The sequence below is a fragment of the Apostichopus japonicus genome, chromosome 8, assembly GCF_037975245.1.
Source record: "Apostichopus japonicus isolate 1M-3 chromosome 8, ASM3797524v1, whole genome shotgun sequence".
Lineage (NCBI taxonomy): Eukaryota > Metazoa > Echinodermata > Holothuroidea > Aspidochirotida > Stichopodidae > Apostichopus > Apostichopus japonicus.
The window spans coordinates 19,690,666-19,834,844 of NC_092568.1; the positions used below are offsets into that span (position 1 = coordinate 19,690,666).

The 144,179-nt window shown below is 36.7% G+C and overlaps 1 protein-coding gene across 1 annotated transcript; it reads right to left on the reverse strand.

The window, feature by feature from the left end:
- Window positions 1-7,280: 7,280 nt before the first annotated feature.
- LOC139970938 (B-cell lymphoma/leukemia 11A-like) lies at window positions 7,281-119,818 on the reverse strand. Its single transcript, XM_071977016.1, has 3 exons — window positions 119,430-119,818; window positions 59,525-59,923; window positions 7,281-20,185 (listed from the first exon to the last, which is right to left on the reverse strand). Exons 1-3 carry the CDS (start codon window positions 119,623-119,625, stop codon window positions 18,027-18,029), a joined length of 2,754 nt encoding a protein of 917 aa, XP_071833117.1. The 5' UTR covers window positions 119,626-119,818; the 3' UTR covers window positions 7,281-18,026.
- Window positions 119,819-144,179: the final 24,361 nt, after the last annotated feature.

The window sequence follows — 144,179 nt, forward strand, 5'->3', positions numbered from 1 at the left end:
TAAACATGAAACATTTCCGGTTTTTTCTTAAACATTCTGTTTAAAAAATAAATTTATTCATAATTCTACCCCTCTTTGCGAGTATATACATCTATTTAGGAATAAAATACATAAGTTGCCATTTTGCTTATGCATGAATGGTGAAGACAAAATGTGTCATTCAAATTTCTTTTAACTTGAAATATTCTTTGCAATGTCTGCCCTCCCCCCCCCAACTCCAGATTGTACCCTCTTCCCCCGCCCCTGCTCACCGGAGAAGTACCGTGGCTGTACAGGGACATTTCGAGATTTCGATGATTCCACTTTTGGTTTCGTTATTTCGACTTTTTCGTCTCGATGTTTCGACTTTTTTCGCTTCGAGATTTCGAGACCAAAAACTCGAAATCTCGTAATCAAAAAGTCGAAACATCGAAATCTCGAAATGTCCCTTTTATAGCCACGGCAGAGAAGAGATGAGAGAAATTTGAGACAAGATTTTGAGAAAATAGTATATCTACGAACAAATACAACATATTCAAGGCAGAACAAGATAAATACAGCATTCTGTATTGAATTTGCTATATCACGATAATGGACATTAAACCCCAAAGACCATATAACACACGTTGTCATAGCAATACTTTTATATAAAACATGACATTATCAAACCGCGTCCCATGGACCTGTAGTGACAGGGGTGGGTCCAGCATTTAAAAAAAGAAGTGGTGTCTATGAGAGCGTTGAACTGTTGAAGCCAACTCACATGTAGGGAAGGGGTGATGGTGGAGGGCTAGGGCCTTCTCCCAGAAATGATTATTCTTGTAGACGTGAAATGGTGCGCTCCGTATGAATATTCAGGATAAACATTTGGACAATAATAAGGTCCACATGCACGATTGTTCTCATAACTTCTTTCATATTTTAGGTTCGGATTTAAAAAAAGAGAAAAAAGTGGTGGTTTACAACCTACAGATCACCTAGAACCGCGCATGCGTGAGTGAGCCACACTATCGGTCTACTCAATTGGAACATGCATAATATTGTTCGTATTTTTTATCCCTTGATTGGGAAACGTTAGTATACAAGATCTGGATCGACTAATATATAGTTAATGTGTATCCTAGGCAACATTCCTCTTGAGTTAAAATGCCATCCTTTAGATTCGGATTTTGCTATGCGTCAAACTTGAACTATGTTCACTATATAGTGACTACAGAGTGAAGGCTATGGTATATGTTATATTGCTTTAGTACATTGCAAACGTGACGTTAGGACAAGTTGCATCGGACGCGGATCGAGGGACCCCACCATCCCCCTCCGCTTTTCAAACTCACACAAAAATTCATCCGAGTAGATTTGCGTTTCGACCTACTTATATACCTAACTCATAGTCAAAGTTTGTTTTCCTGGGACGGACTCGGCGAATCTCCAAAAAGGGAGTCGGCTTCAACGACCCCGGGGTCACACACCCACATTTATAAAACTCTGGATCAGTATTGATGTGATCACACTGTGATATGCCTGATCGGCTCCTGCAGGTTAGCAAAACAATGTCTTACAACAAAACAGACTATTAATTGTTTGTTGTTGTTGGTGTAATATAGACTAGCAAAATATTCAGTATGGAAGCTATATTACGTAAAAACAATACTGGATCAATGTTTTCTACCTCGCGGTACGTTCCATCCGGGGTGTATAGGCCTACTTTTCCGATTCAGAGAGCTAGAAGTTGGATTTGAAGCACATGTTTAACTCTGATCTGTGCCAAGATAATACAGTCGCGAGTCCCTTGTACAGGAAATAGATGCTACACAACATGATCTTGTAGCCAAAAGGCCGAGAAGCGATCATAGGTTTATAAAACTACTTCCATGTGATATGGAAGATGTTAGTGCTTAGGAGGTGTGTTGGCTAGAAGACATACCCCATGCACCTAACAGAAAGTCGGAATCTAAAACATGACCCGCTGGTTAAGGAGGGGTAGGGGGGGGGGGGCGGAATCGAGGAATAATGGAGAACAGAAGGAAAGAAGTAAAATAGAAAATACGTTTGTCTTCCACGCATTTCCAATGCTGTCATGTTAAGTAAAATCCATAATAAATTTCAACTTTGAAAATCCAGCCTACTTCTGGTTTTCTGTTTTTTTAATTTTTTTTTTTATCTTTGAACTTGTTTTGTTATTTATGTTTTGTATTTATAAACGTCTGCGTAAATATATATATATATTGATAATGCAGCAGCGTGCATTTTGATATAACCTTGAACTGGTTAAGATTCAAATGGAAAAGTACAGCCAAGTTTATTTAATTAGAATTCAAAAGCATGTGCCAGACAATGAAGAGGCGATGTAATTGATATACAACAAGGCAGGCATGTTTAAAGCTTGATAAATATTCACCAACAATGGACATTACTCTCTTCAGAAGATTTGGATTAATTCAAGAGAGAGAGGTAAAGGAAGAGAAAAGAAAAGAAAAGTGCAAACCCAGTGCATTTTGATGGCTGTTTTCAAGGCGACCACGTTCTTCAATCATGTTGTTGAAAAAAAAAAATTGTCGTCAAATTTTGACATATTTTCTGTTGTTCTTTTATCTATTGTTTTTTATATATTGTCATGTGATGTTAAATGTCCACCATGAAGTTTATTTGTCACTGACGATTGATATAGCCTATATATTTATATATATATATATATATATCAAAAAACACTAAATAAATATAAAAAACATGAGGAGGAGAAGGAGGAGGAGGAGGAGGAGGAGGAGGAGGAGGAGGAGGAGGAGGAGGAGGAGGAGGAGGAGGAGGAGGAGGAGGAGGAGGAGGAGGAGGAGGAGGAAAATGAAAAAGAAGAAGAATCTAGCTTTAGACAGTAAGTCGTCCGCTGGATATAAACTTAAAATATACAAATACAACTACCAGAGGCGTATGGGGGTATTTATGATTCGATGGGGGTGGGGTGTGTGGGTGTAGTGCGGTGTGTGGGGGTGTGTGGAGGTGTGGGGAGGGTGTGGGAGTGGCAGAAAGTTTATGGCTGAGGTAACTACAGGCTGCCCCAAAAGGCAAGTTCCCCCGGTGTGGTCCAAGAGCGTTTCAAATATTTCTTGTATCCATTTTGTGTTTTTCGCAGAAAGTGACTTCTATAGCACAAAACTCTACAGATATACACAGAAAGAGGATTTACGATAAGTTTATCTAGAATGTATTTCTCCTTCGAATATTTTTTTTGCTGCAAACTTATTTGGGGGTTAAATACCCATCCGCCTTATCCCCCTTCCCGGTTTCTATGCCACTGCATAAACACACTCACTCGCACGCGCGCACGCGCGCACACGCAAACACACGCACGCACGTATGGTAGCAGTCGTGTCGGTTAAGGTGTTGAAATGTTAAGGTGTTGAAAAGGTTAAGGTGATGAATTTCGGCACATTTGAAAGCGTTTATTTACCTCTTGTTTTACTGAGATAACAGGGACAAAGAGAAGGGGATCGCATGTCCTACAATACAGACATGCACGCATGTTTAATGGAACCTTAATTTGAAGAGTTATTAGGTGGAAGGGCAAGGTGACTCTTAAAAAAAAAAAAACTTCTATATCAGCATTCGTTAAATAGGCTACTTTTTTTGGGGGGGGGGGGTTGTAAAACTTTCAGTGATGTTACATTTTTGCTTTCCCAAATTTAGTTCCTACGACGTAAAGTATACACGTATTAACATTTTACGTATAAGCAAAGATTGATATCACCTATCCCCACCCCCACCACCCCACCCCCCCCCCCCCCCCACACACACGTCCTCTAGATAACGAAACCGGACGGATTCTTAAGTTTAGCTTATACATTTTATATAGTTCAGCTTTTTACACTTAAGTCATTTTATTTCAATTAAATTATGTATAATGCATATATCGCGGCCTTATAAAGCGTGCGTCACAAAGCGAAAACTCTGTTGTTTTATCTATAATCTATAAATTACTACCGTATGGCGAGATAGAATACTTTAGCTCAACAGTATACTAATTGAATAATATCAAATATTCTCCATTAAACAATGAACACAAATTATTTGGCGAGTTGGTGATGTATCGATCTGTTTGATCAGCTGGTGATTACGTGGAATTGTTTCAGTGTCCAATTAGAAATTAGAAAAAAAAAATATAATTTTTTTTAATAGAAATTATCTGCACAGAGGAAGTTAGATTTACAATCACAAATTTTGCTACCCCCCCCCCCTCACCTACACATCTAGTAAGACCCTTGAGAACACTGCTTTTCCCGTCAATTGTAAGCTGCGATCAAGATCCAATGCATAGAAGGAATGACTGCAGCATGAAACAAGAATATTCATGATTGTTTATATTACGGACATTATAAGAACGAAGCACCGTTGCTACCGAGAATAAACTGACCCACGTTCATTCTCATTCCCCACCCCCTCCCCCCTCCGCCTCTCCCCGCCCATTCGAATCTATAAAATATACAAGTAAACCGGGTTTGATTTCAACTTTTGTTTTTATCATCAAGATTGCAACGACAATAGAAAGAAACAAAAAATATATTCTATAATCCAAAAAGGAAGTATATGACAAATATTGAAAAAAATTAGTGCCACATTAATTCGCTCATGCGAGATGTTGCAGTCTGCAGTCTAACATTCTTGTCAACATTTGTATAACCAGTCACCATCTCCTCCCCCTTCAGGAACTTGGAAAATAGAAAATCGATAAACATGTAGTTTTCTTCCATAATTTCACCCGCAGAAACAGAACTCGTTATATAGTTAAAGATCAGAATGTTGCGAAGATCTACAATGGAAGTTTTACATAAGTGATATCACTCTCAAAGCGCATTAGGATATTTGTGAGATTGGGAGGTGTGAGATTGGGGGAAAGGGGAGGGGGGCGGGGCGGGGGGTGGGGTCGTAACACGATTGGAAAGATTATTATTGACTGAGGTACAGCGGTCTGCCTTGGTGGGTTCCATGGGGGCGAAGTCCCCAACGTTACAGCATTTCAGATATTTCTGATAATATTCTATATAGGCTATATTGTTATAAATAGATGCCACATCCCTGCAATCTGATTTCGACTGTTATAACATTTGCATAGAAAATCGTGTACCTTTGTTTAACTTTGACCAATGCTCAGACGCATCGTTAGCAACTGATCTTATCATAACAAAGACGTCATCTACTCCTCTGCACAGGGAGTTATTGCCCGATTATTCATACCGTTTAGTCCAATGCAGACAACTTTGTGCGTCACCCAACTTCATTAATGTAGTGTTCCATGTTCTTTTACTTGCAAGAAGCTTAAACGTTTAATGCCTATAATACGATATCACCGCTTCTAGCTGTTACTCGAAGTTGACAGGATTAAGCAACAGATCATCTTTTTTTTCAGTTACTTTGTATACCAATTCCCCTAATTTTTCCGAGTTCATATGCTACCATCAGATTGTACCCAAATTCAATGGATAAAATATGCACTTTTTTAAAGTACGTTGACCGGACACGATTTTGGTCCTAGTCAAGCGACGATTTATAACATAAGACCTTTGTCCAGTGACTTTGTCATTATTATTCAGTTTACTGAGTCTTAACAATCATCATGCTCCGCCGTTGCATTCGACCATGGATTTCATAATTAATAGCGCGGTATTAATTGTCTTCTACGTCTCGAGAAAGAGAGAGGTCGAGAGAGAGGTGGAGGTGGAGAGAGCATAGGCCTATATTGTCCAGTGATGAAACACTGTCAGAGAAATTAAAAAAAAAAACGAAAAAAAAAAAAATATTAAACAGAAAATTGAGGTCAGAAATTATAGTATTTTACTATTTTTTTTTTACCAGTGTGCACTGGTTCGACAAGAAACCAAAATCCAGTTCGTTTCTCAATGTAACGGCTGTAGAAGTTACTAATTAGACGACATCGAGTTTCCGTCCTCTCCGTTCCCTGTAATTGGATACATTTAAAATGTTTGGTTTAAGTTGTCAGAGTATTTCTACATTTTTTTATGTAGTTTCTACAATATCATTAATATTCAACTTGTTTTACAAGAATATTATTCTTCCTCATTAATATAAAGTATTGTAGATTGTAAATTATGAAGAGAAACAAAGACACCTTCGGTTTAATTGCCATGATGATGACATGTGTCATATTTAATTAACTCCATTTTTACACTGCCTTTAAGGGTTTTAGCCAGTCAAACTATTAAGGTAAACATTCGATCAACCAGGGAAAGATATTGACATGGGGCTTTCAACTGACGGTGTGATATAGTTTTTCTCTTTATTAAAGTTAAGTGTATACATTCTGAGCAACCGGAAGGAGTATCCGCTGTAGTCAGATTTTGAAGGTCAGACAACGAAGTTATGTTCTTGTTCTTCTTGTTAATCTGGGAACCATATTACGAATTGCAAAGCCTGCTTTAAAATTACCGGTTCCACCATAATTTCTGCTGTAATTTGGATCTCATATTCTGACCTTTGACCCAATTTGTTTCAATGAAGTTTTATGTTCGTATTACCTCTGAAGAGACCTACGTGATGCAGGCCTACAGTTACTGCTTAATTTAACTTTGATGCAAATTATAACTTTGAATTTTTTGTCAATATATTTAATCATCTCGGCTAAAAAATACAAAACTGATTTGTTGTCACGTCGTGTTATATTGTACCAAAGTAACTGCATGTACATCTTGTATGTCCCTTCAATACCACCGTAGAAAAGGCTAAACGAATCTTTGCTACGACTCAGGGACAACCGACGGTTAGGCTGTTACTGTTTTTGACAAGGTGATCAATTAATTTTACTTCCATATTCTGTACCTGTTTTTAATGGCACAGCATTGGTTGTCGGTGTTGATTGTAAACTATGCTGTCTCATTTCTAAACAAGTTTTGTATAAGAAAAATGATGAATATTTATGAAAATGCTACATCGAAATAAATAACTGTGAAAGTTATAAACAAATCGATAAACAAGGAATTTTTTGTCTAGAGCAGAATTCGAACCAGTTTACCTCAAGTTTATGTCTCCTGTGCTCTACGAACTGTGTTAGCCAAACATTAGTTGGCGGAAATTCTATGTAACCATCTCTTTGATTTTGTGGAGTGGGTGGGTTGGGGGATGCCATAACCATTCTTTACTGCCGGGCTGGGGGGGGGGGAGGTGCCGTTCTTAATGTCACAGAATCAAAAGTTGCTTAATTTTCCAATGAGTCTCCAGTTATTGTCATTATACCAATGATAAAAATAAAATAAAAAATAAAACACAGACATTGAAAAGAAATATTCGAACAAATCTTGTTTTTTTGGAAATGAGCTTTTTATTATACAAGCGCTAGTGAACCATGTTCCCAAGTAATTGACTACACGATAAATTGCCTTTGAGGCTTGATAAAGATGAAGCACGTACGACACAATAAAAGCAACACAACACAACTAGGGTTTGACCCAATCAAAAGCCGAAAAAGTACACAAAAGGAAAAAACAATGGATAATAATGCTCTTCATTAGCATAACGAAGTAGGAGAGGCCGGAACTGCAGCACATATCACACTGCATTACTCCGGTCATATAAACTTCCAGAACTCCGTAAAAATACCTTTTCAGAGCTCTCCACCCTTCTCTCCCATCCTGACACCCTTACCATTGCATACGACAATGAACTTAACGAGGTGGATGAGCTTGGCTCATCCACAACAAAAAAAACCGATACTCTTCTTTTAAAGTAGATTTGGTAAAAAGACTCATGAGTGGGAGCGGTGATGTCTATGAGACCGTCAAACGGTCATAGGAACAGAGAAGGCAATCGCACCCCGAGTACAATGCAGGCTTTTTAAGGTCTCATATGATAGCCTGCTGAGAAGTGTTGTTGAGTTTTGAGAAAAGATGCTGAACAAAACGAAGTATCCGCCATAACTGTTCCGAAAAAAATGAACTAGAGCAGTATAGAAAACACGAGAAACTGAAACAGAAGCAATGAGATGCTAAAGCGAGATATTCAAAGATCCATGGAACATTTTTGAGGTCCAAACCTTTAGCAAGTTTTTCACCTATTAACCCCCCCCCCCACCCCTCCTTTTTTTTTTTAATATATCGTTTCTGAAAGTGTGAGCGGCAAAAGAATAACAGAACCTATTAATGTGTTTATGCCTACATTGACTGTAGGTTTAATGTCAACAACTGATGTGTTTTATGGTGTTGTAATTCAAGGGGATTAAACCATGGTCCTATGTAGGAAATTTGACAGGTGAAAGAAAAAGCAACGAGAACTTGGTGTTATATAAGCTAGTTCCATAGACCATTTCTGTAAAATCCACATTGTACTTTCGTCATCTTAGCCTACAGAGCACCATACGCCCCTTAGTAAAATGGTCACACCTCTCAGTCTTTTAGGCATTACATAACTGCATATTAGCTGCTAAAGGATAACAAACTTGCAAACAGAACCAAACAGAAACTTGAATATGAACATTCCTTATGGCCTTTTTGTATAAAATCTGAAGCGAAGACATATTTTTTTAAAAGAATTTCAAAACAGTTCCATCATGTTTAATACAGGTTGACCTCATGTCTCAGCTTATACTTAAAATGCTGCACATCAGACTTTAATGGGAATATTACTACCCGGTTACATCAGCTGCTATAGGTATTGTACACGATACTTGATACAAATACACCACAATACTTGATAAAAACGCACTGCGATACTTGACTCAGCTGCACCACGATACTTGATGCACATGTACCATGGAACTTGATACAAATGTACCACGATACTTGATACAAATGCACCACGATACTTGATTCAGCTGCACCACGATACTTGATGCACATGTACCACGGAACTTGATACAAATCAACCACGATAGATGATGCAAATGCACCATGGTGGTACTTGATAGAAATACACCAGGATACTTGATTCAGCTGCACCACTATACTTGATTCAGCTGCACCACAATACTTGATGCACATGTACCACGGAACTTGATACAAATCAACCACGATAGAGGATGCAAATGCACCATGCATGTGATACTTGATAGAAATGCACCACAATACTTTATGCACATGCACCACGATATACTTTATGCACAAATGCACCACCTTTCCGGCTTACACCATGACATGATCAATTGGTTTACTTGTGCATAGATGTCTCAATACAAACTTTAGAAAAGAGAGATATTCTTTTGCACAATGTTTTTCTATCTTTTACCTCTGACATGTTTCTTTCATCATAAACCGACACAGAATTAATGCAGAATATTATCGTACCTTTTGCTAACTATGTACCTGTAAATAAAGGTGTGATGTCATCAATAACTTTCTAAAATGCAACAAAAACCGATAGACTCATGGTTTTTTCATTTTTGTGGCAATGGAACAGAATGACTGCTGTCTTACAGCGCATAAATGTCCTTGAAAATGTTCCAACAATGAAGTTAAACAACAAAAACAGAAATTTGATTTGATATGCCTCTATCTTAATAAATGACCATTGCTTAAAATCTGTCTGCTTTCTTGGAAAGGACACTGTGACTTCTTTTTCCACACATATCTTAACATATGTGATGATTAAATTGTACGTAATTTTATACCCATCAATTTAACACTCCGAGGGGAAAGAGTTTTCCTACAAATTCTCTATAAACGCCTTTCAAATATCACCGATAAATTTCGGCCAGTTCGGTTAGTGAACTGTAACAGTTTTTTTCATGTTGAAATGCATCTTTTCAAAAATTGCAGAAATAATTCAAACATTATACTGGCTCCAAAGTAGGTCATGGACAATGTCACATTCTGTCTAAAATGTCTATACATATATAATTCGAGTCATTTTTTGCTTTTGCAGTATTGCAAAAAATGACAATAAACACACTATGTTTTTTTGAATTTTTTTTTTTGCCTCAGCAAAACTAGTAGAAAAGGGACCTTTTTTTATCACGTAGGATATTTCATAAAATCTAATAAAGGAAAAAAATTCAACAAAATAATGTTAATAATAATAATAATCATAGTAGTAGTAATAATAATAATAATGATCATAATCGTAACACCGAGAAATGGCTTTACAAGCCTGAAGTTTAACTTCTTTTTTTTTTTATCTTTTCTTTTGTCTATTAATTTTTTTTTTAAAACATACATCAAGCAGGCAAATATTTTACTTCGGTAAACATGCAGCTGAATGGCATCGTAGGAAAATTGAATTGTTGGTTAATTAGTACTTATTAAAGTTGTCAGCTGCTTATGGTCAAAGAACACATTTTTTTTACAGAGCATCATCTTGCTCACCCCATACGAGTGTAAGTCCCAGTGTAATCCATCTACGTATAAAAAATGTCAACATGGACAGTTACAAAAACGGAAAAAAAAATGAAAAAATGAGAAAAAAAAACGAAAAAAAAAAAAAAACCTCCATATAAAAAAGAATGTTGTAAGTAGCTTATTATTACTTCAATTTCTTTGAAAAAAAGAGAATTTCTACCCAAATTTTCCAATCTTCTACTTCCTTAGTAACTGTGGGATGGAAGTTTAAAACCCTCTTAAGTTTCGGATTATTAAGGTAACAATTCTTCCTATCGATACGGCAGATTTGGTGCCCCCCTTTTGGAACAACTTGTTCCACGCATGGAAAAACTCTACTTTCGATGAAATAAAAGTGTTTTAACATGAACCCATTAGCAGGCATTACTAGGCCACCCTTGATGTCTAAAATGGATGTGCTGGCAGATTAAAGGGGTATTCTGGTGGCAGATATTGCTATTCAAGAAATAGAGAGATACGTTTCCTACACTGATATAAATGAAATTCACATTTTTGATAAGCATGTTTTATTGCAAAGATACAAAGTTGTCAAATATGTTATCATTAAGTGTAGTTGGCAACGGAAGAGTATGCCATGCACACGTCAGTACGAGAACTGAGATAAAATATCTCTTGAAATTTCTCGATTTTGTTCAAATCTGTTATCCACAAAGAAAGATAGCATGTTTCAGAGAAAATTGAATCAAACACGCTACCACACACATGCAGACATTTACATACGTATCACATACTAGGAATTGTGTCCACAACATGATTGTAAAACGTAACGTAAAGCTGTGACCGATGTTCCCTGCGTCACATATCATTTGCCACCAGAATGTCCCTTTAAACATTTACCAAATCGGTCGGTCGGTTTGATTCGTGAAACCAGGTATCACTAACCTTTTAAAACTCGATTTAATGTTGTAAATAATATTGTAAATGATCTATATATATATATATATATATATATATATATACATATATATATATATATGATATACATATATATGATATATGATACCACATTTTGATTTGACTACACCTATTATGCCTACTACACATCCTGCATGGAGTTCAGTTCAATGCAACTCTCAATGCTTTTCAATAAATGGGTATAAATGGTCCAACCAACTTGTCCAAGTAATCAAGGAATACCAGGGCAGAGGGGGGGGGGCATGGATTGCCACCAGCTCTGTGATCCAACTGTTAGTATTGACACCTTGTTACATTAGTGGCACAATTTGGCGCCTCGGATGAATTAACATCTTTTCGTGACCACGAAGCAGTCGACACCCTTTGGCGCCTCAACCTGGTGGCACAATTTGCACCTTGGATCCTGCAGTAGTGTACCGTGTTGGAGTCGGCAATCCGGTACTGCCACACCCCTCCCTTCCCCCCAACCCGGAAGGAGCTGGATGAACTCGAACCATGTAACTGTGCCTCGTTAACGGTGGCCATGTTACGTAACCAAAACGCCAATGGCATAGCTACTGCAGATGGTGGAGTCCCCCAACTATACCTCCCTCTTGGCACCCCCAAGTTTTGTAATAATTGTTACCACCGACCTTCTGGTTAGAAAAAACAGAAAAAAAAAAGGATAACAAAACCTGGTCAACTCATATGAGGATAATTAACAGTAATATAGGCAGATTGGTTTTTGTTTTCTCTTTGTGTCTTTCGGTTAATTAAAGTAAAGTTTACACTGTCTTTTGTCCCCTCTTCCTTTGTTATAGTGTCCACACATAGACCATTTTGCTGTGACAACCTACACGAGCGATATAACACAGGCCTTTACATTTCGTCATAATTATACACACTGGATACAATGCAACAATACTTTACAACCGTAAATACCACAGAAAATCACACTGCCACAAAAAATTCATAACCACGACTATGATCACAATTAATATATACTGTACATCTTTATACAACAAATTTCTAAACAACATCTTGTTTAGAAAGAAATCTCTGATTTTTTTCGCCCACCCCTCTCATACGGTTGAGAAGAGATAGCCTCCATTATTCAGACACTCTCTCCTAATGTATTATTGATTCACGACTCGGATAAATCCCGGAACGGTTTAAGACCGAAAATCCAACCACGGAGAAGTATGTGGGAAAAAAAATGTTACCATCAAAACTTACTGAAATCATATCTCAATGTTTTAACAACAATCAAGTCTTGCTTCAAAAAAAGAATATTTCAAAAAACACATGTTAGTAATATTTCTACAAAATTCCCCACGCTATTAAAACCGTTTGGCACAAATGACACCTTTTTAAAAATCTCCTCTTGTTATTATTACCTTCACTTATTCTTTTAATCCTGCGGCAAATGGATGAGCAAGAAAACACGTAAAAAATGTTTTCAGCAATGTGTTAATTAGACAAGGTTAATGTTTTAACCAACATCCTTAAAATAAAATTGAACTCCTTTGGGATGAATGAAACTTGGCAAAAAATTGGCACAAACAACATTTTTTTTTTTGATTGATGGAAAAATGACAGTCAGAAAGTTTTGTCTTGTTATTTATGATTATTCTACATAATATTTAGAAATATGAATAAAATTGAAATAACTCAGTCAATGCCCAGTAAACAAAAGTGATAGTGTTGGGTGAGTCATTATCAGCAGTCTAAATCCAGTTTCTTAAGCTAGCCAAATAAGTTTATTTTCAACAGATTTAAGATGCAAATTCTATAATTCTGTACCAAAACAATAAATTGAGGGTTTAAGATGTGGACACATATTAATTCACAAGTGTGTAACATTGGTTTATTTTCTATTCTTCTTAAAAATGAAGTTAGTATATTAATATTAACTCCTATGTATGATCATGTATGTAAATGAGTGCTTTCCGTTGAGTCAAATCATGTAAGTTCTTTTAAATGAGTTATTATTGTTAAGATTTAACATACACATCATGTGAACACCAAAAAAAAGCAGAAAAAAACAAGAAGGATAAAAAGGGAACTTGTGTGAACGAGAGAGAAAGTCTTAATGATCCCATCGACCATTTTTGTAAGAGCACTAAAAAAAAAAAAAAATCAATCGTTTTAAAAATGATAATTAAAGAGGAAGGTCTTAGGAACTTGTTATTTTCATCTGAAAACCTAAGACAGTTTAAATTAGACCAACATTAATGTATTTCATATTGTCACATCTCAACAAAAAAAAGAGTCAAATCTGTGGTAACTAAATGCTATTCAATGTATAAAATGAAGACTGAGTATAAGAGAAATGGGTGAAACAACAATGTTGCTTTACTCTCTTTCTTTAACAAAAAAAAAATTAGCTCAGCAGATGATATGTTTGGCAAGTGAAGTGAAAGTTTTAGAAGTGTGGGTTGGCTGACCATAGGAGAACAGCTTCAAAATGACAAATAAATGCAACATATCAAATTAAACCAGTTCCGAAATGATGGTTTGAATTTTTAGCCCTAATTTCAAGGCATTTTGGAATTAATATTATTATTTACTTGTTCATTTCTAAGCACTTCAAAGGGGTCTTTAAATAGCTTTAGTTTAACCTGACACTGATTTTGTTAGTAAATTGTCATTCATAAATGTATTGACAAATACTTCACTTTATTACTTATTTGTCTTTTCAATTGTGTGTTGTTGTTATTTCTTTCTCCCTCTCTGTTTTTGCGTTAATTTTTTTTTTGGTCTTTTTTTTCCTTGACTTTTTTTGCTATTTCAGACAGATACACGTCTCGTGTGCAAACAGGCAGGATTGCAAGTCTTTAGAAAGATTTTCATTTTTAATACAGTTTTTATTTAGAAACTATGGTTATAAATTTTGATACAAAAGGTTGAAAATAATCCATTCCTGAAAGATCTAAAGTCACGACTGTGAGAGATTCCCATGTTTATTCGTCAAACGGGATATTTTACGATGCATAACATTTAAAGTAGTCATAAAAAAAAATATAAATCTATATTATATCACTGGATGAAACTGGTTGTACCAGATGTTTGCTGAAAATGTACTTTCTAACCAGATAAATTTTTGTTTGTTATGTGAAGTAACTTTTGAATGTCATGTGTTGTGCAAATACAAACAATAACAATGATTATTTTAGAAGAAATAATTTCTGGAGGAACCTGCTAGCTCTGTTGTTCAAAACGTTCACAGATATCTTAGCTATAATTTGTTGATCTCCAGAAGACTGGAAATGCTTTCAGAACAGAAGTCTTTTTTTTTTTACTTCTCAATAATTCATTAGCATCAGACTGTGGCCTCCCACCCTCCCCCACCACCCCCCCCCCCCCAACGGCCTTTTCTCAGAATCGATCGTAATATTCCAGTAGTGAAAATTTAACAACAGTAAAAAGAACATAAAAATTAAAACCCAAAAAGGGGCATTTTTGAGGGATTCATTGTTAACTAAAATATAAATGATATTACACCATTTTTGAGGGATTCATTGTTAACTAAAATATAAATGATATTACACTGAAATAAATTTCTGCTAGGTTTTGTGACACGAAACAACCAGATACATTAGCCAACGTTGACATTGACTGACTCACTTATTGTCACAGACAATTGTTACCATTTACTACAAGGAAGTTATTATTGAAAATATCGTCACTAGTAGTGTTAGGTCACGTTTTAGCCCAGCTGACGCTGAAAATTGATGAAATCTGTCTTGTGAGTTTTTTTGTTGTAACTAAACAACAAGGCTTATTCCCATGTTTAAAGACAAAGCAAGGAAGGATTATTTCTTATACACAAATATTTCAGGTTGGAAAGTTATTTCAAAGATATTTGCATGACAAAGTGGATGATATGTTGAAAGATTTTAATATTCAGCCTTAAAAGATTAATTCATGAGGAATCCTTCTACTTCTCATTTTAAGCTGCATGTATTATAAAACAAAATTTCAGTGGTTTGGGAAGCCGGATATAAAAAAAAAAAACACACAACAAAATTAAAAATAAATGAAATTGGCACACATGATAGTCAGATGTTTGAATTTTGAGTCCCAGTATGACAAGAATTTTAAGAGACTTTATTTTGTTATTGCTATTATAAACTTTTCTCTTGTTGTTGTTTATTGTTTATTTATTTCCTTGCTTGTTTTTGTGTTTGCTTTAATAAACCATATCAGGAACAATTTTGTCTGCTTTTTCGTTTTGTTAAATTTCAGTGTAAGTTAGTAACAACGAAGAAATGAAAGTAGATGATGATGATGGTGATGATGACAAACTTGATGATGATGATGTAAAGAATAATGAAATAATGGTTATGAGTAGTATTGAAAAACAAAAAATCATCATAATTATAATAATTGATGTAATACAAGCTGATATTCTGTAAGAGCTGACATAATAGTCAGATATTGGCATGATTAATAATATCCAGTTTTCAATGTTTCCACCAAGTTTATGACACTGGAATTTGTTTCTTCTTATGTTGCTTTGTTGTGATACAATATTTAAAATTATCCCCACAAACAAAGAGATGTCCATATTAAAAATCAGTTTAAAACTATGGAACAGTAACTTGAACCTGTTTGCTTGTAGTGGAAGCTTCATAATGAGAAACGAAGACATCACACTTACGATATGCGATTTTAGGATTTGAACTTTTGAGAACAAGAAAATTTGAAACTTCCAATCTTGTTCAAAAGAAATGTCTCCGCCCTTTTTTGAGATATGTTCCATTAAAGACATTACAGGGAAGAAGGAAATGGCCAATTTGAATCTGTTTTGTTGGTTTACTGAAAATTGTGAAGATAGCAAAAACCTATTTAGTTTATTAAAACTATACATATATATTTATATATATATCAACACATATGTTTGTATTTCCTATTGTATGTGTCTTTATAGACATAAACTGACCACCCTTGGATTTATTTAATTGTGAGAGAACCGTGAGATGCAATTGAGTTAACCTTAAAAAATTAAAAATCTGTGGCAAAGAGATGCATTTCATACCGATTACAAATTGCATTTTGTGAATTTCTAAAAAAAAAAGAAAACGAAAAAAAAAAGAGAACACCCACTTCATTTTGCCTTTGTTTTGAGAGCTGTAACCAAGCACCTTTCAAAAGTGTTGTTTTCGTTAATTTTTCGTACAAATTTGATCAAACCCTAAGACAAGATTTATTTACAGATTTGTAAGTTTTTGTTAGTTTTATTCTACTACGCCTAATTGTTAATAGAAATTATGAACATGTAGCACTGTCTGTGTCAATCAAAAAAAAAAAAAATCTCAACATGTTTTAAAAAAAAAAATTAAAAAAAAAAATTAAACAAGAACATATACAGAGGCCCCCGCTGCCAAAGTATTGTTTTTTTTTTGTTTAAAAGTTTTAAGATATATCTATATACCATTTGATCTTTTATGTGCATACAAAAATTACAATTACTTTACCCGATATGAAGAAATGTGAAATTTTTTTTTGAATGAATGCAGAGAGATGATAAAAAATATGTTCAAATTTTTGTTTCAAACCAGTAAGCCATAATATGCCATCACCTTTTAGTAAAAAGCTTTTTCCCATTTTTTTTCTGGTTTGTTTTCAAAACTTAAAAGCTTGAAACTTTACAGTTGATTGAAGAATACAAAACGATTAACATGCCTATTGATTAAAACTAACTGTTCCCTTTCTTTGCAAAGAGCTTCCAGCTGACCTTCTTGATTTTGTTCTTTTCTTAAATGTTTAAGTTATTGCACTTAAGCCACCTCCAAAACTCTAGTAACAAAACTATGGATATGTTAGTTTCCAAAAAAAAAAAAAAAAACTTTATAAGTTTTCATTAAAAAAGAGAAAGAGGGAAAAAAATGGAGCATTTTTTATTTGATACTGTCATGACTATTTACTAGTAAACTTTCTTCACTTGGTGAAAAATTTACAAAGGGTAAAAAAAAAAAAAATGAAAAAAAAAAAAAAATGTCACATTTGCAATCTTTCAGAAGATGTGTTCATTGGACAAGTACCAATTGTGCAAAAAAATTAGACCCATTCCCCTGTCAATGTTGGGGTCTCCACATTATAATGTTGGTCCAAGATTAATAGTTGTAGTAATAATAATAATAATGATAAAAAAAAAGATATTCTGAACAAAGTGCTACTGTTTTTTTCAGTTTACTTGTTTTGAATGTTTTTCCCAATTAAATGCATACGAGTCGAAAAAATGCTTTTATCCAACAAAGAAGAAGATGAAGATGAAGAAGAAGAAGAGGAAGAAGGGAAAAAAAAAATCACTATTTGAATATGCATTTAGTTTTCTGATCCATACCATCTAAAGAATACAATCATTTGGGCAGGCACATTATCCCCCATATTGCTCTCTGAAAGGAGACAGTATAAAACAACAATGGCATAATCATTAGCATTATGAATCAAGTTGATTGTACAGACTAAAAAATTTTTTTTTTAAATGTTTAATTTCAAAATTTGACTTTTAGACCGACTGGGTCTGGTGACGATTCTTTAAAAAAAATGCTCTGCACTTCATGATGTAGTATCAAAAGATGTAATCTTCCTACAACCACTCCCGTCCCCTGCCCTTGGAAGTTCAAAAAATTAATCATTAAAATGGAGGAGCCCCCCCCCCTCTCTCTTTAGGTGAGTGTTTAACAAGGAGTCCTAAAAAGGTTTTAGCAGGAAAACCATACGACTTTTTGTTAAAAAAAAACTGATTTCATGTTTCTTGTTTGAATATGCCATTGTTGTTTGTCTGTTGAAAGGTTGCATGTGCAAGACCCCTCCTCATTTTGGCAGAGGTTTGTAGCTATGACCCCTTCCCCCTACCATGCTGGTTTCTGGCCTAGGGGCAGGCCCTTTTATAGAACCCCAATGTTCCTTTTTCATGTGCTTTTCCAGTGTACTATAGACTGAAAATGGCATACCACACACTTCACATTTAAAGACTTCTTTTGCACCCTTACCGTGGGTTTTCATATGCCTAGTTAACTTGCTGCTCTGAGCGCAAGCATACGAACATAGCTCGCACTTGTACGGCTTCTCACCGGTGTGGCTTCTGCGATGAACTGTCAGGTTGCTACAGTTCTTGAATACTTTGCCACAAAACTCACATTCGTCCGACCTACGGTTCGTGATGCCTCCCCTGCGGTTGCGGTGGTGAGGGTTGTGGAACGATGGAAGGATTGAAGGGGCCACCGGTGGCTCGCTACTTCTGGGATAGAACCGTCTGTGGTGATTGGCGGGCAGGATGCTAAGGCTGCCGTTGTGATGAACAGGACTCGGTAGGACAGGTGGATGGCAGGGCTGCAAACCTGAAGTCATACTCATGACCGGGGCGAAGAAATTCTGGTGGTGAGGCATGGGCAGAGACGTCCACACGGGTGCTCTAGGCGGTGTCCTCGCCGATGGTGGTGAAGTGGGTTCGAGCTTGAAGCGCTTTGAAGGGTCGCGATCGAATTCCAGGGGTGGCGGCGAGGATTCGAACGGATGGCTGGGTGGCAGTGGCAGTGTCTTTTGTATCGGAGAGGGCAGTGGCGTCTTTTGCCGACCAGGCGAAGGTGACGACGTCGGCGTGTGTCTGCTGGAGCCGGCGGCCAACGGCCCGTTCATCTCGTGTTTACCCGAGAGGAGGCTGCTGACGGTGCAGCCGAAATATTGACTCGGGCTGACTGAGATGTGTTGCTCGGCCACAGCTTGTCGATAGGCATCTTTGTATTGCTGTATCTCACTAAGACCTGTCTTCTTCATGACTTCGCAGAGAAGAGAATTGGAAGGTTGTTGTTGTTGCTGTTGACTATTGTTGCGCATTTCACGCAGGCTGTTGATGGGTGGTGGTTCTACTTGGTGCGGATGATGTTGATGATGAGGAGGCATCACACCATCCTCATCCTCCAGCTCCATCTCTTCCTCCTCTTCTTCGTCCACCGTCGAATTACTGCTGGAATTTTTCCCGCTGGATCCGCAATCTTCGTCTGTGGGCTTTCCGTCGCCGCGCCCGTTGAGAGTCTTATCGGAGTGGTCCGTGCCGTCCTTGTTCACATTTTTATGGGTCTTCATGTGGCGTTTCAGCTTGCTCGCTTGGCTACATGCGTGATCACAGAGGGAGCACTTGTAAGGTTTTTCTCCAGTGTGTGATCGCCTGTGAACAATCAAATTGCTCTGAAATTTAAACGGTTTGCCACAGAACTCACAAGACTTCAGTTTGGGTGGGAATGATGTGCGATATGGCCTGGAGTAAGGGGGAAACCCCATTTGATCCCTTGGTGTGGCGACATCGGCCATCAATCGAAGTCTGTGGGCAGCGCTCTCATCCACCTGGCTAGAATGCGATGAAGCTGAGCTGAACGGTACGTGAGCCGAGCCCTCATACGGAGAAGACATACCTGGAACTGCCTCTGAAGGTTGGTGGTTTGGTGGCATGTTGAAGTCCATGTGAAAAGGTTGCGTGAGCGGTACTGGAAAGTAACGCTCACTGCTTCCCACCGGGTAGCGGTCTCTACCTCCGAGGGGGTGACGAATGTATATAGGGAGTTGGCTGCTTTCAGATAAGAGTGGCAAATGGTGAGAGTTTGGTACATGGGCAGGCTCATGAGGATGGGACGATGACACCTGGGATTCTGCAGCGTCAGGTTCGGGAAAGTTCTTTCCTTCGTCCCTGCGGCCTTCTGATGGAGCCTCTGACCTCTCCTCTGGGGTGCATGATGCGATCGGAGATCTCTCGACCAGGGTGGAATCTTTGCTTTCTTCTTCTCCTTCGTCATCTTCGTCTAGGATCTCCTTGACGTCGGATGGCTCTTCCATCTCATTATCTGCTTGTCCTTCCTTCGAGTCTGCTTGGTAGATGTGCAGGCCATGGTCCTCCTGCACGTGGCGCAATAGTTCGGCAGCACTGTAGAAAGATCCTTTGCAAGTGGAACATATCAAGGGTTCGTTAGGAACTTCATCTGCAAAGAAAAAGACGAGAAAGAAACAGATGAGAAATTTTACATTCACAGGGCCCAAAAAGAAATTATTAAAATGTTATTGACAATAGATCATTAACATGGAATTTGTTCTTTGTTCATGTGATTTCTAATGAAGACTCAATAAAAGGATTTTCGGTGGGGTCAGGGAAAAAAGATTCTGTCATGTGTGCAAACATCCGAAGTTATGATAGACATAATACTCTATGAATAGGGAGCAGTTATAGTTCTACCAGTTCTCGTTGTGATGGAACTTAATTGTACAGGGTCCTTCAGGAAGTGGTATAGTGTATTATAAACTGCCCCAAGTATTGCTGTTAGGATTCATTCTTGAGCGCACCTAATTGATTGACCAGCCACCTGTATGATTGTACACACAAGTGCTCTAATCGCCAGCACTACTTTCCTGTGTGCAGACAAATTTGGCTGGACCACTGAAATAGTACACTGAGTGTTTAATCAAGAATTTGCGGCCGAAGAGCGTTCCGTATGGCTAACATTACGAACTTGGGTAGATATTCAATCTCCCTGTTTTTGGGCAAAATAGGGGACTCAGGTGGTATTTCCTATAGGCAGGGAACAATCTGAAGTATAGAAAGTGAAAATGGTGCACTGCTTTGTGACATGGGATTGTACCTAAGGAAGTGAGGTAGAGTTCAGTCTTCATTGATATCATGTTGCTTCAATGTAAATATGATTTTAGTGACACGGTCAAAAAGTCTCAATTTCCGAAAATATCAGAAATTTAGTAACAGTAAAACAGTACAGCGAAACAGTAATTTGGAACAGACTTAACAAATATTGGTTGCCATGGCTACAACGAAACTAACATTGTGAAAACTATGGCGCTTTTGTCAAAAGGCTTGCAAGTTTAATGAATGGAATAATTAGGAAATAAGTTACTGCCCACCACAAATGTAAATAAAATAAACAACCATTTCTCTTCACTTTGTAAATAGCTTACATAATAGATCCCTTATTTATGTAATGTTCATTACCCATTGTTTTAAAAAAAAAACATGTTTACAAGTTAAAATTTGTTGCTTTTTTGTAAATTGCAGATTTAAAAACAACTAGTATGATAAATTGGACAAAGAGAAATATGGTACATAGGAATAAAGAAATTAATTCATAGTAGCATACTGCCCTCTATTATATACCACTTCAACCTGAACAGCCCAGCCATTGTGCTAGCCGGCTCGCTACTACCATGGTGGCATAATTGCTTAGTCTACATGCTTGTCAGCTGACCAGCCTGTACAACATCACGGCAGGATAAAACAGTTTCCTAAGAGTGTGGGACTGGTTATATCCTAGGTCAAGGGTTCAAACATCTTTCTTTTTTGTTGTGGTACCTTGTAAAACTTACACAATGAGTTGCATGCTGCAATCTTTTGGGCTCTTTCAGAAAAACACAGACATTATAAGATCATGTCTAAACTGACTAAATGTATTTTTTTGGGGTGGGAGGGGGGGTGGGAGGGGGATGGAAGAATTATATGACAATGGTAAAACCTGTAAGGGTGTGTTAAACTGAGAGGTATTTTTAATGATCCAATTTCAAGATATTACCTCCCCTACATTGTAGAAGTGAGAATATGTATGAGTATTGATGGTGTATTCCCTGTACGAACAACTTGGTATCATGATTGGTATGGGCCAAAACGGTTCACCCTGTTCCTTTTAGAATGGATCATCATCACGAATGACAAATGTACAGCAGAAAGTCATAAATCCACCCAACATGGTCGACCCACATTACAACATACATGTAGTATTCATCATAGCATTATACAGTTGTGTGCAAATGTACTCTTAGTTGAATATTGATTCCAGAGATATTGTAACCAATTTTTTCCTCAGGGAGGATAGCCAGAGTGAGAGAGGTGGAGAGAGAGAGGGGTGGGGGGGGGTGCAGGTGGGGGATCTGACATGATTTTTTCATGGCAATCTGCATGACTATTAACTAAAGCAAAAACTAAACCAAATATTTTTGTCAATTATATTTTGTGAGAAAATGAAACACCCTTCCCGATCCCTATCGCCTCAACGCAAGAACCATGCAATCCTGACTGACCTATATATAAAGGAAAAACAAGGGGTACAAACTACTAACTCTTTTTTCTCAATCTCATCATGAAACATCATAACAAAAAATGTTCATCTCTATAAACTTATTCTGCCTGACTAGTCACTCACTTTCAAAAGAAACTTTGGTAGCCTCTGGCAGGGTATGCATGTATTGTATGTATGTATTTTAGATCCTCCTGCAAGCAGGAACTCGCGAAGAAGCCATCATTGGCGTATCAAAGCCTCAAGCTGACCGAAGTCGGTCTCTTAGATTCATATTTTAACGTCCATGATTATGAATTGTCAATTGTCAACAACTCTGTAACTGGACGACATACATTAATCTTGGAGTGACTCAAACTCGGGACCTTATGATTGAAAGGCACCGCCCCCCCCCCCCCACGTCTCTCACTAGTGCCAGTAGTAAAACCAAAAGAGACCGATATTATGTGAACACACTCACTTGTATACTACAACATCGATCAACCCATCCACATAGCTATGAAATTGCACCTTTGATGTATAATGTGTCATCAGGTCAATATTTATTCATTAAATCAATGTTGTTGTGCACATACATGCAAGAATGAACAATTGAATGTATGCCTGAGGCCAGACAGAGTAGACATTTTCATGGCTGATGTCTTGACAACCCCTGAATCTGTCTGCCGATACACTTTTTCCAAGTGGTCAGTGTTTTAGGTAATTTCATAACTCTCCTCTTTTATGTAATTGGCAGATATTAGTTCATAAAATTTATCACACAATTTTTTTCTGTGTCATATCATGTGGTTATTGATCAATGTCATGAGAAATGAATACATAGTAGGGAACAAGGCCAGGGTTGGCCACAATATATGCTGTAAAATTGACAAATATGAAAAGGAAAAAAAAATGGCTACATTCTATTTCTAGACATTGTCTGACCCCTTCAACCTTTTTCGTTTCTGGAAAAGCTTCAGTTTAGAGACCATAAGCAGTATTCCCAAATATGCTAGGGAGTCCAGTATTGGTCAGTGCATGAGGATAAGTCGATCAACGAACGTTTCTTACTGTTATTCTCCGACAAGTTTATCTATTTGTCTAAAACTCTTTACAATGAAGGCTGTGGGATTATAATACAGAGGATCAGTCTGAACTTACTAGATATGAAAATACTTTGAAACTTCTACCAACTTCCCGTTAAGCGAGCTCTGATTCGTTGCCAAGGTTATTACTGAGATGACTTTTAAAACGTCCTTGGTGTCACTCTCTGAGTACGCAACATAATCTATGTACGTAATAATCTCCCGTAACATTCTTCCTTCTATAAACTAAGAGATTATACCTTATAGATGGAATAATCCCCCCTCCCCCCCCCAAAAAAAATATTACGAATCGTTTATGGTTTGTACAGAAAATTATGTGTCCTGCACATTTTTAAATAACATGACTGTTTTGCTTTCACGAGCGACTCTGCGCAATGTCTGGTTTCCTTGTTCTTGATGTGATCCTGGATGGACTTTGATAATGAGGCAACAGACTGTGTATTTTGTACCTGGTGGCGTCACGCCCAGGAGGGTAAACATGATATACCCCTCGAGCATTAATTCGTCAAAGTCAAATTGAAATACAAATGGAGTTTGTTGTATAAAACATTAATCTTTGTAGTTTTGGTAAACACTGGCTCACTGTCGGGGATGGGGATCGAGGGGGGGGTCACCTGACTGATAGATTTTGCCACAAACTAACGATGAAGGTGGGGGACCACGGTCCCAGCCTCTGCTTGACCTCCCATGCTAATTTAAATATGTAAAATATAGCAGGCTTCCTGTTAGAAGGTAATTGGAAAAGTTTTGATTTTTGATATACTGCTTGGGCAATACACTTTGTGAGATCAGAGCCATCACTGTGATCCCATCAAAAGTTAAGTTTCATGCGATGTCTAACCCCCTCCTCTCACCCCTTGGGGGCTGTGAAATATATTTTGTTCCGGGATTTATTGACCAAAATGCTCCCTTTTACAAAAAGGAAAATGGCTTGAAAAAGAATAAGTATGTATCGAAATGTTCTGCACAGCCCTTTTGTAATGATTAGGCATGTTGGGAAGAAAAGGGGGTCAAGGACGATGGTGGTATAAAAGGTATTTAAAATGTTTAACATTTGCAAATGAAAAAGATTAATATAGGAGCGTGGCAATTCGTTTACAACGTGATTCTCAGTTCAGGGAAATCCTGCCCGCCGATATCTCATATGTTATTCGATGGCTGAATGACGTTTCATTAATGATACTGCGTATGAATGTATGCCACAAACTAACGATGAAGGTGGGGGACCACAGTCCCAGCCTCTGCTTGACCTCCCATGCTAACTTAAATTTGTAAAATATAGCAGGCTTGCTGTTAGAAGGTAATTGGAAAAGTTTTGATTTTTGATATACTGCTTGCAATACACTTTGTGAGATCAGAGCCATCACTGTGATCCCATCAAAAGTTAAGTTTCATGCGATGTCTAACCCCCTCCTCTCCCCCCTCGGGGGCTGTGAAATATATTTTGTTCCGGGATTTATTGACCAAACTGCTCCCTTTTACAAAGAGGAAAATGGCTTGAAAAAGAATAAGTATGCGTCGAAATGTTCTGCACAGACCTTTTGTAATGATTAGGCATGTTGGGAAGAAAAGGGGGTCAAGGACGATGGTGGTATTAAAGGTATTTAAAATGTTTAACATTTGCAAATGAAAAAGATTAATATAGGAGCGTGGCAATTCGTTTACAACGTGATTCTCAGTTCAGGGAAATCCTGCCCGCCGATATCTCATATGTTATTCGATGGCTGAATGACGTTTCATTAATGATACTGCAATGTATGCCACAAACTAACGATGAAGGTGGGGGACCACAGTCCCAGCCTCTGCTTGACCTCCCATGCTAATTTAAATATGTAAAATATAGCAGGCTTGCTGTTAGAAGGTAATTGGAAAAGTTTTGATTTTTGATATACTGCTTGCAATACACTTTGTGAGATCAGAGCCATCACTGTGATCCCATCAAAAGTTAAGTTTCATGCGATGTCTAACCCCCTCCTCTCCCCCCTCGGGGGCTGTGAAATATATTTTGTTCCGGGATTTATTGACCAAACTGCTCCCTTTTACAAAGAGGAAAATGGCTTGAAAAAGAATAAGTATGTATCGAAATGTTCTGCACAGACCTTTTGTAATGATTAGGCATGTTGGGAAGAAAAGGGGGTCAAGGACGATGGTGGTATTAAAGGTATTTAAAATGTTTAACATTTGCAAATGAAAAAGATTAATATAGGAGCGTGGCAATTCGTTTACAACGTGATTCTCAGTTCAGGGAAATCCTGCCCGCCGATATCTCATATGTTATTCAATGGCTGAATGACGTTTCATTAATGATACTGCAATGTATGCCACAAACTAACGATGAAGGTGGGGGACCACAGTCCCAGCCTCTGCTTGACCCCCCATGCTAACTTAAATTTGTAAAATATAGCAGGCTTGCTGTTAGAAGGTAATTGGAAAAGTTTTGATTTTTGATATACTGCTTGCAATACACTTTGTGAGATCAGAGCCATCACTGTGATCCCATCAAAAGTTAAGTTTCATGCGATGTCTAACCCCCTCCTCTCCCCCCTCGGGGGCTGTGAAATATATTTTGTTCCGGGATTTATTGACCAAACTGCTCCCTTTTACAAAGAGGAAAATGGCTTGAAAAAGAATAAGTATGTATCGAAATGTTCTGCACAGACCTTTTGTAATGATTAGGCATGTTGGGAAGAAAAGGGGGTCAAGGACGATGGTGGTATTAAAGGTATTTAAAATGTTTAACATTTGCAAATGAAAAAGATTAAATATAGGAGTGTGGTAATTCTTTTTCAACGTGATTCTCAGTTCAGGGAAATCCTGCCCGCCGATATCTCATATGTTATTCAATGGCTGAATGACGTTTCATTAATGATACTGCGTATTAATGTATGCCTCATCCTATTCTCCATCTCTGCACTGACAGCTAGCTAAGTGGAATTCTCTATTCATTTGTAACATATTGTGCATTTATCAAGCTAACACAGGGTTGGCATAAATTATGAGATATGTGTCTGTGATATGGCAAAAGGGAAAAAGTAAAGAAAAATCATGAATAATGCATCGAATGTTCACTAAGAAGGGTACAGCTTAAAAAGGTTGCTTGTGCACATGAATCACAATGTCTAGACTCGGAGAAACATGAAATAACAATCTCCGGGTACAAAGCATATATGATTGAAAATAGGCAGGTAATTTCTGTATATATGTCTAACAGTTAACCTTTTATATACCTGATATTTGCTACCACGTACAAGAAGGCCTTCTCCCTACTTTAGTTAATACCATATTCCTCCTCCTGCCCGCAACCCCTCCCCTCCCCCCCCGTCATATCCTGATATGACATTATAGGAACATTATAAAAACATGAGTTTTGGAGTTGTGGTGAAAACTGGGAGTGTTAGCTCAGTTGTTAATGCCGGTGCCTTTCAATCATAAGGTCCCAAGTTTGAGTCACTCCAAGATGAATGTATGTCGTCCAGTTACAGAGTTGTTGACAATTGACAATTCATAATCATGGACGTTAAATATGAATCTAAGAGAGCCGACTTCGGTCAGCTTGCGGCTTTGATAAGCCAATGATGGCTTCTTCGCCAGTTCCTGCTTGCAGGAGGATCTAAAATACATAACTACAACTGAGGATAGAGAAGGAGGAATGCTGGCGGGAGATATGTGGGTTCTATTGCATTAGACCACAAGTGTCCATGCATGGTAAGGGCTGAGTCTGACTAATCCTATCATTTCATGAAACAAAAAGTAATATACTACTATTTACTATACTTTCTTACAAGATTAATGAAGGTTAAACTTCACAACCTGTCAAAATTAACAACCCTTGTTCCCTCTCCCCCCCCCCCCCCCCCCTCCTAGGTCTTCACCTCGTGGTGATTTTAGATTAAGTTGGAAATACAGAGCAGAACTTAATTATAATTGCTGTGGCAAATGATATTGTATTTCTGAAGAGAGAAGAGAAACTGGAGGTGGGAGGGGAGGGAGGGCAGGGAGGGGGTGGGGTTAAGAGCCAAGCCATGCTTTGTCTGTGAGGAGAGGGGAGCGATCGGGCAGATATAAGGGAGGGGATGGACAGGGTTTATTCTCCTCATGTATTCCTTATTTCTTTAATTCTTTGCCATTTGTACTAAATATTTAATCACCCCATTTCATCCATCATGATTTACATAGTATGTTCTGAACCCAAAAAAGGTGTCTCGTCTGCAATTTGCAAAGACATAGAAAATAGTTTGGTTTGCAAAAATCCCTGCAGACAATTAATGCATCTGATTAAAACTACAAGTCATATTTATGATATATCTTCTCTGCACTGATTTAATGAATGATAGTGTTCAACTGTTTTTGTTTTTAGTTATGAAATTCTTATCATATTTCTAATTAAAACATTTTCCAAGTAAACATGCCCTTGATGCTACTACATTTATCTAAAATCTTGCCTTCGAAGAATATAATAAAGCTAAAAGGAGATACATGGTAGACAGTATTAATAAATTACAATGACACATAAAAGTTAAAATTTAAACAAGAAAATACAAAGAAAGAATAAAAATGACCAAATTGAAAGAAAAGGATAACAAAAAAACTAAATATTGGAATGAACTGTTGCCGGTTTGGAGACATCAATATTTCCAGAAAAATAGCCGAAATAATTGAAAGGTCGGAGCAGAAATCATAAGCACAATTCGGAGCAATGGGAAGCGTTTCTATAAATATAGGACAGATATAGACTCAACTAGAGACCTATTTACAGATCAAGGTACTTCTTTTCATGAAGATCTTTGGGCAATGATATTATATAACCTTCTTCAATAGACAATTGATTTACTCAAATGTTTGCATACCAGAGTGGGGGTAAATTGGAGAGGTGGGGATAACTTGGAAAGGTTGGGAGAGAGGTGTATGGTTTAAATACGTGAGTTGAATGGTAATGTGTCATAGTGAACTTTTACCGTTATGTTTTCTTAGTTTAGACGTGTATTATGTAACTTATGTGTGAGTCGTATAGGCGGAGTAGGTTCTAGGTTCAAACCCCTACTTATAATGAAAGTGTACATGAAAGGTCCATAATTCTAGAAAGTTTCTATTGAGAGGTACTGTAGGGACTATACAGATATCTTCAATTGATTCAAAACTCGGCAGCACGCATGGTTACACGGAGCAGGAGGCACGAACACATCACACCCATATTGATTGACCTTCATTGGTTACCTGTCTCCGCAAGGATCGAATTTAAGTCTCTAGTCATAACTTACAATATTAAAAATGGCACTGCCCCTCACTATCTTGGCTCTCTGATCAGTCGTCAGGCTCTTCCAGAGCCCATGCAGATTGCAAATCGCACACGACAGAGGAACAGACATTCTATGGAGATACGACTAGAGCCTGGCAGATTCGCCCAAAAAAGCTTTGGCGCACGATCCTTTGCCTATTTTGCACCTGATCTATGGAATGCACTCCCCAATGACATCAGGGCAGCTCCATCATTAAATTCTTTTAAGGCACACCTTAAAACTCACCTTTTTCGAAAGTATTATTCTTTTTAAACCTCCAGTCATATTGATTGTGTTACCATCTTGCCATGTTTTGATTGTTTTATAATGATAGTCTTATTGTTACTATTTCTTCGGCTGTAATAGTTTAGTATTTTAGTTTTATTGTATGCTGTCATATTTTACTGCTTTTGTCTTTAATTTCTGATTTTTTTTGTTTTTTATTAATTATTGTTTGTTATTTATTTCTGTAATTCTTAGGATGCAATATTTTTAGATTGTATTATTTTTAAGCTGTAATACTTTTTAAGTTGTATTTTTTTTTTTATTATTTTTTTTATGCGTTTCTGTGAAGCTGCTTTGAGATCATTCTTTTGATGTAAAGCGCTATATAAGAATAAATTATTATTATATTATTATTATATGCTAAGATTTTCAAACAGGTCAGCTACTACATGCATGGAATTAAATACAATACAGGATAATTGTTCATGTGTGCATTATGATTAGGCAAGATTAGAATTTCTTAATTTCATATACAGACAAAAACCAGGTCCTGATGATACAGCTGCTGAACATTTTGCCTTAATTTTTGTCATAATTTAATCAGACTTTCAGATTTGAAAAAAAATACATATTCAGCTTGGTCGGCCTGATTTTTTATTTATTGGTCGTCATTTGAAGTTTGAGACTTTCTTTTTGCAGTTCAAGTCTAAAAAAAAAGATAAAATTGGTACAAAATTGCATATAATATCTGCCAGACAGTACAGTGAATTCAAACGATGCAGACCATGCAATTACAAGGAGGTTTTGGCCAATCAAAGGCCAGTCACAAACACAAACAAAAAAGAAACAATTTAAGTCAAATTGGGAAAACCCCCTTTAAACAAATAACTGGCATCGATGGTTATCTGCTCTTATATTGAGCTTCAAGTTAAACCCAAACACTTTTTTTTATATAATGTTTCTCTAGGAGCAATATCAGCGTACCAAATTTATATTTACTTTTGTACCAGCATGTCTATCTTGACTGTGGATTGCCTTATCAACAGATGTGATTAAAAAGTATTTTTTTCTCCTTCTAAATTGAATTAAGTGAATTAATCAGCATTTTTGGCTGCAGTGGGATATTGCAGTTGCATCGGTTAGTGTCTCTATATAATGCCATGTTTGTCGCACAGTCCATATTAAACTGACCAACGTGCTTCCAGGCCTTTATCTAAAGATTCACTTCAGTTATTTCTATATATATATATATATATTTTCAGTTTTATATATATATACATACACATATATGATCAATAAAGATCAGCACACCAGAAAAATTCCACTTTACGACCAGTTTTGTCCCTTTGTGACTATAATCTAGCAGGTGAAGGTAAGAATCGAAACCCCGGATCTTTGTGTCACAAACCGAAGTCCACAGTTAACGAGTCCACACTTGACCACAGCACAGTGATTCTACTGGTGTGTGAATGCGTATAGAATGACTTTGTATAACTGTCCATGAGGGCAGTCTGTACAATGCTATGATTGTAAAATGTTATGATTGTACAGAGTGCACCCCTGGTGCTTTTTTAAATCTGATAATTTACACAGAATTATGACTTTTATTGATTTATTTTTTATATAAATATATATATATATATATATATATGTATATACATGCCTACACTGATACTAACTGACTTGGACAACATTCAACACCAGGATTAGGAAATTTGAGAGCTTAGGAGACATACTGTATATCTATGGACACACAAAACGATGGAACTGGCTACTTATGTAAATCGTCTCATCTTATATCAAGATGCTTTTCCTACTTATGTGAAATGTCATATTAATCATGTATAAAAGACAGATATTGCAATACATTACATACATGTAATCCATACAGTCTATCATGAGCTATACTAATTGCAAGGAATCTCTCCATTTTGACATAGATATACATATGTAACTAAGATTGAGGGAATGTTGCAAATTCCACAAGCAGATCCAAACCGTTTTTAATGAGATGCAAAGTTTCAGTAGGTGTCTAATCCCTCAAGTTACCATATGCTATCAACCAGCAGCAGCAAGAGCAGCAGTGGCATTGCACTGCACATGAATGTTAACATGTCAGTGTTGTCTTGGACAGCTGTGCAGTTTTATTAATGTAGGTGAATTTAGCTAGAAGTTGACACCCAACTGTCAATGCAGGAATGAAAAATTCATGGTACAATTTTTTATTCTTCACCTAGCGACCAATGCCCTTGGTTTCCAGGTAGACATTTCGAGGGCAAATGATCATCAAAGCTCATGTGATATATATATATATATATATATATATATATATATATAAACATATTAGGTATGAGTTTATATCAATTTGCGCATGTACACATTATCCACTTGGCAACATTATCTAAACTGCTATATACTTTCCCCATGTGACTGACGTTACAACTTCGGGTCACGCTCGAAATTAACTGTATTCATGTCGGTCTCGTTTTTATATTTTTTCTCTGCTTCCCCTTTTTACAGCATAAATACGGAGAGAGCTAACTCAGGGTGCAACATTCATATCTGCTTCATATAGCTGACTGTTGATCGAAGTTCACAGCTTAAAACACAGACATAGTTGCACACCACACAGGAGCTATTACAGGTCAAGTCCAACACTGACATTGTAGGTAAAGAATGGTTCCCCAAATCATGTCTGGTCTGTAATATTACCCTTTTGTATTCCATTGTCTGAAACTGGTCCAAAGGTTCCTTGGATACTTAAACCTTTTTTTTTGTTGTCAATGTGCACTGGCCAATACCATACGGTTTCGCAAAGAACGGCTAACTTTACATAATAAACACTGCACATATGATAGCCGAGTAATGTACACAAAATTTATCACTTGTATTGAAATGGACAGCATTATGTGCATTACTCACAGTAGGCCTGGCTATATATAATATATAAATTAAAAGCTATATAATGTAAACGAATGTCTAGGTCCAGTGTCTATTTTAGGATGCTAGGCTCACTTATATATATATATATAAATATATATATAGATAGATATATCTATATATATATAAATACAGACCAAATTCTACTCAGACCAGTTGAATAAATAAGTTATCAGATTATGTATATGGCTGTTGACCAAATTCTACTCAGACAGGTTGAATAAATAAGTTATCAGATTATGTATGATTAAAAATAAAACCAAATTGTGGACCAAAAACACATCTCCACTTGTAGGATGGAACTTTGGGTAACTGAATCCACTGTCAGGCAATCTATATATGCATGGTTGTGTGTATAATATGTGTTTATGATATAGATATATTCTGTGATTGTGCAATAGTGAAGAGCCTGCCGGCTTAAGTATTGCTTGAAAACCTATCCGAACCAATTTATTGTCTGTTATTTCCATTTCTCAAGCCAAATTGCTTCTTCGTACTTTATCTCTGGGGGGATCCAGCCATTCCTCAATGTAGTGTTTTATGTTTACAGCTTTATGTTTTCAAGATTACTATAGAAAATCAAGAGGCTTTGTAGTTTAAGCAACTCTTTACTATAATAAGCTGTATTACTCAAATTAAGATGTTGTGCCGCAATCAGATTTCATGACCTGTTCAAAGTTAGTTAGTTTTGTTAGTGTTCATGTTATTCTCCAATCTATGTTTAATGTCTGGAACATTACCATCTTCCCTGCCTATAGCAAATACCACCTGAGTCCCCTGTTTTTGGCCAAAAAACAGGGGAGATTGCATATCTACCCAAGTTTGTGATGCTAGCCATACGGAAGGCTCCTCTGCACAAATTCATTAGTAAACACACAGTGTACTATTTCAGTGGTCAAGCCAAATTTGTCTGCACACAGGAAAGTAGTGCTGGCCATCAGAGCACTTGTGTTGACAATCATACGGTGGCTGGTCAATTAATAAGGTGCACTCAAGGATGAAACTATAATAACAGTACTATATGCTATCAAGTAACAAATTATTAATGCTTGAGTGAATTTGAGGAGGACCGCTTTCTATAGGCAGGCTTGACCGTCATGAATGCTCCTTTAAGGTCAAATCCCTGATGCCTGCAGTTCACTTCATGTTCCAGACCTACAACTGTTTAAAGATATGCTTTATTGGCTCCAATTATAGCACGCTATAGCTAGGAAAGCTTTGTGATTACGTAATCGACCTGCCACGGACGTAAATCAACCTCAGGCTCTACAAATAGCCTGCATAGCTTCTTAACACCATGGAGCTCTTTGTGTAAACACTGTGTGGAAATATGTTTATTTTCTACAGTTTAGTTAATCATACAGCGTTCACTCAAAGACCCTCATATAAGAAATTATATGTGGCAGTCGTTGCAGACAAATTGGTAAAACGAGGTCATTTTACGACCAAGGCAGATCGCTTACGTAATCTCAAGAAACATTTCCATGATAGCGTGCTATAGTTGGGGTCTTTGGGGGTGTTTTGTTAAAGAAAATTGTGCCCATTTTGCAACGGAATAAAATAAATGATTCCCTGAAAAGTACGTTTTCTAATTTTTTCATCTTGTACACACTTAATACCACTTTGTGTGAGCTTTGAGTAAAACTTGTGATTTAAACTTGCACGCACAGTACCGTACGTATACTATACGACAACAGTTAAGCAGATGTGACCGCTGACGATTTCATTGCCTATGGTATATTTGCTTCGTACCCACACACTCCAAGAATGAGAACTTCTGCCTGCATGCTTGGCTTTTAAACCCCAGTAAAATCTACAATCTTCTTAAATATTCTCCTTTGAGATAAATCCTACAAATTTGTCCACCCCGTACTTAATTATTCCGCCATTTTTCATTTGCTCATTTTCATCATCTAACAATTAATTTTAAACTTTGTCTTTGCCAAATTATGACAAAACCAGTGGCATTTTTAACACCTGCCACAGCCCTTCTCTCAGCCGAGTGGCGTATCCTGTTTCAAGGCAGGCATGCCTTCCCGAGTCCCAAGCATGACTCGAATCATGAATGTAAGCATACTGATGACCAGAGGGATCCCGATATTCGATGCTGCAAATTTAATGATTTGGGAAATTTGGGATGCATCTCGGAGATGAGAAAATTATCCCTGCCCGTTATATCGGAGTATTAGACTTTTTTCATATATATGTGTTCTACGTGGTTACTTGTGTGACTTTGCATGGTGAAAAGGCGATGCCGTAGATGATCATGTTAAGACTTTAGCGGAGAGGATTAAGGGCAATGCAAGGTACAAGCACAAAAATGTCAAGTACGTGAATTATATAGATGGAGTGGAACTGTAGCATGAATACTGCTGGTGAAAAACTTCTCACAGTGATCATCGTAACAGAGACAAAAAAAACCAAAAAAAGACAGGAGATAAAAGAAAAAAAAAAATAAATAAGAAAGAGGCAATTTCCACGAGAGAATTTATGCCTCAACTTAATGTGCCAATAATCTTTATATTAAAAATAAATTCTATTCATGACAAAGTTGTTTGGTTTCAGCAGGCCTGAGTTTATGAAAGAGAGATTAAAAGTGCTTAACTCAGGTGAACAGCAAGCGATGGACTCTACCTAGAAAATGGCGACTGGGAACAGGGCGGAATCGGGGTGAGGGTTGAGGGAGGAGATATGGGTTTGAATGGCCCGAGGATAATGGAGGTGGAATTTTAGAAGAGGATGTTTTAGAAAGGTGAAAGCGCCATCTTGAAAATATTCTATAGTCATTCTGGCAACCACAAAAGAGTCTGTTCTAAGTTTAATCAGCTTGTCAAATGTCAATGTCCTATTTCATGTTGACTACTTTCGATCTGAAATATCATTATTCTGTCAAGTTTTCAAGGTTTGCACACATTTAAACGTGAATGACATTATCGGCAACACACCAGTCCTTCTATCATCATTGAAGGCTAGAGGTTAAATTAAAATAATTAAATGTTGAAATTGTTTTAACATTGGGTGAAAACATCAGATAGTTTTAACACAGCATCACCATGCAGAAACCTATTTGCGACTATACAAAGTCACGATTCTTGGAAAACATGCAATTTTAACCCACAACAGAACAACAAATATTTAATGCAACAGAAGGTAAGCACAGTGTAAATTTACAAAAGTGTCCAGATCTAAAGAGTAGAATAAAAACCGTGCTGAATTGTGTCGATGACAAACACAATACCCCTCCGAGAAGCTTATATAGCTGTATGTATGTAGGAAAATCTAAGGGCCTATATTGGTAACATTGATGATAACTATATACACAAGTTACTTGCAGGATGCAGTTTGCATTAAGGCCATTGCACAGAAGAAGTAAATTGTACTCTCGGTTTGAGCTTGTATGTATTTTTACTGCTAAAGTAAAAAGCTTTCTATGGTTGAGATATCGTGGAAAGGACAAAGTTTTGAACAAGAAACCAGAGACCATGAAGCATTAAGTCTAGACAAAAATACAAGGGTACACCCAAGATTTTTTGCCAAGCTCAACAAAATATGATTACAAATATGTAGTCTGGTAAAGCAGCGCACATACGGTAGTGAACATGCTCGTCAAGCGTTCCTTCGCCATTTGCACTGAAATTTAGAAATACCATATTTGGTCGTTTGTTTGTCTGTTTGTTTATTCCAACTTCGTTTCGGTTAAAGGTATATAGAATGATTATACTTCAAAATGCGGCTTTAATACAAGAGTGTCTAATCAATTATAGTCCCTGCCATTTAATTTTAGGTGCTTCAATAAAACTACGTACTAACTGATAATTGGCATTGGTAGCACACCTAGTCAAAACTTCAGAACATAATGAAATGTTTCCCCAAAAGGTACTGAAGAACTTAGCACGCAAAGAATCTGGATGTACGACCTGGTTAATTCACCTTGGCTTCGGCTTTGAGTACAACATTTCTGTATTCTGCCCTGTTGGATGAATCTAACTGGAATAGAAATTACCGACTCTGCGATCCACGTTAGAGTTATCGCCGACTTGGTTACAGTGGTCCCCCTCACAATTTTGCAAGGTCGGTGAGAGTGACTCCATAGGTTTCCCTTTTTGGAAACCAAGAAGAAGACGCAAACACAATTACCCACCATCTTGAATTTTCTTAATAGAACGTACCGACAGATGGTGGCCGACCTGTGCGATTAATCCACTACAAAAGAAAGAGTCGACTATCAGCACTACCGGTCACCTTAATAGGAGGTACAGAGAGATGGTGGCCGACCTGAGCGATTAATCCACTACAAAAGAAAGAGTCGACTATCAGCACTACCGGTCACCTTAATAGGAGGAACAGACGGATGGTGGCCGACCTGTGTGATTAAACGACTTCAAAAGAAAGAGTCGACTATCAGCACTACCCGTCACCTTAATAGGAGGAACAGACGGATGGTGGCCGACCTGTGCGATTAAACGACTACATTAGCATTAGTCGACTATCAGCACTACCCGTCACCTTAATAGGAGGTACAGAGAGATGGTGACAGACCTGTGCGATTAATCCACTACAAAAGAAAGAGTCGACTATCAGCACTACCGGTCACCTTAATAGGAGGTACGGAGAGATGGTGGCCGACAAAGAAACACTGTGAAGATGAGCAAAAAGAGAGCAAGAACACTGGTATTCTGACAAAAGATCAGTCAGATATATCGGTGCTATGCCGTGTAAAGGGAGCGATGCGACTTTGCATTTCAAACGGCCTAGGATGGGTTGCCAGTGAAGTTCTTGAAGAATTAGTTTGATATAATTATGCTACCGGCTTTGAGTGACCAGCCGAACAGCTGAGAAGTTTTTTGCACATGCTGCAACGTTTTTTTATCTCAGTTTCCGGTAGTATACAGAGAGAAGACTGAATCGAGGGACTTATGTGGGCCTTGGTACTTAGTCTCGATCAAGTATATCCCCACCAGTTGATGTAATTGAAGGGCTTTCAGGGCCATTACGGTAATGGTCACAGAGGTGTAGTGTGGGGTCTTTATGGTGACTGCAGGCATGTACTGTCAAGTCCAGACTACTGTTATATATTTCATCTACCTGTTGTTACTTCTGACAATCTGTTAGGTCGGTAATATTCAGTCTTTTTTAGGTTTGTTTATTTACATGTATTAATCTTTGGTTAAAATGTTTCGTTCAACAAAGGATACTTTCACTGAACTTTTATCATATTGATATAGTGACGTATGAAGAGCTTTACTTGTCTCATGAGAGAACAAAAGTGTCTCAGACCACCTTCTAAAACCTTGCGATTGCAGATCTCCCGGGAACATTTTGCTGGTTATATGAAAGTAGTAAGACTTCCTAAATTATTCATTTTGAATTAAATTTATTGTTGAATCAATCAATATAGACATATAAAACTTAATTATTGTTATTTCCACAGGTTGCTACTTTTATGACATTTCAAGTTGAGAAACTTTGGAAAGGAGGTAAATTACTGGCCTGAAAATAGATAGAGTTACTAAAAATAAAAAAGCCTGATGGATCATGACCTACTGGGAAGCGATATCTTTAGCTCAAATTTAGCTAAAAAAAAGTGTTAATTTCGGTGAGCATATTATATGATTTCATAAGGTGAAGTTCGTCCTCCCATGAAATTTGCAATTTTTTAAAATATTTTTTTATATTTTTAACGACAAGCTGATTAGGGCGGTTGATTAATCCCATCGCTATACATTGCCGATCAATCAAAAGCCAGTGAACTCTTTTCTATTCTCTGACGCATGCATCTGATTGGCTGTAGATTTTGGGCCCTTAATACATCCTGACACCCATAGACGAAAGCGCAATGCCTCTCAGTGTGTGAAAAAAAAAACCCAGCATCGGAATTATTATCAGAGAGAATAATTACAAAGAAGAAAAGATAGAGCCAAAAAAAAAAAAAAAAAAATTTAACAGCCTTTGCTTCAGAAATGACACAAGTATTCTATAGGAGAAAATGAAAAATAAAAGGAATTTGTTTTTCCTCTTTTTGGGGGGGTTTTAGTTTTGCCTTTACTTTCTCCATATTTCCTTAAGCCCGTATTTGCATTGGCTTCATTAAAATTTCAAAGATGCCTGCACAGAAATAAGAACTACAAAAGCATTGGGTACACTCAATTTCCACACCAATTATTCGATAGCTCCAAGAAGCTAGTGTATAATTACCAGGATTAGTTAGTTACTTTGTCGTAGATGAAGCTCCCACATTAAAAGTTATAATAACTCAGACAAGCAGTTGACACTGTGCGGTAACGTTGATGCATTGGTCTTTGACTCCCGATAAATCATCAAACTTTCAAACCGAGCTGACAAAGTCATCCAGATAATATATAAGGACCGCCACCTCTGCTGCTATATAATGTAGTTTGACATGGTAAAAAAAAAACCAAAAAAAAAACTATTTCGTTTAAGTGACTCTTTGGGCTGAGTTTCGACCCAAAAAATTTCTCGATGCTTTTCAATTCTAAACATACCATAACAATTTTATATCTCATTACCTTGAGTAGATTGATACGTTTATTAAAAAAAATATCGAAGAAAACGTTGAATTTTTCGAGAACTTTTTCCAAATTTGATTCAGCTTACTTTAATACGTGTGCACAGTACTTCGATGAAAACCTGTTTGGGCAATGGAACGGTTATGGATCCAATCAGGTTAAGTTATTTATTCACTGTACAAAACTCTTTTGTGACAAAATAACCTAGCAGGGTCATTTAAGTTTTATCGATTGCAAATAAAATGTCGCTTTAACTATACTCGTTGGATTTGGGGAAACTGTTGATGGACCAAGCATGGTGGGGCTACCTCGTTTGGATATAAGATAGCATAACCTACGACCCGACACGTTCCCCCCCCCCCGTTTCTACATTTATAACAATTCTATTGTAAACCAAACACAATTCTCCTTCACTAATCTCATTTTTTTGTTATTGCTTCCTGCTAGTAACGGTTTTCGCTTTATATTTTTTCGATGAAATGCCAGACGGAAATTACCATAAGGATGTTGTTTACTGTCATGTATTTATAGCTGTACTAGTCAATTTCTATTCCAACGGATGCACTGAGTCAAACAAAAACTTATTGCCTATTGTTATTAAACAGACTTGCAGGTATAGTCCAGGTAAAAAGAACAATAACATTAAAACAAAGGAAATCGTGGATAACTAAAGCCCCTTTTGGATTGGTTCCTGTGGTAAAATGTTAGAATCCCAAAAATTCACTTTAAATTCTGATAACGATATTGGCGTTCAATGATACTCTGACAGTGGCTACTTTTTCAAGGAAAAAAATGAATTGCATAAGAATGGCTAATTATGCAAACACATAATGTAGCTGTTATATATAAAATTTAAGGGCAGCATATAGGAAGGTTGCAAGACCTTTGTTTAAAAGTTTTGACTCAATTTTCAACTGGTCATTAAGCGTAATTCGAGCTGAAAATTTGTAACGAGTTGGACTTGAAATGTTAAAGAAAATAGTTTCATGTCTTTTAATTTAATATCATTTTTTGTTGGGGGAGGGGTTGGGGGACGTTGGGGAGGGAGGAAAGAGGTATCTTTTTTTTATTAGCTATTATATAGCATTATTGGTCCAATACAAGAATATTGTAAAAGTTTTGCAGTCAAATTACTAAGTCACACAGTTTAATATATAATATGTACTCGTTGTAATGACAATCAATTTTAGTACTATAGTGATCGCACTTTAGATCAGAGAAATGTTAATGTCGTAACTAACTTCAACACGGTTGTCAAATTAATGATAAAATTGGAAATGGAATATTGTTGCCTTCATAGTTTATAGATCTACATGTCTCCTGGTTAATTTACAGATTGAGAGGCAACAGGGATAAAGTCAGGCTGTTAATACTTTCACCACAGGGGTTTTTGTTTCCAACTCTGCTTGTGTAACAACTTCTCAATAATTGTTGCATTAATTTATAATAACTCCTATAATTAATCCTAATAGCAACATCTACGTTAGAATGTCACAATTTAACAGACCAAAAAAAAAATGCTTTCACAGCTTAATTTGCTAGATTTGTATTAATTGTGAATCAATACATGAAATTTCTGGACAATCAAATAACTATAAAGTTACGTATGCATTTATGCGTGTAGGTATATATATATATATATAGATACATATAAATATCTAATTATAATGAGGTTGCAATCATAATCACTCCATTTCTCTCTTTTCTTAGGTGCATGAACGGTTTTCCTTAAGGTTAAATGGTGCTTTGCGATTATTACTAATGCTTCGTTTGGCTTTAGGAACTGTCTTCTTCCCCCCCCCCCCTTTTTTTAAACATCGTCAGGAGATAACGTTTGAGATGCCTTCACTTTTCCTCCGATGCTGCCGATCATGACTTAAAAAAAATAATAAAAAATATATAAAAAAAGAAGAATCATGTTAATTTTTCACATCATTAGTCAGTGGCTTCTTAACAGAATTGCCAGAGGAATGAAGAGAGAGAAAAAAAAATGCAAAAAAAAAATAGAAGAGTTACCGTCCCTCATTCTGAGCTACTTTTGATTGTTTCGTACGATTCATCCGTAATCTGCCCGTGGACGCAGCTCAATTGGCAAGTATCGTACCTTAACGAAATAATACGGCAGAGAGATCCGGGATACTTTTTTTCCCCCTGTTTCTTCCTTTTTGTTTCCCCTGATGTTCCTATTGTTTTGTTTTGTTTTGTTTCTTCATTCTTCTTTCTTTTTTTTTCTGGTGTATTTTTTCCACTAAGAGCAATTGATATCTCTCAAGCCGAAAGTGACAACATGGATTGACTTAGCGACGTTGATTGCTCAAAACATTAGCAGATGATCCACATGAATGTGTTCCATCAGGGATTCTCTTCATATTGACATTAAGATGGAGTACCTCATGTCAAGAATATATTAATTGAAGTATGGTAAAGAATGACTGTGTTTTCTCGTACTTGTGCAGGAAACAACTTGTAAAAAAACGCGCAATGACAAACGTATTAAGTACCAGAGCTCCGTTTATACGTGCGTTTCTTCTCTTCAGCAGAGCTATACACAGCGTGTGGATTATAAATGCCAATTTCTCGGTATTTCCTGCAAGTTGATTTAGGCATGAAATTACAACACAGGTTTTGCTTGACTATACATCGCGCACAGCTCGTTTTATTCTCGACTGTGATTTTTGTCATGTTTTTCGATGTGCAGTAAAATTCCACATTTGGTGAGGGATGGTCGTTGCTGCTTTATAATACCGTTCAGTTGGGATAGGGGAGGGAGTTTAGGGAGGATGATGAAGTGACATAAGTTCTAAGATATTGCTCTTTGCAGGAACATAATTTTGTACACTTTAAGATACCGTACTGTCACATACGTTGATGGTTACTTTGTCGATTAGACAAATATTATAACTCAAGTACTAGTGTGGCCAGGTTGTTGCAGTGTTTTCCTTGATGGTCTCTCTCACATAACTGCTCTGTACAGGTATAGTAATTGATGCTTTAAATTAAAAGTCTAAAGTTGCGGGAATTGGGATACCGTATAGGCCAGATGGCTTTAATTTTTAATAAACATGGATTAATGAAGATCTTTATATCTGTCATAAGGTACATTGTATGATGTGTCAGTAACCATTTTTCATCATATTGCGGGCTCCCCCCCCCCAAAAAAAGTTTAATACACGGAGTATTGGCACTACCCTTGTATGCATGTACCCAGCTGCCTGCATGGGCATAAAAGGTCCTGTAACGTATGAAGAAAAAGAAGGGAAAAACTGAAAAAGAGAAGAACTTTTTCCACAAGCTGCAGAATGATGCCAAATTGAAAACATATGCAATTAATGTATATCAGTTATGGGATTTATGTAGCTTAAAGTAACTAATGTAAAACTCTGAAAAGTTAAATTTCTTTGCTCTTTTAAGTGTGTTTTAATCGTTCTACTGCGTGATCTATCAGGTTGGGCATTTATAGGAAGTTGAGGTTTGTTTGCACCAAGAAAACGTACAAAACCCTAAGTACTATGAATCGTGCAGCCCTGTCACTATCTCTACTTGACTAGTGTGTCCAAGTGTCCAGGTATGCGTGTAACGAACAACAACGGAAAGAAAAGGTCAATGTTGACCTTGGGTCATCCCAGAGCTGTGTTTAGGCCCAAGTTTACGAATTTAATCAAGAGCACAGGGTCTCATCCTCTGTCCAATCTAGTATATCGCTGAGTCAGCCAAATTGCGAGGTTCGATCCCGAGTTTACTTAAGTCACAAATCCGACCCAAAGTACAGGATTCAAATACCAAGGTGGTTCTAAATTGCAAATTGGGCTATCATACAGTTAAGTTCGCAGGGTTGCACCCCCACCCCCCCCAACATGGGACGTACACACATGTAGGTGTGGGACAATGTACAGACTGCTCCATCGCTCTGTTGAAAAGTTACGTGAGAATGATGAAGGTCTTGCATCAGGCCTAGACACAAGACCGAAAGAAAAATGAAACGAGCAAACAAACAAACAAACATGAAAAGAGGTAACTGAATGTGGAGCAGGAAGCAAAGAAACATTTTGGCCAGAGATGCTGATAAAGTATAGTATTATTTCCCTGGTTGAGTAATCTGCACAGTGTAAGAATATAACCTACAGATGTATAGATACGAATAGATGCACCATATCGGAAAGTTAGAGAGAGATCTCAACGTCACTGAAACATCATTAGACAAATGTCTACACGAGAGAATATACGAGGCAACAGCATGCCGCATGGCCATGTGCACTGTATTAACCTAAGGCACGTACACTACTACGTTGATATGATAATACTACTGCAGTCATGCTCAGCCCTCGGCTGTGATGCTTATCTCTTACCCGAGTAGTCAGGAAAGGAAATGGATTCTCTTTTTTCTCTCCTTTCTTACATTAATGACGCAAAACCTTAAACATGACTTTTAAAAATAGATTTTTGTTTTAGTATTGGCTAAAGGTAGCCAGGTCACGTATTGGTGGTGCAGCTTAAATTAGGTCACCTTGATTTAGGATTTGGCTCGATTACAATTGCTTCAACGGTCGTTCTGACTGTCTCTCGGAATAATTCTAAGCTTAGGGAGAACATTTCCGTATACAGGCCCGTGGCCTGAGTAACCGATTTGGGGGGGGGGGTGTGGGAGAAGGGGCACATCATTGCAGCAGTATTGTAATCCTGGGAGAGGGATCTAAGGGGAAGGGAGGAGGGGGTGTCTCGATCTCTTCCCAATGAGAATTTTTTGCTTATCTTAGGGCTTTAGATGCCAAATGATGCAATCTCATCCATCTTTTTTGCCCTACAGTACAATTTGTATCCAGTTTTCTGTTTGTATGCAACCTTAATCTCTTTTGTTTTATTGAACAAGAAATGTTGCCAACTTTTACGGTTGACGTTTCACAGAGCTCAATGATTACTCCTTTGGTTTTCTCTAGCATGTGTAATTTCACACGTACATTATTTGGGTAACCATCGAAGTTCATACGTTTGTCGATATATAGAGTGGTCGATCCGTCTGGCCGATGCCAACATGTGAAATAATCCGCACCACAACACAATATTGGCAAATGTATTTACGCTGCTTTTTTTTTTTTAGCAATTGTCAAGTATTTCTGTCTGTTAAGGCTGGCTGTATGACAGTCTCTTTGTACAATTCAATCGCGGTCCATCTCACAATCTAACTGCCCCTTATAATTGCTATATAATTGCCTATATAATATATAGTAATTAGCTGTCTAAGTTGAAGTTATACTCGAACAATATCAAACATTATTGTAGTATGATAATCCATATCTCAGATCATTTCTTTTCAAACAAGTTTCCAACCAATGAAGTCAGTCCGATACATTACCGGTGAAAACTACATACTGTTTATCCCAAATTCTATATTATCTGAGCACTACATATATTAAAGGGAGATTACAGTTCTGTCACCATATTGTCCGATACCCTTATACTCTGTCATGTTGTAAGTTAAGTCTAACGTTTTACTGACCATCCTATGTCAGGTTTCAACATGTACTATTGTAACATTTGGAGTGGGCAAAGAGGAGGGGGGGGGGTGGGTGTCTCTTAGAACACTTTCTTCTGTCAAGTGCCCCTTCTTTTTTTGAGATCTAAGAGAGAAATGGTATTTTACCCCTAAAGTAACTGAAAAGTTACCACAAATCACATTAAACCAATTTGTAATAATGTCAAATTCTGACAAAACCATAATACCAATATGAAGCTTTTGAATGCAAAGCTTTTTATTCAGGCAACAGTTTAATGAGCCTATGAGACATATTAATGATGATAATTCAACCATTAACAATCAATTGTAATCAGTATTAAAGAACATCATGAATTATTATGTATGATATTTTACAGCTAGCAAGTCCGGCTGATTTGAAACCCCTACATATCATTTTATAATATTAAGACAATATTTTCCAAAATATACTATAATATCTCGCATAACTTAACCCACACTATATCTATATATATATAGAGTCAATTTGTAATTCATCTGCAAAAGGTTAGAACTGACCTTCACACATAAAAACCAGCTGTGTGAATAATGTAACCATACTTCTCAGTTTCAGATATACTCAAGGACATATTGCAGTTGTAAGATTAAATTAATGAATTATTGCATTTTTCATAACATACTGTGACTCTCTCATTTATCTATTATGATCATTATTGTATAGTAGCTCCCATAGTCGCCTCCAATTCTTTTCTATCAGTGCTGGTAAGCAAATATGTTTTTCTAATATGTAACCCCATAGAAATAACGTAGAGCAGTTATTATGATGAACAGATGGCTAAAGGTTTGTTTGACCAAGTGACTACATTAACCACCATCATCATAGCCAAGTACAACCTTCCCCCCTAAAATTAAATGGAACAGTCTACCAGACTGTCCAGTCCGTTGTCTATGTGTGTGACAATTGAAAAACAATGTGACTGGTGTTGGATTGGTATATATATATATATATATATATATATATATATAATAACTGTTAGAAGCAACAACGAAAAAAAAAGAGAAAAAAAATTATAAGTGAAGAAAGAATAGGAGTAATTCCTTATGAAAGATATGTGATACTTGTCAAGTGCAATATTTCTGAAACATATTTCTCTGCAACGGCAGCAACAGTGTACGTGATATACAGGTTATTTTCCAAACTGTCTCTGTGTGTTTGTGTTTGTGTGTGGAAGGGATTCAGTGCCTGCTGCCCTAAGTGTTATGTTACCGAATGAAATGTTACACTTGATGGTCTGAACTTGGCCGTTCAGTGTTTGGGCATTTATACAAATATACCTATTTCCCAATGGGTCAGTCTGTCTGTCTGTCTGTGCATTATGTATTCAGGGCAGGGATTATTAGGTGCAGTGTGTGTATACACAAGCACTTAACATTTTCCCAGTGTAGCTGATATATGTGCACAACATGATGAGGAGGGTATACATATATTCGCCATGAACTACATAGTTAATATGTATATATATATACATATATATTAGAAGCCTATAGAACAACATAAATATATACAAATTCAGGTTGTCTGGTGACCTAAGTCTCATTGATTTCGAAAGGTATTTTATTAAGCGAAAAGACCAAAAAACAAAACAAAATCCATATACTAAGTTTGCCCTATAAATGAACCAAAATTTAGAAGGATAAATGTTGCATACATTTGACTTGGCAATGAGAAAAGGATTTCACTTTGGCCTAGATTAAATGTACAGTCAGTCTAAACAGCAAGATCCAAGAGACCGGGGTTGGATTAAACAGGAAATGGATCGAATGATGTTAGGGTTAATGGCTAAGGGTTATGGCTAAGACTGTAGCTCAAAGGCTTAAAAGTGTAATATAGTGCTTAAAGGTTTAGTTGTGGATGTAAAAGGTATAATGGTCAATTTTGGTCAGTTATCGATGTTCTAAGGCCTGATTTTGTAGTGCTGTTCGGTGGTCTGTGATGGGGTATATACTAATATTTTATATGAAGAAAGGTTCAACACAAAACTTTGCACCTTGGGGGAGGGGGGAGGAAGGGATGAGGGGATAATACAGTGGGGAGACTCCCTCTTTGGTCTGGGACATTGAAAAATGTGATTTTGAAGGTTACCCTGTGGGAAATTATTATGATACTAAATATAAGAATTATTAAAAAAGCTGCAATCTAGCACACATTATTGCCACTGAAATGGCCAATTTATTGCGTAGCTAGGAGAAAGTTTTTCACTGTAGTACTAAAATGTCGAACCAATGAAAATCAATACATTGCTTGAAATCTTGAAAATCTACTCAGGCATTCAAGCAAGTAGGCTATTGTTACAAGGAGGGGTGGACATGGGAGGGGGCGGGGGGAGGGAGGGCATTGTATCCTACTCGTACTGAATATTTGTAATTCTGAATGTGTCAAACATTGTATTGGGTTTATAATCTGTTAATTTTCATGGTAAAAGCATCAGGTAAATCAAGTGTAATTTTATAAAATTATCTTTCCAGGCAATGATGCAGCTGACCTTGATCAAATCTTTTAAAGAGTATAGTCTACAGCTCCTTGGGAGAAGATCTATTAATAAAATCCATAACTATTTTAAAAATAGTCCTTATCAACTCAACCCTTGTTAAAACCTTTCCCGCCCCCCCTCCTTCTCGTCCCCCTTAGCAACCACAAAAGCATGTATCCATTATTCCTGAAAAGTTGTTAAATATCATAAACAGAAAGGATTCATAGCAAATAAAATCATTTCTGCAAAACTTTGTCTGCATGCACATGTCCAAGAAGGTCAACAAAAAAAGAAAAAAAAACAAAAGAAGGAAAAGAAAACCCATCCAGCACAACAACACAACAAGAAATGCTGCTGGACGGACCAAGACTGTACATATATTAAAAACTAAAAAAAAAATGTTGTTGACAATTGTTGACCTGGCCTACAAAAGAGATCTAATAGATAGTTCCTCCAAGAGGGATAGGAGGGGGTGGGAGGGGGGGAGGGGTTATAATTTTTTAATGCTTATCAACAATCTTAACAATTTTCTTCAAATTCCCACATGCCACATCTTGGCAAGCTTTTGTAACCTTCTAGATTCTGCATACCTCTGATATCTCGTGTATAAAACCTAACCCACAATTCTCAATTATTGTAAATGTTAAAGAAAATGGTGTTATAAAACTTTTCAGATTATGCCGATAAGACTATTCTAATACCACTCTTGACTAGGATATGAATCATGATGCAACCTTGCCCTTCTTCTTCTTTGGGAGCAAAAGAAAAGGAGAAAATCTCACGAAAGTTACAGAAGCATTGGTATACCTCTTTACATATATTTATATATATATATATCGGCCAGGGTTCGAATCCTGGTGGAGGCTGGAAGTTTTTCACTGTTCTTGATTTTCCAACTCATTACGATTTTCAATTATATATATATATATATATATATATATATATATGTATATATATATATATATATATATGTATATATATATATATATATATATATATATATATATATATACATATATATATATACATATATAAACACACATACTGTACATACATATATATCCCTGAAATTGTCTCTACTAATTCTTTTAATTTAATAGCTACCGTTCCTTGATTTTGCTAAAACCCTGTAAAATGAGTGATGGAAAAGCCAATGTCTCTCTTTATCGTTGGTTATAATTTCTTTGTGGCAGGTTACTAATTCCTGTCAAACTGGATCCATCTGAAATGTTCTATACATGTTTAGAAACATCCCAGCCAGGATTGCGCTTAATGAGGTAGTGTTGATGACCTTAACACAGCCAAAGGGGGCTATCTCCCTCCTGGATTTCATGTGCCGTCCCTGAACTGAAAGTGTCCCCGGAGATGTGCCCGGCTATAATGTACTATCTCACGAATATCCCAAAATTACAAATAAGGCCCTGGATTAATGTTGGCCTGTTGGGCCTCCTATTTCAGACAGCCTGAACATATAGGCTATTAGCTGAGATTGATAAAAACAAGAGGATAACAAAATATAAATTTCATTCATGGCTCGCAGGTAAACATTCAATAATTACATATAGTCTGTAATTCACATGAAAAGCAACATTGTGCACTTATAGGCCTGATGTAGAACAATAATAGGGATGGGGGCTCAGCATTAATATCTTGTCTCCCAATTTCCTGGAAGAAATATGATCACCTTATTCAATAAACAGTGAATAAAATTGATACACATATGTATCCCCTCCCTTCCCTTCTCCAAAAAAACAACAAAACAAAACAAAAACAACAACAACAATCTTTAAGTTTGTACTGTGCTTTTGAGCAAAGAAATGCATCTAGGTGCATTGTCAGGCTTTTTTTTATTTTGCAATTAAAAGCTGGCATTGCTCCTAGTTTTAATAATATACCAATTTAATGACCCTAGCTGTGTACTATTAATACGTACAGGTGAAGATGACCAAAAACGATGAGAAGGACAGTACAATTCGGAAAGCACTCTTGAAAATTACTGCCCTTATTATGAAGGTTAGGCCATGCCTATAAGCACAGTAGGATATGGATATTTAGCACTGACAGTATACCTGGATCAGCTGATCACTGTGGCACTCTGCAATTAAATACGAAATACCATTACGAAACCTACTACCGTACTCCCTATACATTCATCGAATTTGCCAGATGATAAAACGTAAGTTCGTTGAGCCTCACTATATGGAACGTTCCAGATTGAAAATTGAGCCTCGATCCGTGTGATGGAGCCACATTTAACTACGTTACAATACAGGCCTAGGCTAAAGAAATATATCTTCCAAACACAAGTATAGGCCTAGGCCTAGAACCGATATATTGAGAATTATAGCATACTGCATGGCGAAGGCTTCTGTATTTATATGCTAGCTCACAGAGAACCGTTTCTTATTGACCAAAGTGATGCATTAAGAAACCACCAGTGATGACAATGTTGAGTTGAAAATTTTAACTGCATGTCCGGCCCTAGAATTACAGGCTAATAGAGATGGTGGCCAAATATAAGCACATTGGTTGTACAATGTTGTACGCCTATTAGGTCTGGCTGTATGGCCATAGATGCTCTCAGAAATATGAAACATTTTGCAATTTTTCTACCGCTTTGATGTCATTTGCATATCATGGCCAAATATTACTAAATATTGTCATGTGACCATGGTCCTAGGGATAAGCCTTATCCAGTAGGGTTGTATATGTCACAGGATGACTTGATGTTTGATATAAAATAGATGACCACTGTAAGAAGGTACATATATATTTTGACGTCTGCAAATATCCTGCGACTCACCGATATTTTTTTGGTTACAGACGTTTGGGTTCCGGCTCATAGTTTATGGCCCTCAGTCTGCTGTAAAGAGACAAGTGTTGAACTGAAAGGTCACCTCCCCCTCCTCCCTCCCCCAGGGAATACCGCATATGATACAAAGTAATGCTCAGTTTCACAGCATTCTCTTCACCATCCCATATACAGGACAAGTTTATTTAGAGTTAAATACACTGAACCGAGAAGGGGGAGTAGGGGAGGTAGGGGACGGGAGGGAAGGGAGGAGAGGAGAGGGAGGGGGGTCAAGTCCTTCACTCTGCGATGGACTGACTATAAATGAGAAAACACTGGGCTACAATTGTTATCATTAATCTGTTTGAAATGGGTCAGACTATATCGGCTGGCAGGGAATTAATTTATCCGATTCCCACCCAAAAAAACTATAAAAAAAAATGCACCTAGCTTTCATCATTATAAAGTGATTCTTGCTTGCATGCCCTTCTTTACGGCGGGTCATACACAATCAGTGCAGGTTCTGAAAGGGTCATCTGTACTATGTGAATTTTAAGTCGTACGTCAGACAGTGACATGTCACAGCAGTCACATGTCAACCGTTCTATTCAAAGCGCTATATATACAGACAGATATGACGCGAGAAAGCGGAATATATTATGTACAACAATATATATGCTTTACTTGCAAAATACATACATGGTTTACTTCAAAAATACATTTTAGACATATTTATATATATTCTGCAAAAATATATTCTCTGACACAAAAGCATTTATAATATAAATATATTCTCTAAGAGAAAAATATATATTTTCTTTCAAAATATATATATATATATATATATATATCTTGCTAAAAAACATATATATTCTCTGACAGAAAAATATTTTTCTCTAACAAAATATATAAATTCTGAGACAGAAAAAATATATATTTTACAGGAAAAATTATATTCTGTGCAAAAATATATTTTTATTGTGTGTACAGAAAATATATATATTCTCTAACATTCAAGACCTATTCTGTGCGAAAAATATATTCTGTACGAAAAATATATTCAGTGCGAAAAAATATATATGCTGTACAAAGTACGGAGCTCTGTAAGTGCTGACCAAGATGTTTGTTAAGTTGTTCAGTAACTTCAGCAGTGACCAGCCTGTTCATTACACTGGCCATTCATAAAACGCACGTTTGCTCAGAATCTTAATGCAGTTCATAGTTAGTGGGTTTGCGATATCACATTGCACATGATAGTACCAGGGATTATTCCATAACAACTGCCTGATTGTACGACGGTATGTTCGACAGCGAAGCCTTCTGTACCGTAACTAGCCGGCTTAACAGTAACTGCTCACTTCTTCACATTTCAAGGTTATTAGTTTGGAACGTTAGCTGGTGTGTTACGTAAGCAGTTTGCCAAACCTTGCAAAGGAAACGAACGTGGGAAAGTCATTTGCACAGCTCAAATTTCCTGCGATCTACTGCAAGTGCCTATTGAAATCTGTAAGGCAGGTAAACTGTTACGTCAGTGGTGCAGGGCGCATTTCACTCAATTGTATATTTTTTGTAGAGAATATATATATTTTTCTCTTAGAGAATATATATATTTTTTCTCTTAGAGAATATATATATTTTTTCTCTTAGAGAATATATATATTTTTCTCTTAGAGAATATATATATTTTTTCTCTTAGAGAATATATATATTTTTTCTCTTAGAGAATATATATATTTTTCTCTTAGAGAATATATATATTTTTTTTCTCTTAGAGAATATATATATTTTTTCTCTTAGAGAATATATATTTTTTCTCTTAGAATATATATATTTTTTCTCTTAGAAAATATATATACTTTTTCTCTTAGAGAGAATATATATATTTTTTCTCTTAGATAATATATATATATTTTTCTCTTAGAGAATATATATTTATTTTTTCTCTTAGAGAATATATATATCTTTGGCATAGAAACATATAATTTTTGTGTAAGTATATATATCTTTACAGAATACTTATTGTTAGATAATATATTATTATAAACATATATACAAATATGTCTAAAATGTATTTTTGAAGTTAACCATGTATATATTTCGCAAGTACAGCATATATATATTTGTACGTAATATACTCCGCTTTCTCGTGCCATAGACAGAGCTGGGCGTATATAGTTATGACAACTGAGTTATAAGTACATGTTCAACAGTGCTCTGAGCGGGGTCAGCCCAGTTTATCCATTCACTGTACCTTGCACGGTTTCTATTTTCGACTTATTTTCCACCGCAACGGACAATTGGACAATATGCTATAAACATGCGGTATGTGTGTTACAATGGAAAGGTGAAGACCGCATTTGTCATCACAATAGATAAGTCATGCTGTATGAACAAAAGCCTTCTGGCCCAGTGAGTTCTCTGTTAAGATCTCATAAAATGTGATCTTTGTTGCATGACTTTAAGGTCTACTCCAATGCCCACAGGAACAGAAACAGCAACCGTATTTGGTTATGGGTTGTCCAACTTACCTACGAATTATACAACCAACGAGGGTACAGTCAATACTGTTCCATTGTTAAGCTGTATATATATAATAATAATAATTAACAGTTCTTATATAGCGCAACTTACAATAAAGTCTCGCCACGCTGTACTTAACCCTGGTCATTGGTAACTTGTCACACCTAGACACCAAAGTGTGCACAATTCAAACAATCTCTCCTGGGGCACCACAGTGCACCACAGCCACGTGTCCCCTGGGGGACTTCCCATAGGGTGCAGCATGCACAAACCGGCACACGCAACTATATTTACAAGTCACCTCGCAAGTCCCCATTTATACACTTTGGTGAAGAGAGGCAATGAAGATAAAGTGCCTTGCCCAAAGACACAACGTAATGATCTGGCCAGGGCTCGAACCTGTAATCCTTAGATCACAAGTCCACTGCCTTAACCACTTGACCACTTGTGTATATACATGTGTAAAACGTACAACTCGGCCGAAGTTCAAGAACAAATCAACAGTTAGACTTCAAGGAGACAATGAAGCAAAAACTATGTTTCATGTGAGTCAGTTGACTATACAGCTTTTTTTGGAGATACATTCAGATGAGCATATGCAAATATATGTGTCCACTCTGAAATTTTTTCTTGGGGGGGATATTCTAACAAGGCTCATGAAACGAATGCCCAGCTTCGATTCCCCGTACCGAGAATTTGAGGGCTTATTTGTAAAGTATAAATGTTGTACTGTAACCTACTGCAGGGTACAGACTAGGCAATCTGTGCGTGCGTACTGTGGGTATATTAGTCAGCATGCCATGGCATATTACACTAACGTTGAGCATCGTCCTTAAACATTGCAGATTTCTATATGAGACTCGATCCTGCAATGACGACAAACGCAGTTTTTTACCGTTTTCATTCAGACAATAGCTTTGTGGTGCTGCCAGGGGGGGGGAGGGGAGTGATGGGTTTTTACTGACCTTCCATTTAAAAGAGAAACATAACTCCCAAATCTGACTGCTAGTCTTTGATGACCATTTTCATTTTTGACTTCACAAAGGACTTTAAAAGTTCAAGAAATCTAATCTCAGTCCCTCCCATCCCCCTCAAATGGACTTCACTAAATCCCTGGCATAGAAATAAGTAAAAGAATGTCCATGACAGGGTGCTATCACATGCCAAATTAATGACAAGTTGTCATGGCAACAAAATTAGATACAAAATCAAAGGGGAACAAAGCACCCTTGCGGCAATATCATTAAATTCTGTGATAATCACTGGTATACACTGTGTATTTTGGCCTCCCAAGTAACAGATGCTTGTATTGTGAATTTAAATATAATCAGTTTGACCAACCATGACTGACATAAAACTACTTAAACCCAACCTTTCCACATTAGTGAAAATATGAATCTGTTTGCCAGTAATATACTACTACTTATATGTCACACCAATATATTTCAATATATATATACTGTCAGTATAGTATAAGAGAACCAAGCATGATGCAATTGTTTGTCCTGTTAAATTATTATTGATTTATGTGCTTACAAGTAATCAGTTGGGTCATTGTCAAGTATTTACCAAGAATATGCTTTCACCTCATTTGTTCATGTGTTGCCATGTCACCAAAAGTGTCAGCTAGTGGCTTTCTCTATTGTTCACCTTCAAAAATGAAAGTGGTTGGGATAGTGGGGAGGGGGGTCAGGTGGGGATTATGGAATCACGAGCCTAGCACAGAAGTAATTAGTTCTACAGTATGGTGGCCCAATGTGGAAGGATGCATATCGATGATCCTCCCTCCCTCATATAAATGAGACCAAATGGCTGCAATATGTTGCCCCTGGTAACAGACTTTAGTCTTTACCCAGAATAAGGATATTAGCAGCAATTTTTCAAGTTAATGTTCAACTTTCCTCTTTCATGCCCCTGTTTATCAATGTCAACATTTCATGTACACCAATTTAACATGTGCCATCATTGGAAATTAGTTATACTGGCAGATGCAAGATGGCTGACATAAATACTGTACCATGTCCTGTCTTGTGGATTAAGGGCCTTTTTCCAACGGGTGAAGTTGATGGTCATGCTATATAATTACAAAAATGCAGGAAAATTTTCAGGATCAGAAAACACACATGCTTGTGGCACAGATATTTACATTTTTGTCAACTTTGGTGATATTATACATGCATAGAGTTTTAAAGGGACATTAGAAACTACCGAGAATTGGTTTTCCATTTAAACAGTGTAGGAACATTTTTCTCTTCAATCTTTTGGTTTATATTGTCTGCCAACCACATTGATACCTTTTAATTGATCTTAATGTACCTTCTTTATGCCTCTGTTTTAATCAATTTCATCATGTCCTTTATACCAGTCGGTTTAGTTGACTAACTGATGTATGAAAATTATAACCCACGTTCCGATGCAATAAATGACCGTTTGCATGTTGTTAATCTAGCAAATCAATAATGTTTGCCTTCTTGTTGAAGTGTGTTTACAAGAAGAATGTGTTTTTATTTTCTATTATCATTATTATTATTTGTTTTTGGTCGTTTCTGTGTCCATGTTCATGCCACCGCCACAAGGGCTCTATACAGCCTACTATCCTAGTTTTCACATATATATCACATAAGACACTTAAATAGTTCACTTTCTACACATCAGGTCACTGCTGAAGTTCACCAATTCTTTTCTTTCAAATTTCCACAACAATTACTCGGCCAAAATGCTGAGATACCCCATGCTTTGATCCTGGCAGACGACACACACCTGTAGGTAGTCATCAATGACCATGCTCTAAAGCCTAGAAACAATTAAGGCAGTTAACTCAACAGAGTGGCCAGAATGAAAGCACACTTACAGACTAGGTTCAGACAACCACGATGATGTAATACGTCTGGCAGACAGACTGGTCAGATGAGTTGACCTTGTCATTGGTATTTGATCTTGACAGAGGTCAGCTATCTCACCTAATTTATTGTTCACAGATTATCTATAATTGCACTGATATCACCTGGGGCTTGTTTGTTCAAATGTCTGATTTCAGGTCATGACTGCTTATAGTGCTGATGATGATGTACAGTATAATAACCAGGGAGTTGTTATTATGAACAACTGTAGTTGATGATAATTGGTAGTAAAGGAAGAGGGCGGGGGGGGGGGGGTGGAGGTGTATGAGGATGGTGAGCTGTGGCAAGATGGGAGAGAGGGAGGATAAAAGTGGGTAATGGGAGGTGGTCTGATTGTTAATTCCCTCCAAGACGCTGCATGTTTTGCAAATTCTGAATCAATGTTTGCTGGTACCGTATAATTTGTCGCTGATCATAAACGATTATAAACAATATTAGACTTTGAGCTCAGTGCATAAAACCCGACATTCATATTCCCACTTTGTTTGGGGAGGGCCGGGTGAGGGGGGGGGAGGGCTTGGGGGAAAGTTGAACTTCCATGGATGTTCACAAAGTGCTACTGTTACATGTAATGGACTGCATACATGAGAGCATATCAAATACTATATATACGGTCCTTCTTCACCCATCAGTTATTCAGGATCCGTTGAGCTGCATTTCGAATCTCGAGTTAAACGTTCTTAAACGTTGTCCTCATTGGTTCCCAAATTGGGAATCCCAATAATTATAGAAATGATCAAACGTCTTCTACAAACAAGTTTACATAACACAAAGGGAATTTTTTTGGACGGATTTTCTTCCTGGCTGTTCCTCCGACAACCAAAGAGTATAGCGCCCGGTTGTCGGACGAACAACTCTTGTAAAGCAATTTTGGTTGTCCAAGGAACAACCCCCCCCCCAAAAAAAAAAAAAAATTTTGGTTGTCCAAATACTGTAGCAAAGTAACAAGGACAATGATATGAACACTGTAGAACACTAGTTTTTGGGGTAAACAGATAATAATTTAGCATTTTACTTTATATTTTTGGCCGTATTCAGTTTTACAATGCAATCTGAACTCGATGTAAACAGAGAGTTTGTTGTCGTTCGGAGGATCACTCAAAATTTGGCTCTGACACTTGGATGCTCATGTTAATTGGAGATAGTTTAGATGGTTATTCACAAACCAGATAGAAACTAAATTTACCTTTGTAAGCTGTGAACACAGTTTTGGTCTTCAAAAAGGTCTGAATAATCAATCAATAATATTCCTACATTTTTACAGTAATACAGCAAATGCAGTTGCCATGATAGATCCCTGTATTAAACTGGCCAGGGTTTGGGTATGAGAGTGGCGATTTATTTGGCTTCGAAAACGCACAGAACTTTCTGGAAGTTTTATAATTGAACATGCTTTCATCTAAATATTTGAGGAGATAGTGGTTGGTGCGTAGTGTGTAAATGCTACATACATCATTCCCTGAAATCTGAAAATTTAGTATGTCTGACAAGGGTATGTAAAGTCTTCATTCATGAATTTGTTTATAGACCTGTGACATTACTAACTTTCAAATCAATGGTTTCTACTGAATACTGCTTGCTCCTTCCTCAGAAGCAAAAGAAATGCAAACCAAGTTTTGTTTGTTTAATAATCAAACATAATTTTGAGGTATAAATTTCGGTACACAGACTCGATCACATATATAACGCTGTTTGAAATTTAGTACTTGTCCTTATACAGGTCAATCATGATTGTCCAATTGGATGGCCTCTATATTAGCTACATAACCTGAAATGGATATATATAGTTAAACATATCATTTTTTGCAAGGTCAACTTTCTGCCCATGATCATACCCATGGAGAGTACAATGCTTTATAGACCAGTATTTGCTGTCATTTATTAATTTGGTTCCAAGCATTTTCACCATGTCCAAAATGAAAGATGTTGAGATTTAAAAAAAAAAAAAAATCTCCTTGAGAAGGGAAATATAGGTTAGGCCTACCAAGGGAAAAGAAAAGCTCAAAAGGTTATTCCAGGGTAATGTTCACTGTCTACACATGTAACATCAGAAAAATGCCATATTGTAATATGTAAAAGAAACACAGAAAAAAAAAGCTTTCACAATTATTTGTGACAACTTGAGGACTGTCATTGTCAAAGTCATGTGCTTCAGTAGTCGATATTATATTGACCTTGAAACTGTATCACATGACATTACTGAAACATTAACTGAGGCACAACTTAGAAACATTCCCCACTTTTTTGTTTTGTATTCTCGGTCAGTTTAAGGAATATGAAGCATTGCGGGCCTTCAGGACACAACAGTTAATATATTACCCTGCAAACTGACAACCAAAGGGGTTAAATAATATCATGGTAATTGTCTTCATTATATTTTTTGGGTGGAAAATATTGGACAAATACTTTCAATCAATGATTGCCAATTCTAGATAAGCATGCCCCACTCCCCACACCCTGCCCCACACCTCAGAGTTTACTCAAAAGTGACTGCTGCAATTGATACAAAATTGTAACAATGACCCTTCTGGCATGGTTTGTTTTCTTCTATACAGTCCATATCTTCCCAGAAAATGATCAACAATTTCCAAAGAATAGACAAACACCGGTGTGGCAGGCCTCAGATACCACAAGTCATTGTTGTAGACCTGTATACATACTATATGGTCTATACAAATATTGAAACTTTCAGAGTGAAAACACTAAAGGGATAAAATCAAACGAAACAGAAAAAACAAGAAGGATAAGGAAATACAACATTGAACGGCACAGTGTCACACAGTGTGACCGTGACCCCACTTTAGTGGTAACTGGACAAAGGGCTACATCGATACACCCGCTATTCATGTCCAACGAGGCATCGATCAAAGTTAAACATACATTTTACCGTAAACTGTAACACCACCGAGATGCATGAATGCTAACATGGCAAAAGAAATTGAATGAATGGCTGTCGGAACAAACAAAATGGAGTGAGCCGGGCAAAAAGGAAAAAATTTTGTGACATATTAAAGTGTGAATCTTCTCGAACAATGTAGTAATACACAACCAGTTTTCAGAGACCCGACAACCCCATAACCACGAGTAGTACGCACACTACCCAAGAAAGGCTAGGTCGTGTTTAAGGCTGATTTATCCATATTGCGCTTTAAAACCCTCTCCGAACGTTGCTCTGTCTGTGGTCAGAACTTCGTTAGCATGGATACTGCCTTGCTCGTGTTCCAGTATCATATAGCTGAAATTGCTATCAGTTTCATTGACTTCAATCGATGTTACCAATGGGGAATCTTCAGCCACGCCCTAAATCAACTGAGGGGATCTGTAGTATCGGTCCTATCTAAACTCGAATCTTTAAAGCTGCAGAGGTCCTTAGGGAAATCTCTGACGAAAAATCTTCTGGACTAACTACCTGCACATTTCCTTCACACAAAGTAAATAGCAAGCAATCAGTTTGACCAACCATGACTGACATAGAACTACTTAAACCCAACCTTTCCACATTAGTGAAAATATGAATCTGTTTGCCAGTAATATATACTAAATGTATGTCACACCAATATACTGTCAGTAAATAGTATAAGAGAACCAAGCATGATGCACTTGTGTGTCCTGTTAAATTATTATTGATTTATGTGTTTACAAGTTATCAGTCAGGTCATTGTCAAGTAGTTACCAAAAATATGCGGTCACCTTATTTGTTCATGTGTTGCCATGTCAACCATAAATGTCATTCAGTGGCTTTCTCTATTGTTCAGACTATCAAAATGAAAGTGACCATAGTTAGATACATGCTTATATGCTGTTGGCCTGAATGACAATTTGCTCACACAAACTGACTTTTCACCTCATTCTTTCAGTAGCACTTGTCTCTGACTGTATTAGTTTGTGTGACGGAAGAGGTGGTCACTGATCCCCCACCCTATAGGGGATAATAGACAGAATTCTTGATTGCATTTAGTGCAGTCTACTGTATTCAATTATTGAATTTTGACATTTAATGTAAAATGCAAACATTCATATGCACGCTCTGTGGTCGTACATCTGCCGTAGAAATTTAAGACAATTATAATAACAGAATTATAGCAACTAAAATGATTTGCAATATGTAAACAAAACCATTGAGGTGGACCGACGTATGTTGTGTGGTTGGGGGGGGGTGGTGGGGGGATTATGGAATCACCGGCCTAGGACAGTAGTTCTATAGTATGGTGGCCCAATGTAAAAGGATGCATTTTGATGATCCTCCCTCATATAAATGAGACCAAATGACTGCAATATGTTGCCCCTGGTAACAGACTTTAGTCTTTACCCAGAATAAGAATATTAGCAGCAATTTTTCAAGTTAATGTTCAACTTTCCTCTTTCATGCCCCTGTTTATCAATGTCAACATTTCATGTACACCAATTTCACATGTGCCATTGGAAATTAATTACTGACAGATGTGACGTATTTGAGCTAACATTCCTAGTGTTTAGTAGCTCGTACATTTTATCAACGACACGTTGCCCACTGTTCGTTTGGCATCTCTACACACTGGTCAACCAATCGGAGAGCTTCACGTCTGAGCGTACTGTAAATTTCAAGTCTCCAAAGTGGAATACAGTGGACTAATACCGTATCATTACTACTGAAAATAAGATCTTTACACACATACATGTTCACAACTAGCACCGTAAGAACATCACAGACTACCCATCATGATCAAGCCCTGAGTAAAGATAACTGGTCACATTCAATCAACCACATCTTGAGTTTAAGGAAACAAAAGATATTGAGATGGGGGTGGGTTTGCGATTATAGAGTGTGGAATATTTTTTATTTTCCATATAAGTGTCACATTGGCTGCCACTGGAATATTTCTTTAGAAGTTGGCCTCTGCCTGTGTTGGTTTCTCACAGTGCCATGGCATACCAACCTGTATTAATGCTAAACCGTAATCCATTCGGAGATGTCATAATTTGATTGTAACAGTTTCAACTTACCTCTTAGATGCTCTGTCTGTGTTTCTTTCGCTAGCGGTCGAACATCGCTGCTCGTATCGTGTAAAGATTTCCTCCGAAATGGGGTTAATATTTTTGGCTTTTCAGTTCGAACGATAGGTTCCGTTTCGTGGATGGTGGTGTCGATCGACGTCACCTCAGCTGCATCATGTTCGTCTCTATCTTCGTCCTCATCCTCGTCGTCTGTTAGATGGACTTCGTTGGAGGAAACCACGAGGGGCACCTGCTGGCCCTTGTAACAACTGCGTTTGTGAGCGATAAATTTGACAATGTCAGCGAGGGCGAAACTAGTGTGGCAGTCGCCACACTGGATGAGGTCGTGCTGCGGGGCTTCGTCGCCTTCTAGAGGATCGGGGTCCATATCCTCGTCTGCAGCAGCCCCTGAAAATGGAGAATAAAATACCAATCAATCGATCAATCAATAGATCAAGGAATGTCTATAACACACAACATGTTAATTTGGATTGTTCGGTGGCGTTTCAACAAAATGCGCTTGGGAACCGTCAGATAAGTCTTCAGACTGCATGGCTTTTAAAAAATGATGATAATTAGGAACTAGAAGCTGTACTGTATGAGATATGCCTGTACCTCACTAGCTTGGATAGTACTGTGAGGTACTCTATGAGATATATGTCTATGTACCTCACCAGTTGGGATGATACTGTGAGGTACTGTATGTTATATGTCTATGTACCTCACGATCAGACAATTAACCGGGACAAAAGCTAAAATGTGTTTCTTGTACAGTTTCTTTTTCTAATAGTGCCAAGTCAGATCACAGCTATTAAAGTATAAATACCACAACACAAAATTACAATTATACATTTACCACTCGACCGTTCAGGTTTAAACGTCAGTTGTGTGCCATCCAAGATGTCTGTTCTGACTAATGGATGACATACAAATATATATGTCAAAAAAGCACAGTCCTTTACTGCCAAAGCCTTAACCCATGGTCCCAACCCCCTTCCCCTATCACCGATGGTCCCAACTCCCTTCCCCTATCACCCATAGTCCCAACCCCCTCCCCCCTAAAAACACCAACTCATCTCTTCCACAGATACTCACTACTATAACATTCCAAAAATAACTTTACGGGCCAAAAAAAATAAGTCAATTAAAGTCAGACTTGAGGTCATATGGGATTAATCCCACAAACGTTATTTCTGCATTCATACTGTACCTACTATTATTGCTTAGAAAACTAAACCTTAAAATCATAATAATAATAATAATATATATTTTTTATAATCAGCAGTTATTTTTAGCTTTCTCCTAGATAGAACACATGGCTGAACCACGACAAAGATGGTCTTTGTCTACATTAATTTTTGACGATTGAAAGACTACTTTGCCTCTTATAGCCCAGACGTATTCATCCACGAGTGCTTAGTCAAGAGGTTTGTAAATTACAACTTTCATGTTGTGGTTATAATATCCCTTCTTTCTATACCATACGACAATGATACGCGCATGTATTTTATTAAACGGTGACATCTCGCATTAGATCGATACCCTGCAAAAACATTTCCAGACAAACAACATGAATCTAAAGACAACTATGATTCCATCGCAAACATTCTCCATCATCTCCAGACCAATTTAATATAGATTTCATAAACAGGGGCAGTTGTTGCACAATTAGAGGCGAAAGTATGAAAGACAGGTTTTACATCCAAGCTTGGATAAGAGTGCAGGTTGTACATGCATGTATGGCAAATACAGTAGTAGTCAATAATAATAATAATAATAATAATGTAGTAGCACTCTGTAACATCATCAACAAGCAGGCGCACTGCACAGTGGGCCAGTAGGAATTATATAGTCATACTACAAGCTATATATCTGATCAATGATTATGCTGTGACTAAACTTAATTGTTGAAATGTTGTTATTTATATTACTGGACAGAAATTAGTTCACCATTTAGTAATTCTGCTGAAAATGTACTTATTGGGGAGGAAGGGAGGGAGAGAAGTGGACATTAAGGGGAAGGTAGAGGGATGGGAAGGGGGATGGAGGGGGGAGGGGAGCGGAAGAGAGTATAGGAGGGAGACTATATTGAAAGTACTTATCGACCGATATCAAAACACCCATCCAGGGTCATTGATGCCGACAATCAGACCCTATTCACTGTAACTGTACTGTACAATCCAGTCTCTGCATGAACCCATAGGTAGCTCTTAATAGTTACTTCATAGTTTCACACAATCATCTACCACATGCCAGGCTGGGAATTCTGTAATACAACTTACATTTTAATAAAAACAAAAAAACATACAGTCATCTCCAAATATCACTTATTAACATGTCCGTAAGGTTGAACTTGGACCGTTGCGACAAATACCATTTCCAGTTTGAAGCATTTTCATATCTTTCCTCATTGCAGCATCTGCACTTCCTTCAGTGTTAATTATTTCTCAATTCAACTTCCTGTAGGCGACCTGTTTCCGGGCCCCATCTTTTGGCAACATTCATGTTTACAGTCCAAGCAATTTTCGTGGGAGGATTATCTAGCAAGCGATAATTAAGGCCTGGTATATTATCCTTTCAAGATGGAAGGTGCAGCTTGTAAACTCACCCATGCACCTAAATGACCTTTGTAGCATTGTACAGAATAATATACCTGATCATTTTACCAAAACAAATTCAATCCACATGAATAATCACCAATTACTGAATGTTTTAAACAGAAGGAACGGTCACATAATATTATAATATGCGAAAAATATTAGAAAAAAGTACGACGATGACAGGTTTCAACCATATCAATGTAGGTTGAAATTTGGAAACCACAACCTGAAGTGTCAGTCCGTACTCAGGTGCTTATATTATAGCATATTATTAGTTGCCTAGTGCGGTACTCATTAACTCCTGTACTCACCCTCATGCATTGTACCCATAATTGTACTCATATTCGGGGTATTATCGAAATCTATTTTAGTAAGTTCTGTGCTCGAATACAAGTACCTGTACTTGAGTTTTAAAGATCCACAACAAACTTTCGCCCAAATAACTCTTCAGTTACTTGAACACCTGTAAACTATACATAAACTTAAGAACTACTGTACAGCGGAGCCCAAAAAAAAAAAAGCAGTGCTTGAAATAATGGTAATTAGTGAGATTCAGGTCGGGATAGGTCATCAGAAAGTTGGTCAGGGAAGGGTGGGCTCTGGGAATTATAGGGGACTTTTGAGAGGGTATATATAGGAAGGAACATCACATACTGGACTAATATGAAGGTCGTACTATAAGTTGTTTTTGCAATCCGACATTTTTCAAGTTAAATAGTCTACATAGAAAGGATGGATTGCATTTTTATATAATTGAAGATCTCTTAAATTTATTAAAGACGACGTGACTAATTCAATGTGCTAGGTCCTAGAGAACAGAGATAAACCTTGCCTTAGAACCAGATATTCACAATGATAATACATTCCATAGTTATATTGGCATGTAGCCTAAACTGGCCATAGAAAGAAAAGAAAAGAAAGGGTTATACATACAAAGGAGAAAAATGTAGCTAAAACGTAAAATCAAACAAGAGGGTGAGAGAGAGAGTTACCTCGGTTAGTCAAGTGCCGCACACGGTTAGAACCAAGAATATGCGACGAGCTCATGCAGCAATACGAGGAGATCATTGTAACATGATTTGCAATGTGATACTCCTGCTTGCGTACCATGGCATTTGAAATTTGTCCTGTCAGTGTGTGTTGTATTTATAAACATTTTCTTGGTGCATTACACCCTTAAGTGGCCTATTACGTATACCCTTACTATGTCTATGGGCCATATATATGTATGTAAACTTTCTCAAATTCTCCTTTTTTTTCCCCTCTTCCTTTCTCTATTTTCCACTCAGACAGACTTCTGTCCTCTGACAACTACTTTTATATGTGATTCTATATATATGTGTAGTTGCTGCACACACATACATGTCCAACATTCATGTAACTCATTCACAGGGCTCGATCAAGAGTATGAAGTTAAACTGCTACGATCCCGTTGTTTTCCCCCCTTTCATCATGCATGCAAGGTGGCAAACATAATGTTTGGCCATTATAACTTCTTGGCTTGACAGTGAATTTAGTTTGGTATAAAAGATAATGCTTAAAACCATGAAAATCTGCTGGAACCGATCAAATTTGCCCAAATTTGTTATGCCCTCCTTTATGCAAAAAACATGCAGTTATACTTTATATACAGGTCTACTGCATAGTCAGACAATCAATAATGCTAGGATTACTATAATAAATCTCTCCCCCACCCCCACCCCCACCCCCCAAATAGTATACCATCCCCCTCCTGGTGTCAATTCCCTCCTAATTCCCATCTACAACACTACTAAACTCTAATCTTATGTTAATTAACTTTTCAACTACTAATACTTTCCTCTGAACTTCACTAGATCATTTTCCCTCCTGTACTTCCCCCACCCCCCCGCCCCCTACTTCCCCTCATGTGTCCCTAATGAACAGCTGATCTCCTCCCCTCCCCTCCCTCCCTCTCTGGTAATCCCCCTCTCCCCTGATCCCCGCATGCATGTATTTCTGTTTTGTAATCTCAGATTCTCATCACCTACATAAGGGTCCCGGTGGTTACCACATAGTTATTCACATGTCACTTTGCTGCCATTTTTCATACTTTAGAACTTTAGAACTAATACATGCAACTGGGAGATTATTACATGCCATTTTACAATTGTTACTATTTGCCTCTCTGTATGGGATGCACACAAATATTGCCAGTAAGTTTATAATGCTGATGTTGACCTTGATACCATGTCTGTGCACTGGATCCTGATACCAGCACTAAATTGTACACGAGGTTCAATGAAATGGGTGACGGATAATAATACATCTCGCCCAACCGTGAACCAGTGCAACTCAACTGGCCCGCCCGCGTACTGTGCTTATTAAAATGACTAGTCTACTTTTTTGGATATTTTTAGAAGGGGGATTGTAAAGGTGCCAGTTTATGAAAGTGCATGCCCAGGATTACAAAATTGTAACAATAAATGACAATAATAAAACTAAAATTGTCTGGCTTACATCTATGGGTAAAATATCAAAGTTGTGATTCATGACAATGATTTAATATATCAGAAGTTGAAGTAAGTGGTATTCGTGGAAAACTTGTTCTTGAATTGATATTATATACTTCAGTCTGATGGTAGTATCATCTTTACATAGTGGCTGTAAGTGAAATTTAGTTAATTAAAAGACAAAGAAAAAAATCCTAATGAGTGCAGATGAAGTGAGACAAAAAAAAACTTCAAAGGTTGGCTTATTACGTACAGTAAATAAGAGCGATTTTGCTTCAATCTGTGAGAAATGACACCATTTTGTACCTGTATTGGTAGATTGAACACAGTGTAATTTATCGAACTCTGCCACTCAAGATGATGTGACTGGTTGAAAACACACAGGTCTTGTACAGATGACGACGGGACTTATTTGTGACTATTACGTTGCTTCTTAGGGAGTTCCTGCTTGCAGGCTAAAATACATACATACATATGGCTTGGTCAGTCTAGCTAGATATTTATTTGAGACACATTGCCCAACTCAAAATGCAGCTATATTCCTATATAAATTTTTAATAATACAGCTGGCTTTGAAATATATATGCTATAGATACGATATGTAATATCCTGCTGTAAACGACACATCCATACTAATTTGAACTTTCTAACGAGATACATTCTTTATAGGCAAAAGGTCCTTTGGTTAACACCTACCAAACTTCAAACTTTTCTGTCTTCTACACTAATCAGTTCACAATACATTACAAATTTGTCAATATGTTTGGACAACTGCTGAATATGTCCCAGGTCAACTACGTGCCCAGGATGCTTATTCATGTACAGATCAGAGATTGGGATTTTTATGACATTATAAGACCTCATAAACGACCTATTAGCAACATTGGCAACATGATTCAAAATGATTGACTTTAACCCATTCTCAAAGTCACCTTAAAGGAGCCTTCCTTAGTTTCAAGGATATATATATATATATATATATATATATATATAGATATATATATATATTTAAAATGAAAACGTAATGAGAAGGAAAATCCAGAACTGTGAAAAAACTTCCAGCCTCCACCGTTATTCGAACCCGGGCCTCCCGCTTTATACGCGGACACCATATCTATTTTAGTATACATGTGCATTCTTCACCCTCTCCTAGAATCATTTTCTCAGCTAGCAATAAAGCCTAAACTTTCCTTTACCTTTATTTATAATTAAAGAAAGGAAAAGAAATCACACACACACATCATATAAAATACGTCCAAGATATGACTTGCGGGCCCGACTCACACAAAACAGCATAGAGTGAATTGTTCAACTTTTGACTCCTACAGGATGTGTTACCATGATGCATCATGTGTGAAGTACATCATTACATTTCCCTTGAACAGAGAACAGATATATCTATTTATATATAGTCAAATTATTTATACATGTTTGGACAAAACGTCCAACAGATATATCCTTCAATTAAATTGATGACATTATTTTACAGTATCTTTTCTAATTAATTCCCCAATTAATATATATATGTATACATAAATATATATTTATATATATTTTGAACCTCTGGACATACAATCAGCATCCATAGCCTAGTGGTAAGGGTGTCCGCATATAAAGCGGGAGGCCGGGGTTCGAGTCCCGGTGGAGGCTGGAAGTTTTTTCACTGTTATTGATTTTCCAACTCATTACAATTTCAATTATACATACATATACATATATATTAATTTATGTGTATTCAATTAATTTATGTATTTTTCTACAGTGCCCAATTTCTATACAGAACTTGGACGAATCTTAAAAATTCCTTCACAATTGTCATGAGAAAGGATTTAGAAGGTACGTACATCAGATGATCACATATGTGCAAAGACACAGCTTAACAGTAACTGTGCCTCTATATAGTTATGCTCAGTGCATTGCAAACAATTATCGGTAAACTCAAAGACAGAGTCCTTAATCCATAATAAAATAGCTACTAAGAAATGATTCTGTTATTATCCTTTCAGACAAGGAATATTGAAACAGCTGACATTTTCTTTTGTTATCATAGCAACTGCCCTCCCTGTATCAAGGGCATAGGAACCGGGGGGGCTGGGGGGCGCCAGCCCCCCCAGTGAAAAATGTGGAGGGGCGGAAGTATCATTCCGCCCCCCCGCTTCGCAAGTCAGAAAACCCCTTTTTCATTTCCAAATGAGAAAAAAACCTCATTTGGAGCACCAAATTGCATCTAAGGCCTGGTGAAAATACAAAATTAAGTTTACAAAATGGAGTGGGTGTTGAAGTGTGCTATATTGCACCAAATTGCATCTGAGGCTACCTGGAAATGCAAAAAATTCCAAAGGGGAGGGGGAACCCCCTCCCCTTAGACCCCTCCCCCAGGCCGGCCATCAGTCTTCTGATGAGCCCCCCCACTCAAAAGTACCTTCCTACGCCACTGCCCTGTATACATACTGTATCACTCTGAACTGTTACTAAATTATGCCAAATACACATCAACAAAAATTAGCAAATGGATACAAAACTAAGTACCTGTATAGTTTCTTAGAATCAACAGTCAAAGTAACTTTATACCTTACAAAAACAACCTTTCCAACAAAAAAACAAAAAAATGGCTCATTGCACCCATGAAAAATAGAAGACGAAATTATCAACCTAAGAAGCCGACCCATCGATACATGTGTTGTTCCTGAAGAAATGATGTAATGATATTATTAAGTTGAATGGAATCGTTACGCTGAGTTATCATAAAACCGAATGATTATTGATAAATATGCAAGTGACAAAAAAAAAAAAAAAAATCAATTAATTTTACAGGGAGAATTATATTTGGTACTGTGGATTCACCCCCTTTTTGATATGAAATATTTGTCTTTGCAGACACAAGGGTACCAAGACATATACAGCAGAATGGGTGATCCATATATGTGTGCACACGTGATCAAACAAAATTTAAAAAAAATACCAGTTGTAACAAAAAATCCTTTTTAACAGGTGATGTTTAATTCTCTTCTTGAGAGAATTGACCCATTAATTTCTACACTTTAGTTTGAACAAGAAGGGATATAAAGCTGGATGGTGGGGGCGGGAGACAGAGGGGGAAGGGATGGGGGAGGGGATGGCCCTTAGAGGGATGTCTGCATTATAAGTCATACTATTAATTCAATATGAAGTCACTCAGGAAAATTAAATAAATACTCAAAAACACAAAAAGCAATTAGGAGTTAAGAATGTTGGAGACTGAATTCTTCTTGTCATTCTCCATTAGATTACCATCTATATGTCACACTATTTTGAGGAAAACCTTGGACGAAATTAGTCCATTTTACTTAATTTAAATTATGGAGACTCTATGGTTTTCCGGTCACTTTCAACCTCAGGCTGTCATGACGAGAAATGAAAAATGCAAAAAAGTAAACTCTAGGTTTTGTATTAACTAATTAATAATTTAAAGCCCTAATGTCCATCAAAGGATAAAGTTTCATTATAATTAGAATCTTCATTCCCATCAAAAATAATTAAAATCATTTCTCTACCCAATATTGTGCCATCCCCGATGGACTTGGGGGAAGACACTTTCCCCGATCGAAACACAGTAATACAAGAATAGATAAAGGTTTTTCCCGCACACTCTTTGAGCTTAAAATATACCATTTTTATCAAATATTACCAAATTAAAATCCAACTGACCCAAATGAAATCTCTCAGTTTCATTCCAATTCGTATGTATTTTGTCTGCACCTTCTTTCTTTTCGATTGTTTTAGAAATCATTCTAGTAGCCTCTCTTTCAGACTATAAGTCTGCCACGAAAGAATTTTCTGACAGCTAGGAGAAGTGTCCGTGTTGCCAGCGGTATATAGTTTTTACGTACAAGATGCAGTACTCGATCTGCCACTTCACTCTAGGCTTGAGCTGGATGACAGGCCTAAGCTACGAGTGCGCATTTAAAATGGTACGGTGATCATCGTGATCCAGCCCCCCTACAAAATTCATGTTTTTAGATCGAAACCGCGGAAAGGTCCGGATCCGTGTCATAATCGGCCTTTACTGTATCCTAGCAATTTCGAAATAAATACTCGATTCTATTTATCATCATCATCACCAAAGTCCATTTTTTTCGCTCGTTCAAATTTACGAGTCATCTGGAAGTAAATTCCCCGGCCGTGACCTTGATGCTTTTGCATTCGTTTCCCCCACTGACTGGCCGATATGGTTTCTAAACAGAACATTCAAGAAAGTATCGATTCCATTATCGTACATCATCTTCTCTTGAAAGAGACAGGGTATGACTACAAACCTGTAACCGATCGATCAATATGGTCACACTGTAATGGTCGTCCTCGCCGCAGGTTTTCATCGGTCACATGTAAAACATATATTCCTGTAGATTTGATATCAATTCCATGCCATATTATTAAGGGTGGGTCGACCATACAACTCTCAAGAGGTCACAAAGAAACCATTCATTTTGTGATGGAATAGTTTGTAAGAATTAATTACTGTTAAATGCATACAATAACGCCTTAAAAAATATTGTCAGCCAGCAGAAAATTTATTATTCATATACTAATTGAACACACATTTTTCAAACTGTACGATACTTGTGCTATAATGTATTACCAGCGGTCATGTTCATGTTACAAAAGAAGCACTTTAAAACACAAACGATCATTTCGGTTTTCTCTGAGTTCTTGAGTTTATTTACAGCTGTTGCTACTTTGTCAAGGTTTTTTTTTTCTTTTCTGGAAAGTGCCTCAATTAGTACTTAACATTAAGATGTCAATATTTTTTCTTATAATACTCAAATCACGTTTAATCAATGTAATAAAAAGTTACATCATCTTTTTATTAAATGTTTTTACCAAGGCAAACCAATTTATTAAACCTTACACATATGGTCGGCAACAGGCACCTGGCCCACCAGTGGCACATGATTTGAGTCGTCGGGTTCGGGAAGTGGTCACTCCGACAAGATTATCAATATTCCCCCCTTCCCCCCCCCCCTCCAAGCTTTGGAATACAATATGGTATAGCCCGCGTCATTGACTTGACTCCAGTAGTACATGAGTCACAAAACTTTGGTAGCGAATGGACTTGACCTTAACTTGGGAGTGCATTGTAATTGTTACAAGTTTGATACTCGATACAGATAGACCTTTCTCCCCTCCCCCCCTCCCGGGCCCCTTTCCCCTAAGAAAAATAAAGCATTACAAGGACTGAGGACCAAACCCCTAATTATGACGAATAGATATTAAAGATATATATTACATGCAATGTACACATTCTGCAATGTGTATATATATGTATATATATTTATGTATTTATATATATATATATATATATATTTATATATATATATATCTATATGCTAATTCTTGAATATAAACTACACTAAGGCCCTTCAATAACCTCAACAGTCACAATATAGACTCGCCAAAATTGGACCTGTGGAGTGCTTTAGTTCCACATGGACAACATTTATCATATACTGTCTGAAGGACACTATATACAGCGGCAGAGACTGTAACGAGAATTATCGCTCCGTATCTATTTCTAGTCAACATCTATATGTGTAAAATGTAATGGCAGACCATCAACTTTCAAAATGGTCATATTGTCTGGCGAAATGTTGAAATTCATCTTAATAATGTGCATCGTCTGGAAACTTTTACCAAAACTTACTGGTACCAATTTCCTACGCCGTGTTAGCGTTCTGCGTTCAGTCCCCGTCGCGATATTGCACACAGCCTTTTATTTCGGAGTCTGATGATACGTTCTTCAGACACGGCCAAAAGTACAGGCGAGTTCATTTAGTGTTACTGCCTTATCTATTTTTGTATTGATTTTATATTGAAAGCAGTTGATGCTCCATGGTAGTAGCAACAAAAAAAACCACACACAACACATACCAAGATATGAATATGACAGAATTCAAACCAGCAATTTGACTGACGATTGGTGGGCAGACTAGGCAAACGATACAATTACTACCAATCAGACAGACAGACAGACAGACAGACTGACGATTCAATTTAACGAATGAAAGTGTAATATCTGCCATCCAAAGAAATGTATATTATACCCTGCTATCGCAAACTCTTTAAACTTCCCCTCCATCCCCCTCCCTCCCTATCCCCCTGGATCCTTCTTGTTAACCATATGGTATGATAAGTAAAATGTTGTCTGATATAATAATAACATAATTGCTGCAAACAAATACTTTACATGATTGTTATAACCAACTCAGCACTAACTAAAATACTTCACCTGTCACCTAACTTTGTTCTCTTTGCAGATTCACCTTGTGTCGAACCCTTCTGCAACCAGGGTGGCGAGTGATATCGGGGTGAGATAAAAGTAGTTATTCTAATCCCGCTTGCAACTTGCAACAAGAACTATGACATTTAATTGCATAAATGTCAGAGATTTGACTTTCACAAAATACCAAATTTTTGTGACACAAGATTTTCCGTACTGATTTCAAGGGTTTAAGTGTGAATAGCAGTCAAACTGATTTAATCGACGTCAAAGATGTCAAAATTCGCTGGATCAAGCTAATTTTACTGATGTCTTTCCATGACATTAGCCACAGAATAATTCAAGAAAATAGATTAATCAAACATCGAAGAAAAAAATACCAAAACAGATTTCACTCATTCGTGAGACCCGCATTTATTGACTGACCTTCAACTATAGAATACGGCTGTATCTAGTATTTTATAACTATACATCTGTGGTACCACATTCATGCTTAAATAGTGAAGCTAATGTACAGGCTCATCATCATCATCATCATAGTGAGTGTCCTTTACGTGCGTTGTGACAAACACATTTCGATTAAAGGTCATATTGGTAGAACTATAAAGATCTCCATTAATTGCTGTGTTCAATTTACAGCCCATAGAACATTATACAGTAAAGTGACATTATAAGTCCATTCATTAAATTACTGGGCATATATGGCAATGACCCAGTGGCGGAGCGTCCATACAGTCAGAGGGGGGCAGATGCCCCCCCCCCCCGACGGACTCAAATGGACTGAAAGCGCCCTTTTCAGCTTTTTACCACTTTTTACTTATTCGAGATTCTCAAATACCTATTGACATTTGTCACATTTTGTTGGTGTAATTTTCTGACTAAATGGCGATGACACCTATTTATCCTTCGTTTATCTGCAAATTAGCAAGGCCCGGAAAGGGTCATTTCCGGCGATCTAGGGAGTATCTTTACTCAAAAAATTTCTGTACGCTCCACGCCAACTTGTGGTGGCGCTCTGCTTAGATAGTGTCGAAAGCGCCCCTACAGACCATTCTCGCCCCCCTGACCAATACCCCTAGCTCCACAACTGCAATGACCCTAGCTGTATCAGGTGTGATTCATTAATGTTAAGCATTCTGGTACAGTACCTAATTCCAAGGTAACATAAAGATTGACCTCACATGATCAAGGTCATGATCATGTATGCAATCCAAATGGATCTTTTAAAGTATCCTTTTCACAATATTGGGGATAATATAGCTTGATAAACGTTACATAAACATCAATCAGTGTCCACAGCCCAGTTGATCGGGGCAACGGCATGTCATTGGAGGTTGGAAGTTTTTCACTGTCTTAGATTTACCAACTCATTTATGTTTCTAATAAGAATATATCTATATTTATATATATATGTATATATCTATCTATCTATATATATATGAATTTATATACCACAGTAATCTGGTGCCACTTCTTTGGCCACAGGCATCACATTGCTATCTGTCCCAACACTCCACCAATCCCCCTCACCCCCTTGCCCCCTCCAACCATGGATTCTTATCCTAACTCCCTTATTTTCAATGCACCTTTTAAAGTACAGCTAACATCTTATTTCAATTCGCACATAAAAATTCAGCAGACCATGCAATTTATGAGCCTTTGTACAGAATTAGTTACCTTAATAACAGATTTATGTTCCATACAATATGGTGGTACCTGATAACTAAATGATCAAATAAGAAAACGAATCCAATAACTGTAATTCTACTAAAATCACACCAGGATGGAAAATAATTGGCATATTTTTTATATTTAAACATAGACTATGATTTAATCTATTTTTACTATAATTTACATACTTCTGAAATTGTTTTGGACTATATGCGTTTTACTTTATAGTATCGTTTCGTACAGGTGTGTTTATCATATTGTTGCTTTTGGCTTATACAATTTTTCTTGCCTTATTGGTTCTATATATTTAATATTTTGGTTTTTGTTTACGATTTGTTTTTAGGTTTAACATCTGTAAAGCGCTTTGAGCAGCTTTGCTGATTATGTGCTATATACATTTTACTTATTATTATTATTATTATAAAGGAGGGAGGTTAATGCAACTATCTTGATACATCAGTTAGATGGTGGGAGGGGCAGTTGATGATGGACGGATATCCTACTACAGTACTAGGTGTAAATGTAATGGCATGATTTGATCAGGGTGACACAAAGTTACAATAAATATGCCAGTTTTAATTTATAATCAAGATTATCCATTTAATCTCAGCTCTGAATACGATATATTGATATAAAGCTGAAGTTATTGTTAAGGTCTGTATCATTGTTTACATTCTAGTGTTATTGAAATAACACTATGTACTAATGACGTACCTGAAAATTCAGCTGCATTACCCAAAACTAGATCCCTAGACTACCATCTTTATTATGCACTTTGATTTTTTTTTAATTGGACTTTGCCAAAAAAACTGGCATCTAATGTTACAGCCTGACTGTCATTTTCTTAGAAAAGGAAGGAAACATATAATTGCATTCATAAAGCTTGTAATTTTTTTGTTTTTCTTCTTTATTTCTTTAAATCATACAGACTACGCCAGACTTTATATTTAAAGGGTCATAATGTGCCTTTTCTATTACAAAAGTTACATGCAAAAGTCATAAAATGACAAAATGCACTGTAAGGCAGACATTGTCCCTGGAGCGTTGTGAAAAATTAGGACACTGAATTAAGGGGCAGGAACAGAGGCGAAAGAGATCAAAAGTGAGTGTACAACAATTTGTCTGCATCATGGGCACTAAATTTATATCAATTCACTAAAAATGCCACTCATTGGATCATTCAACTGATAAAGGGGTCAGAAAAAGAAAAGAAACAATTAACCTTCATCCTAAGGAAATATGATGGAAAATTCTCAAAGATGACTTAACTTTTTATCAATATAATTGCCCCTGAGTTTGCTAGAAAGTTAACGGAATGGACTCCCATGTTTAACAATCGCCTGGGTACACCATCACAAAACTTCATTCACTGAACATTAATTAATCCTCATATTTAACACTCCTCAAACGTCTCAGGGTATAATTTGAAGGATCATATCCGTCCAGAAAGTACTCTGTAATTTTATACCAATCAAACGAAATAGGCTGCGCCAAAATTAAGAGGCAACGCATCCCCATCGATACAACCTGATCCAAGCTTGCATTTCCATCTTTTCGACTGACGCAAGTTATGAAATGCCCTTCTCTTCCCTGCCGTGCCCAATGCAACTAATGATCGGCATGTTAGTAAACCAGTTGGCTAAAACAGGAGGTGAATAGAAATTCTGTCTTAATTTTCGGATTGAGTGTGTTTCCCCCCCCCCCCCCCCCCGCCCGTTAATTATAAAGGAGCACTTATCTATCTAATTGATCCTTTATGGTAAACACTTGTATTTTTTTGTACCTGTCGAAAAGTGGCTTCACCATACCCGACATTGCAGTTGGGTTTTGGATATGTACAATACTGTATATTATTTCCCCTCGTCATATATTGCAACAGCAGAGGGAGATCGAATGAGAGTCCAATTTTTAAAAAAACAGGACAAGTGGAAACATGCACAGAGAATGAAGTGATCAAACACAACATCTCCATCAGACAATTGGTACTTTGTCATTGATAAAGTTTATATTATTACATTAGCATACATCATTGCCATTCATGGTGTCCAGGTGAATATAAAAGACATATTCACCGCTGTCGTGAATTGTGTGGACTGAAGCTGGGGGAAAAATAGGGGTTGGTCGATGAGTGTGAACAGAAAACAAAGGGTGTTACATATATATCTCTTTATCAATCGATCTGTTGCCCATGCAGATAGAATTTAGCCACAAAGTTTGGTTGGGATCGATGTAAAATGATAACTGGTCACATGACCATGGTAGACATTCAGATTAGTATCGATGACCTCAGATGACCTTATGATTATTCTTTTATACGACAGTATATATGACTATACACCACAAACATATCAATATACTAGTAGCGTGGCTTAAATTTGCCCAGTAAAGGAATCACCAAAATGAAAAAAATAAAAAGAGTGGCTTTTAATAGACTCTGTTGCGGGTAAATAACTTGTCATAGCCTAGAGCACTTTTAAAGTGAGAGATCCTGCTGATTAGAGGAATCTATTTACTCTCTGAAAGAATCGCCTGTGTGTTGAAAAGAACTTAGTTTGGGCATGTTTGGAACCATATATAGCGATATTACTAACTGACATGTTCCATATTTAGCTTTGATGCTTTGGAGTATACATGTTCTAGCATGACAGTAGGTCTACGCTGATGCGATATATGTTCGGAAATAATATTGGGTGTGTGGAAAGTAATATTTGATTCTGACGTATGGACCTATATCTATAAGTAATATATACATGTACATGTAAGTAAATATGAATTATAGATGCATATCATAACACTTAGCCTACGCGATTCATGTCTGTTTGAATGTCCCGTGTATACTTAATATGGAAATGACATTCGGCGATTCACGGACCTCGTACAGGGAATGATTTTATTGTTCAAATTTTGTATTGCAGTTTTGAAATCTCTGTATTTTGTCTTCTAGAATATATATGTAAAATATAAAAATAAAAATACATCTTTGTACTTGTTTTTATACATTTTGCAAATTTTGCATATATACCGTAGCATTTTGCATTGCTATTCTCGGGATAAATTATTCCTTGCAATAAAGCCACCATGGATTTTCATTCACAATTTCACATATTAAAGAGAGGCAATATATATATTTTTTTTTTTGCCTCTCCTGTATGAAACGATCATGTGTCTTTAAAGGATATTTGGGCATGCAAATATATGGTTGCTATGGAATTTCTTTAAGTTTTGCTGGATTCTTGCATCTTCTTTTTTTAAACCCCCATTTTTAGCAGATATATTGAAATTATTCAGAGGATATTTGAGCGTATAACAATAATATGAATTTGTAAAACCCCATTAAGATTTGATGGTGCATATACATATAGTCATGAATAATAATCATCATAATAATGGCTCATTTGTTTCACTCCAAATGAATATTTTGTCTGGCAAAGGAAATTAAGGCATGGATGGGGTTTTTTGGAGTTATAACTTTCAAGTTCAACTATTTTGGATTGCACGTTTTCGATATGTATATAAGTAGACTTCCGGTGCAAAATGTCCCGATGCAAAATACCTGTGCAAGCAAAAAGAAAAAGTGTCTTGCAAATACCGTGGCAACTCAAGAGACAAATGACTTCCATCTTTAGAAGCTGAAGAAAATGATGCAGTCACATCTGAGCTTCAAGTTAAATTCTTAACAGTGTTGCTGTAATGTCATCATCTTCTATACATTACTTACTTTGTACAAAATGTGTGCATTTCGACTGTAATCATAGATAGGCTTACAGAACATACCACGGTATGTGTACTTGGCATTAGCTAATCCTATACACTGCAAGTTGCAAATACCTCAGGGTTTAATAGTAATTACATAGTTGACTTCAGCTTTCCCCCGTACAGTTCGATCTTCCATGCACGTATGGGATTGTAGATTACTAACAACGTCTGGCTTTATATATATAGCACCCATAATGTTAGCACACTCACCGTAACAAATGTATACATATTTCTACTACATGACTGGTTTCTCAGCGTTGACCTTAAAATGTTACAATGTGCCAGTCCATTTGTGTCTAAAAATTAATCTTCAGCTTTAACATGATTGCTTTTCTTTCAATTTTCTCTCAATTCAAACAAAAAGCTGAAAACAAATAAATTTATGACACACCTGTACCTGAGATGTCAAATGTATTTAAAAGTTTATCGGAATTCCCTGTGGGCATCAATTGCACACACTGCTTTCAACAATGCTTGAATGCTTAAAGAAGAAAAAAAAAGAAGGGGGGGGGGAGGAGGAGGAAAAACACACATTTTCTTGTATATTCTATAGTTTGAACATTATGGCAGTACAGTAGTAATATTAATTTATAATCCACCTGTTACATTTAACACCTTGGGTAAGACAATTTCTTTTCTTTTAATTTGATCTCATCTTAATTTGTTTTTTAGTTTATTTCTCTTATAGTTGGACGCTCTACATTTTTTTTTTTTTTTTTGGTTGACAAGCATACTGAAATGTTAGCACGAGGTTATGAGTATAAAAAAAAAAAAACCCATCCTTGATTAATACATAAATTTCTACAGCCCTTACGAATAGAGTATTCATGCAGAGTCTCTTCCATGTAATCCCTCCATCCCGAGTTAAGAAAAGAAGATGTTAGCAAAAACGACTTTGAAAAACCCCCTGGAGGAATTCTGAAGGGCTACTGTGAAATAGGAGGGGTTTTTTTCTGTTTTAATTGAGTTCATTTCCCATGCCAATCAAATTTAATCATGTGATTTTGAACAGACCGGGCGAGCAGTCACCTCCTCGACTTTCAAGCTTCTCAACATTTATTTTAAACGAAAACATTCGCGAAGAACATTTTAACCGCGGTGACGACAAAGACGACGATCCCAAGTCATCGTGGTGGCTTTTTTTTTCTTTCCTCTTTTTTTCTTTCTTCCGAGGAGAGCGAGAAAGACAAAAAAGAAAGGCCGTAGACTTATTTCTTTGCATAGAGAGTGCTACTGTTGTGGCTTTCTCTCGGGATTGCCACGTTCATTACTTCTAATAATTGCAGCTTGTTGAAGATTGAAGCAGCAAGCCATGTATGACAAAATTTGTGTAAAGCATACAAAAATAACAGAAAAACAGCGAATAAAACAAAACAAAAACCAAAGAGCCTGGAAACATATTTATTGACTATAAAATCACATAACCTTTGGCAAGAGACAAGATGATCTATCTAAAAGTCTAACTATGACATCAAATTGGTCTCAGATTGTTGCCAATATTCCCTCATCTCATTAAAGTGTTTTGTTTATTTTTTTTTTAAAGATAGAGCAAAAAACTTGAGTGTTGTCCAAAGTCTTGACAATTTGTTGAACTGATTTAAAGATGAGATATTCATATATTATGTAAATATGTATATTGAAGCAGACTGCATTGGAAAAGTGCCATGTATGGCTTTAATATACATATAATATATTAATATATATGTGTATATATATATATATATATATATATATATATATATAATTGAAATTGTAGTGAGTTGGAAAGTCCAGAACCAGAACAGTGAAAAAACTTCCAGCCTCCACCCTCCACTTTATATGCGGACACCCTAACCCAGCTAGGCTATGGACGCTGATTGGATGTCCAGAGGGTCGAAACCGGCAAGGAAGGTCGTAATTCCACTGTAGGCCATTGTTACATGTATGGAACAATACTAGCTCTGTTTTGGTGACATATTTTACCTAATTACTCTAGAGATCAATCATGATGCTAACCAATTCGAAAACATTTGTGATTCCTAAAGCCGAATCTCGAAAGAGTTACTTTGAGCAGACAATGTTTAATGAACTGTAAATAAATGACAAAGCCAATAAATACATATATGATTGAAATTGTAGTGTGTTGGAAAATCCAGAACTGTGAAAAAAAAAAAGGCCAGCCTCCACTGGGATTCGAACCAGTTTTATATGCAGACACCCTATATGATATAAATAAAATTGTAGGTGACCAAACACCGATTTAATTCTTCAAATAAAGCTTAACGAATGATTGATGAATCGTTGCATTATGTCAACACATTTTGTTGCCCTAGTGTTATTTCTCCATGTGCTGCTGGTATTAATCACATCAAAGAAAATTATACGCAAAATGGAAATTATTTCAAACTTTTCTGTAATTCATTTCGTTCCCCAAGATTATCTTGACTAATTGACTACTCAAGCTAATGAATAACATTGATAATACATTTTAAAGATATAAACCATTGCATATATTGTAGATTAACATACTGGCTTCAATGTCTTTGGAAAGCCAACTGTGACAAAACTAATGCGACTGTGCAACAGTGTCAGGCGTCTTTACTACATTTTCATTAAATAACACAATAATTTAAGAAATTGGATAATTTATCAAGTTTAATAAATATCTCCCTAAATTTGTGTTTTAGTTTAAGGAATATGTATCATTAATACTCCTAAACAAACATGTCTTGCATTGGATATGTTGGTGGCAATTTACTTTATGCTAGTTAAGTTTATGCTAGCTTAATATATGTCTACTGTTAAAACAAGCAGCCATATAGATCACCAACACCCAAAGTCAGCGGTGACGAAAAAGCCAGGTGGGGCCTCCAGGACAATTATGTCTCCCGAGGCCCCCTTTAAATAGCAAGCACTCTTCATACTTTCCACGACCCCCTACGTATTTTATCGGGGGCTCCCAAATTGATCCCTAGCCTTGGGCTGTAGCCCCCTTATCCCCACCTCAAGAGGTCAGCCCAAACTTTTCAAAGAGGCTTAAGCTAATTTCCATTAAACTCATAGGTCTGTATTAAGTGTATCTCCCTTTAGGGACCAGGCACCTTTGCTTCCACTTATCGACACAAACAGTACCTTACACCAAAAGTTGTGCAATGAGCAATGTTGGTCCCGAATCTCACATTGAAATGAGTAAATTTTGGCATAGTGGCGACATATGATGTCGTTAGACTTAACTGCTACATACATAAATCAAAATATTGTCACTTGTTAAAAATTTGCACTGAAGTATTTCGCTAAGTACTAGAGAGAGAGTGGTGAAGTTCACACCTGCTGGATATTTTTCGCAAGTATTTTCCATTAGTTTTAAAAGCTAATTAAGTACAATAAAAAATATACGAAACACTAACTTAGGAGAAGGAAATATAATTGTAAAGTTTGTACTGAGTTTACGGATTGTAATTTGTTAATTTGTTTGATGAAATTAATGCCAGGCTGGATGAGCAAACGTAAGAGAGGTCTCAGAACATGAAGAAATACAAGTGACCACATGACCACATGGGAAAAAAAATTACTAAAGAAATTAAAAAACAATTGTCTCAATCCATTTCCCCCTACTGCAAAAACCACTACGGGGGGGGGGGGGAGCTATTCAGATACAAGGTTTCCTTTAACATAAGGAGCATGGTACATGTAGTGTCCAACTGGCCATCCATCATTCTAATTCTAATTGTTGCAACATGCGCAAGCTATTTACAGCTTAAATTTAGAATATTTTCACTTTAAACTTAATCGTTGTAAAGTCGTGTCAAAATTAGATATCAGTCACAAGAACATAATCTACGATCGGAAGATACCATTCACTTTCTATTTGTGTCTATTTTAGCAATCAATTTCTGCAGCCGACGTTCACTCCGCGCGTCTTCGCTCCTCTCCTACCTCTGTCCTCTCTCTTTCTCACTCTCTTTTCTCTCTCACTCTCTCTCTCACGGATTCACCGCGATCATCCTCGGCAGATTGCAGTACAGACTTGTCACCGAAACCCTTAATTTCGGCGGAGACGTTAAAAAATTCTCAAGGTAATGTTATCATAGCTTTTCTTTATCTCGGTCGGTCGGCGAATTTGAAGTTCTCTGAACCTTTGTATAAAGCCATTGAAATCAATGATGGGTTTCTATGTCGCATCACCCCTCCGTGTGCCTCATTCTAGTCTGCCAGCAATTGCCGTGCACTTCACGATGACACTTAAAGTAGGTAATGCCCATCTTACTTCATAAATTGGTAGCCTATGGGCTGATCGGCTGTTTCGCAATCCGTCGAATTGTTCAAGTTTCCTACGTTCAATGCCAACAGCAGTACTAGCTTCTCAAGCAGTGTAAACTGGGATGGATAAAGTCTCGCGTACTTTTCTCTTCCCTCTTGTTCTTCCGTCTGTGTGTGTTTGTGTATATTTGTACTTTGTGTGCGTTAATGGTACGATATAGTACTACGTTTTGATACTATCACGTACGTTTCCCTTTTCGAGTCCTGTATCGTCAGCCGGTGTAGAGATACGGCAAACTTTTTGTTCGTCGGTCGTTCGTCGAGTCATTATGTCGTAGAATGGAGACCGCTGGGGGTTTGGAGTTAGGTAGGGCTAGTACGACAGGTTATCTCAAAGGCATGGGTGTTATTTAAAGTCTTCTTTAAAACAGAAAAAAAAAAGATCTATTCTTTTTACAGTGTATTACCTAAGTAAACATTTGTTTTTATTTAGGACTAGGATGGATGTAAAATGATAAAGCACTGCCGTACAGGTGCTGACATGTTACGTTACAGGATGACTAGGCAGAAATTAAGCTCGATCTGTTGTAGACTCAGCTACTAAAGCACATTTCATTAATTTGTGAGATTATGGACTGTTTAAACACCTGATACTCATCGATGAAAGTGGCTGGGCTAGTTAGTCTAATACACATACCATTCTAGGTTAGTTGGTCAGATGCAAAACTCTAAATATAAGGTTTCCATGGCTAAGAAGAACATGTTCCCTAAAGCATTACAAATTTGTCAATGACAAAAGTGGTGTTTAATGTCACCTGAGGGTGTTCTGTAACTGTATTCAACAAGTTAAAAGGAACAATTTTTGCATGATGAGAACATTAGAAGTTTTGAAACAATGAATTAACATTTACTTTTAAAACAATGAATTAACGTTTAGTTTTAGGTCTGCATAGATCTGAAGACATTCTTATCAACTTGGCCTTAAAGGTGCATTCCAGACACTAAACTCTAAAAACTAGTAAAAGAATTCATACTTAGGACTCAATTGTTATCCTTTTGATTGGAGTAGTATATATACTGGCATATCAAGACTTTAACTCTCTGCCAAAAATTCAACATTAAAAAAACACTTTTGTATATTTTTGAGAAATTTTTGAGGTCAATATTGCGTAGACAAAATTAAGTTAGCTGACTTGCATATTAAAATATAATACCTCTACTTTCCTAAAGAAAACACAAGAACAACAAACAACAATTTGATTTCTTTTGAAAACCAAACAACAATTTGCACTTTTCACCACATTAAACAGCAACTTTCAGTATTCAATTTAGTGAAGAAAATTGTGAACTTTGACCTGAAGAAGATCAATTGAATAATCTTCCAAACGGTGAATGACATTGGCTGTATCACAAGTTATATGCAAACAATTTCCTATTCGATCTAGAGATATGTTTGAGCTAACTACCTGTAATATCCCGGCTAATCACAAGTGTCCTGTAAGTATGTCCTAAATTAATTGGTTAAATTACCGAATAAATTATGTTAATTTTCAATACGTTCCTTTAAATCTAGTTGGTTGCATTTGTCAAAAAAAAAGTAGAAGAAATTATTAGCTGATCAATCACCTTAGTTTATTTAAAAAGATCTTTGAAACCAAGAGTACTGAAGAGAATTTCTACTACTTTGTACGAAGACATATCGGTTTGCACAGTACAGAGTGGCCTGATACAACACTTTGGTAGCACATTCATTATTATGTTCCCTAACTGAAGTCAAGCCGACATTTGCGTTCATATGGGTTGAGGTGGCAATTGACATAAGTAAACTATATATTGAAGACAATTAACTACCAGCTGATCTGGACCAATTTAAATAACGAGAATATTATGAGACTTTGGACAGAATCTTATAGGCTTGATATGTCAAAGTCCAAGGAAAAACACAGACAAATTTAGAACATCACTGACAATGTAGCTCAACTCTGATATATATGTAACTTAAATACCTCTAACTAACACATACATGTGTAACCTACCTAGTGTACCTACAAACTTGCCGGAAAGACATCTTTTCCCATCACTTTTGTACTGAACCCTGATGGTACCTGAACCATATTTGAACTAAATTCTCTCATCGCAATGGGGCCTTCCGTGTGATGAACTTAGCCCAAATGACCTTTGACACAGAAATTAAAGTACACACGGTATTCATGACCCACCATCTACTGATCAGAATGCTTATTGCGGTAGTTTCAACATAATGTATTTCACTTCCTGAGTCACTTAAGGTACAATTTTTATGTCATCATTTTGTCTACCAAACCAAACAATAACCACCAAGCAAACTTCTAATACTCTCCTAAAACTCCACACACTACTAAACATATAGTATTTATGCCATTTAATAGAGACTTGATTCAGGTCGTTCTTCTGATAGCATCATAGAATTTAGCCAACGGGCATGTGATCCCTTGCCGAATTTTACATGAGAACATTTGACGTCAGCTAAACATATTGGGTTCTTGTAATTAATTAGGTAGATCCACCTCCCGTGGCTGTCAGACTTTGACCTACATTGACCTCAAATGACTTTGAGATCTAGTGTTTTAATTGGACCCACATAGTGTGCATCCACATATCAAGAACAAAAACTTTATTCAAGTTTTACTTTGGGGAGATTTTCTGTTTACAAAGATTTTAAAACTTGACCTCTGTTGAATTACAATGACCTTTGACCTACCCCAGAAGTAATCAGATTCTTCCACTCAAATGGTTGAATCCACATACTAGGCAATAAAGCCCACATGTTATGCAAGCTGCACTTTATCATGTTTAACAAACTTTTCACACGTTGACCTATGTTGACCTCAAATGAACTTAGACCTCCATAGAAAACAATAGGTTTTTTCCACTCAATTGCATGGTCTACAAGCCACGTATGAAATTCATTCAAGCTTTACTTTTCGAGTTATCCTATTTACAAGCATGTGTCAGAAACACACATTACACATATACACGCACAAGCACGCTTAGGATTATGCTCAATTTTTTGCCTTCAGTAATGAATAAGAAAAAAATGTAAAAAACTTGACAATTTGGAGGAAAAAAAGCCACAATTAACCTTCAAATTTGCTTTTTCATTTACTGTTGTTTAATAGATGCTTTAATGATTCTGCTTGACTGATAGTGCCAAATAAAGTACATTGTTCTTTTAGCAGTAATATTACAGTACTTACACAGAAGCAGAACAGGTGGTTTTTGTTGGGCATAGGAATAGAACAAGTCTCATTTTGCTCACTATAGAGAGCTGTATTGCATGCTACTGTAGCAAATTATACACTAAATACAATTTGCAGCCAAAAACATCTTTCCTCAGCATGGTTCGCTTGTCTGAAAGTGGAAACTGACCAGACTCTGCCATTTACGAGGATGCAACATAATCAAAAGTAACAATTGCCATTGCATGATGACTGACCAAAAAAAATTATATTCTGCTAACTGTCAGATCCTCACACTTACCATTACGTAACTTGGTAATCATTTCGAAACTTATGGTTTAACCCTAAACATGACAATTTGGAATGAAACGTATGCTAAGATGGCTGGCTATAAAGTGATGCCACCATATTCAGTTTATGTGTCAGCGTGCATCGTCATGCTCTATTTATGAATAGCTCCACCTATTTCACCCATCTACATGCTTGGCTGTTGTTTTTGTTGTTGTTGTTGCGAGTGCACTCCGTTTGAATTAAACATATACGCACTGGAAAAATTGTCTGTCGGCTGCCAAACATTTTATGACACTAGACTAACATTTGAGACTTCCATCTATCGATCAGGAAACTTCAGTCCAAACACACCTGTGACTTTATCACTTGAAAGTCATGTTATTTCTCATGTTGGGTATACTTATTCTTGGGGACTCTGTGTCGTGAAAGTTTAACCCTGCTTTGAGTTTGCCTCAATACGGACGGAGTTACCAAAGAGGGCCCAATCGACAGCTGAAAAAGATACAGGGCGATATTAAATGTAGCCTGTTTATTTGATCCGCCATAATTTGGGAATCGGGAAGAATAAAAAACTTAGTCAGATGTTAGCAAACAAAAACCAAGTTGATGACAAGTTAGCATCTTGGAACACAAAAAGTCTTCATCAGAAGTGAAGTAAATAAGGTACATGACAATTCAACGAGTGACTATAATAGTAACTGGCATACACATGGTAGTGGAACTGTGACAGTGTGCCACTAGCATTAATGTTACCAAATTAAGTCCGGGTTCATGACTCTGTGCAATGCAGGAAATCACCCCAAATCAAGAGGATCTGATGTATGTATTAATCATCGTGCAGTTGGCTGCAAGATCAAAAAGTTAACTTTAATAGTGAAGAGCCAACAGACAGCATCACAAACTACCTTTATTATATAGGGGTGGACTGGCCATACGGGCATTTGGAAGATGCCTGATAGGCCGATGGGTCGGTTGGGTAAAGAATGGGATGGAGCCTGGTAAACAATTTACAGCCAATTATGATAATGGCCAGGGCCAGGGCGAAGGATGCCCTGGCCAGTTTTAAGACCCAGTCCGCTCCTGTGTATAATACACATATTAATATAATTATATATGTGTGTGAAGATATATATATACATATATATGTGTATCTATATACACATATTCTTGAGTAACAATAGGCGTACATGTGGCATATTTGGGATATTACACAAAACCAAATTTGAAACGTACAATCAAGTTTATAAGTAAAAGCATGATTTCTTTAATCCATTGGTTAAGAGGTTAGGTCATGATTGACAGAGGAGCTCTTAATCAATGACCTGCAATCAATTTCCAGTCGTTTTTTTTCTCTTCTGATTTCGTGTTACATTCTTTTGTTTTTGATTGAAGAGAAAATTAAATTATATTCAGGAACCTGGTCCTAATTGTTCACAATAATAAAAATGTGCAAAAACTGAGTTTCTGTGCATTTGATACATTAATTCTTTTTTCAAACACTGAATTATATCGTGTAATTCCCGCAAGAGATTTGCTACCTTCTTCTTAAAATTATGACTCGAGAGAATTAGGCATAATCCAAAGAACGACGACAGAATAATAGAAACAGAAAATAAAAGGAAAAGACAGACAAATAAGACAATAAGACAGACAATAAAGAAATCTTCAAAGGGGAGTGACATCTTGTACCGAACGAGACACAAAGAAAATCCGAAACGTCAATGTTACGGCACGACTTTCACGATCATTTCAACCGCAAATCAAAGGGCAGATTTCTGAGAAAATCAACCAAACCTAGAGTCCAATTGACTTCTTGCATTTGCTCTTTGATTCTTCAACAATTGTCATTAACAAAGTAATGTTTGCAAATACTCATATTTGTAATTATGTTCTCGATAGTGTGGAATGAATTGGCTTTTCATTGATATCAGCTACTAGAGGCGGCTTGAACCTAGTTATAGGCCCAGACTTTATTCTACTGGTCGTGTAAACAGATAGACATGTTGGGGGCTTCGTTGCAACAGCCGATATTATACGCTGGTCGTTATTTACTAAAAGGGTTGCTGTTCAGATCATTAAAGAACAATATCATCTCAACCGGACAATTTTGGAGTTTAATTCTTCTCAGTTTAGTAGTAGATCTGTAGAGAATACAGCTTCCGCGCATTATCATGCATTTCTTTGTGTTTTCAATTTAATTGTATTACGGACAGTACCGTGTTTGAGATGCAGTATGATGGAGACAATGATAGCTAATGTTCCCTTTAATTAAGACACTTAATCTGTCTCACTAAGATTGGCAAACTATGCCAGTTTTAATTGTTCGATATAACAAAAATGGGAAAAAAAATGGGAAAAAAACATAGATTAAAATCATCCAACTGGTAGAGACTTAATTTTACCCGAAAAACTTTATCCAACAATATTTTGCATAACATATAGATACATGTTTAAATACGTAGTCAAGCAACAAGGTTCAATAGCCTACAGTATTCTTTTTTTCTTGTTTGCCACTTTCTTCATAATTTATTCACAAGTTTTATTGGTTTAATTATGAAGACAGAATGTTACATACATTTCAAATTTAAATTCAACTTATCATCGTATCAGCGGAGAAACGAAAAAAAAAAAAGAACGAAAAAGGAAAATAAAAACTGGGATTCGTAAAATTTGTCTTCTTTATCTTATCTAACGATGAGAACCTACATCCTCATTAACGCTCCCAACGATTATTTTGTTTTTCTTTTCTTTCTTCCTCCAGAATTTTAATCTAAGTTGATTGATCTAAATGACTTTACTTGTATCTTTTGAGCAAATGTGAAGTTTTATCAATCCACGAAACATATCAGGGAAGTGCTTTTAAATTTACTGGAAAGACTAAACGAAGAAGGAGAAACATGTAAGGTTCGAATACGACGTGTGTGTATATGTGATGACTTTATTCGTTACATTAGCTAGCAGCAAACTCGATCGGGTGTCTATGTGTAGATCTATATATAACAAAGGCAGGTTCTATTATTAAAATAACATACTTCCTGAAATTACTCTGTCTATTCCCTAGGCTGGTATGTCATTTCCTTTCTCCCATAGATCATTTAAATGCTACTTTGAGGAAGCTTCTAAGTCAAACGATATGGTGTTAAAAAAAAAAAAAAAAGTTAACAGAAACAGCAAAAACTCCCCAAATCCTGACAAGAAAACTCTTTTTTTGATGCCTTTTAGACTACTGTATAGAATATTATTCTAATAATTCCCAATAACTCATCTCATATGGTACTTCACATTCTTCAAAAAGACAAATATATTATAAATATATATACAAATATACAGGTGAGAATTAGTTGAGACTAGTAGTTGTTAGTCAGAGTTTCACGTGTTGAGCGATCATCAGATTTACTTCCCACTGTCCACCGATCATAGAGCACTCTGCGCCAAGTTAAACACCAATCAACCCAACGTTTATATTTACGTCTATATAAATATATATATATTTATATATATATATATATATATATATATAAATCACTAATTCATTCCTGAATGACCCGAATCACTCCACTCTATAGATATATTAAAGCTGTCCCTTCTCCACCACTGTATTAAATAACCCCCCAAAACAATCCTGCACAGCGCAAGTTTAAAAAGAAATAATAAAAAAAAAAACATCAACGAAAATATAAGCAATCCCGAGCTACCCATCTTTGCAGCCAGTTTAAAAATAGGTCACTGCCTAGACTTGGCTAACACAATACATCTTGCCTCAGCCAGACATGTTTAATCACACTGTCTGGCCAAGTCCTACCAACTGCCTGCCTGCCGTACAGCCAGCATACAAGTCCAATTACAGACTCACTGCCTTTACTTGCCAGGCAAAGGAACATTGCGTTTTAGGTACAGGTGAAAAAAAAAAAAAAAAGAAGCTTTATAATTGCATTGGCAGTGACCTTGGGTAAACAAGCCACTAAGCACAGTAGACTTGCATTACACTCACATATTACTGACCAGTGAAGTGTTGCAGATAATTCTGGCTAACTATTCTATTGTCTGGGGTCATATAAGGACAGTGTCTGGGGTAGTAGTGTGGGCTTGGGTTGTTATTAATGAGTGGTACTTTACATATATTCAACAATGCATATTTGTTTTCCAAAAGTAGTTAAGTAAGGCATGCATGGATTAGACATGTGGGTAAAGGATATATATAGCATCAGTATTGAATACTAAAATATAAAGATAATAACATGTTATGATTATGTTTAAAAAAGGGAGGGAATCAAAACATTTTGAACAATTAATCCATTAAAAAGCTTCAGGAATTGCCCACCAAACTTAATATCTGTTCTAGGAAGGGATGCAGGGATTGGGCTGATTGGTGTTGTAGGCTGTAAGTAAGGACATGGGGTGTGATAGAGCAAAAATAGTAAGGGAGATGAAGAAAAATTAAATATATTTTTTCAATTCGTGATCGTCTTTGTCTTGAAGTTTTGGGGCAGTACACATGATATTATAAAGGAAACATTTTCATAAGCTATTTTTTTGCATTATTTCAACTCTGAATGACCAATGTGTCTTGAAATAAGTGCCAACTCCCAGTCTCCCCCCCCCCCCCCCACCACCACAGAAAATTTGTATCTGGGAGCTGTAACTTTCAAGCTGTTTGTTAAACCCTGGTAGAAATTCCAGTAGAACCCAGTTAAAAAATCAACTAGGTTCTACTAGGGCCTACTATGTTTAACTGGTTTTTAACTGTGTTTAACTGGGTCTTACTGGGTTCCAACTGGGCTATGCAGTACATGAGCTAGGTTCAACTGGGTTTACACAATGTTCAACTGGGTTTGTTCAGGCCAAACTGAATTTGAACTATGTTTGAACTGATCCAGTTGGGCTTCAACTAGGTTTCACTGGTTTTTGTACTAGCTCAACTGGGTTTGAACTATGTTGACTGGGAACTTGCCCTGTTGGGGTTGAACTAGGTTTCATTGGTTTTGCACTGGCCCAACTGGGTTTGGACTATTGGCTGGTGAACTGACCCAGCTGGGATTTAACTAGGTTTCACTGGTTTGCACAAGCCCAACTGGGTTTGAACTATGTTTACTGGTGAACTTTCCCTGTTGGAGTAGAACTAGGTTTCACACTGGCCCAACTGGGTTTGGACTATGCTGACTGCTTTTATTTTTGGCGTAATAACCAAATATATGTTCGTAAAGCAGTAACCGTATCGTAATATATTGAAAATGCTAAACTAGCCAACTTATGAGGGGTGTAAAATAAATCTTTGTCATATTAATCACAGTTATGATTAAACGATTAAACTTTTGTACCGCAATGATTAAAAATATAAATATTTACTATATCATAAATTTGAAAAAATTATGTTATACTTTTTTCGGCGATTTGAACAATTGTTAGGCAAAATGCCTTCCTAGTGCTAAATAGTATGATCCGACTTAATTTGAACTTTGACATTTGTCTTGCGTTGGGCTAAATTTATAAATTCCGAATCCGCAAACCACAAACGCCAACAGAAGCTTCGCAGAATTGCATTTGTAACCGATTTTGCCAACAATTTCAAGTAATTACCGCAGCTAAGTTCCCTCCTTTGTGATCTTGCAGTATCTTTATATTATTGTTACATACTACGTGCTCTTTATCATAAATATTTGAATTGAACAGAAACTTTGTATATAGTGGCCTAGGACTATAGTATAGGCTAGGCCTAACAAACCGGTTCCCTACTAGGTATACTACTACATGGTACATTTACTAACGTTAGACATATTCTAACGTTATAGTTGACTAGCTTATACTTTATAGGGGCCTAACCTACAGTAGTTATACTCAAGTTAACACTATATTTAGCTGCATGATTTTAGGAAAGCTATTGTCAACTAGCGAACATAATGGCAACTTCTTAAGGTGTCACAAACAAAAGAGGCTCACAGATATTTCAAAATTTACGCAATTGCCTTGATTGTTGTTTCAAACATGAAGTGTCCTCTTGGCAAAATAACATACTTTGCAAAAGTCATTAGTGAAGTATACAGCATACACGTATATGCTACAAATGTGAGGATGCCCTACACTGAACATTATGAACATATGATTAAACTATCAATCTAATTTTAAGTGAGGCTTCATTATAGTACAGTGTAAGATGGTCAGCTCTTACATAAAGTTTTGTTTTGTACCATAGTTTTACTTGTTTATCAGTGCAGTGTTCACTGTACAGAGGGCTATACATTTGTACAGTATATTTGTATGTTGTCGTGTGTCAGCAAAGGGGGTTGATTAACAATTCTCTTTCTTCTGGGTTGCTAGGCAACTATCTTGTTCTTCCTTGAAATAAGCCCTCACAGGAAATGGGGTCTGTGATATATATTTTAGGAGCAAAGGAGTTTTGTGAGGGAGTTGGCAGTTGGCTATAAGTATCTGAGCAAGGCAGTTGTAAAAGAAGAGAAAGATAGTTTAATGGCTAGATAGTTTGTTTTAAACCTTAATTTACATAGTTCAAGTTACTGTAGACCTTATTATTTTATGGAATTTGTGATACTCCAATGATAGTCTGGGACACTATTTATTATAAAGGATACTATTTACTATAAAGGATATTATTTTACAATAAAGGATAGTCTGGGACACCATCACTTATAAAGGACATTATTTTACTATGTACAAAGGATATTGACATTATTTTACTGAAAGGATACCCTGGAACACTATTGCATATAAATTAAAGGATACTACTGTATTTTGTTGGGATCGGACATACCATTTATTGGGGATGAACTATACTGATGTTGTAGTATATCTGATGTCGTGGAAGATCTGAGGTCGTAGAATACTTGATATCACCAGCAGGCCAACTCACCAGAACAGACTTTTAAATTAAGTGTATTTCTTTATATTTTGTGTGTGCACCTCACCACTGTAAGTTTTTTCATTTAATTCTTTCACTGATCCAAGATCAACTGTATTTTGTTTGTTATTCATAATTATAATTTCTTTTGATCCATTCCAGTTGAGTTCTCCATTTTTTATGTGTCTTGCTCTGTGTTTGGTCATCACACCAAACCCAGAGTTCTCTGATCAAGAACAGACATTTATTTTCAGTGGCTAACACCCTAACACATACAGTATAGATCTACTGTAAAAATAATGAAAACTTCTTGTAGTGTGGTGTTATATTGTGTAGATAACACCAGTTGAGAATCCCAGTTTAAACTATTTAAAAATAAAAGCAGTAAAACATAGTTCACCAGTAAAATATAGTTGAACCAGTTGGACCCAGTAAAACATAGTTGAACCAGTTGGACCCAGTAAAACATAGTTGACCCAGTAAAACATAGTTGAACCAGTTGGACCCAGTAAAACATAGTTGAACCAGTTGGACCCAGTAAAACATAGTTGAACCAGTTGGACCCAGTAAAACATAGTTGAACCAGTTGGACCCAGTAAAACATAGTTGAACCAGTTGGACCCAGTAAAACATAGTTGAACTTGAACCAGTTGGACCCAGTAAAACATAGTTGAACCAGTTGGACCCAGTTCACCCATTTCAACCTAGTTCAAATTTGGGCCAATTTCCGTATAGAAAATTCCAGTTGAACCCAGTTCCAAATTTCAACTGGAATTTCCACCAGGGAAGCATTCTCCTAATCATTCTTTGGACATTATGAATAGTTTGCTGTTGCCTAACAGATCTCTGTACTGTAAGCAGTTAGTGAAGAAGTCTAGGGTTGGTACTGTAATCCTCACAACTATAATTTTCAAGCTGTTTGTTAAAGCATTCTCCTAATCATTCTTTGGACATTATGCATAGTTTGCTGTTGCCTAACAGATCTCTGTACTGTAAGCACACAGTGAAGAAGTCCTAGAGGGTTGGTACTGTAATCTTCACAACTACTGTATAACTTTCAAGCTGTTTGTTAAAGCATTCTCCTAATCATTCTTTGGACATTTTGCATTTGCTGTTGCCTAACAGATCTCTGTACTGTAAGCAGACAGTGAAGAAGTCCTAGAGGGTTGGTATTGTAATCTTCACAACTATAACTTTCAAGCTGTTTGTTGAAGCATTCTCCTAAATCTTTTTTCTTTCTTTTTGTTGGGAACCAACAATTAAGCCAATGTCCAAACAAGATCTACAGTTACTGTCATATCTAAAATTTACTTACTTGGGCAGTCCTGTGAACCAGTCATTTAACTTGTCCCCAAGGGTATTAGATCCAGTATACAGTTCCATATTGGTTTGTTATGTAGGTAGAGGTTACTAGGCCACTAACTGATTGGGAATGGTAAAAACCTTTGTAAAATTGTAGATATAAAGATGATAATTTCTTATGGTGAGAATTTTTTTTATTTATTTAGAGCCTATTAAGAATAGTTTCTTAATTCAGATTTTTGAGTTGGATGAGGAGAGGGAGCAACAGAGGAAGGGAGGGTGGGGGGGGGGGGAGGATGTTAAGATGGAACCTGGCAAAGGGTTTACTATGGGGATTATAACCGCTAACCATATATTACAGCAAAGTATTTGGAGTTGTTAATTTTCAAGAATATTCTAAAATGTAAAAGAAATATATACATTATTTTTGTCTTATAATCAGTGCAGTTTTAATGTTTCAACAGGCTGGCAACAATTTTCATGAACAGACTAGGAATATGCATTATACTTGGACTGATATCGGTGTCTAACTTTATCGGATTACAACGCATGTACACAACAAACTTAATTTAGTGCTGCCTATATAGCTTTTAAATACTACTGGAATGTAAGGAAAAATACTCTGGGAGAAAACCTCATCAGAATGACATGGAAATGATAATTTCTGACAAATTAAAATCTATATTAGATCTTTGAGTGAGAAACATTATAGGTTTAGTTGCTGCAAATCCAAGCTGGCTACTGCTTTAAAATAAAGTTACATGAGTTATCCTTAAAATAAAAACTCATTGGTTAAATGTTCCCTTTTCATTTTCTTGACGGTAATTATTTTGGGGTGGGGAGGGGGGGGAGGTTATAATATTGAATTTTGTATTAGCATTAAATTTTCTAGGAATATGAACTGCAGAAAGTATTTTACAATGATAATACAAACTCAGTGTCGGTTTCCAAGGTCCTAAACTCTGCAATTTCACTACCAGATAATGTCACTCATCATAAAGCTGAGACTTACAATGCAAATTGAGCCAATGCTTTGCATGCATGGGGCACAAAGAATTTGCATTGCTGTTGTCCTGATTTTGCTACAACTTTTCATATTCTGATCCTCAACAAAGCCTACACAACTAGCCTAACACAAAGTAAAGCATATCCTGTACAGACAGTCATGCCAACTGTACGTTCAGATCTGCCTTTAACATAAAAAAAAAAAAATTACTAAAAAAAAAAAAAAACTGTTCAATTTGGTCAATTTTTGACAGAAATTGATCTTTAACACTGCATAAGCAATGAAGTTCATAAATTATTGTCATTTCAAACAATGAAGAGGTAAAATAGTACACTAAGACATTCATTAATTTTCTTTCATTATAATGACTGTCAATATGGTGCAATATATTTATATAGATATATATTTATAAAAGCCGTATCTCATTTTGATCGAATGAAATCTGAAGTCTACAGGTTAATACATGATAGAATTGGATCAAATTGCCGCTAAATTTGGCAACAGACCAATCGAGGAAGAAAAAAAAAGGTTCCTTTTATAGGTTCAGCCCTAAGAGAGATTGACCAGCAGGAGTTGTGTAACTGATAAAACTCAGGATAAGTTGTAACTGAAATCCAGGGGAGCTTTGATACTTGGTGTAGCTAAGCTATATTATTTCACTAAAAACATCAACATCTAAATGTGATGCATATGATGGAGTTTAACCTGTGTTTACCCTTTATTTGACTCCATGCTGAACGAGTGGAAACAGTTTGATTCCCCGCGTGATCAGTTTGGTTCTGCTCATGCCAAAAAAAAATGAAATGAACTTTTATCAGAGATTCACTTGGGTTTACTGGCCTGACACACATCAGACAAGAAGTATGCACCGATATGGTATGTGATCGACATTAATTAAGAGTTAGATACGTACTTAAGGTAGTCCTCAAAATAACAACCATAGAGTACCCAATGACAGGGCATAAAATAATACCCAGCTGTCCTTCCTTCTGCAATCCCATGAAAGAAAAATCCTCTGACAAATGTGGCTGTAACAACTAGTTTATCTAGTTTGAAACACTGATGACCATTTCTTGGTTTTTCTAGCATATTTGCGGTCGGCAGTGGTAATGTTAACCATTAAGTCAACACTTGCGTGCTAATCTCCAATGTTCAGGCAGATTAGATTGCTTGGAGACAGTCTAATTGTCTTTGGGATCATTTTAAGGACTGTATGCATGGTTATGCATGGTTATTACACTTTGAATGTATGCATACATCCTTTAACTTTTAATGCAGAATACTTGCACATTTATACGTACACGTTCATGCAGCAGACAATTGTGCAAAGTTTACACAGACCGGCAAATATCGTATACTTAAAACAAACCTGAATCATAATCAGCACATTTAACAGGCAAGTTTAATTGTTATGATGTATTGATAAAGCCTAAAATATCAATGCAGCACAGTATAGGCTCCCTTACTATAACTAATGTACAAAAGTTACAGAAAAAAAATTGAACGTCTTGGTTTCACGAAAGGGAAAAATATGGAGTCACGTTTACAGACGGTCTTGCAAAATTGTGAGGTGGACCGAGTGGATTGCAACGTTGGCAATGATTATAACGTGGATTGCAAAGTCGGTTCCTACTATTATGGTTAGATTCATCCGACACGACAACGTACAAAAATGCTATACTCAATGCTGAAGACTTCATTTGGTACAGATCCTTTGAATTTCTCAGAAAGGTTGGATTCTCAGAAAGGTTGCTAATACTAAAGTTGTAGGGTTGGCACTGTTTGTTAATGTTAGCAACAACATTCAACAGGTAGAATAAAATTTTCAAAGGAACATTAATATTGTACTTGGTACTATTAAATTACTAAATATTGATAATATTATGTAGTTAACATGTCTTTAAATGTTAAAGTACATTGTGTTTTGATACAGAAATTGGTAATCCCCTAGACAACAGTCCGTGTACCTGAAGCTTTGGTTAGTACCATTATACTGATAGGGGTAACTTAGGTTGGCTCTGAATAAAAACAAAAAGTGGATATATATCAATAACGAAAATGACTGCTTGCACGGCAGAAAAGGTGTCAGGAACAAACATATATTTGGGTGCAGGGTTATAGCTAGGAGATTGTGAGTGCTGGTTAAATAAATTTGCGAAGCGTAGCGAGCGAAGCTCTCGCATCTCACGGCCGGGGGTCCAGGGGCCCGCTTAAGGGCCCCTGGTGGGGTCCAGGGGCAAATAACAGAAAAAGGTGACGTTATTATCATGTTTTACGGCAAGGGAAAGATAAATTTGTTACTTTTGTTGTATTTCACAAGCATTTTACTATTTTTTGTGCCGGCCGGTGGACTGTTTATTCACTTCCAATGCCGGCCGGCAGGCGTGAGTGGCGGTTACCACCGGCTGCCGCCGGCCGGCGTGGCTATAACCCTGTTTGGGTGTATTCTGACTTAAAGTTCTCATTGATTACTCCAAAATGCATATTACATGCCAACCCTAACGCATTACGAGTAGAACTCCTGTGACAAATCTTATGTGGTACAGGTAGGGCCCTTGTAATGTAATCTGCGAATTAATCAGGTCACACATCCAGAGTCTACGCATGCTTCTTCAATACCGCCCTCATTTCCATTCGGGGAACATTTCATACTGAAGTTTTGAATACAGTATGCCTACAGAAACAGCATAGCTCAGCTTAAACCACTATATTGGCCATATCCTGTCATGGGTCTCATCTGAATAGTTTACTGCAAAAAGGAAATATTACTTCCCTCTACATGTCCCCCAGCTTCCACCCCCACTCCCCCTAACCCCCCCCCCCCCCCCGTCCAGCCACAGGGAAACTATACAGTATTTGCTGTGCAAGTCCATTGGAGTTTTAGTAAAGTATATCCACAACGTACGTTTGGTCAAACTAAATGTACGGATGCCAACCCTGCTTTGTGAAGCTATATGGCCTATACTGATCCATAACTATTCTTCTTTTTTATCTAGGGTTTTGGCAATAAATTTTTTGAAAACACAACTTTTACTTCTAGTTTAACACGATATTCTCTTTTTTTTTCTTTACTCTTTTCATTCTCCATGTGCAGCAGTCTGTCAAATCAAAATTACAGAAACCAATTCATTGCTTCATATCAATAGATCTATATAGGTAGCTAGCACATAGATTGGAAAACCTGTTTGATCATTTAAGTGTATGTGCTCCGGCTTTTTCGTTTCATTTTGATTGAATTTGCATAACTGTATCAAGTTGCATCAGCTGGTGGTATTCGTTGAACCCTAGAATACTGATTAATTTGATTGCCAAACCATATATGGGCCGGTAATATAAGTACGGAGCGTACAATTCTTCCCACTCCTCGGCAGACAACATTAATGCTCGCCCTATCCTACGTGTGTAATTACCCTCAACTTTCATGGTTTATGACTTCCACGTCACAGAAGTTATTCGGTATACTGTCTGGGCATGACATGGCGAATGAAAAGTGGGTACTTCAACACATCCGTCAGCTAATGTTACACATCTGCATTTATAATCATATGTATGTGTTCAAAGGCCAGATGAATTGCAATAGCCAGAAAGCAAACAACTCATTACCAGTGTTATTAATAGATGCTAAAAGCAGCATGCAGACCACAAGGTTCAATTTTAATCTTTGCCCTCCTTCCCGCTTCTTGCCCCAGTCCACTTCCACCTCTCCTCCCCTCCCTCTACTGCTCCTTCATCTCACCATCCCATCTAATCCTATTTTGTTGGAAACTCAATTTCAAAGCTTTAATGACTATAACTATGGAAGTTAATATTATGACCTAAACAGTTACAAAAGACGCACATTTTACAAATAAAAAAAAGATTACATTTCGAGGGACACAAAAACTTTCTCAGATTGTAGATTATATATGTTACTTTTAATATTGGAAAAGTTACCAGCAACAGAATGGCCTCATGTCATATACATGTGTTGATCAGATTCTCATCAACTCATGCGTGGATATTGCAGGATTGATGAAAACTTGCCCACCCAAATGCAAAATGCAGAGTTGGATCAAAATTATGTTTTACTAAATTGAGCTGCTACTAGATCATTTAACAGAATATATTGTACCACCTTGGACAACAGGTCAAGTTAGTGTCACATCTCTGAATGACACCAGTAGGTGAATTCTTTGCTATTTCATGATGAAAGTAAGTTGGTTATTACTTAGATTTTGATATCAATATAACCTTTGCTTTTTACAAAGTCTTTTGAAATTCCCACCCCCCCCCCATTTCAACTACTGCTTCTGTTACAGACTGGTAAGCAATCATACATACAACAAGGCAACACTCTGGCTTGTCTTTACTAACCTCATGTAACCAAAATAACATATAGATGTAATGCTAGATTGTTATGCTACATTAAAAAGTATCAAAGAGTACACTTATGACCAAGTGTATTTTGTAACACTAAAGTTGCAGTAATAAGTATATCTTCCATCAATGAGCTCATGTAAGTTATGTAAAAATGAATTATAAACAATGGCTTAAAATTTAAACATTGAAGTCCTGTGGGAGCCACCAGCATCATCAATTTAGCATTAAAGGAGCATTTCCAGTGATATAAAGTATATTTAAGTTCAGAAGTACCAGCTACAGAAACAAATACTAGCACTCAATGTTGTTGTTTTTTCAAGACTATATAATTCTGCCTGAAAGTCAATCATCTGTAAAATTAATAATAATTATAATCAGCAGTTATTTTTGCGGCGACCACAAATGTGGGTGAAACCCGCATGGGCTTATGGATTACAACTTTCTGCAAGTCGGGTGGCTTCCAATTCAACATTTAAACTCAAAATTAAACTTAACTAAAAAAACTAAAATTTGGAAGCTTTTCAATTTAGAAAGTCACAGCACCGGTAAAAATTTGTTTTTAAACAGCTGGTTGCACAATTGTGATGTTACACTAGACTATTCTGCTTCTCAGTTTGGCAGGTACAGTCTAGATTAAAGCCCATAGCCATATATCATTAGTACATTAAAGAATCTAGTGCTTAAAATACTACCATACTACTATGTGCATGCAACTGTGGAAAGCATCACTGAATAAATAATACTGCTGCAGTACGTTGACTTCACACAGGATACAATGGGCCCTTATTGATTCAAAAAACCACAATATAGCACTGCTCACTCATACATATATTTATACATAATACCCATTTATACTGTACCAATGACTTATAATCTACAGACTTCTAACTAATTCAAGCCATCAGTGATCTGAAAATGAAATTGGCAACATTTTCATGACTCATCCAGAACAAAAACTAAAAACAAAGTCACTGTAATTGTGCAAAGTGAATCTATAAATCTCCGTCAAAATTTGATGATCATGAATGATGTCCACTCTTTTTCGTACCCTAATTTCTTGTTCCTTGATATAACTGTTCAGACTCCTTTGCTTTTGTAATATTGAGGTATTTCAAGCCCCCCCCCCCACCAACCCCTCTCTCCATCTTCCCTCATTATTGCTTGTAATATAGCTGCTGAATGGATCTCTATGCGGAATTCATCCCACACCAAGAAGGCAACTACAGTCCATTAACATAATCTCCAGGCACCCCCATTGGCACTATTAGCATAAAATATTTTCTACGATAATTTGAGACATTGCTTGTATGGTTTATGGTTTATAAATACGGTATTATTTAAATAATTTCACATTTGTAAAAAAAAAAAAAAAAAAAAAAAATTCTACATTGCAAATTTTCTTCCATGCGTCTGGAGTAGCTAAAATCTGCTTCGGTCTTCACAATTCTACGCCCTTCTTAATTCTTCCGCATTTCGATTTATGCAGCCGAGAATGATGTCCGTTGGATCTGAGATACAAAATGGACTTGCATTATGGTCACTTCTGATCAAAATGAGCATCTCCAGCATGGAATGGCCCAACTGGAAACGTTTAGGGACATTAACGAGTCACATTAGAAATTCTTCATAAGATGACGTAGAAATTGTAAGATAGATGCTCTGTTATAGTACTAATCTACCTACATATATATACCTATTCACCTCTTGCCCAAATTTAGTCTGTTACCCGTGTGCACATCACACTCTTTGCAAACATTTCTCACTAAAACTACCATGGTACCAGCTCAGTTTCTCTAGGCAATTAAAAAGTCAGCTCTAGAGAGCTTCTGCACAAATGGTAGGGAGAAAGTCCTTCATACGTAGACCCCACGTCCTAGCTACTCCGTCGTCACGGCGAATAGCGCTTGACACTGGACCTCAGTATGCGCACTCAATTCAGCACGCCTGAAAATCACCCGTGTCATTAGCATTCGAACGGAGGGAGCGTTGCTCTTATGTTGCAAATCAAAACCGTCAGCGAGATTCCAGTTCCTTGAAACTGTATCTCATTATGTGCTGAGCAATCTATCGGAGCCTAGTGGCAAACTAAATTGAAACATTAGTGTTAAATGCAAATAGATTCATTATACATTGAAGGAGGAAAAAGCCACCACATTCCGCACGTCACAGTGTTATAGCTCCGGAGGAACTGGTGCGAGGCAAAAGTGAAGTGTCCATGTGGCAGGTCTGTGTACGGGGGCAAATTATTGATTTTTAACCTCTCAACCAAATACAGTCTGCCAATCTTTATTCTTCTTTTTTGGGCTTTTCTACGAGATATTCTAATTCAAGGGCAAAAAAAAAAGAGAAAAGGAAAGGAAAGGAGAATTGGATGAGTTTGGCTAACCTGTTAGAACTAGTGTGAACTTAAACGTGGAAAACTGTGTTGAATGTTTCACGTTCATCTGCGTGCGTAACGGATTAGAGTGACTATACTTACAACAACGTTTAAATGATATAATCGGACATATATACAGTAGCTAGAGTTGAAAAACATAGATTAGCTACACTCCTCTACAATTTAACTAATAAAAAAGGTGAAACAACATAGGAATTTATGTTTTCTTGTTGCTTTAAACCAAATGTGGAAATTACAGACATTACCACGTAATCTTATCGCATTTAAATATTACGTGGTAATACATATCCCCCTCCTATCCCTCCTCCCCCCAAAATTTCCCTTCCCCTCCCTCTACTCGAGAGAGAGTATAATTATTAGTCAACCATACCAGAAATTTTTATGCAGATTCAGGAAAGGTCCAGCTTCTTTGATTACAAAAAAAAAAATATTCACTCCACCATTTAAAGGCAATAATGATCAGGCAAAGTACTCCTTTACTATACATATCAATGTGCTGCTAATTTACTCTTTGTCGTTTACAAAGAAACATGAAAGATGCTTTTACTTTGTGTGAAAGGAAATCTATGTAAAGAAGATGAACTCACCATTGTGTTTATATTAGACAGCCTTGTCCAAATCATTCAAATTCTCAAGTTCTGCGTAGTGACTTTCACAAAAGTGCTCCTCGTTACAGACACTTAAAATGTGGATAGTATAGTCGTAAAATGCTTAGGATGTGGGATACATTCCCACGGTCCAATCACTAGTTGGGCAGGCTCTGCACATAATTTTGACAACTCGTCGAACGGTTAAGTTTTTGCATCGTAGGAGTCGACGATCGATATTCGGCATTATGACATTTTTTGTTCATCTCTGAACTTTTAATGAGAATTGTTTTGTCTTCTCGTGTGAACTGGTCATTTGAAAATTATCATCAAAATACACATCACACAAAGCAAAATATTACACAGTAATTTCGTCCAGATCGTATCAGGCAAGAGGCACTTCGACAGGACATATATCCAATCAGCAAAGAGACATACTCTAAGTCTTTAAAAGCGGCATGAAGGGTTTTATTTCAGCTAATAATACAAACGACCTCATACCCTCAACCGCCCTCATGATCTGAAAGATGCACAACAACCAATGCCGTTCACAAGAAAAAAACTGCCATATTTTATATCATTAGAAATTGAGATCGAACTCAAAATGCCGTGCGACTGATGTTTTCTATTAAAGATATATACTGACAGTGGAACATTTCATTTTGCCAAGCTTACAAAAATCATAAGTATTAGTTGATGCATGTCGTAAATTTGAGGACGACTAATCAAAATAAACTGAACACTAATAATTTCTTGGTAGCCTTTAACGTTTTGACCAGAGGAACTAACAGTTATTAAAGTTAATAGATTAACCTTAAAAATCTTGAGCAATTTAGTTTGCTTGTTACTGCAGTTTGACGCTGAGAACTACTGATTTTTACTCCAAATACCATTTAGTGTGCCACTAGTAAAACGCAAGCAACCATCAAGTTTGCATTTTCTTCGACTGATGGAAGGATTAATTAAACCTGATAATTACACTTTCAATGTGACATGTTTACACACTGGTTAGTCATCTAAACTACATTCATTGATCATGCTTAGATTCAAAACAACATGTGAATGACAATTCAGTCCCCAAAAAAGAAACTTTCCAACATTTTATTTCCCTGTTAATTCCTCAAGTATTCAGAAAGTAAAAAAATTAATTATCATAATTCACAAAATGTATAGAGAGAGACTGCATGGAACTACTGTAAGCTACTAAAACAGAGATTATTTTAGAGAGATCGGGATTCAGTCCACTCTATTGCCAAAGAGTACATTAGATGTAAATTCACTAATAATGAAAATTTAAAAAAAGCACTAACAAGACGCCATTAAATTAAGTCAACTGTTTGTTTGTTTGTGTCCTTATTACATACGGCCGCTGTAAAACTGAGCTGAAACTTTTCGAAGAAAACATTAGGAAGTTTATACCACTCTGTACATATCCAGCTTTATATTTGTAACCATTACAGATCTTTCTTTTTACAGCTAAAAACAGAACTGAATTTTGCACTGTGGGAAGGTTATATTACTCTTCCCTGTCTATACTGCAGTGGTCCACAAACTTTTAGACTCACAACCCAGGATCTTCCCATGAGGACTGAACCACAACTCACCACAACCACCCCTCCACCGCCCCCTCCCCCCCCCCCCTCTGAATCGAACGAAAGATAGCTTGCCATAGCATATTTTCCTGCCCTATTGTCAGAAGAAGGAATAAATGGCCGTATGTATATAGTATCCCATCATAAAAGAACACCATTTATAGGCTAAATTATTACACTGAATTTGGGAGACGGAAACGTTTTCGAAATGAGGGTTGTGGCTGTGGGGTGATTGAATGCGGCTCTCTGTTACATTCTAAGGCATCCATCAAATTTTGCAATCTGAGGCATACATTTAGACTAAAAAAATTAGGTCTACTTAAATGCAAGGTACATGTACTTATAAATATCCTCTTGGATTTCAAAAAATCTCCCATCTGAATGTTTTCACCAGCTGGCTGATGATGATGATGATGATGATGATGAAGGTGAAGAGTGGGAGGGAGGTTGGGGGGGGGGAGGAGGTGGTTTGTTCCTCAGAATGCAACATTTCATGTGTAAACTAAAAACTTTTTGCTGAACACCCTTACATTAGAGACCACTTCAACAATGCCAAGGTCTCACCTCATCCTTTACATAATCATGGAAATCATGTCCCCCCCTGTATCCCCCCCTCTATTTAACTACCCACATTACTAACACATGCATGTAGGATATCCTCCCTGCATGGGATACCCCTTCCAGTTGATTCGGTCACCTCTGAGCTCAACCACTACGTGCAAATACAGTTGTGTTTACTAAATATAAATTGCTAACTATAAGCACATACTGAAGCACTGACCAATATTATATGTATATGTATATATGGACATTATACCACACAGGCCACAGTGTGCAAAGACCTCTCTGTACACACCAGACAGTTATAAAAAGCATTGTGTATGTTTAACCAGACATAATGCAGAACTCAAAAATTCTTATTCAAGTTTTTTTAATACGTTGAAGGTGCGATATATATAGACTGCGTAATGCTACTACCAGCATCTTATCATGATACTGAGTCCATACATGTTTAATGATACTCCCTCTGTTTACATTATGATGAATGCATTTCGTTTCATGTATAATGCAGCTTCCAACCAATGTAGCTAATATTTCATTGCTTTTGCTACAGGCATGTCACAAATCATTACAACACACTGTACTGTAAACCTGACACTTTTGAGCCCACCAGTCTTTTCTCTCCATAGCTTTGACTCTCTCTTTATCATTCTCTTTCTCTCTCAGCTCGATCTCCGCCTCTCAGCTCTCACTCTCTGGATGATCATGAGCTCCCTATTCTTATAGTTCTTCTTTACTAGCTACATGGCATCTAAATTTAATCCTTCTCCACCAGCGAGTGTAATACATTGCTATGATTTATAGCAACTTTGCTTGCATCCTTGTGGAAATCAACCCCAACAGTCCACCAGTCACTCCCGTTCCCTCCAATCACGCTCGTAACCTTTGATCTTTAATGTTCCTCACTATACACATTGCACATGAATGTTTTCCCCTATAAAACGACATACAGCTGATCAATGCTACAGGAGCCACACAGAGCTCAATGCACCCCACAAACATATATATACATATATATATATATATATACTCTCGAAAGCGACTCACTGTTTATGTTATTCACCCAATGTTCTATAGACTAAAGCCAGATAAACACTGCCTCCTTTGTACACTCATACAACCGCCACTGAATATGTGTGCTTGTATGCGTTTCCTTTTTTTTTTTAACTTGTTTCTTTTATTTTTTGCTTTCCCCTTCTACTTCTTCTTTTTCTTCTGCTTCTCATTCTGCTGCTGCTGCTTCTCCTTCTCCCCCTTATTTTTTTTTTATTTCCACGTTGGCCAGTAATTGAGAAGGAGAGCCACAGGCAAATCATCCTGGTTGATGAGAGAGACTGACACATTCAATCACATTGCATGGCTAATGCAAGAGAACATACGAAGAAGAAGAAGCTCGGCTTCGCACATGCACATGCAGTTGTTGAACTTGAGCTAGCTGTGCAAATTATGTATTAAGCATGCGTTGAATCACAGAATTAACTCAAGAGTTGGTAATATTTTTAGATTAGGAAGATTTTCAGGCAATGTGAAATTCAATGCCTTGTTGTTAGGCAGGATGGCACAGGGCTAGTACTGTAGATACTGTAGATTGTGCAGGGAGCGGATAGAACCGAGAGCATGCATGTGGCCCGAGTTGAATGCGACTGCGGCATGTATCATGTGTCTATGTAGTCATGTTGTGTACGATACAGACCTCTACATGTTACATGTATACAGTGCAAACTTGTAGCCTATCCAGCTTCACGACTTAACAGTCGGTAACACATGGTTTGCAGCATTGGTTTTGTTCCTTTGATTATATGTTTGATTGTTGTTGTTTTTTTCATTCTCCTACATAAATTTTATGAACGGACACAAATAACAGTTTTGTTTCCTCTTAATATCATGTCAACCTGTTTAGTCGTATGAATAATGTGTGTTGCTATTTTCCTGTTTGCAAACTGTGTGCACGATGTGTGAACAGGTTTTTAATTGATACAGTCGCTCCAACCACTTTACACCCACTACAGGTCAATGGTAATCATAAAGCAACAAATATATCCATATAATATCCTTAATGTATATTTCTAAAGAAACTTAAGGCAAAAATGCTTATAGTCGAGCACTTGTGCAATCTACGACTGAGGTAAATATTTGGATATTAATTGGACTGTCTCATTCTACCTGGAACTCCTGCCTATAAAAGTTCTTCACTGTCATAGCCCATCCCCAGTCCAGGCCTCCTGGTGTCTCTCTGGCCTCTTCCTGGACTCCACTGGCCCAGCCCCTTCTCTACCTGACCTCCCTACCCCCTCTCCCTGGACTCCACTGGCCCAGCCCCTTCACTACCTGACCTATCCCTGTCCCCACATGGTCCTGCCCCTCCTGGCAGTCTGCCCCTTCCAGTCTCATACCTCCCGATCCCTCTCCCCAGCCCCCTCCCCCAAATCTGAACCCTAACATATTCAACAAGTAGACTAAGCAGGAATATATCAACAAATTTAAAGTTCTGTGAGAGAGACTTGCAGTATCTATTTCAAAACGATGAAAGTCATGAGATATGATATATCAGTCGGCAGAATCAACATCATTATTCAGTTGGTTAATTTTTGATATTTCTATTTGGAAGTAAATCTGTGAAACAAAAGACTACAAAATGGCGATGGTCCGGCTTTCGCTCAACGAACAGCTGTTCTGATCTATCTTTCTAATGTACAGTTAAAATCGGCTGCATATATTGCAGAAGAAACAGACCGTCCCATCATGTTAAAGACATCATCAAGTTGCAAGAAGTTTGAAATGCTCCCACCATTTCGGAACTTTCTTTCTCTCTTTCTTACTTACTTTCATCTTTTGACATAAAAATAAAAGCTTGGATGAGGAGACAATTGCTTAGTGAGTTGCCAAAATCTGCTAATTGCAGAGAAATGGGAGCTGCTGCGTTACTTAATTCCCACGATGACGAGTACCGTACTTGCAACTAATTGATGGGGATTCTGTCGTTCATGGGTGTAATTTATAAAAACATAAAGACTACATGGTCCATTGCACAGGCACCTTGCTGCAAAAAACACTTGAGCAAAACTTGTCAGTGCAAATCAATTGCAAGTTCAACTTTTGATGTTTGAGTGAACCATGTAGCAGAAGATGTTAAATATAGTAGATTCTTATAAAAATCAAGACTTGTCAAACAGGAGAGACGAATATCTGAATTATTGAAAACATACTCCACCGGCATAACATCCATTTCAGCAATGTTTGCTTTAATACCTGTTTGCTTGTTTGTTTGTCTGTTTGTATGTATTTATATGTATTGTTTTTTTGTTTTTTTTACTATTAATCCAGTACGATCAGGAAGTTATACATTTTCCTGTAATACCTTCGGACATCGCCACCTACTTTATACTACATAGCTGGACTGTTGTTTGTAACAGAAAGTCTAGCTTCAACTTATAATCGCCACAATTTTTCTCATTCACTTTTTGAATAACTCATTGAAATATGACAAAGGAAGAGCACTTTTTTGGACACTGAGTTTCCATTTCAAAGCGTTCATCCGCTTAAGTTCTAACAGCGAGCATGCATGGCTTTATCACCATGGTGACATTTCGACAGCACAACAAGTAGTTTTCAAGTATAATATTGACGGAAAGTGTATGACACCTGATAACTTTTTAGTGACAGTATGCATACAGCTACAGAAACAGTACCGTTATATAGATTCACATATATATCAATGAGTTGATAAGAATCAGAGAAACTCCACCAGTCTCCCCCCCCACCAAATGCCATCAAACTTCTCTCCCTATATCTACCAAGTATATTCTAGAGTTAACCTCCCCCACCCCTCCACCCTCCCCCACCCCTCCACCCCCCCACATGCCAACAAACTTCTCTACCTATGTCTAGCCAGAATATTCTAGAGTAAAACTCTAGCAACAATATAAGCAATTTCAAACTCTCTTTGATATTCAGGTTTGACCTCTGACCTTTGAACTTTCATGTGTAACCCATTTTCACAATCACATTTCACAATCTGGAGCAAATTTGCCTGATCTGCTGCTCTATTTAAAATACAAAGTTATGTAGACTTTCCTATGTGGTATTAGTGTCAGTTACTGATATAACCCACTATCGATTTGAAGCCGTAGTCCACCCTCTCTCCTCCTCCTCCCCCCGACCCCCTCCTCCCCAAATAATCCCAGTCAAGGTCCTTTTGATAATGACCTTTGCTGACCTGTCACTACCTTGGTACCTACCAAAGTATGTACATTTCTTCAACTCACCACATGTATGTGAGGACTATCCCTCTTCCCAAAAATTTAGTTACATTTCTTACAAATAAATATGTACATCCCAAAATTATAAGAAAAGAAAAGAAATTGTGCTAAAAAGCATTGATCCTGCTGAATATCACTTAATTACACTGAATCTTGAAAGGTCCTGGCAAGGACTTACTGAAAGTGTGTCTGAGCAAACCAGTAGAACAGTTAAGGTTTTACCTATAATACATTATATGCAGCTTATTCAACTCTATGCATATTATCCCACACTCTAAAGAAAAATGTAAGGCCCACCTACTGTAATATTCGCAAAACCACTTCACAGTAAGACAATCCCCAGGCTTTTATGTACTACACTTTTCAATGTTTGACCCCCCAAAACCTCAACTGACCTTTGACATTTTCAGGCTATCAAATTCTGATGCAGGGAGTACCTCTGCCAAAGGAATGTACAAATTTTTTGTTGATAACTCTTTGGCCAATGCCAAATGCATTCAATCAAAACTAGATACCATTTACCAGATTTTTTTTTTATTTTCTATTTTTACTGCCAAAACGTACATGTATTTATCTCCATGGACTCAACGTGACATTTAACTTGTTATTCTTTCCTCAACTTCAAATATTTTTTTTGTAGCTTTTAGGAAACAGTTGACAAGATATGTTGCTTTTTTAATGAATCAAGGAGGCGTTGGCAATATTAGAAAGTCATTGTTACTTTGACCTTTTTTTGCTTCTCTTAGTTATCTGGAAGGGAAGAGGGAGGGGGAATGTTTTTCAAATACAATTTCTCTTGAGGCAGCAAGAACTGAAAGTTTTGTTTTCTGTGTTCCTGTATATATATATATGTAGTGAATTCTCATAATTCGTTAATTTCAGCTTAGAAATTGTTGCTATAATTTATTTAACCATTTTTCCTTTATTTCAAAGGTCACATTGGCATGCACAAGCTTCTTCAGGGTTAGCTCATGCACCTATCTGACCATGCACATATTTACAACTTGCACATGTATCATATTTTGTACATGTGTGTAATATAAATATCGTTCCACAGAATCCGCAGATACAATGAAGGTCACTCGACTATATACAGTTTTGGAGGAAGGTGATTTTACGCGACTTCATGTTCAATATGATATGTTCAAGTATACATGCAGATACATGGACACCTAATCCACCCTTCCAGCAGCCCCACCCCCCCCCTCCCCTCCTCACAGCAATGTTGCTGCAACAGGTGGTATATTCAACACCGCTGAACATTAATCTGCCACACCTACCATCTCAAGCCCTGTGTCAAGGTCTCCCTTATGTCACCTACAGTAGTTGTATCTGGATTTCGCAAAAGTTGAACGAGTTCCCAGATTTCATGGTTATGAAAATTTACACATATGGTTACTTTGCTTGGTGAATTATTATTTGTCATTTGGAATCGTGAAACAGTACATTGTTGAGTGTGTTATGAGTTAGAACGTTTGATACTGTAAAATGTTCTTAAAAGAGACCACAAAATATAACTTACAAATATCAATGGATCATTCATTTTGATTTTAAATCTATATATACAGGTACTCAGTGATTTGAAATACTATAAACTAAAGCGCTTGTTTTATTACAATTCCCACATAATCAGAGTGACCATTCCAGGGAAGTTGAGGAACTTGGGTTTTCTTGGGCAGTGTACATTTCATAATTCAAGTATTGTTATCAAAACACCAGTAATCCCTTTCTTCAACTTTCAGATGGTAAACGGACGCTAACATGATCTCAAGACAAAAGACATTCGCTCACTGTCATATTAAAATTCTTTAACTGTCATATTTAACTGTCATATTTAACTTTCGAATAATACCTAAATAATTGCTTTTAAAGTAAGATACACAATGACGATATTCCTACAACTTTACTCTAGTGTGCATGCATTAGAACAATCTCTTACAATAATTTATCGTTTGTAGCAATTTTCCGTTGAATTTACTTCAAGTAATTGTTCCACAGCTTCCTAAACATTGTTTAAACCATGACAAGGAAAAAAGGCTGCCTAAAATTTGCAGAAACAAAATTGATTCTCTGATCTTGAGGTGCAGTAGTAGTTCTTGTTTCCATCAAAGTAACTGAAGTTTCTCCTATTTTTGTCTCTCTTTTTTGTGGTGGGTTGGGGGAGGGGGAGGGGAGAGGGGAAAGGCTCTGAATTAAAGCAAAATGACACCACCGCACACATTAGTGTCCAGCTGAGTGACATAAATATCCATAAATATGACATGTACAGGTATATATACAAGTTAATCCCCCTCACTCCCCCCCCCCCCTCACCTTCAACAAAAAACCCTTTGAACAATGTGAAATGTGGAAACTTTTAACAGACGAACCCCTGAATGGGTTGTTCAATGTACTAACATTACTGATGTCTTGTGATGTAACTTTTAAAGGACGCCATGTATCTAGATAAAGAAAGATGGTTGGTATGGTAGTCATTTCATCATTTAAAAGTTCTAGCCATTTTGTCATCTAGCTGTGAAATGAACAATGAGTTGTACAGTACTTATTGGAATGTTTGTCCAGCTGTTAGACAAAACAATATTCATCAAGTTCAAATCTCAAGTTATAATCACTTTATTTGAAAGGTTCCCATGTTCATATTTATAAATCTGGATAATAACTAGACAATAAAACCATTGACTTGTTTAAGACTACAAAACAGCTTACATAAAATTTATAATTTTTTTAAAATGAAATATATATAAATAACATCAGGTGAAGGAGGTCAAAGACTGTTTGACCTTGGTATTTCAAAAACTAAAAAACAATTGAAGGCACATAAAAAAATTGACCCCCCTCCCATCACAAAGTTAAGAAAAGAAAGAAAAGATATTAAAGAAAAAAGTAGTTGCAGACATAAACACTACAATGTCAGTGCAACAAGCACATCCCTGGTTACCATGGTAATAAGACATTATTGCTGTATATTGATCATGATGTTCATATAAAATAACATACACATTTGTTAGTGTTCACAGCATACTATCATCTCTATTGGACACCAAAAGTCTCATCAAATATGACAAAGAACTGCTGTAAAAGATACATCTACATACATTATTATATGTTATAGATGTTCTAAAAGATTGTGCAACATATTCCTGAAGAGAACATTGATAGGGTGGTGGCTGACATGATCTTGTACAGTGATGTTGCTGTTGAACGTTAAATATGTAAATTTGACAGCTCATATATGCCAAAGTGCACCATAATACACATTTTAGGCGATCAATTTCTTTGTGATTTTACATCAATATATATACATAAATTGCCCTTTCAAATATGCATCCGACTTGGAGAGCTGACAAAAATTATTATTTTGTGACGATACTCGCAAAACGGTTCAAAACATGTATGAGGATGCTCTGAACATATATCATTTCGCATATTTTGACCTCATTTAATTTATTTGCTTGTAAACAACAATTTGTTGCATGCTGAAAAGAAAGTTGTCGCACATCATATGTTGTGTATAGCCATCACCATAAGAAGGTCACAACAGGACAAGATGTCACCCTATTTGGTTTTATAAACTCTTTATGGAAACGCATCACTAATACGACGGGACGTACTGTAACTCTTTGAAGTTTGATTGTACCATCATAGCTCTTCGTTTTTAGTTTTTTTTTTGCTGTTCTTGCTCTTCTCTGTGTTTTAAATTATGATTTCGGCAGAACTTGGTTAAACAAAAGCAATGTGTTTGAGTAAAACCCACACTGAGAAACGTTTTTAACTTTTTTAAGGTGAATTTTGATAAATGTTACATACATAATTTGCAGTATAACCCAAGTCTTTTACCCAATTGTCCTTAAACTGCTCACTTTAATATGAATGTAGAGCTGCGAGTGTATGTAAATGTAAGATCTTGGAATATATCAAGCTGTTGTCAGACTCATTAACCGAACCATTATATTTATCAATTACATTATAGAATTTTTTAACTTTTTCTTATGAAAATTGCTCTGAACAGAGGTCTTGTGGTTCAGATGTCCGGTCAGTCAGACTGCCACTTTGTCAATGTATGATATGTCACTGACTGCTATCAAGAGTTAAAAATCTCTTAGCTTTTCCTTGTTTTTTTTCCTCTATATTTTCACGATTAATGTAATTATTGATGTTATTAGAAAATATGCCAGCAAACATACATAATTTGGCACATAAATATTCAAATTTACCTTTTGCTCTCAAATGAATATGAAAAAAAAAGTAATAAATAAGAAATCCATCTCAACTTACACAGTTAGTTACTCAGTACTTTCTACCTATAGATGATGTCAGTTTTAGACTTGTTCAAGTCTTTGGCCTTTGGATACCTGTCTTAAATGATGATGGTTGCCAGACTTAAATTTCTTCTGAATTACCATCACATTATTTAAACTTAAATGTTTGCCCAATGCCATTGTAACAGGTTTTGCAGCTTAAACTTAAACTTCTACCAAATAGATTCTTGCCTGCATCATGGATCTCTAGCTAGCTAGACAAGGTGGTCTGATGATGACATCATATCCTATTTTTGACCTGTTGAGTTAGACACTGTAGTAGACAGACTAGTACAGTGTACACCAACATTGTACTTACAGTAGTCGGGCTATTACTTTTGGCCAGTCCAATGATTTTAGTAACCATCCTACTGTATATGAACACAGCTACTATTATGTCTGTTCATGCAGCTCGGCTGTACAGTAGCCCTATTTACTTGTGATCGGGGCATATTTTTTTGGCTGAGTTTCAAAATATACCATCAACTCTTACAAAGCCAGTGGAGCAAGTGGACTAGTAATTTACACCAATCCATTTTTAGTACACTGTGCAGTAAACACTAGATACCACTGCTGATTTGGCAGTCAAAAAGAGTTCCAGAATTCTTTGGGTCTTCAGAGTGACTTATATTTAGTAGAACTTTAAATACCATATTTAGTAAGTTCACCATGAACAGATCGAGTTCTAAGAAGTAACATTAACTTTTTTTTTTGACAAAGTCACAGATCTCTTTCATGGAACCCGGAACAGGAAGGCTGATCGATGTACTAATAGGTTATATCTTCCTCATGTCAGCCACTCTCGTCTTTTGGCACATAACCTATTTAAAGTACAGGAAGCTGGTGGCAACAATGTTATGTTGTACAGGATGTGGCCATACTGAATCATGAAGTGTAATATATGCTATGCTGTTGCTGTTAACCTACCACCCTTCATGTACACATGTATGTATACAAACATACATACCTTCCGTACTTGCACATGATGCATGCAGCACAGTATATCATGTTAGCAGACCTATTTTAGTACGTACTGTATGTACATGTATGTTATAAGCAAGCCACTCATGTGAACGAACCCTGTTGTCAGCCCACAGAACATTACAGTCATGTCCTGTCTATAATTTAACATTCACATCTAGCTGCTTTACTTTAACATAAAGACCACATACCAAAGCAAACACCACAGCATAGAACATGGCATCGCAGCAGACTGCCCTTTGACCAGTCAGCTCCCAAACATTTTTTTCCCCTTTTTTCTCCACAAAGGTCAACACGCTGACATTGGCATTGCTGGCTGGTAATGTGCTTCCTGATAGCAATATATATATAGGATATATAGTACAGCATAATGAATGTACTCTTAATGGCAGTTGACTCAGAGTGGACTGCAGTTAGAGCTGTCTATAGTGTTATGTATGTACGTTATGTATTCATGATCCGGAGTTGCACAATGACGTTGAGACAGATGCTTGTATTCACAGACGGTTTATAATCTGGGAATACAATCAGGTACAAATATCCAAACTTGTATTTTGCGGGTCCGATGGAAGAAAAAAGGGGGGGAACCAACCACGAAGACGGTGAATGCAACAGTCAGCAACATGAATCATGGCAGGCCATGTATCCACATTGTGGTCTCGATAAATCAAAAACCTTTAATCTTGTTTACTTCCAGGGATCATTCAGGCAACTTTGAGTAACATCTGAGACAGTACCTTCCAATTGATTATAGCTTCTTTTTTTTTTAAATCAAGTATGTTTGGCATCCACATAGAGCTCAATAATACTCAAGCTGCAAGATGGCCGAACTGTTACGATTTAGGATTTGCATGTTTTACAGATATGTATATGTATGCTATGCGGTTTGCAACTGTTTACTGTAGATACACCTACATATGAACGTTTCATCAAAGAGAAAATATGTATGTAAATGATCACTTTTGATCAGTTCAAACCACAGAATCCCTCATCATGAAAAAACTTTTAAATACATCTTATATTTGGCAGCTATATACACCTATATTTTAACCCTTCCTTCAAAGATCCAAGCTCTTATCTGACGAACTTTCTTCCAAAAGTCGTAAGAAACTTGCTCATTGATGGGATGATCAATGATTGCCCCTCAATGTAAAAAAAATCTTTGATACGACGACGTACATCCACAATTAAATGAAGAATCCATCCTCATATAGCAAGAGCTGGTTTAATAATATACTTTCTCTACTCTGTGTTAGAGTAACTATATATACAATTATAAGCTTTTGATTTCTTTCCTATCTTTCTTCTTTATTTTTTGGTTTTTGGCTGATAAAATGTCATACAGTATTTGAAGACATAATACATACTAAGTGGTAAACTGTTTACAACCACATAAGTTACAAATTAAAACATTACAGAAATTATTGAAACGTCCAATATCCGAATTGGTGCTTCTGATACCGAAATGATGATTTAAGATGTGAATTAAGAATGTGATGCATCATATTTTGCAAAGCTGAAAGTGAGGTTTGCCATTATTACTAATCTCCCTATATCTTCTGGATCTCACCTCTTCTCCTCATCCCCTCCCTTCACCACCAATCTTCTACCCCTCCCCAATTCCTTACAGCATTAAAAGAAGGTCCTTGTAGGTACAATTCTTGACTTGGCAATTTCATATTCTTTAATTCATATGATTACAAATATTTCAACACTTACACTGTCAGGTGCTGTTGAACTACTGTACACAGCAACAAATAATCTAGTTCTAACTTGAAGGGATCAGGTCTGAAGCTTTAAGGTAACATTGCTTCCCTTTTCTTTTTCTTTTTCTCGACATGGAATTAAGTTTCCTGTTTGCAATTTTAAGCTATATCAAATAATTATAACATGATGATCACATAGTGGATTAAGCTATATCAAGGATATAACATGATGATCACATAGTGAATTTAAGGCAGAATACAGCAAATCAGACACCATATGTAACCAAAGTTCGAAGGTATCGAGTTGCAGCCAGGAAAATATTTCATCTGCTGCAAAAACTATACTTACTCTTGATAAATAAAGTTGTACCAAATAGCAAATTCCTTTCATATAATTTAAACATTGATGTCCTCCACCTATTTTTGCAGAAGTTAGGGCTTAAGTTATCTCCCCCCCCCCCCCTCCCTCTTCCCAACTCAGCACCAGTTCTCAAAATACCTATGTTTACACTTATGATATGGATGTTTGCCCAGGTTATAAGCATCCAATGGATATGCTACGTGGCTTACTAACAGATTCACATGACTTTCAAGAATACAAATGACCCCACATGTAAACAAGGAATATGGAACTTTTGTAAGCTTCTTCTTTGATGAAGGGGGATATACAAGGGTATCTTATTTGGTGGGGGGAGGGGGATTGTTTTGTGATTGTTTCATGTTTTTATTTAATTATTAATTTATATATTTTTTTATTTATTAATATCTTAGCAGGAAGAACATGGAAAGTTTAGTATAAAAACTGTAAAAGATATCTAGTTCTCTACTTTAAGATAAATAATCTCCAATCAATCTTGAAACAATCGTTTAAATATATATGCATATATATGTCAATTCTTAAACAATTAATTATGTAAATTATCTGATCAAGAATTATCCATGTAGCCACTAGAATGCAAAAAGCTCATTTCATCATGTATATAATACAAGATTAAAGACTAACAAACATTCAGCCTGCATTGCCAATGAACCTTATCTACTCTATCGGACCATTTCGGCGGATTCAATGTATGTATGATAGGAAAAACCCCATCAAATTTAATTCATGCAACAATATGCATTGATGTGGTTAATGATAGCCACTGCAAAATCTGAAAATGGTTTCAACAGGACTATATATACTGAAGAATTGACCACTATGAAAGCATTGCTTGACTTGATAAATCAAAAAAGTCCTTTTTGTGTTCAAATAATCGAATACTGTCTCCAAAACTGCATTTAACATGTATTTAATCTACAAGACAAAACACTATGAAAGACATATATTTGCCAACTGTTCAAATATCAGTTGATCATATAGACTAAATCTTTATATTTATTTTTTTATTTTTTATCATTGATATATGATCCCAGGGATTTCTGTGATATATTTAAACAAGAAAGTCAAAAAAGAAAAGAGAAAAAAGATATGGGCAGAATTTGATTGAAATGGATAAATTTAAATGCCACTTGACAACATGAGCAGAATGAACAAAAAAGATAAAATAGAAAATCACTTCAATTAAGAACCTATTGGATTTACATCAAAAGTGGAAAAAGGAAAAGGAATATAAAAATGAAAAGCAGAAGTACAAATTTACCAAGATTTAGACAAAGATATTTCATCTTCAAAACACTGGTGTCAGATCATTATTGATATGAAATATTTAATATTAGCTTTGACTTTTACAGTTAGTGGCATAATGTAACCTTATTTACAAACAACAAAACTACAGTCCTAGTCCACTCTCTGGTTAAATTCAAAAGGATTTTTTAGCTTTATATCTGCAACACAGATTAATAGTTGGAAATTTGCAACCAGTGTAAACAATCTACATATTCATATGTATGTTTATTCATGAAGGATAAAATTTATAGCTGTTGTCTTGTTTGATTCAAAAGCAATAGATATGTTGCTTGAAAAGGTTCAACTTTAACTGACATAAGAAGCAGATTGCTGCAGCATGATCAATATACTGTATAACTGATACATACAGCCCCCCTCCCCCCCCCCAAAAAAAAGAATAAAAAGTCTGGTACATTGAACATGTTTTGGTGAGGGGAGAGGGGAGTTCAGGAGTGGCAGAGATACTTGACATTTTGCAGGAAACATTTTTTTCTTTTTTTATAATTTCTCAAATTTGTCCACCATTTTGTTCACTGACATTGAAAGATGACATACATCACATATTATCAACAACAACAACAACACTGTTTGTTTTCTCATCTATTCTTGGCACACTTCCCCTCATTGTCTTCTTTCTTTCTCTCTCTCTCTCTCATTTCTTGGCATTATTTACTCTTTTTTTATCTTCTTTGTATTCTCTTCTTCTGCTTTCCTTTAAACAGTCCTTAGAGTGCCTTAATGGAAAATGACAACATAATTTATCTGCTAGACTTAACAATAACATGAATTGTGAAGGAAAAATTACTTGAGTGTATTGTACAGGATAATTGATTTTAAGCTTAAAACCTGAAGTCAACTCAAGACTCATTTTTCTAATGATGTTTTGGGGGTAATGTTTGTCCCAAAGACAAATATGGAATTTCTTTTAAAAAAATTGTCTCAACAGTAAAATCATAATCATCCCACAGGATGAGGTAATATTTATACGACTACATTCTGACTGTTAGCTTCTCTTTTTTTTATATTATAAACATTTTTTTAAGAGAGCTAGATGTCTCTCTAGTAACATTGTTCTTCTCAGCATTTCAGAATCAGCCCTGTTAAACAAGTAATTTTGTTTAATTTCCAGTTAAGAAGCAGCATATTAGTATTATCATTGTTTCTTGCTACTGTTTCAAGTTATTTGAACTCAATCCTGTACCAAATAAGTTTCCTAAGAGCTAAAACAATAAGTAATAATTTAAAATAGTTCCTTACAACACTCAGTAAATATTTAGCCTGATCGGATGTTACAAAAAAAATTAAGAAAGAAATCAGGGTGCTGTCAGGTGAGGACCTGTTTTTACTGTAAATAGTTTGTTACTAGTAGTCTATACTTAAAACATTTTTAATATGTTATGACTATAGAATCAGAATGTACAATACTTATGTTTTAATTTAGAATATTAAAACAAGGTTGCAGAAGTATATTTTAATCTTAGTGTACTTCACTTTCTTTTGTAGTATATATTGCAGCCTTACAGTTATTAACTTTGGCTTCATGAAAATTTGTATAGTCTTTTTTTGTTTCAAACTAAATGCCACTTATAAGCAGGCAGACAAAATATAGTTAATCCTTTACTATTTAACTCTGTTCAGTATATTTATGCACTGTACTGACTTCAAGTAGAAGTGCTTATGAGCTGTTAAAATTGAGTTGATCAGTACTTACCTAGGCACTGTGTTATTTTATACCTTTCACATATTAGTCCTGTGTAATTTTAAATTACTTCTAAGTTCTATTCAATCAGAATTTAAAAATTGAACCAAACCATGCTATACTTTCAAGTGTTTCCTACATGTTTTGAATATATATGATCATTTTTAAAATGAGAAGAAATTGTTTTAAAAATGCCAAATTTCTAACTCAACTAAATAAGCCTAGATAGATACCAGAAACTATGGAAATTCTGTTCTGAAATTGATGACACTCCTTCAATGAAAGCTACAGTAGGCCTACCTTAAACTGTAATCCAAGTGAAATTTGTAATGGTTAAATAAACCATCATTTAACTGATTGAAACAAAAGCAAAAATCAAGTCTTTCATTTGGCATATGTACAGTCAATGCATAATATATAATAATAAATATTTGTTTCCTCTTTCCTGTTTAAAAATAAAGCAACACTTTATTCTTTAAGTGGTATAAATCTTAAAATCCTAGTCTAGCAAAGTGACTATATTGTAATCCTTCAAATACATGAAATACAGCCAGGAAGTTTATATGCCATTTCAAAGAAAAAAACACAGCAGAATAACCCAAACAAATTGTTCAATTTGTCAAGGCCCGTGCTTGAATGTTTACAAAATTTACTCTGTTGTTAACCATATCTAAGATAGATGAACTCTCCTATACAAGCTTGGCATGTTTCTACCCATACATGTGTGTTTGCTTTGTCTTTTCTTAATTAAAAAAATATATTAGAAACATATTCTTATCATCTTGAAAACAGTCACCTATTACTATCTGATTGCAGACAAGGTAGCTTCTACTATCTACTGTCTAAAAACTAGAGAATGTGTTTGCAGGTTGTTGTTTTTTATGAATAAAAAGGAAATAATTGTTTTGCTTCTTGAAAACCATTTAGACTTGTATTAAAAATTGTTTACAACAAGAAATGTTTACTGCTCTTTAATCTCTACAATTGGAAACTAAATTTGAAATTGGGAATGAAACCATAGAAAGGATTACCAAATCTGTAGAACTTTTTATTCATTTATGTTTAATAGTTAAACTGATTTTCTTTGCTTTTAAATATCTTCCAATAGAAGAGGAAAATAATAGAACTGATACATGACATATTTGTGAATTCCTTTCTAATAATACTGACTGTGAATGTTCTGACCTATGTTGCATATGAGTATGGGAAATGTTTGCCATAAAAAAAGGTCCAAATGTATTATCAACTTCCAATTTTAAATGATTTAGGCTTACACCAACCAGTTACATCATTAGATTTGCAAACTAATGGACAATATCTAGAAACTAAGGACCAACAAGGATGTATTTATGCAACTTTGCTGTCTCAGAAAGATGCAACAGGCTATAGGTCTCAAAAAACTGTCATATAAACCACAGGGCTTAGTAGAAATTATTTCCATTCCATATCGCAGAAAAGAACCAATACGTTCAAATCTAAGGCTATAACGTGCTAAGTATACTGTGACTGATAAATACGTAACCGAATACCAAAACACTTTACGAACAAATCAATTCCGATACGAATTGCAGTATCTTTACTTCTAAATGAACATCCATATTTACACTATTAATAATTTTCTGTGCAAGAAATATAATTTTCTCTGGCAAAAATCACGCTTGTTATACAGAAACTGAAAGAGATCTTATGAATTTTTGTTAACGTACACTCAGCATTGATGCTTGCATATATATACCGTAGTGTACTACTACTGCACAACAGTGTTTTAGCTCGGCCTTCTTGTATCTGACCGTTTCACATTCTGTTTCCGTCCGATTTAGCGCCTAATAACTACATACAGATGAATTTATTCGAGAAATTAGTCAATGTTAGGCCTTCATTATGTTTCTTCCGTCACATCGATATCATAATCTTAGAAAATGGTTACAATTCAACTGGTCAAAATTTGATCTGAAAAAGTTTTGCTGTAGACGAGTGACCAGGCGAACAGTGTAACTGTACATTGGCCGGTCTAGTTCCGTGTTTACACTAACAACCTCGCACTTGACCAAGTGGCGACGAAACTTAGCGTACTAAGTGATTATGTCCGTAAAATTAGTTCCTCAAAACTTGAGCCTAAAAAGAACGAAATTTCTTCAGACTTACCCGTTAAGGTTCTCTTAAGCTGCATAGGGTTGTCCTGCTTCCGGCGTGACATTCTCTCCCGGAGCCGGTGAAGCGGTGGACAGGGCTTTATAGCGAACAAAGACTGGCGTCCCTGCGCTGAAAATGGCGGTAGTAGTAGTGCGTTTGAAAGAATGAGACGAAGCTCGGTCCGCACTGCTGCGTGCGCACAGTCCATCTCACACACCTGACCGACAAAAAAATCCAGTCAACGTCGGCGGCGGCGGCGGTCGGGGGAGTGGCCCAGTCAAAACATAACACGCACAAAATAGCCAAACGTTCCCTATTTTTATTTACTTATAACTTATCATTCATATTTTTTGTACGAATGAGGCACGTCTGTTTTGTTTGGGGTGGAGCTCTCATTTCATTTTCTATTGGTTAATGGGTCTTTAGCCACTTTACTTGTTTTTTTTTTATGGTTTTTTTTTTTTGTTTTTTTCTCGCAGTGCTAAAAGAAAAGGGGATAACAGTGTAAGTGTCTGTATACTGATGACGCGAACCTGATGGATTCTTAAGGCTGTAATAGTAGAGAGGGAAATCATTTCATCTCCCTGAGAACATGCGTAGAAAACAGGCTAATCATGGATAATCTAGTTTCTTATTCCTCTTCTTTTCTTAATGTATCCATATTTTCATTACACTTCCCTCTCAGTATTCCTCTTTTCCTTCTCATACTCATCCTCATCCTCACCCCCCCCCCCACCCACCTCACCCCGTCGCTCTATCTCTCTCTATCTACCTTATGTTATCTAAAGCACGTTAATAGTGAGGGGTATTTTAAGGATTGATAATCATTTTCTCAAGTTTCTTATGTGGGTAAACAGTAAACGATCCCTCCAGCAAGGGCTATGTTTAGAGGAACGCCCTTCTTATGGCATCAACACCACCCATAGTGATAAATATAGCAGTGAAATGATCTTCACAATCTTGACAGACGGCTGTCTTGGACCTCTTGTATTCGTGCTTTCTTGTCACTGTTGCAAGATGCAGTCAGTTACTATCGTATAAGTAGTGTGTAGTCAAATAGAAAGTAAATATGCGGATAGTTGATACAGCAAGCTTGTGTAAGTACCGAAGCTGAGATGGAACAAAATAGAGGGCGTGCCTGTGGATCGAGTAAAAGTGGGTGAACTGAAGTTTTTGAAAGTTATATAACACGTGGTTTAGACGGAGGCCTTAATGTGACTTCTCTGTTGTGTATGGAATCCTAAAAGTGATATGACAACACAAACAAAAGAGAGAGAGACAGAGAAAAAGAAAAAGCTAATGATAAATGGTGACACAAGAAAATATGGTTAAATTTTCTGAAGGGATGTGAAGCGCACAATAACGTGTCAAAAATGGGGAGTGAACTTTCCCACACTCCGACAGTTATATCCGACGAGGCTTTGCTTGGCACAATTGATTTGTGTATGTGTGTGTGGGTTATATTTGTTACTTTTTCACATCAGCTATAGGTGGCGTCCTTTTCAATGGAGGGGATTGCGTGGGGAGGGGAAGGATAGGATGCGTTATGTATCGGAAGGATTCAAGGGTAAGTGGTTTACTGGATACCCTCACAATGCTCTATTATTCTTAGTTCTTATCTGAAGGGTTATGTCTAAAACCGGAGAACAGTATCTAATAAAAATGAGAGTTTATTTAGTAGTGGATCGATGAATGGTGACTTTTCCACATTATTATGTGAAGCAAAGACAAAGACCTACCATTATTATGTAAGGCGGGCGGGGGGGGGGGGATGGATGTTATAGTCATCAGGCATTGGATATCAAAACTGAGTCCTCAAATATGTAAGTAAACTTTGCGGTACTCATATAGCGATATCCGGGCCAAGTTTACATATACAGTAAGTTTACAGTATATATATATATATATATATATATATATATGTATATATATATATATATATATATATATATATATATATATATATATATATATATATATATATATATATATATGAACCTATATACATCTTACTTGTTTCTCGTAGTATTAAAATTACTTAACTTTATCCATTATCCTACAAGCGTCAAGTTTATTAACTATTCTATATCGGTTAAAACATACGTATAGGCCTATATATTATATAATCAGGAGGTTATTTTCACGACGCTTAAACGACCACGAATGTGGGAGAACCCGCAAGGGCTTATGGATTACAACTTTCACGCCTTCCAATTCAACAGTTTAACTGAAATAGATACTATTTTCAATTAAAATATCATTTCAGATAGGAAAACCGTAGATTGATCTTGGTTTGAAAGCCCCTAGTAATACCCGGCCAGCCGGGTATCGAACCCAAAACGTCCTGAGTGCTAAGCATCATTGATTCAAATGCCACCGCCTTTAATCACTCGGCCAAAGCACCTACACGGAGAGAGAGAGAGAGGTGGAGAGGAATACATTAAATCTGATTCGTATAATATCCATGCAGCGTCCAATACATTTATCCCTTTTCCTTTTTATGGGTTTTGCAGTAGTCCACCGACGTACAGACATTTTTATACGGGTCATTAGATTTAAAGTCTTACTTGTTTAGTTCTGTCAAAGGAGCCGCTATTGAACATCTGTTGCTTGCTGGGCTCAACTAAATTTCGTTTTATCTTGAGCTTGCAATAATCTGTTTTGGAAATATATACCCGTATTTTAGTCAAATGCATCTGTTTTTCGTGGCTTGACGTGACCAAAGTCAAACTTAACTTATAAAGTTAATTATTCACGGTTTATATGACGCTTTGATAAACAGGATGAAAATGGAGATTATTGTAGAATGCCCTGCAAGATAACGAATATGAAATTACACATGAACATGTATGGTGTATACATATATATATATATATATATATATATAAAAACGTACTAAATGTATGGAGTGAATCTTGCATTGAACGTTTGAGTGATTAATTGATATCTGAACATTCATGAGCACATCCCAATCCCCCGCTGCCCGTCCCCCGCATCCCCTCCCCCTCCCCATCATCTTCATCTGGGCAAAGAGAAATTGGGCCTAAAAGACAAACGGTGAAACGGTTGGTATCGAAATAATGAAGGGAAAATGAATTCGTTAAATGATTGACCATGCATAAGTAAGTACTTCATATATATAGGGAGTTGCAAATAGTAGGCAATTGTGTAACAATAAAGACTGATTACCGAACAGAGAATATGATCAACAGTGTCGTTGGATCGTACATGTTTATCCTGTAGAACAACGTTTACAATTATAACCTGCAAAAATAAAACAATTAATTTGCACAAAGGTTTTGCACAAAATTTTCGAAATCTACAACTCGTGTGTATTGTGTATCTCCCGGTATCGACCGTATGCACCATATGATCATTTTCGTCACCCAGTTTACTCATGTAAACTGGGCTTAAATGTTGATTTCTATGAAGGTTTATGATAGTGTAGGCGTTGGCCGTTCAGTTGCAGAGTGATAATGCAGGAGTATATATAGAACGAACTATATAACATTCGGGTTTCGGCACTGACTTGCATTGCAACAATCCAATTCCCCTTATTACCCATGCATGGGTACAGGTAATATATGAAATAAGAGAATGCATCACTTAGGATATAAAGCGTTGCCTTTTCAAATTAAGAATGGCTAAATTAAGGGCACAGAATTAAGTTTGACATGTTTTGAACTGTGTGAAATAAGTTGGCCTGACGTTTTGATCCTCCGTCGCAAGATCTTCGTCAGAGGCTAAAATCTTTTTTTTTTAAATTGTTTAGAAATCACGGTGATCAGTTCAGGTTGTATTTCTACAACACTTTGAAGTTTTGCCAAATGACCCTTTAAGACAGCTGAGGTTCATCCATGAAAGTGACTGATCTGTCTATAATCTAACATTTTTAGGGATGAGTTATTAGAGTGACAAAACAATCAATCAGTGGCGTAGGAAGGTACTTTTGAGTGGGGGGCTGAAGACTGATGGCCGACCTGGGGAGGGGTCTAAGGGGAGGGGGTGTACCCCTCCCCTTTGGAATTTTTTGCATTTCCAGGTGGCCTCAGATGCGATTTGGTGCAATATAGCACACTTCAACACCCACTTCATTTTGTAAACTTAATTTTGTATTTTCACCTGGCCTTAGATGCAATTTGGTGCTCCAAATGAGGTTTTTTTTCTCATTTGGAAATGAAAAAGGGGTTTTCTGACTTGCGAAACGGGGGGGGGCGGAATGATACTTCCGCCCCTCCACATTTTTCACTGGGGGGGGGGGGGGCTGGCGCCCCCAGGCCCCCCCGGTTCCTACGCCCTTGCAATCAATTAACATTAAAATTGGTCCACGCGTGCAACGAGGAGCGCCGAAGTCATCATCAATGTAGCCTTAGAGCAGGGTTTCCCTAACCTTATCCTCCTGTGGATGTCAGAGTTGTCCACGAACCCCCAACTTTTCGAGTCACGATCTGAGTCATTATTATACTTTAATACGCATAACAGTGCTTCGTAAAAGATCAAGTTCATATAGTGTAATATTGTAAAATGAAAAAAAAAAGAGTTTGTCGATAGGTACGACTTTTGTACATTACTAAATAATATGCTATATCAGATTTTAGTTCAACAAAAAGTACTCTAGTTTTGACTTTCAGAAACGTCTCACGAACCCCATGGAATGGACTCACGCACCCCCTGTGATTTCATGCACCCCAGTTAGGGAACCCCTGCCTTAGAGGAACATTTAATTTTCTTTGGCCTATATATAACGTATCAAGCCTATATAAAACCAAATCCCATCTAACAAACATCCTCAAACAAAGCGTGTAAAATGACGATGAACGGTATTCACTTTGAAAGCGCTTAAAGAGACTATACCGTCAAGAAGTTCTCCTGATATAAGAAGTACATTTGACATACCAGGGAATTTCCATAGCAACTCCCTGGACATACTATATATACCAAATTTTACAATAAGGTCAAATCCTGTCCAAAATTTAACAAAATCAACGCAAATATTTGTGCATACCCGAAGCAACTATTTTGTCATTCCCATTGGTTTTATTTCTTTCTTTTCTCTCTAGATGTATTTATTTATTGACTATAACTCGCACCCCCTCCCCCCCCCCCCTCTTATAATTAATTTTTTTACATCTGTGATATATTAGGTTAGTGATGGTAGGTGTGTGTATATATATAACGTATAGACTATATCGTTAAGGTATAACACTAAGGTGAACCTACCCATACAGCTGTTACTATATAAAACTGACAGCCTATACAGTACAAGATTTATATATTTTACCAGTGCATCTGGTCCAAGTTCCATCTCCTTTTCCACTGTATTTTCCAACCACTGAATTAAATCGATTTTTAAGGTTGAAAGAAAGTTTTTCAAGCATTCGTATTGCTTCTGTTGAAAAGAGCATACTGCAAGACGGTATTCTCTAAGCAGAAAAAGCTAGGGTTTATTTCTCCTTTAAACAAAGGCAAATATAATGCTTTTAGCTTAAAGTTTTCACAAATTAAAAGTAGTACTGAAAACCAATCTGCACTGGTAATAAAGATGTGTTTCTTTCTCTTTTTGTATCTGTCTGTTAACAATTACATTTCATTATTAGAAGTCAACCTACTGTCTTCTAACTTTGAAACTAAACGAGAGGAATATGTTAAAGATATATTCCATTTTGTATCAGATAGGAACACGACCCCTGACTAACTTTTGCTTTGAATGCACGCAAAAAGTATAGTCCAGAGGAAAATCTGTTCAAACTTTTGCAATTTCTACCAAGCGTTTTTAATATTGGCAGTTTTACCACACAAGTGAACTTGACATATAACAGGTGTGATGTCATATCTAAGCAATGACAGCAAAATGTTTGAATTTTATTGTTTGAACTTGGATTTAAATAAGGTTCCAACAGTTCTACGTTTTATGCTTAATATGCATCCCGCCAATTTTGAAGAAAATTCAATGAAGATTTTAAAGAAGAGCTGAAACTAATTTTTTATTTCTCGGGGTGATGATTGTTGCTCAGTGTATTTATCTTGATAAGATGAGCTGTCGCGTGTTTGAAACTTTTGATTGGTTCAACTGATAAAATTATTTACTAGGAACTAAGATACATTTAAAGAGTTGACATGAAGAAGCTGTACTGCCTTGTCATCGTGTGCGAAAGATTGATTGTTCTCTTTCACAAATTACCCAGCAAAAGGTCAAACCACTTTCTCGATCCTTAAAGGCATTGAAGATTCGCCCCAAACAGCGTCCCGCCATCTTTAAAAAGTTAACTTTCCGTTGCTTGCAAGTGAAGTTTTTCTCTTGTCGCTACAAAATGCAGACAGTAATGAAACGTGATACCTTGTTATCTTTAGTTGGACCTGAGATGTCCATCGCTGTATCGTTTGTACACTGTGCTGTGGGTATTGACCGCAGCTGTATGTACTGACTGTACAATAGTGTCTAATTACCGTCGGTAGCAGGCTGTGTGTGTATTTTTTTGGGATCGATGGTGGTGTCTAACACTTCTGTTACACCTCTTTCGAAACTAAATCAGATTACCGGCATTAGACGTTTCTTTTTGCGCGAGTCTTCACACCCTTTAAATCCGCAGCAAGGTTGGGTCACGGTGGGAGGGGGCGGGGAAGCATTTCCTCTGTGCAGACTATAAGGCGTTGAAAAGCTTCACAAGTTACCGGACACGAATATTGTGGTCCTCCTTTAATTATCCCCTCCCATCTCCCTCAACTCAGAACCCCTGGTATTGGACCTTATTGCTGCCCAGATATGATAGCAAGTCAAATGAGTGACATATATGCTTCAAACTTCACCAAATATTTTATCATTCAACCTGAAGGCGTTCCCCCTCATTGAGCCATTCATTGTCTAGTTGAACGCTCCCAGTTGTCTGTGGGTATTTTCTTTAGACGGTCATTGTACCTAAATTCTTGAAAATTTGAATAATATTAAACATGGCATTCTACGAATCAGTTGAAATTCTGATGACTTAAATATAACTTTGAAAAATTTATCAGCTAGAGTATATAGCTGGCCGTTATTAATTAACCCAGTATACTAGATGTTCTGACTATGTGACTCCCGGGCCATATTCGAAAATAAATGGATTTCCATCTGGCCCACAAAAAACAGCAAAGAAAAAAAAAGAATCGGTCCACTATATATCACGAGGAGCCATAAATTTGAGGACTCTTCGGATTTACCCTGACACATCTATCCTGCAACATATATGGGACTAGACTTCGACAATAAGGTGCACAGGATAGCAAATAATAGATTGATTTAGGTCGGGGTCGGGGTCGGGGCATGAACCGAGTGGCGAGTTGAAATGGGGACCATAGCCCCCCTCTTCCGTTCACCCCTCCCCTTACGCACCGTCACTGTACGTAGGTGCAGTGGAATTTTGATTCCGTCTTGCCCCCCCCCCTCCCCCTTCCGGCCTATGTAGAAAAGGAAGTGAGCGCATATGTCCGATGCATATACATCTGGACGAAAAGAACAACGCTCCTTTGTATTAAACGCAACACGGGAAGTGGCAGCCGCCAATAGATGTCGAGTGAAATATTAGCTATTGTTTATATATTGTAATTCAAAGTCAGACGTACGGTAGCGATGAAGGGCCATCATCAGTATATGTACCCAAAATATTTTATTTAGAGTAAACTGATTCCGAATAATGGAATTGATAGATGTCCTGTACGAGCCATCTCTCTCTGAGGAAGTTTACTCATTATGTTAGACATTGAATTGTTCGGTCCCCTCCCTTTCCCTACCCTTTCGATAAGTTTGTATGTGAAAGGTAAGTGCTAAATTTGGATTTGTACATGCATGCAGGAGATCAATTCTAGCCGTTCGTATTGAGGCTGCCATGGTAGCTTGCTATTCGAGATTCCTGTTAATTTGGGAAAATGTGTAAAATAATCGATCATTTCAGTAGATTAAAACAAACAAAAAACGGTGAAAGGTTCGTCCCAAAAGACAATCTTTTTAATATTTACTTTTACTATATACCGGTAGCTTATAAATTTGCCACGAAATTACACAAAGCTGTTGTGTGTATAAGTGTTTTTCTTGTCTGACCCTGTTTTGTGTGTGTTTGTGTTGTGTGCCATGTGTCTCTCTCTTTGCCTGTATATATTCCAATAACAGGATGTCCATATATGAGGAACCATATTCAGTATGGCTATCAATGTTATACGCTTACTTATTATGGACTTTGAACAAACGGATAGTTACAATTGTCTCGAACCACTAGTCCGTTAATGTAGACAAAACAAAAATTCTATTCAAGAAATAGCCTACACCGTTGCTTGTCTTCTTGTATAAGGTAATCAGGTGGGGGTGTTTACCATTATATTTTCATTCTATTATATATACGTAACCATGAAACAAGAGAACCAACTGTGAAAGGAAAGGTTTCAATGGACAGTTGTATAGGTCATACACTGCCGACGCACTCAGGTTGTACTATTTTAGGCTTTTTATCATGGCCTCGACATGAGCGGTCAAAGCCTCCCACAGATGGCTGTTTACGATATAGAATGTGTTCATAGTTGATGGTATGTAGAGTTGCATACTAAAAATAGCTAACACTGGTATACTGTCGGCTGATCATGATAATGTACGTAAAAATATCGGCCTGTACATGCAAGTGGTTATATATATATATCTATATCTATATATATATATATATGTATATATATATATATATATATATATATATATATATGTATATATATATATAGATATATATATAGATATATATATAGATATATACGGTGATATATATATATATAAATTTATACTATTTGCATATATTATGCACTTTATACATGGATACAACTAAAACATATCATTTATGATCCGACTTAAAACGGATTATTTACATATACAACAGCTCCCGCTGCACAAAGAAACAAAGACATGAATAAATTTAAGCCAGTATTGCCTTTTTGTCCTCAACCAACGACATATAAGTCTTTACAACACGTTTCGATAGCCTACAACAACAAAGCCCGCTACACTCAACAACACATACATACATCATAGATTTAGTTATGGCCTACCAAATGTTTACATGCATGTCAGATATACATCGGCCTGAAACCTTAAATTATTTACATATAGAGAAAGAACATAGAAGTGAATCATTAAATGATATCGTTAATTAATTCACACATTGTGTGCGAAGAGAACCTGCTGGAAACTGGAATGTGATTAAATGTAACTGTATGTATGCAAAGTACAACCAGCAGCTTAGCATTATTCCGAGGTCAGTATCGTAGCAATTGTGCGGAGGTCCCTGGGGGTTGGAGTAAAGAATAAAGGAGCGGAACGATTTCACCAACAAATTCTCCTAACACTACCCGACCCCCATCTCAAGACAATGAAGAAAATAATTAGGATCGAAAGAAACCTCCCACCCCCTTCCCCTCCAAGTCATTTTCTTGAAAGTCTAAGAAAAGTAAATTATTGTGAGCTTAATTCATAACTGTAACAGATGTGTTCCAATGACTTAAAACGTAAGCAGGACTGCCCTGAAATATCGCATCATAGTCCCGTACCACTCGACCACAATGATTCTACTGGTGTGTGAAAGCGTATAAACTGGCTTTGTATAACTGTCAATGAGGGCGTATTACCCAAGTGTTATGATTGTACAGAGTGCACCCCTAGCTGGTGCTTTTGAATCTGACAATTTACACAGAATTACCACTTTTTATAGGCAAGCCAAGCTGTGGTCGTGTAGTACGGACTTCGGTCTGTGACACAAGGTTCGAGGTTCGATTCCTACCTTCGCCTGATGAGTCCCAAAAAAGGACGAAACCGGTCGTGAAGTGGAAGTTTTCTGGTGTGTTAATCTTTGTTAATTTAATAATATTATAAACACATAATTTTACATGAGTTCGTCATGAACGGTGTCATTAATATAGACCTATAACCCCTATACATGTAAACATGCAAGCATGTCTCTTATTGAAAAGTAACAAATTCTACACAATATACAGACAAGTCTGTGTTTAACACGAGAAGCGTTTACTTTTACACCTTTAGGGACGTTCTTTGAAATTCCCTTCATTATGCAAAAAGAAAAAAAAAAGGGGAACAAAATATCAACGTGAGAAAAATACAACAGTTCTGGCTGGATGAGTTCCAATAAGTCCATTTTAAATGACCTAGTGATACGGTCGGTAGTCTGGAACTTAGGACAGTAACAATAATAAAACAAGACCTTTTCAAACAATTTTCGTGGAGTGGTAAGCCTTCCATCGAATAAAAATTTCGTGTTTTGCAAATTTGCATAGCAACCTGCATTTTTATTATTATTATTTTTTTTTTCTCATCATATATCACCGAATTGAATGAAATGGTTCAATTCAGGGTCGGACTTGCGCATACATTGCTAGACCCGAACAGTTATCCAACCGATTCGGACGAAGGTACATTGATACCCTGTGTGTTAACCCCCTCCTCACCCCTCCTCGTTACCACTGTCTGTTCCACTCCGTCTTCGCTATGGAGTCATTCTAGGATTAAAGTAAAAAGGTAGTGCGGGTGGTCGAGCTGTTTCCAACTATTACACGGTAGTTTTTTTTTGTTTCTTATAAGCCTTTCGATCTATAACATTCATAACTGGGTGATGGTTTAATTTGCATTATAATAGACACCACTACCACTCCTACCCCCCCCAACGCCCACCACACACACACACACAAACACATCGGTCAAATCTCCAACGCAATATTAGCAATTGCGTCCGCATACCATCACTTATATACTGGTCAGATTTTAATGTTATTAATGACATATACTGCAGTAAGCTACACTATGCCCTATCATGTCATATTATGTCCTACCATATTTACAATGCCTCTATGGCCTACCATGTTGTCGTGTGATGTGCCACGCGTCGCGATTCAATTATCTATGATCTTATTACCAAGGCACGCGCGACCACTGGGGGAGGGGTGGGATGTGGGATGTCCCAATAATGATGCTTGTTTCCCACCACCCCACACCCGTTGAACCCCCAGTCGGATGAAGTAAAACAAAAACCTGAACTACTTTCTCTTCGACCAAATTTTCCAGATTTGAGTAATATTGGCTAACATCATGCTGCTCCTTCCAGCGGATTCGAGCGTATATATAATTAAATTTCCTCTTCATTTTGTTTCTCCTTTGACAGAATTTTGGAAGGATTTGTATTATATTTTCAAATGTAAAAATAACAAAACATATAAATAAATAAAACAACCCAAAAGAAAGAGTATGAGAATGAAAAATAACAAATAATCACAAACGGGTGCACACCTCAATATCTTTACCCAAAAGTCAATATTCACTTGGGCTACTTTCACTTTTTTACTTGACAATAAACAAAGTTTGAAAAAGAAAATGTCTGAATGATGATGTTCGAACGGATGATTTTATTATTAAATAATTCAGGCATTCTATCTTTAGAAGTTATAAAACATGCTGCCAACGAGGAGAGTTCAATGCTCGTGTATATGTAAAGCCATACATATATACTACACCCCGACGATCAATGGTTAGCGAAATGGTAACGCTTATTACGTAAACAAAATCAACAAGGTAAGTAGCTGTTAATCTCATTTGGCCATTAACATCGAGCCTAGCTCAATCACGACACAACCTGAAAAACAAAAGCGTGGAAGGAGAAGGAGAAGAAGAAGAAGATGAAGAAGAGGAAGAAGAAAGAAAAGAAAAAAGGGGGAGAAAGAAGATGAAATGGTTAGCGGATCTGGATGGCTATGTGTAAGATCGGCAACCAATTATAAGATCGATAGACAGGTTATGTCTTACCCGGTTGCCATCGGCACTGAAAGGAGTTGAAACATAGCTCGACATTTTAGGAATTAAAGGAATATATATAGACAAGCTGCATCAGAGAAAAGAAAAGCTGTTGGAAGTTGGAACATATGAACATTATGGGATCGAGAGGGACATTGTCTCATCATGATGTATACCAGTGGGGACGGGGATGTTCAAAAGAAGTACAGAAATGAACAGATAGTTTTGTACACTTATTCAATGTTCTTATTTTCTTTGTAATCAAGAGTGAATCCAGGATGTATGTGTGTGTGTGTGTATTGAGAGGGTGTGGGGAGGGGGTGTGTGTAAACCCCCCCCCCCCCCGTCTTTAACCCGACGAAAAGTTGAAAAACTTTGTGTTAAACCCTCATTTTATAAAGAACCTAATTTATGTCCTAAATATTCCTCAGAATGCATCATTTTACGCCATTTTACGGGGGGGGGGGTGGGTGGGGAGGACGCAATAAGTCCCTTCATGAGAGTCCGCCCCCCTCCATTTTAAAATCATGGATCCTACCCTGCCTGGTCCTTATCTCATATTGTTGAATGAAACATTTTTACACCAATATCTTTTACTCAACATAAGTTAAAACGATAACTTTTGCTTTTAACAATGTATACTGCTTTAACAGTTGTATTATTTTTTTTTTAACCAATCAGTTTTCAAAAGAGGCCGCGATCAAGAACAGAGACCAGTTTGTTGTCATTACTGTTTATTAGTTACTGCAGAAAGATTAAAATGAAATGGATACATTTTTCTTTGAAGTACATCATATATACGTACTGATAACCCTCGAATACCATAGCCCTGTCCATTCCAGATGCCTGTTCCGTTACCGAATTAAAACAGAAGCTTATAACTGGGGGAGGGGGAGGGAGGGGAAGGGGGAAGGAGATGTCATATCTCAATTTATTTCATTTCCCCCCTTACCCTATAAATTTCTCCGAATGATATAAAACAACAATAACAGTTTACACCGACACGTCCACCACTTTATCCCTTCCACATTTCGGTGCAGCTATACTAACACGTTACCACATATTCTTGGTCAAAATCTGACCCCCCCCCCCCTCCTCCCGGCATGTATATCATCATATCCTCCGATATGTATTCTAGAGAGGTAATTAAGAACTACAACAGTAGATTAATTCGGCCTCGACGCAGTTAGTCTTGGCAACCGATTGGCTTGCAGCTTGTACTGATGGCGATCTAATGAACAATTTTAGCTTATATTATGGTATTTCTTACCAAAGTGTTACTTTTTTTGTTTAAAGCCGTAAAGCATCATTTTTGGCTTTTTAAATTTTTTTTTTTTTTTTTACATCTGGCACTGCTTTTAAAAGAGAAAGGGAAGGGAATATGAACATCGGGTATGACCGATGTGAGACAGAGGCAGGGTGGGAGGTGAGAGGGCGGTGTGGGGGAGGGGTTGTATTTCTATTCCATTACCTTTTTAATAATATTTCATTTGGCAGTGGCCGTTCTCTGTTTAAAATTTGCATTACAACGATGCGATGTCGACAGCACTTGGGTTGCATTCTATTATCAAAAATCATTAAACGTTAAAATTTAAAAGACCATATTTTGGTCACTATTTATATAAACAAAGTAGCCTCTTCTTCCTTCCTCTTAATTTTCTGTAACAGAATCGTAAAGAAAAAACATGACTTTTTGTCATTTTTATTTGTTATTTCTCATAAGCATTTCTATAAAGTTTTGAACTGGCTATATAAACAAAAAAATTAATAATAATAGCTCTGATCCACACATTGAATTAAGTATTTTCAATTTCATGCTTTTTTTTAAGCTGCTTTAACGAAGTTATTTCACCGCAAAACTCTTTACGATTCAGTTATAATTGTCGCGTGCGCTGGCACAACGGGTACATAAAGCTCCCAACGTTTTCTATTGGACTGTATTAAATTTGGTTTTCCTTTAAATGTATGCAAATTATTTCCCATAAAATCCATACATCTGGTCATCATGTTGCGTTATTGACCTCGGCCTATATTGTAAAAGAAAGCTGTTATCACGGTCGCCGATATAGTTCGTTTTACACCACATAACTTTTATTTTTTTCTTCCAAAGTTGAGGAAAATTAACGGTGAATTTATAACACTAAACACCTGTGCATTTAATCCTTGTGTCTTTGTGCAGATATAGATACTGCATTGATAATTACCTTCTTCCGTCTTTACGTTCGTTAGATAACACATACTTAATGTTGTGACGAATGTTGTCTGATGTTTAGTTTATGTAACGTCTCTCTGCAACACACTGTGAGAATGTCCTATACATAATACACTTGTTGTTAATGTTCGAATGATAGAATAGGCAGCGGCAGTGTACTATGACAAAGTGACGTCACATGTAACAAATGTTAATCGTGAGTTTTAAGTTTACGCCTAAAGATTTAAACTCTATCAAGGGTAACTCTTTGTATTATCAGGTGGAATGTGTCCCAATGCATAAACTAATGGATGGGGTGTAGGTGTGGGTGTGAGTGAAGGCATGGGGACGTCCAAGAAGGCAAAATGTATTGTTTTATATAATGGAAAGTGGCCCTTTCAGTAACGTTAAAGCAGAAACAGCTTTACTGATACACCCTCACATATATGTTCATGATGATAATGAGGAATGGGAAGGGATGGGGAGGGATGAGGAGGGATTGGGAGGAATGGGGAGTTTTGGGGAGGAATGGGGAGGGATGGGGAGGGATGGGGGAGGGATAAGGAGGGATTGGGAGAGATGGGGGATGGGGAGGGATGGGGAGGGATGGGGATGGATGGGAGGGATGGGGATGGATGGGGAAGGATCGGGAGGGATGGGAGGGATAAGGAGGGATGGGGAAGGATGGGGAGGGATTGGGAGGGATGGGGAGGGATGGGGGAGGGATGAGGAGGGATGAGGAGGGATGGGGAGGGATGGGGAGGGATTGGGAGGGATGGGGAGGGATGGGGAGGGATGGGGATGGATGGGAGGGATGGGGAGGGATTGGGAGGGATGGGGAGGGATGGGGAGGGATGGGGATGGATGGGAGGGATAAGGAGGGATGGGGAAGGATGGGGAGGGATTGGGAGGGATGGGGAGGGATTGGGAGGGATGGGGAGGGATGGGGAGGGATGGGGAGGGATGAGGAGGGATGGGGAGGGATGGGGAGGGATGGGGGAGGGATGGGGATGGATGGGGAGGGATGGGGAGGGATGAGCAGGGATAAGGAGGGATGGGGAGGGATGGGGAGGGATGGGGATGGATGGGAGGGATAAGGAGGGATGAGGAGGGATGAGCATGGATAGGGAGAGATGGGGAGGAATGAGGAGGGTTTGGGAGGGATGGGGAGGGTTATGCAGGGATGGGGAGGGATAGGGAGGGTTGGGGAGGGATGGGGAGGGATGGGGAGGATGGGGAGGGATGGGAAGGGGGGAGGGTGTGAGGGATTTACAAATGGTTTCGTTTTTGATTGAGTATGAGTCAAAGGCTGTATGTATCTCTAATCCTAGAATGAGCCCTTTTGAAACATTGTTTGTGATGAACAGACGGGATTTATGTTGTTCTCATATTTATGTGATATCAACTTTGAGCAGTTCCGCATCTCCACAGTTTTATGGATACAATTTATATATGTCTTGTCAATAGTTCTGGTGCATATCATATTGTTGAAGGTATACAGGGATTACTTTTTAGACGAAATTGATATGATTTAGAACACGATGTGAACAGGAGAGCACAAAACCACATTCTCAAAGTTAATTCCAGGAAAACTTAATATGTCGTCTGTAATCAACGTTTTTTCCTCTTTGTTTTTTAAGTAAATGAACAACGGAAAACTGACCGGAAAATTATAAATAATTTCCTAGCTCATTTCTTCTGTTTAAACAGATAGCCTTTATGCTCAAATATCATCCATACATGTATGATAGAGATGCTTAGCATGACCACCTCGCCCCCCTCCCCCAACCCCTCCTCCTCCGAACCACACCAACAGCTAAGAATTTTTGTCTCTTTAATTTTCAATGTATCCAGCGTCAAGTTACTGCTCTTGGGTTTGTCCTCTAGCAGCCAATTTTTGTCAAACGTGTCATATCATGCTTTGCCACCAGTAAACATGAGGTATCTCATTTTGATGATCTTTTATATTTAAGTAAAATACTAAAAATCAATCATTTCAATATCGTTAAACTTAACAGTAATAGAAAATATGTTTAGAAATCATTACATTTTATTTTTCAAATCCATTTTACAAACAAAACTCCTCCATCACTAGTTATTGACACTGCATATGAGGTCTTTTTTTAAAACTTGCTCAAGTTGAACACCTTGTGTGTTTATGTCAAAGAACAACAAAATCTCGAATTCTCGCCAAACAAATCAGCGTTGCAAGTTTGGCGTTTTTCAATTTCATTGGGCGGAGGAAAGTCTGACTCAGGGCCTGCGAGTCGATTAATACATTGGAATTCCTTTTAACAACGTTTCACGCTCTAATGTTTATCTAAGAGACCCACTCCACTTGCAACGGACTGCGAACATACACAACTTCCCTCCCCCACCCCTCCAAAAAAAAAACAAAAAAAAAAAACACCGAGTTCGTTCTTGGCGTTTGTTTACCCGATTTGGTCGCCAATTTGGCCGGTTGCGTCACAGAAGAAAAACCTAGCAACCATGAAACAGATGTGTTTAGGTTTTCGTAAACCTTAGCGTTAGCTATAACTATATGACGATATAGTTATATTTGTTTTCTTTCAGTGTATATAGAAATATGTTTGATTAGACCTATATATACTATCGTGTATATAGATTAATGCAGGCGTGTGTCTTGGACCTGTTTTTTTTTCATTGGAATTAATTTAATGTTCTCTATTTGAATATAGATTATAAATTTCATTATGTGCATGAGCAAATGAACTTCACATAAGAATTTGGTATATTTATATATATATATATATATATATATATATATATATATATATATACAGTCGCCATGCAATAACATAGATACATGATTCCAATCCCTCTGTATAGACATACAGATAGACAATAAATTATGTCCATTTTTCATTTCTCTCTCTATCTCCCTTTGTTTTTCTTTAGATTAACCCAAGGCTTATCTATCCTTGCGCTCCCATCCGTCTCGGCATCAAAGAGAAAATCTATTTTGAATAAAAATTCATTTGCCTTAGGGGCTTTTTCGTCAACAATTTTTTTTTCTTTTTTTTTTTTGGTAAATAAATTTTTCTTTCATTTGGTATTTTCTTTTTCACGAAGAGTGGGAAATAGTATAAGTAGTGATATTAATATTTATTGTTTTATTATTAATTCATCGAATAATGAACTAAGTTGAAAATTTTAGCAATATGTTATCTGTTCGACGAACCAATTACTTCATTAAAATAACCAGCCCTCTAGTTAAAAAGAATGATGCATATTCCTTTATAGGTTTTAGTCGTTAAGAATTCTCCGTGTAACACGTTGACACGAGAGACAGAGTGTGCCCATCGTTATCCAAACCAATGTTGGATAACCGCGACAAAACTAGACCATCCTCTAACTTTTTAAGGGCTTCTTTGTTTTCATCTATTTTTCTTGATTCGCTTTCTGTTTTGTGAGCTTGTTGAGCAGGGGAAAAAAAGAGAGAGACAAGCTTAATAAAAAAAAAACTTTTGATAAAGAAATTTAAGTGTAGTTATTAGTCTATAAATATTAGCCCAAAAACCTCATTTTTTTCATTCGAAAGTTTGTACATGTGTTACCAATACTTTATATTGTTGTTTATATTGCTGTTGAAAATTGTATTTAAAGTAGACTGTATCTTAGAGAAGTAAACATTAATGTTGTAAAAATAAACATTCAAAAGAAACAAAATCAGTTAACTTTATCTATTTTGTTCAATTATTTTGTTTACTCTATTCAATGTTCCAATTTAATTGTCTGTCCATCTGCCTGGTTTTCTTTGCGTTCTTTCAATTTTTTTTTGTTTTTTTTTGTTTTTGAAGATCTTGCTAAGATCGAAACGGCAGGCCCTCCAACTTTATATGTTTACTTACACAGGCGTTTGCGAACAGGTTGAAAACAGTTTTCGCCTTTTCTCCCTTGAGCAAACAAGTATATAAACAAAAACATGTAGTGGCTATGTTGTAGAACTGTAATACAAAACCCCTGCTTCGTTTACTGCAGTATATAAGCAACAAGTATCAAATTCTGTGTGAATATACTAAACTTCCATAATCCAATTTTCTCAGATTCATTCAAGTAGCATATATTATGAAGTGTATTGTTTCTTTTTGCGAACGTTATAATGAAATGTCATCTTACAACCTGCAGAAAGTTCACGTAAATTTCAAATGATACGATCTACCATGAAATTAACTATTAAGTGGAAGTCAATATTCACACTTTTATCGATAAATTTTTAGGGATGTTGTAGACACAGAATTCCCATCGATCAACTTTCATAATTTTTGTCGTTTTTCTTTTTAAAGAAAGAGAAAGGTGAAATGTTGAAACTAACTCAAGTCTCATCCATTGTGAAATAAATGACCTAATATTAATTAGATATTTCACCGTAGTCAAGCATATTATTCTATCAAATTAATCATTTTTTTTTTAAATGATGTCGCATCTTACTACATGTTTTATAACATATCTGTAAAAATTGTTTTGTGAACAAACGCCTCTACAGTGTCTCATTTATCGTTTCACTTAAATCAACAGAAAAGGTACCGTAGGCCTATATTAATTCATCTTTATACTTTAGTTTGTTTGCGCAGACGTTAACAGATTCGCCATTTATTCATATAGTCAATTGTGATCAGTGAAATTCATAAAATATTAATAGGCTATAAATACGAATACATCCCACACACACATTCCAACACCCCAGCTACTATTGGCAGCTATGAATACTACTTCCACACACACACACCCATAAATATATATATATATATATATATATATATATATTTGGTTGTTTTACTTCCAATCACTTACCTAATTCAATTATTGTATCTCACTCGAGATCCAGCCTTTCTCTAAATGCAGTATAGTTGTTTAACAGTTTTTCCGTTATTCCTATATATATATATATATATATATATATATATATATATATATATATATATATATATATATATATATATATATATAGATATATATATATATATATATATATATAGATAGATATATATATATAGATAGATATATATATATATATATATATATATATATATATATATATATATATATATATATATATATATACAAACATACACACATATACATATACGACGATCCAGTACTTATTACAAAAAAAAAATCATTAATAAACGTAGATGCAATTATAATATGTAGAGTGATGTTTTAGAAGTTGAACATTTACTACATTACGTCGATAGTGACGTCAGCACAACATAAAGATCTCCGGGAGCGAATCATTCGTAATGATACTATGCATAAATGTCCCTCCAGACTTAACTAAAAATTCGTGTATTTTCTTCCCCTCTATCAGTATAATCTAAATTTGATCTAAACGAGATAGGAGATCAACGTATAACATATCGCTACCCGTTGTGATGTGAAAAGCCGTTGTGATACTGTTTTAAAACCTATAGGATGGAAAAATGCATTCAGTTTTAATATCAACAGGCTTTAACATCGGAAGAATTGAATGACAAGCGTTGCATGGGTTTGAAGTTGCGGCTGATAGTGTTATAGCAGAATATAGCGTTTCCCACCACGAGATGCTTTGAAGTTTGAGTAAAAACTTTGTGGGTTTGTACCATCTGTGTATGAAGAGAAAGAGTATATTTAAGAAGCTATAATTTGTGACAGAGTTTGACTTTTGGATCCTTCGGTACGTTCATGAGCTAACGCAACTTGACCTATATCTTTCATCATGCTTCCAGCTTCCTAGGCCTAGTCTTAATTTGTATATAAAACTCTGGGCGGGAGTTTTTATTGTCATATCATAAACTCTGTTTTAATTTTCATCTGAATACAACGCTGTCAATTCGAGAAAGAAGAAGAAGAAAAAGAAAAAACAAAAGGTTCAACATCCTTCACATAGATTTTACATAGTTCGCAAAACGGAACAATTATACTCGCAAATAATAAATTGGAGAAAAACATGAGCATATCTAATATGAGTAACAAAACGTAGATAGCTGCATTAATTCTTAAAGGATCAAATAAACATTTCCCCTAATTAGTCAACCAGATAATGCATGGACTCATTTGTGGCTTAAATGTTTCATTCGAGAAATGATGTGTGAAATAAAGAGTCAAAAACATTTTTTAATTCCAGATGCGATCAAACTTTTTCAAGGTGATTGGGTATTTGGTGAAAAATACATAAGGTTAAATATGTTTAACACTATACGTTAAGCGTCAGGGTGCGGTATATATATATGAACAAAGTATATGAACAAAGTATAGTTACAAACTGTTTACCGATTATAGTCATTTTTATCATCAATACAAAAACTAACTATATGAACCGATATTATCACCTGTGTCGTTTTTCTTCTTCTTCTTCTTCAATTTATTCAAAATGTTGATTAATGAGACTTTAAAAGGTGGAGGTGAAATTAATTCTGTTAGATTGGACGACCATTGATGCTACAAACACCCGATATATATTTGTCTAAGGGATGGACAAGAATTCAACAAGCTAACAAATTACTGAACATAACTGACCATTTTAACAGTCTTCTCTTGTTTTTAACTATACCCAATATTTTCAAATTCCGTTGCCAAATTTGGCCCGGAAATAATGAGAGAGTATGGTGTTTGTCTGTGAAAGCAAGTATACGCATGCGTGGGGGTATATGAATTGATATTAATATAACACCAAGGTATGTAACATTTCCTTACACAATCTCACTTGTATAAATATCAGCTGTATTGGCTGTAAAGTTTGGTATGTCCAAGTTTGCTAAAAAGTAAAAGTCTTAAAAAAAACAAAAAATATCTCGTATCGAATTCATCGAATGTTGGTTGTCATGTCCTCAATGAGATAGCAAAACATAGAGACGGAAAGGAAACGAGAATAAAATATAAATATCAAAAATACAATGTTTTAGAAAATATTATGGTGCAGGGTGCATGCATGTACATGTTTATTTACTTTGACATATTAATGGAAACTTTGTACGTAATTGTACTCTTCTATTGTACTACTACAAAGTAAAATGTCGGGTTGAGGAAAGAGGGAAAGGGTGGGGTGGGGGGGGTGGAGCGTGGGGGTATGTTTGATAACAGAACGGACGTGTTATAGAAAAAAGGGGCAATGCATGCGTTTGTAAAGATCTCGTACTTCCATGCTATATTCATTGACCTTTAACCCTATATATCCGCTATTTTCTCCCTAACCCCTATTCAGAAAAACTGTACATGCATAATATGCACTTAATCGTGGACCATTGCATGGAAGTAACCAATGGTAAAAACGGAATATTTGGCCTCCAGCGAAAGTATACAGACATATTTTTTTTGGTTTATATTTATATTTTTAAGAACTAAGCGCATAAACGTCTTACTTGTCGACGGGCAATCGTTATACTTTCGCCAGGAGCAAACCATAATGTTTGTGATAATGAAGTACGCAGTCAATAGGACGCACTGGCTGGTTGGAGTACTTGTATAACGGCACGTGATTGGTTAAAACATATTCACAAAATGCGAAGCAAGTCGACTTTTGGTTTTTTGTATGTCACTGTAAGATGTAGGCCGTCGGCAATACAAGCAGTCAGACTAAAGGGAGACTATGTCCCGCCATTTTTGTAAACTATTTTCTCATTTCTTCTTTAGACTTTTTGCCCCTATTTCGATTGTTCTCGCCGCTGGGCATTGACTCCGATGAAGAAGAAGAAAAAGGAAAAGAACCCTTTGGAAGGGACGGATCTATTTACTTACGAAAAATAGAAAGAAAGATAAAAAATGGAAAAATATAATATACATGCAGAAGTTTTGAAGTTTTGTCTGGGCGGAAACTAAACAAACAAAGGCCAAATTTGTTTTCTTTAAAAAAAAATATATAGAAAAAAATGGGGTAATGCCCAAGAGCGAATTGACACATGAGGATGTATAGTTTAAATAATGTTTAACCATTGAAACAAATCACATAGCTAAATAATTATAGGCTTCATAGGGGACGATATAGGCAAATACAAACCGACCGAGTTTTATAAGACCGCGAAACTGTCGTCGCGAGTTAGGCATTTGCATACTAAAATATAGCGGTTATCATTAATGCAATGCATAAAGTAATATAATTCTAGATTTTGTGTCGTACTATATGTTAGGATACCGGTTACGAACAACTGGACTTTGATACGTAGGCTATGTACGCTTTAATCTGTCTATACCAGGGTTTTCCAACCTACCACCCGCGGGCCACAGTCCGGCCCGCCGTTGCGTCAGGCCCGCCAGAGATGCTCTACGGTGCGAAATTTTAGTAAGCAAATTTATTGATAACAATTTGAAGCTATATAATCAATCATTCGAACCTTCTGGGTCCAACAAAAAAAACGGCATACAGGTCAGTTCGCGTGACACTCTCAGCGAAGGGGGGGGGGGGGGGCTGGACTTTATTCATCTGTTTTATCAGGAAGGAAAATAAATCACTGCGCTCCGCGCGCAGTGCTCACATTTTGTTGCCTTGGGCTTCGGGCAAAAAATCGAAAAATCGAGAGTAGGGTTCATGCGGCCCCCTCCTTCATCATAATCATTCCATGTGGCCCTCCACTGCAAAAAGTTGGATCACCCTGGACTATACCTTCTTCTTGTAGCCAACACTGCATAACCAGACATGGCTAGAAGGAGGTGAAGGAGAAGAGGGGGAGGGGGGGGGGGGTGATCGGGCCCTACATCAATGCGGGGTCCCGGGGAAATTTGGGGTAAAGAATGATGTATTCTCATTTTAATAATACACCAAGTTTGCACGTAATGAGACGTGGGGTTAACTGTTAGAGAAAAGCTTATATTTAATCACGCAGTTGTCATTTGGTTAAACGGGATCGATTGCTACGCCTTACATACACAGTTAATCTCTGCGAAAAATAAAGAACCTGATGTTTCATATATACATAGACAAATGACGTAATTGCTTTCGTCTGTAAACCTTTCCTTCCCTGCAGTGAATCCACCTCCCCCTACCCCCACTCCCTCAGCCCGGTGCATGCAACTGATCGGGTTCCCTCTGGCCTGAAACCATAATGTCGTTGGGCTGGACTCCCATGTCGCTGGGCTGTGGCCCTATGTCGTTGAGCTGCAAAACGACATTACGACTAAATAAGCACAGTTGAGTTGACTTGTAATTCCCTTCCCTCGGCAACCCCCCCCCCTCCCCCAGCCACAATCTTCACTAATCCCCACTAAAGGTATATTACATACAGGATGGCCGTAATGAAATTACAGTATTGTTTCAATGTCACTGTGCCTGCAAAGGATCTTGTGTATTAAATACCGTATGTTAACAGCGGTAATCTTTGCCTTACTTTTAATGAGGCTAACTACAAACAGTCACATTAATGTTCCCTTACTTACTTCCGTGCAATCATCAAATGTATTGGTGGACCGATATTGTTTGCAACAGTTGTTAATAAAACTGATCTGTAAGAGTGATTTCATTTTCTATATATATATATATATTTTCTATATATATATATATATATATTTTCTATATATATATATATATATATATATATATATATATATTCATCGCATTAACGATCGAGGCAATGTCTGAAGGGTCATATATGTGCTGTGGCCGAGTTGATAAAGGCGGTGGCATTTGAAGCAATGGGGCTTAGCAATCGGGAGGTTCCGGGTTCGAAATCCGGCCGGGTCATAGTAAGGTGGGTTTTTCCATCCAAGAGCAATCTACGGTTTTCCCATCTGAAATGACTTTCTTAATTGAAAAATATTCCAAATTTGAGTTTAAAATGTTGAATTGGAAGCCACCCGACGTGTAAGTTGTAATCCATAAGCCCTTGCGGGTTTCTCCCACATTTGTGGTCGCTTATGCGTCGTAAAAATAACTTCTGATTATTAATATATTTGTTAGATTATTATATATGTCTATACTGTGATACATTTTTGTCAATTCCATATATGCTATATATAACACCTCTAAGTGTAAATATCGTTCCACCTTCATAAAATACCCCATGTCCACATTGATATGCCGTTGACAACATATCAGACAACATTTATAGATTATACATTAAACTGAAACTAAAGATAGGATAAAAACCACCACATCTGTTAATAAAAACATTGTTTTGAAGTAGCCTAGGGCGATAACAGACAAATAAAATTCATGCTTAAAATAAGATAACAACTCTTTTGTTTCTGACACTGACAAAGCGATTTCAAAGTCCAAATTTTGATGATAACTTAAACCGACTTCATCTTTTGACCAAATAACAAAACAAGAATGTCTGTTAACATATATTACAGTATTGCGGAACACTGTTGATTGTATATACACATTATATAGATACCGTTATCATAGAAACGACATTATGAAATGTAACATGAACAAAAAAAGAAAAAGAGAGGTAAACAAACCCTAATCGTTCCTTCGATGAGAAAACGTCAAAGGTCTTGTGAAGAGTACATAAAACATAAGTTTTTAAAAGAAAATGAAAGGTTGGACCCAGCCCTCGTTTGATTGGTTTAGTTTACACGAAACAGAAACAAGGTGACTTTTATTGACCTGTACGCATACGTGATCAAGTGGCAATGCAATTAAATGATAAGGTGTTAGTATTTGGACTTTGGGACATGTGAAACAATGTCTTAAAGGATAACTTAAACTGCATTAAAGTTTTAGTCTCGATATAGGTTACGGTATTGTCCAAGAAAATACACACGTATGCGTGATCAAGTGGCAATGCAATTATATGATAAGGTGTATTTGGACTTTGGGACATGTGAA

Excerpts from the sequence above, each read along its gene's own strand:
- LOC139970938 (XM_071977016.1), bottom strand. The coding sequence starts at position 119,625 with ATGGACTGTGCGCACGCAGCAGTGCGGACCGAGCTTCGTCTCATTCTT. Across the intron at positions 59,924-119,429 it reads GCTTAAGAGAACCTTAACGG|GGGCTGCTGCAGACGAGGAT; the intron begins GTAAGTCTGAAG and ends CTCCATTTTCAG. Across the intron at positions 20,186-59,524 it reads ACAGACAGAGCATCTAAGAG|ATGAAGTTCCTAACGAACCC; the intron begins GTAAGTTGAAAC and ends TTTTCTTTGCAG.